This window comes from Vigna unguiculata, chromosome 10 (genome assembly GCF_004118075.2).
Source record: "Vigna unguiculata cultivar IT97K-499-35 chromosome 10, ASM411807v1, whole genome shotgun sequence".
NCBI classification, from domain to species: domain Eukaryota; kingdom Viridiplantae; phylum Streptophyta; class Magnoliopsida; order Fabales; family Fabaceae; genus Vigna; species Vigna unguiculata.
In genome coordinates this window covers 1723436-1867614 of record NC_040288.1, presented here as the reverse complement: position 1 = coordinate 1867614, position 144179 = coordinate 1723436, and the positions used below count along the sequence as shown (strand labels likewise).

At 33.3% G+C, this 144179-nt stretch overlaps 16 protein-coding genes across 17 annotated transcripts; 9 read left to right on the top strand and 7 right to left on the bottom strand.

The window, feature by feature from the left end:
- Nucleotides 1-10893: 10893 nt before the first annotated feature.
- On the bottom strand, nt 10894-13703 carry LOC114165768 (transcription factor bHLH18-like). Its single transcript, XM_028050338.1, has 4 exons — nt 13602-13703; nt 13104-13508; nt 11360-11707; nt 10894-11038 (listed from the first exon to the last, which is right to left on the bottom strand). Exons 1-4 carry the CDS (start codon nt 13635-13637, stop codon nt 10955-10957), a joined length of 873 nt encoding a protein of 290 aa, XP_027906139.1. The 5' UTR covers nt 13638-13703; the 3' UTR covers nt 10894-10954.
- Nucleotides 13704-25308: 11605 nt separating this feature from the next.
- Nucleotides 25309-27488, bottom strand: LOC114166929 (transcription factor bHLH25-like). Its single transcript, XM_028051816.1, has 4 exons — nt 27453-27488; nt 27211-27352; nt 26957-27123; nt 25309-25398 (listed from the first exon to the last, which is right to left on the bottom strand). Exons 1-4 carry the CDS (start codon nt 27486-27488, stop codon nt 25309-25311), a joined length of 435 nt encoding a protein of 144 aa, XP_027907617.1.
- Nucleotides 27489-44431: 16943 nt separating this feature from the next.
- LOC114166535 (transcription factor bHLH18-like) lies at nt 44432-46946 on the top strand. Its single transcript, XM_028051284.1, has 4 exons — nt 44432-44651; nt 44734-45129; nt 45368-45742; nt 46757-46946. The coding sequence occupies exons 1-4, from the start codon at nt 44508-44510 to the stop codon at nt 46838-46840; spliced, it is 999 nt and encodes a 332-aa protein (XP_027907085.1). The 5' UTR covers nt 44432-44507; the 3' UTR covers nt 46841-46946.
- A 491-nt stretch (nt 46947-47437) lies between these two features.
- On the top strand, nt 47438-51042 carry LOC114167466. Its single transcript, XM_028052559.1, has 2 exons — nt 47438-49990; nt 50065-51042. Exons 1-2 carry the CDS (start codon nt 49456-49458, stop codon nt 50550-50552), a joined length of 1023 nt encoding a protein of 340 aa, XP_027908360.1. The 5' UTR covers nt 47438-49455; the 3' UTR covers nt 50553-51042.
- Nucleotides 51043-51670: 628 nt separating this feature from the next.
- Nucleotides 51671-54721, bottom strand: LOC114166928. Its single transcript, XM_028051815.1, has one exon. The coding sequence runs from the start codon at nt 54719-54721 to the stop codon at nt 51671-51673; it is 3051 nt and encodes a 1016-aa protein (XP_027907616.1).
- Nucleotides 54722-54820: 99 nt separating this feature from the next.
- On the bottom strand, nt 54821-56128 carry LOC114166927. Its single transcript, XM_028051813.1, has 2 exons — nt 56051-56128; nt 54821-55828 (listed from the first exon to the last, which is right to left on the bottom strand). Exons 1-2 carry the CDS (start codon nt 56126-56128, stop codon nt 54821-54823), a joined length of 1086 nt encoding a protein of 361 aa, XP_027907614.1.
- Nucleotides 56129-59529: 3401 nt separating this feature from the next.
- LOC114165761 (60S ribosomal protein L10) lies at nt 59530-61550 on the top strand. The gene is made up of 4 exons (XM_028050331.1): nt 59530-59585; nt 59919-60420; nt 61039-61120; nt 61321-61550. The coding sequence occupies exons 1-4, from the start codon at nt 59576-59578 to the stop codon at nt 61390-61392; spliced, it is 666 nt and encodes a 221-aa protein (XP_027906132.1). The 5' UTR covers nt 59530-59575; the 3' UTR covers nt 61393-61550.
- A 3974-nt stretch (nt 61551-65524) lies between these two features.
- On the top strand, nt 65525-68453 carry LOC114167211 (receptor like protein kinase S.2-like). The gene has a single exon (XM_028052218.1). The coding sequence runs from the start codon at nt 65645-65647 to the stop codon at nt 68237-68239; it is 2595 nt and encodes an 864-aa protein (XP_027908019.1). The 5' UTR covers nt 65525-65644; the 3' UTR covers nt 68240-68453.
- Nucleotides 68454-69598: 1145 nt separating this feature from the next.
- Nucleotides 69599-79976, top strand: LOC114165067 (eukaryotic translation initiation factor 4G-like). 2 transcript variants are annotated; one of them, XM_028049723.1, is made up of 10 exons: nt 69599-70016; nt 72574-72698; nt 72940-73077; nt 73218-73288; nt 73393-73449; nt 73657-74820; nt 74944-75226; nt 75525-77901; nt 79224-79418; nt 79504-79976. In XM_028049723.1, the coding sequence occupies exons 1-10, from the start codon at nt 69859-69861 to the stop codon at nt 79835-79837; spliced, it is 4902 nt and encodes a 1633-aa protein (XP_027905524.1). In that variant the 5' UTR covers nt 69599-69858; the 3' UTR covers nt 79838-79976. The 2 variants fall into 2 exon arrangements, with proteins under 2 accessions (XP_027905524.1, XP_027905523.1); XM_028049722.1 differs by having other exon boundaries at nt 75507-77901.
- A 994-nt stretch (nt 79977-80970) lies between these two features.
- LOC114166642 (salicylic acid-binding protein 2-like) lies at nt 80971-88789 on the top strand. Its single transcript, XM_028051396.1, has 3 exons — nt 80971-81522; nt 83113-83241; nt 88368-88789. The coding sequence occupies exons 1-3, from the start codon at nt 81097-81099 to the stop codon at nt 88656-88658; spliced, it is 846 nt and encodes a 281-aa protein (XP_027907197.1). The 5' UTR covers nt 80971-81096; the 3' UTR covers nt 88659-88789.
- A 4331-nt stretch (nt 88790-93120) lies between these two features.
- On the top strand, nt 93121-101948 carry LOC114166926 (salicylic acid-binding protein 2-like). The gene is made up of 3 exons (XM_028051812.1): nt 93121-93546; nt 94126-94254; nt 101658-101948. The coding sequence occupies exons 1-3, from the start codon at nt 93121-93123 to the stop codon at nt 101946-101948; spliced, it is 846 nt and encodes a 281-aa protein (XP_027907613.1).
- Nucleotides 101949-104556: 2608 nt separating this feature from the next.
- LOC114167526 (salicylic acid-binding protein 2-like) lies at nt 104557-106055 on the top strand. The gene is made up of 3 exons (XM_028052627.1): nt 104557-105066; nt 105446-105574; nt 105688-106055. The coding sequence occupies exons 1-3, from the start codon at nt 104641-104643 to the stop codon at nt 105976-105978; spliced, it is 846 nt and encodes a 281-aa protein (XP_027908428.1). The 5' UTR covers nt 104557-104640; the 3' UTR covers nt 105979-106055.
- A 765-nt stretch (nt 106056-106820) lies between these two features.
- LOC114166208 (cytochrome P450 714C2-like) lies at nt 106821-110393 on the bottom strand. Its single transcript, XM_028050899.1, has 5 exons — nt 109955-110393; nt 109073-109299; nt 108507-108748; nt 107980-108355; nt 106821-107427 (listed from the first exon to the last, which is right to left on the bottom strand). Exons 1-5 carry the CDS (start codon nt 110247-110249, stop codon nt 107002-107004), a joined length of 1566 nt encoding a protein of 521 aa, XP_027906700.1. The 5' UTR covers nt 110250-110393; the 3' UTR covers nt 106821-107001.
- A 4698-nt stretch (nt 110394-115091) lies between these two features.
- LOC114167308 lies at nt 115092-119551 on the top strand. The gene is made up of 3 exons (XM_028052362.1): nt 115092-116099; nt 117951-118212; nt 118883-119551. The coding sequence occupies exons 1-3, from the start codon at nt 115213-115215 to the stop codon at nt 119060-119062; spliced, it is 1329 nt and encodes a 442-aa protein (XP_027908163.1). The 5' UTR covers nt 115092-115212; the 3' UTR covers nt 119063-119551.
- A 2073-nt stretch (nt 119552-121624) lies between these two features.
- Nucleotides 121625-123345, bottom strand: LOC114166236 (60S ribosomal protein L37a). Its single transcript, XM_028050942.1, has 5 exons — nt 123230-123345; nt 123078-123117; nt 122760-122848; nt 122000-122082; nt 121625-121908 (listed from the first exon to the last, which is right to left on the bottom strand). Exons 1-5 carry the CDS (start codon nt 123230-123232, stop codon nt 121845-121847), a joined length of 279 nt encoding a protein of 92 aa, XP_027906743.1. The 5' UTR covers nt 123233-123345; the 3' UTR covers nt 121625-121844.
- A 5740-nt stretch (nt 123346-129085) lies between these two features.
- Nucleotides 129086-130941, bottom strand: LOC114166922. The gene is made up of 2 exons (XM_028051809.1): nt 130160-130941; nt 129086-129299 (listed from the first exon to the last, which is right to left on the bottom strand). Exons 1-2 carry the CDS (start codon nt 130939-130941, stop codon nt 129086-129088), a joined length of 996 nt encoding a protein of 331 aa, XP_027907610.1.
- Nucleotides 130942-144179: the final 13238 nt, after the last annotated feature.

Genomic DNA, 144179 nt, shown 5'->3' with positions numbered 1-144179 from the left:
TATTTGAATCTTTTTATATATTAATAAACACTGATTACTTCGTAACTATTTATTATTCAAATTTAACTTCAGGAATTCACTAATAATATGATTTTGTAAGGGTTAAATATGTTTTTGGTCCCTTAATTTTTAGTGAATTTTGGAATTAGTTTATTTTGAAACTTTGGACCAATATAGTCCTTCATCTTTCAAAATACATGAATTTAGTTCTTTTAATCAAATTTTATTAGATTTATTTGATGTTTCGTACGCATTTCAGGATTGTATTTGAGTTGTTTATATTGTTTGACACATTTTTGTTTTAATGTTAAGTCAAATACTATTATGAAACGTGTTTGAAATGTCAAATAAACTTAACAAAATTTGATTAAAAGGATTAAATGCACGAATTTAGAAAGATGAAAGACTAAATTGATCCAAAGTTTTAAAATGGACAATTTCAAAATTTATTTAAAGTTAAGAAAAAAAAAACCTATTTTAACCCTTTTTTAATCACATCAATCGAATATATTATAATTTGACATTCCAAAATTACAAAATTGATTAGGGAATAACTACACTTTGAAGAAAAAAATAACATTAATGTTTTACATTATAAGAAGCGTTTTTTTTTTAAATATATAACATTTTTTTAACATTATTATAACTTATTTTTTCTCCACTAATATATAGAAAAAAAGTACAAAATACAAGAAAACAATAATTGACCAGTCTCAAATTAATATATTTTCTGTGTGCTGTTTCTTCTTTTTGATTGTCAGAATTGGATAACCTTCCAGGGTGTCTCAACGACAGGTTTTACTATTTGCAACTAAAAGTAGGGCAGCTTTGGTAAGTGAATTTTTTAAGTTTTTGGAAAATGATTGACCACATTAAATTCTAATGTTTGCTATAAATGTTTAAGAATTATTTCTGAGTCTAACTTTACCAAGAATATTTTTTAATTAAATTTCTATTTAAAAGCTTATAAATTTTTTATAATTATATTTTTCATATTTCAAAAAAGTTTTCTTAGATGAAGATTTATTATTAGCCAAAATATTATAAGTAATAATCACGACATAACTTCTTTTATTTATGAATGTAACAATTCATTTTCCTCGACTTTTTTTGTAGTTTAAGATCCATTGAAATTCGAATTTGTATAAATGGGTTTGCTATATTTTTTTTTTTGCCAAAATAGTTCAAGTCGTCAGGGAGGATAACGACATTAGAGGTAAAGTCGTCATCTCCCTGACCGGTTTCTTATTTTTTTTTAAAAGATGATGTCGTCATGCAAATGAACGATTTCTTTGAAAGGAAAAAGTGAAGTCGTCCTCACACATGACGACTTATGACGACTTCACTTTTTAATTTTTTCTTAATTTTTTTTATATCTAACAAAATTTGAAAAAAAAATTGTAAATTCAAAAAATATTGTTAACTCATAAGTTTAAAAAAAAAGAGACAAATAACAAAAACTGAAAAATTATAAAAAAATTAATCAAAACTGGAAAAAAAAAAAAGCAAAACCGTTAAATTAAAAAAAAGAAAAAAAATCTGAAATATTTAAAAAATAAAATAATGAAAAAAGAAAAATAAGAAAAATAACAAATAATTAAAATTGAAAAACTAAAAAGTTAAAAAAAAAAATAAAAGTGAAGTCATTATGTGACAGGACGACTTCACTTTTCTATCAAACATATGTTATGTGACGCAACGACATTACTTTTTATTAAAAAAACAAAACGAAACCGGCCTGGGGTAGGACGACTTCACCCTGAAAGTCGTCCTCTCCAATAACAACTTGACCCAATTTAAAAAGAAAAATCAACGGATCTATTCTACAATTTTCTGGTCAAAAGGATCCTAAAATACAAAAAAACTCACTTTCGTCACAAAACACCATGTCACAAATTTAATTATTAAAAAATAAAAAATATTCCATGTACTTCTTAAAAGAGATATGATTAAGGTTAGTCACTCAAATTATTATTATCTATAATATTATATTTATATATGGCTTAATTATTTTATTTCTTCCAAGTTTTGTCGAAAAATTTTAAGTTTATTCTCACTTAAATTTTCCAAACATGTATTTGACGCATGTGTTTTCACAATAATAATGAAACTTACTATATAAAAATGTAAAAATAAAGGTGTCACTTATATGCATGAATTATATGTTTGATTTACAAATTGTTTGTATTTTCATAGGTTATATCATACATCATACGTTTTTTAATGGTCAGAGTCTTGCATAATGCAGGGTCATAGACCCCAAAATATAAAAATAATAACATATAATAAAGAATAAAAATATTTATTAAAATATTTATGTTTTTTAAATTTTTTTCACATTATTTTTTGAGTTTTTCAGCTATTATATTTATGTCTCATTCTCATCTATTTTTTGTTTTAAAAAAAATTAAACATAAACTTATTATTTTTCTCTATGTTCTCTTTCACTTTTTAAAGAAAAAAAATATTTTTTTCCTTCACTTGATAATAAAATATTAGTTTAATAGTTAACATTTTTGTATCTTTAGTTTGTATCCATTTTTTATAAATATAGAAGAAAAACAATAATACACTATGTATCTTTTTATAATCAATTATTTTTAATTGTGACTTAATTATTATAGAATTTTCTTTTATTAATTATGTCTTTCAATTTTTAATTAGATTATAAAATTATTTTTAAATTTTAAACTTATAAAAAAAAAGTAGATCAATGAAGAATAAGAAAATTATATATTTTTTTAAAATAATAAAAGGGGAGTCATCCGTGAATATAAAAAACTAAACAAATTCAAGTCATTCCAATAATTTGAAACATCACATTAATAATAATTGTTCAATTAAAGAAATTTTTTTAAGGTTTAAATAACTACCTGTAATCCATTTGATATTAATTCTTGAAACGTAATATAAGAAAATATTATCAAATATAATATTCAATGAGTAAAAAAATGAGATTAAGAGAATTTATTTGAAATAATGTTTATATTAAATACAACTTTATAAAATTTGATGTATTATTTTATTTCCAAATATAAATCATTTCGGATATATTTTAATTAAAAAATATTTGACGTGGCCAAAGGAAGGTTGATATAAAAAGAAATAATTGTAATTAGTAGGGTCATCATGTTGACTTTTGACCAAAGATATTTTTTGTTTTCTTTCATTAAACGTTTGTCTGCAATCTGTGCGAACGACGTAGGGGTCCTTTAATTTTTGTATTTTTTATGTTAATTTATTAAATTGAAAAATATTTGAATTATAGGATAGTTTTTGATAATTATTCGGTAATGTTTTTTCAGTATATAATTTTCACTATCGATTTTATATTTATTAATATAATTTTTGTATTTATTCTTTATAGTTATTCTTTTAAAAGATATTTTTATAAATTTAATAATATTTTATTTTAATAATAATTAGAATAATTTTCTTAATCAGAAGGTAAAAGTGGACACATGGAGAGAAGTGTATGTGTTTCCATTAGTTATTAGTAAAATGTTTTTGTGATTTATTTTAGGTTTAATTAGTAATTGTTATGAAATAATGATTATCCATTGATTTGCTACATTTATGATTGATACTTATATGATTTATTACTCTTTATGGTGTAAATATGTAAATATTTATTTGTATTAACTAAGTTGATTTGTTTCCTTTATGGATTATATATTACATCTATAAATAGGACTCTTCTTATCAATAATAATACACACATGAGTTGCTTCCTATTCTCTCATCCTCTATTCTCTATTGTTTCCTCTCTATTATCTATTATTCTCTCTTCTATGTTATTCGCTTTATTTCATAACACGTTATCAGCACAATGCTCCAACCAACTGAGGACTAGTGGAAGCTTTTACTCTCTACTCTAACAATAGTGCTCTGCGTGTCTCAATCAGGCTCTTTCTAATCCTTTCTCAATTTATAATTTTACCTTATATTCTTCCTCTCTTATTAAGAATTGTTTGACTTTATCATTTTCATCTCTATCTTACTATTTTTATTGTTATTATGAAGGTGATTATTATTATTATTATTATTTTGATGATGATGATTATTATTAATATTATTATTTTATATTCTAGTTCTAAACACGCAAAACGTTGCAAAATTTGTATTTCTGACCCTTGATATTACAAGGAAGAAATATATTGAATTTTAAATGTTGAAGTACATTTAGATGCAATGGATATTGGGATACCATCAAATAAAGAAATAAAGCATCTAAGCAACTAATTTGCTTATGCGAAAAAAATATTGTGAAAAGAGGATTCACAAATATTATGAATTTATTTCATGCCTATGTATGGCTGGCTGGACAAAGCAATAAAGCTTTGGATGAAAAATCATGAGATCCGCCTAATCTGCTCCATTCCTATAAGTGAATGCAGCAATCAATATTATGAATTTATTTCATACCTTTATATGACTGACTGAAGAAAGCAATGAGCTTTTAATAGAAAATAATGGAACCTGTCCAAATTGGTTCTGCTCCATTCCTAGAAGTGAATGCAGCAACATTTGATTTATATTTTCATGATCGTGATCATGATCTTGATTTTGGACATGGTTATAAAGAAAATTTCAAAGACACATTTTGTCACCAGAAGTGGCACAATAATGTGAAAAAAAAGGAAAAGGAAAATGTGAAAATATTGACAAAAAGATGAAAGAATATACTATCATTACGGTGGTAAAGGCCATTTGAGTTGTACTTATTGTACACCAAAGCATCTTACAAATAATGAGAAGAACATGGAAATACACTTTGTTTATGAAGATGGTGATTCTGATTATGGCCATATGGATGCTACTTATCTATTGTTATTTTCTTTGCTAAAGCAAATGGAAGTATTGATCACCTCATTGATTATGAGAGTGTTAAAAAAAATTCTCTTATTGATATTTACATTTATATGAAAAATGAATGTTTGCACTAGTACCAAAGGATATGTATCTTATTGATAGTGCATCAACTTATATAATTCTCAAGAGTAATAAATTTTTCTCTTGTTTGATAATGTGAGACATCAATGTTAGTATTATTTATAGTACTACAAATATATTTGAAGACTCTAGAAGAGTTATTATACTTCTAGCAAGAAGTTGAGTAGAAACTGATTAAGTTTCAAGGATATTTGTCTAAATGGATATTATATTGGAGAAATTATCAACATTCTCTTATGGTTTGTTAATTCCAAAGACACGCTTGAAGCGTGTTAGGCCTATTGGTTCCAAAGATAAAAACTCTTGAATGAGAAAGGGAGCTAAAATGCAAAATGACCTAATCGAAAAGGTTGAAATCCCAAAAGATTCATTTGACATAATTAATGGTTCGATTTTAGAAGAACCTCAGGTACCTGAAATTGTTGAAAATAATGAGATCTCAATAAATTATGTCATGAATCATATAATATGGAACCAAAATGAAGTTAACATTGATGAAACTTTTACATATAATATAGCGATGAATGCCATGAATGACAATGAGCATCAATAACCAATGATCATTGAAGATTGTCGACAAAGACATGATTGACCAAAATGAAAATATGCGAAGAAGCATAATTGCTTGCTAAATGAAAGATTTTTGGACCTATAGTTCGCACACCTGAAGGTGTGAAACCCGTTGGGTACATATGGATTTTTGCGCTAAAATCAAATAAAGAATGATGAGATACAAAGCACAATTGGTTGCTCAAGGTTGTTCACAAAACCTTGTATTGATTTGTGAAAAAAAAACATATTCACTATTATTGGATGCAACAACATTGCAATATTTGATTATCCTAATTGCACAACAAGGTTTGCATTTACATCTAATAGATTATGTTACAACCTATTCATACGGATCTTTTGAGAATCATATTTATATGAAAATCCCTGAAGGATTTTATTTGCCTAACAATGCAAATTTTAAAGAGGATTATTCAGTAAAATTGAATAAGTCCCTTTATGGATTGAAACAATCAAGACGTATATAGTGAGTACTTGTTAAACGAATGGTACAAAAATGACCCTATTTCTCCTTGTATTTATATGAAAAAATTCGAGAATGAATTTTCCATAATTATTGTTTATGTAAATGACATAAACATCGTTGAAACTCCTAATGAGCTTACAAAGACAATTGATTGCTTAAAGAAAGGATTTGAGATGAAGGATCTTGAAAAGGCAATTTTTTTTTTGAGATTACAAATTGAGTATTTAAACAAAGATGTTTTTATAGATCAAGAGGCTTATATAATTAAGGTGTGTAAAATGTTCTAAATGGACAAGTCACATTCATTATGCACTCTAATAGTTGTGAGGTCGTTAGATGTTGATAAATACTTTTCTTAGATCTCAAGAAAATGATGAAGATCTTCTTGGTCCAGAAGCACCATATCTTAGTGTCGTAGAAACAATAATGTATCTTGCTAATTATACTCAATATGATATTGCATTTGCTGTAAATTTGTTAAGCAAGATATATTTCTTCAACTACAAGAAGAAAATAATTTGGAGTAAAACATATGTTTCATTACCTTAAGGGTACTACGAATATGAGATTATTTCATTCAAATGATTCAGAATCAGACCTAATGGGTTATGTATATGCATGTTATTTTACATATTCTCACAATGTCACAATGGTTGATCACAACAAGATGTTTGTTCACATGCGGTAGCATAATGGTTTCATGATGGTATATGAAACAAACCATAGTAGCAACATCGTCTAATCATACAGAATTACGAGAAAAGTTGTGAATATGTTTGGTTAAGGTCTATAATTCAACATGTGCAAGAAACTTGTGACTATCCCCGACAAAGATGAAATCAACAACCATATATGAAGACAATAATGTATTGTTCAATTGAAAGGATGATATAGATATCCAAAAATTCATTCATGTGGAAATATGGCAGGTCTATTTATGAAGTTTTTGCCAAGAAGAACTTTTAAGCAAATGATTCACAAGTTCAGACTTTGTCACCTTAATTATGCAAGTTTACATGAGGGGGAGAAATAGAATATGTGATGAATAATATTGTATTAAAGAATACAAAATGTTGTACTCTTTTTTCTTCACTAGGTTTTTTATCCCAAAGGGTTTTTCCTAGTAAGGTTTTAACGAGGCACATTCTTTTATCAATGGACACTCAAGGGGGAGTATTATGAAATAATGATTGTCCATTGATTTGATACATTTACTCATATGATTGATACTCATATGATTCATTACTCTTTATGGTAAATATGTAAATATTTGTATTAACTAAGTTGATTTGTTTCCTTTATGGATTATATTGTATCTATAAATAAGACTCTTCCTATCAATAATAATACACAGATGAGTTGCTCCCTATTCTCTCATCCTCTATTCTCTATTGTTTCTTCTCTATTATCTATTATTCTCTCTTCTCTGTTATTCGCTTTATTTCATAACAGTAATTTAGTTTTTATATATTTAGTTACGTGATTCATTTTGATTTTTATATTTATTTGTTATTTAATTGAGTTCCAATATGTACCTATCTAACCTACACTTATAATATTATTATATTTGTAACAAATTCAAATGACCTAAAAAACTTAGGATTTCAGTGACGTAGAGTCTTTGTAGGCGGGCTTTTCTTTTATTGTGATTTGGAGTTCGGTCACACGTCAATAACCTGGTCAACCACCTTAGAGAATACTCTACCAAATCTAGTCAGAATATTTTGCGCTCGTTGAGGCGGTAAAACTTTATCTTGCCTCCACATTTTATATGATCTTTACGCGATGTGATAACTCATTATTGAGATGAGCGATGAAGATAGTCCATTATTGCTGACAATTGTCTCACTCGTACTACCGTGAATATTTATGGTCAAAGTTTTGTAATGTCTTTGAAGAGTGTTATCTTGACACTTTATTTCTATTGTAAATTAATCTCTTATTGAAATATATCATTTTATTCAAAATTTGTGAAAAGAAGTGTCAAAACATTTTTTCCCTTTGCTTTGATAACACAAATTCCTATAAGTGCTGCAAGTTCTAATGGTGGTCACACTAAAAAAAAGTGAGTCTAGACACACTCTGGTTCAAAGGATGGAGTAAAATAGTTTTGCAAGGACGAAATAAGTATAGAGTTTAGTTTAGAGATAAAACACAATAGTTTGAGAGAAAAAACATGTAAAAATGATTTATGAAAATGGTTATCCAAAGTTACCATAGAATGATGTATAAAATTGTTATTTTAAAAATTATAGGATACATGTGGTAGTATAAGGACGTGGAAAGCAAAAGCATAAAGAAATTAACATGGGGTGATATTTTTTTATATTAGCAATAAAAACTATATTAATTGTAGAGTACTTGTAGTGTTCTAACCCTTATGCACAAAACACAAAAAGAAAAAACAAAAATACAAAAATATGTAGCCTCTATATGGTAAGTAAGAAACCTAGTGAACCAACCTAAGAAACATACACACATCCAAAACCAACAAAAAACAACATTGAGCATAGGTTCTTCAAACACTATATGTTTTCAAGACAAGACTTTTGTTCAAAGTGATAACTTATGTTGCAATTCTAAAATCCCGGCAAGGAGTATGATAGTTAGACCATGTATTTTTTGAGGATGATCCACTTCTCCATATTGTAGAAAAAAAATGTGAGACTTTATGTCTTTCCTTGATGTGGACTCTTTGTATTTTCCTTATGGCGTCATTCAAAATGCCTTTGGAGATGTCATAAGAAGTTTCCAAAGCTAGGATTGTAAGAAGAGGAGCTTCTGCAAGACCAAAAAACAAATTTGGACTATGCATCCAAGAATGGTTAGTACATAGATATGGTATTTTAAACTCCCTAGACTAATGAAAATATTGTAAGATTTTGTATTAGGATTGCTACTTTCCACCTTACCCTACTATCCATCCAAGTTTTATACACATAGTGTATGATTATTTAGTTTCCCTTTCCATTACATGCGCTCTAGCTAGACCAAGCCACCACAATGCTTTCAAATCCGTGTATACGTAGACCCACAAGATTAATTAAAGACCTACAGAGATTTTATGCATGTAATAAAGCACAAACACCAGTCTGAGTGAATGAAACTTGCTTTAGGAACTTTATTAGTAATCCAAGTCCATGCCTTAACTTGAGTTAAATTAAGATCTCCTTAACATATTTCACTTTACTTCTAAAGATAGTGTTATTCGTATGTATCCCAATAGACCATACTATAGCAACTCACGTACATTTGCATATTGTATTACCCTTTCTACCTAACCTTGTGAGACTATATTGATGAAAGTGATAACTAAAAAAATAAGTGTTGTATTGTTTCTTCAACACTCCCTCACATAACACATACATCCCTTATCACATTCACCCATCTCTTGATTAAATTATCACGCGTTGCAACTTTGTTTATCATTACTTTCCATGCAAAGTGTAATGTAGATGGTAAGGCTTTAATTTTCCACAGTTGACCATATAAGTCTGCATCTTCATCTATATTTCTGTTTCTAATAATGGTGTACACTGATTTAACTAAGTAAACTCATTTGTCTTTGTTGTTCTTATCTAAAGTTCATTCGCGCAACTCAGATAACAATTATTTACTTGAGATTTCTCTCATTCAAACCATTATCTTCACCATTGTAGTTTCCATTCCCAAGAATCACCATTCTAGAACCAATCTCCCCAAAGGTAGCCTCTTTATTAATAAAATGACATACATTCTTGGAAACTTTTCTAGTAATGAACCCTCACCTATCCAATTATCTTTCCAAAACAAAATTTTATTTCCTTTTCTCTTACTCCAAGAGATATTATCAATCCAGTTTTCGATTTTACCTTTTCCATATACTTTTCTCAAATCTCTCCACCACCAAAATTCACATTTATTTTCCATATTATTATTTAGGCTTCTCCAATCCCCCATACTTTGATTCTAAAATATCTTTTTAAAGACCGTACTTTTGTTTTTCCAATCTCCACTTATATTTTCTTAATAAGGCTATTTTGAACATTTCTATATCTTGACTCAAAAGAAGAAAGACTTTGGCCAAAATGTATATAACACCCATAACTTGATCAATAACTTAGCTATGGCTCAATTAAATATGTCCAAATTATTTTAAATTAAAACAGTGTAATTTTCACAATCGTGATCGTTTTTATCAATAAAATACCCTTTATGTGTCGATGACTAAAGTTGAAATCTTTAGAATGAATATACGTTTAAGATGAATTGTGATGGAACTATGTAGCACATAAAATCATGATTGAAGTTTTTTTTTTTCTTTACATGTTGAGATCTTTTATCCAAATATATCACTAAAATTGCGAATTTTTAAATATTGCAGCAAAAAAGAAGAAGACCCATATTGTAAATCAAGAGTTCAAATTGAACAATATTACAATAGTTTTATGTATCACAATACCATTCAATGATATTTACACACGAATAATTTTAGATTCTATTGATAAAGTAATATTAACAAAAAAGAGTTATTTTATTTTTATTATTTAATAAGATGAATATTTTGCAAATTACGTTAAAAAATATAGTCTTTCATAAGAGGCCAATGAACTAACTTTATATACTTAACTTTTAATCATAATCCAACTCAATAGTAAAAAAAATATGTCAATTCGTATAACTAATTAATTTTAAAAAAATATATAGCTATTTATTGAAAATATTTTCTATAATTATTTTTTTTCTAATAAATCATAAAATAAAAAACTATCAACTAACATGCATTTTATACATTTAAATTGATTTCAATATTTAAATAAATTTGTGTAATATAAGCATATTTGCTTGAAACAAACATATTTATAACATATAAATAGACAATACGTTGCATACTAACTCATGAATGAGTAGATAGTATATGCCTTGATAATACAAAGAAGTTTGCATGGACATGAAGGTAAGTTTTTTAACTTCTAGAAATACACATTAATTTTGCAACTTATACAATTTCAATAAATCCTCATATAAACTTTTCACTAGTTCATCTATTGCCATGCTGCACTGTTCCACCTGCACAATACATTACAACACTTGATTACAAACATGGGAATGTTTACAAAGAAAATTTTTTATAAACATTTCTATGAAAGGAAAAATAGTAAAAAAATGGCATCAACTCTTCCATAAATTAATTGATGTAAGAGCTACTTTACATGAGTTTTTTGATAAATGAGAAATTTCCATAAGCATTTTAGAAAAAAAAAGAAGAAAAGAATGAAATGAGTTTTATCTTTAACTTGTGCAGAAACTAATATATATATATATATATATATATATATATATATATATATATATATATATATATATATATATATATATTTCAGATTGTACCTTGCAAATGATAGAAATGTTCAGAATAGAACTCCCCAGTGGCAAAACACTGCTACAAACCATGGAGAGATTGTGAGATGCAAGCTTGGACAATAGCTCTGATACAATTTGTTCTCGTTTCTCACAAATAACAGAGATTCTTACATCTTTACCTGAAACACTTGAATCAATTTTGAGAAAGGTAGAATCTAAATCGTTTGAGTTCTCTGAAATGTTAACATTGGTGTTGTTGTTTTTGCAGTACTTTATAGATCCTCTCTTATTGTTTACTTCCTGCAAATCTTTTATACGATTCTGTAGATACTTCACATAATCAATGGTTTTGCTAATAATAGATAACTTGTCCATCTGCACATAGAAATATTTTGTTTTTAAGCTACCATTCCAACCAAATTACACATGTTTCACATAATTTGAATAATGCTTGCTATATTAAATCGCTACAAGGGAAAATCTCTTGTTACGGATAAATTTTAGGGATAAAAAGTAATTAGTTATTATAGTGACCAATTTAGATAACAATTTATAAATTAAAAATTAAATGTAACTCAAATAGTTTCTAAAATTGATCACTAGAGTGAGTTGGTCTCTAAATTAGTCATTAACATTAGCTATAAAAAAAAAAAACTAGTTTCTGAATTTGCTCTATTAATGACAAATTTAGATAGAAATTCATTGACAAAATTTTTGGGTAGCTAAAACCTTGGTGGATAATGTTAGTGACTAATTTAGAGGCCAATTCATTATAGTGACCAATTTAGAAACTATTTTAGTTACCAATAATTTAGTTTATAAATTGGTATCTAAATTGGTCACTAACAATAGATTTTCTTGTAGTGAATGATATATTCTATACTTGATCAGGGCCAACTCGACCAAATTAGACCGGAGCCAACTCGATTAAAATTTGGTTGAAGCCGAGTACGGTCAAATTTGATCTGGACCAACTTGACCTAATTCAGTCGGGGCCTACTCAGTCGAAATTCAATCAAGGCTGACTCGATCAAATTTGGTCAAACTTGACCGAGTTGATCTTAACCAAAATTCAACCAAGTCGGGCTCATCCAAAATTGGGCTACATTCGACCAAGTTAACCTCGAATGAAATTCAGCCAAATTCGACAAAGTCGTACTCGACAAAAAATTGGCCTAATGCGACCGAAGTTGGACTTGTCCAAACTCTATCGAGTAAGACATGTCCGAAATTTGGCTGAGTTGACTTCGGCTGAGTTTTGGTCGAATTCGGTAGAGTCAACCTTGGTCGAATTCGACCGAAACGACCTTGATCAAAATTTTGGCCAAATTTGACCTAGTCAGCCCGAAGAGAAATTTAGACAAATTTGGCTAAGACGATCCCGTCTAAAATTCTACCAAATTTGGTCAAGTTGTCTCTGTAAAAAATTTAAAAAATTTGTTCAAGTCAGCACTAGTCGAAATTTGGCCGGATTTGACCGAATTAACCCCGACCAAAATTCAGGCCAGACGACACCGTTCAATATTCAGCCGAACTGACCCCAACCAAAAATTGGAAAAACTTAACTTACATATATCTGAAAGAATACCTAACATGCTTCAATTGATGCAAACTAAAACTTAACTTGTGTAACATATCGCTATTTTGTAAACCCTAAGATAATAAATGCTTACAAACTCATTTTGTTGATATGCATCAAAGATGAAGAAATAGAAAATACAACACTAAAGCTATGAGTTGAAGAAAAAAGAAGGGTAAGAATTGAAGTGACCTTTTTCAAACCAGGAAGCATGGCGGAAAGTTCTATCAACAAAGTACTGATTTTCTCTCTCCTCTTCCTCTCAACCATTATGTGTTTTGACGTCTGAGAAATGCTTCTTCTCTTCTCAGGCTTTGCATGAAATGATTCATCAGGAACATTTGACACCACAGTGGAGTCCTCAAAAGAGAGAGTGCAAGGTGTAATAACCATTTGGTTCTTCTCCGAATTAGAATTCGCATGTTGTGTGTTCCTTTCCAAACATGAACCATTACCCATGTTGTTGTTGTTGCTGCTGCTGCTGTTAGCAAAATATGAATCATAATAAGGCACTGAACTCTCTATCTTCATCAATTCTTCCTCAAGAGAGTTCATGTTGTGTTCATTGAATAAATGCAACTCATCATCATCCATTTCCTGCAAAAAGGAGAATCATTTTCATAAGAACCAAAATGATATAATACATGATGCATGGTTGCATGATTCTGATGTAATGGATGTATTACTTACCAAATCAGAAAACCATTTTTCCCATGATTCATCCATTGTTTATCCCACATATAGTTTGATTTTTGTGTCAACTAATGATATTGTGAAAAGGAAGAAGAGAAAATCATTATTATTTTGATAGACCCTTTCAACGTTGTACCAACCATATATAGATAAAAGACAGGTGTCACCAAAACACAACTCCAAAACATGTGGATAGTATAAAATGGTCCTACAATGATAATAATTAGTTAGATTACAAAGAGATATATACTAGAATTTTTTATTATTTTAAGTCTTAAAATATATTTTGAAGTTATAAAAAGTTAAAGTATGAATAAAACAAAATTAAAAATGTAAATTTTATCAAAGTCTTGCATTACGACAAAAAAAAATTATTCTTTTAAATGATTTTGTATGTTGGACTAGACAAAGTAAAATAATAAGATGAATTTTATATTAGAAATAAATAAACCATAAAAGGAAACTTTTCTAATATATTTGTTTGGATGTTTGGGCCTGTTTTCTAAAAGGAGTAATATGTCGGTAAAAGAATAAATGAAAAACTAAAATGTAAATAGACACGTTTAATTGAAGAAAAAAATGCAATAAAAAATAATTTAAATAAAAACCGAAACTAACAATAGTAAAGAGGTCAACATAGTAGGTCGCCCAAAAGAATAAACGAAGAAGTGAAATGTAAATAGATACGTTTATTTGAAGAAAAAGTAAAGTAAAAAATAAAAATTGACTATAATAATCATATTATGAGTGTTAAAGAGTACATGCATAACCTATTTTATACATATAGCTGCAAAATATATTGTCACACATATATCATAAATAACATATATATTATAACAAAATTAATTATATAAACATTGATTGTGAGATTACTACTGACTTATTTTTAGAATGTATTTATAATGACTTAGAAGATAGTTAAGAGCAGTAGTGGTTTTTAAAAGATATACTCATGATTACAAGTATGGTTTTTTATTAATGGAGTTTCATTTTATAAGACTTATCATTTTTCTAAAATATTTTCAAAATCTTTTTTTGTCTTCTCTCTAGATCTCTGATTCCATCCTTCATCTATTTGAAGATCAAAGATGGGTAGGAGTCCTGACTTTGAGTACTACAATTATTTGAATAAAGTAAGTTCATCTTTGTTTTTCTTTTGAGTTTTTTTTAGTAAATCTGATGCACGTGGCGGTTATTAACTTGCATGTGTTATCCAAGGGTTCAAAATAAATATTTGTTCGGTTAGTTAGTGTGTGATTAGATCTTTTATCTGAGTTTTCTATGTGAAAATATTACATCATACTTAAGTAGAAGTCTTTAGGGGCATATAACGTTATTTTTAGGCATAACAAATATAGTATGTTCTCCTGGTGAGAGATATTACATTAGTTATGACTACAATGTTATATTACATGTCTTCTTGAGCGACATATAACATCGGTTCTAGGCATAACCGATGTAGTATCTCTCATAAGGAGGCTATATTACATTGATTTATGGTATAATTGATGTAATATGTGACAAACTTTTGTGCAAATAATTGTCATTTCACAATGGTTTATAGTTTTAACCAATGTAATAAGGATGTATTGTACATGGATTGTTAATCATTGTAATATGTTGTACACTTTCTACATCGACAATTTAATCAATATAATAGGTCAAAAATAACCATTGTAAAATGTAATTTTTGTATTAGTGTGATTTAGGTAAGGAAAGCTAGTAAATTATAATATAGCTAATTGGTTATATCTTGTTGTGATGAAGCATGGTTTGATTAATAGTATAATGATTGAAATGGTATATTGAGATAGATAGAACTATTGAACGTGAAATTATTGTTTTGAATGATATAAAATTGGTGTATAATTTGAAATTATGGGTTTGGTATGTGAATGGGACCAAGGGGTATCATTTGTGGTGTTTTTGAACAAAGAATTGGCCTTTGAAACGTGGACAATGGATAAAACGGTTCAAATGGAACCCTTGATTGCTTGATATATCAAATTTGTATATGCAGATTATGTAAATTTGTTGGTCGAGTATAAGGGTCATTAGCCGAAAGTGTAATTTATGAAATGTAGAGAGCATGAATGACCTCATCCATTAGGCAAGATACGACTGGTTAGGCGAGTTTACAAAATATACTCACAATGTCCTTATTCATCGAGTGAGTGAGACACTTATTGGATGAACTTAGGTCAACCATGGTCGTTAGGCGAGCTTGAGATTCACTAGGCGCATTTTTGAGGAATTTGCTCACAATACTCATTTGATGGGTGAGCCATGGCATCACTGAGAAAAAGGTTATTTCAAAAACATAATGCTCTAGTGGTGTGATTTCGGTGGACGAGTTGTACTGTTTGTTGAATGAGCTCCCTTAAAGAAGAGTCTCGTTTGGTGAGAGTGGGACATTAAGTGAAGGTAACAAGTTTAAGACTTACAACTTCAATTTCATTATTTTTAATTTTGATTTTGTGATAATGTTTGGGAGGAAATGCATGATGAATGAATTGTTACTTGAATGAATAAGGGAATAATGACTTTTAGGGAGGAAGTACTATACTGAGTTGGGTTTATGGTGTATTGAATGATGATTTGATGATATTATTCTAACTCTTTAGTATCTTACTCACGATGAAGATTTATATTTGTGAGAATCGAGAGAGGTCCTTCAATCTAGTGCTTCGGTATGAAAAATGATCGAACTACACAAGTATAATGAATTTACCATGTCATACTGGAGGGAGACTTTAGTCCTAGTTGTTTATTGCTTTGTGGAGTGGGCTAAATAGGGGTGTAAGATAGTATGACAAGTACATAATCTCTAACTGTACTCAATACATGTATCTTTTAAGAGGAGATTCAAATGTCTAAGTCTTGAAAGTGGTGAAGGCAGAGTATGTAGGGTTGTGGTTATATTAGATGCCAATGAAGACGTGTTGTGTAGACATTTGATTCTTTGTTAAATCAGTTGAATGGTAATGATGAAAAGAATTGCCTCCGTAATGAGATGATCTACATATCTATATTAATTTATTATAATTGCAATAGCTTACTTTGTTGTCTATTGTTTTGTAGTTCGTCTATCTGTTATGAGGGGAGGATGATATAGGTAGGAGTCATGGACAACAATGAGACTACTTAAATAATGTGTAGGAAGAGTGGGATGCATATGTGTATTTTTTTTTTTTGTATGTTATATGTTTCCTCTTCTTTTGATATTTTTTTTTATATTTTGTAAAATTTAGTCATAATTATAATAAATTATATTATGTAGCTATTGATAATTGAAACTATCATATTTTTATTTTATTTATTTTTATGTTTTATTGTTATTTTATTTGATATTTCAGGTTTTATTCAATAAAATGTGAAAAGATAAATGCGTGAATTATATTTTGCAAATAAGTGAAAATATTATAGATTTAGGAAGATTATCAACAAAATAAAATAGACTATTGAATAGTCAAAGATGATCAAAAGTGGAAGATATCCATAAAGTTTGTTACTCAAATTATAAGTCAGAATAATTGAAGAATAATTCAAAAATATGAAATCTCCAAAGATTAAAAGTATATATATATATATATATATATATATATATATACATACACCAGGGATTATCTGTTACAACTAATTCAAGTACCAAATCAAGGCCACGGTAGTGACTTGGTTCACTTAGCTTCTACTACAGGATAATTGTACACTTGTTAGGTCTATAGAGGGAGAGGTTCACTGGGGAGATACAATACCAATGAAACCTGAGCCCAATCACATGAGGGATTGACACAACTTTCAACCTAAAACCTTAAAATAATGAGTTTATGGGTATTTATCCTATATAGTGTTTAACTTTCTTATTTTTACTCGATGTGAGACTTAAACTCACACTTGAAATTCTAACAATTAGATGCTTAAGCAAAGGTTGATCGCTGAAGTGTTGGTAAAACAATAAGTGTGATGTTGCTTAAATTTGTTGCAAATGGTCCAAAAGGCATGACACTCGAACGTTAAGAACGATTAAGCAATGCATGCTCAAGTTTGATAATTATACTTTATTTTGTCATGATATAATCGTGACTAAATTCAAGCTCATTAACATTTATATAGTTGTTTGTACAATAATATACTTCCATTTTATTTTAGATTAGTTCTTGCTTACATGTTAACTACGATGATCCAATGAGATATTAGTAAATTATATTACAAATTTTTTATTAATAATAAAACATTAATTTTGTGAAATAGGTTTTATATACACAACCAATCACATGTTAAAATTACGTAACGTGTAAAGGAGTGGAAATTTGGAATTATGCAATGGGTCTTAGTCATCAAGTACGACTTTTTGTTTTAGTTGTCTCGTTTTCTTTCCTACAATTATTGTACAATTAAAGCACGTTCAGAGCTACCAGAAAAGTTTCATGAACTAATAAAATGAGTTTTTTCTTTTTTTTCTCCTAAAAGATTGCAAAGGTTATATTATAATTGTTAATAATTTATGGATCATGAACTTAGTTTTCGGAAACAGGTGGTGGTGGTTGTGGTGGGCAATGTTTACAGAGTTTCATGACTGGTAGATGAGAGACATGGAGGCCAGAGAGTTTCACACGTTTAAGATAATTGTGAAAGTTTTAAGGGTTAAATACTTTTTTCCTAATTTTCGTAAATTTTATTCCGTTTCCTCTTTATTTTTCAAAATATTTAAAATATCCTAATTTTTATAATTTGTTGTTAATATGGTCTTTTCTAGACATAGGGAGAGATAAATACTAACTCTCACATGTCACTATGTGATTTTTTAATTTTTTTTTGAATTTGAAAATTGTTGTCCGTGTTGTCATAAGTGGCAATATCTCGTGGATTATATTTAATTTTGTCTTAATTTTTATTAATTTTATTCAATTTAGTCTCAATTTTTGTTAATTTTGTTTAATTCGGTTCCAATTTTGCTCTTCTCTAAATTGACCAAATTTAATTTTTATATAAATGTTCTACTGAAATTTTTATTTTTATTAAAATTTAAATTTACACTAAAAAATTTCCTTATCATTTAAAAAATAATAAAAAAAGTTTCTTCTAATTTTAAAAATAATAAAGAACTTTCCTTCTAATTTGAAAATAATTAAGAATTTTTCTTATCATTTCAAAAATAATGAAAAATTTTCTTCTAATTTTAAAAATAAAGAATTTTTTTTTCTCTAATCTTAAACTAACTTTAACCATATTTTTTAAACTAACGGTGACCTGAAAAGTTAAAAAAAAAAATTATTTAAGATAAACTCTTTATTACTTTTTAATTATATTTTTTATTTGATATAGAATATTTTCTATGGGTAAAAATTAGATTTTATAATGATTAATTATGACGAATATAATTCACCCACACGATGACAAAATTATAAATATTACGAGTCTTTCCAGGTTGATTATCACATAATAACTTAAAGAGTTGAAGATTTGATAATAAGATAATAGTATAAAAGTTGAGATAATCTAATTACTTTATTTAATTTTTCTCTTATTAAAAAGAAAGCTATAAGTTGAAGAAAAAAGAGGAATAAGTAATTGAAGTGACCTTATAAGTTGTTAATAGATTTATATTTAACAAATTTTTGAAATTATATTACAAGTTCTCTATCTAATAATTGATTGTTACAAGATTTAATCAATTAAAAAATTTTCTCATCAATTACGAAATCAAATTAACTGATTATTTTAATTAGAAAGTTTCTTATTTCATTTTTAAAACCTTTCAAAAACAAATTAATCGATTATTAAAACATTTAAAGTCCATTTCAAACTCAATTTTAACTTTCAGAAAATGTTTTAATTTATTACCGTAAAGTGGACGTTGAATTAAAAAGTCATAATGAATATCATGTGAGAAGAAATCAAATTTATACCTATTGTGTTTCGGTGTCCATATTTCTATTTTTAATTTTACCCTTTAATAAATAATTATTTTTTTAAAATTAAAATTCTTTCACTACTTTTACCTCTTAACTTATTGTTTTGTTGGATTTAACTGTTTCATTTATTTAATTTTTCTTTTAAATTAATCATTTTTAAAATAAAATAAGTATTTTTAATAAAAAAATTATTTACAAAATAAATAAAAAATATTTATAATAAAATTTATTTATATTTATTTTTAAAATTAAAAAAAAATACCCATTCACGTAATTCATATATTTTCTCTAATATAAATAAAGAAAGTTAGACTTTAATGCTAAAAACTTCAACGTCAAAATGTCCAAACATTACACAACATTTTTTTTTCATGTGTGTCTTTAAACCTCTTCTTCGAAAGGTGAGCTAGTGACATCGACCAGGGGAGGGTGTAGTGCAGAAAAATTAGAAAAATGATATTTTCACATTCACTTTTTGACAACTTCTCTCACAATCTTTTAGTTCTTGAAAGTGCATTTTATTTTTTATTTTTTTGAATTTCCATGTTGATTCAGGGAAACAGAAAAGTTTCAAAGAAATGCTTCTTTGAAAGAAAGCAAAAGGATTACATGAATTCATTCTCCTAACTATATGTTTATTAAAGAGTTAATAAGTGCAAATCCTGGTTATACAATTTGAACATAAGTAGTCCAATGTAAGAAAATTTGGTCAAGGAGCATGTGGACCTATTAGGTTCATGAGTATAGGATACAATATAATTTTTTTAGTATTTGAACTTCCATTAACTTCATTGTTATATTTGAATTGATTTGATGCAAAAAGTTTACTAAGGAACGCCCTTACAGGGCTTTACAATAACTTAGCTAAAAATTGCTTTACAATGCCGATGGGTCGATAGGCCGACCGAGGCTCCCTACGGGACCCAAACCAAACCTGTTCGATCAAAGGGCGAGGTTTCCCGAAAGTCCCGTTCGAACAGCACGGTCCCAAGCGGTCAAATGAAACCTCGATAGGGTATAAGTGACACGCGCTGTCAAAACGAACACCCCTACAGGGCTTTACAATAACTTAGCTAAATAGCTTTTCAATGTCGATGGGCCGATGGGCCGATAGGCCGACCGAGGCTCCCTACGGGACCCGAACCAAGCCTGTTCGATCAAGAGGTGAGCTTTCTCGAAAGCCCCGTTCAAACAGCATCAACCCAAGCGGTCAAACGAAACCCCGATAGGGTATAAGTGACACGCACTGTCAAAAGGAATGCCCCTACAAGGCTTTACAATAACTTAGCTAAAAATTGCTTTCCAATGCCGATCGACCGACCGAAGCAGTCAAACGAAACCCCGATAGGGTATAAGTGACACGCGTTGTCAAAAGGAACGCCCTTATAGGGCTTTACAATAACTAAGCTAAAAATAGCTTTTCAATGATGGCCGACCGACCGAGGCTCCTTATGGGACTCGAACCTAGCTTGTTCGATCAAAGGGTGAGCTTTCTCGAAAGTCCCATTTGAACAGCACCGACCCAAGCGGTCAAACGAAAGCCCGATAGGGTATAAATGACACGTGCTGTCAAAACGAATGCCCCTACGCGAGCTGATTAAAAAATAAATAACCAAAGTCAGGCAAACAAGTAAGCTGATCGTCATCAACAAAGAATCCTATCATTTCACTGTGCCTCGGTCGGGCTTTTTGATAAACCATTTTCGCTTCATCTCTAACATTGCCCAAGGCTTGGGGGACTTGTGTACAGTATGGCCTACCGCCAGACCATCGGTCAGGCGGACCAAGGACCATCAGTCAGGCGGACCAAGGACCATCGGTCAGGCGGATCCTCATTTATGAAGACAACCGACAGGATGCACGACCCATCGGTCGGGCGGCCACACCAAAACCTGGATCAATAATCAGATTTAAAACACAATTGGGCCATGATTAAGAAACCCTAATCACAGGCCCAAACCAAAAACTATAAATAGAAGCCCAAGGTAAGTTGGTAAGCATCTCCAACTCGCATTTCATTACAGCATTTACTACTACCTACCGATCGGTCTTAAACTGACTTAAGGATTGGAGCCTTTTAGACAGGTACCCCGATCGCCCGACCAGCCGAACAGGAGGAGAGAAGACATTGAGCAAGAGAAAGAACTGTATAAGCTCGCTAAGGAGGACGTCAGAAAAGAGGAGAAAAAAGGTAATTTAAGTATTGATTGTAGGTGCTTGGTCCCTACACCCGAAACATGTTTGTAGTTATTAACTCTTAAGTAAGCACATAATACTAACAGTGAATTAAATAAAGGAATATGAAAGCCTAAACCTTTCACTGACTGAGTTCTCTAACTTTTGCACTGATGGATTGTGTTTCCGTTTACCAATCATTTCAAGGAAAAGTAATGAAGTTAGATATACACACTTCATGCAAACACCAAAAACACAATGCGATCAGAAAACATGTTCTCTATACTCAATGTTATAATGTGATATAAGAAGAATCCACAAAAAGGCAAAAAACTAATAAAATAAGATAATAAAAATAAAACCCTAACAAAAATACGAAGACAGAAAATTAACCTTAACCTCAATTTCAAACAAAAACCTATCTTCGTCTTTACCTTTTACAAAAAATAAAATCACAACCAATACACAAAATAAAATTATACTTTGCCACCACACACCTTTCCAACAAGCGACCCCGATTAGATTCCACCACAAACATGACAACCACCAACTCACGCCACTACAAACACCACAAAAATCCCTCCTTTCCGCACCAATAGATACAAAGGCGGTCCCGTCGGAGCTTTCGTCCAATGGGATAACCCACACACTTGCAACGACTAAATGCTTCGAAGAAGAATAGGGATATGAAGAAGAAGACAGGTTTTTAGAACAACACGAGGTTAAATATAAAGAAATATGGTTAAAGACAACAACGAAGGTGCCCAGTTCAACAAGGTGCTCTCACTCACATTTTGCCTTTCTACCTACTGCTTTCTTTCAAAGTATCATTTCTTTCAAACCCCTTCTGTCTCCCTTGCCAACGTGGAATATAAAAAATATTGAAAATAAAATACATATTAAGTTGTCTCGTCACGTCATATTGTAAGAGAATTTGTTAAAAAGTGGATGTTATAGTATCATTTTCCAAAGAATTAATGTTGAAGATTAAGTTGTACAACAAGGGTATTTTACTCCTTTTGCTATTCTTATGGGGACTAGAAGTCTAAATTCTCTTACCCCCGAGTATCTTAACCCAAAGGAAGACTTTGGGCTAAATGTATTTAACACCCCAAACTTACTAGTAACCCAGCTACCAATGACTCAATCAAATACCTGCAAAATGATCTTAATTTATAATTGATAATGGCAAGTGAGTAACGTATAATATAGTTTAGATCATGTTCATATAAGTAATATTACTAAAAGAGTTATTTTATTTTTACTATTGAGCAAGATGAAAATTTTGCAAATTACATTAAGAAATCTAGTCCATCAAAAGGGAATAATGAACTACCTTTATATATTTCATTTTTAATCATGATCTAGCTCAATACAAAAGAAAGTTGTCAATTCGTATTATTAATCAATTTTAATAAAAAAAAATATAGCTATTTATTGGAAATATTTTGTATAATTAATTTTTTCCAATAAATCATACAAAAATAATTATTTATTAACATGCATTTTACACATTTATAAATTGGTTTCAATATTTAAATAAATGTGTGTAATAAGAACTAACATAGACAATATGTTGCACACTAATTAACTCATGAATGAGTAAATAACACAGAAGTTTACACGGACATTAAGGTAAGTTTCTTAACTTTTAGAAAAACTACCAAATACACATCAATATAAGTAATTGTGTTACACTAACACAAAATTAACACTTCTTTAACTGTTATTGCAAGTTATAGAATTTCAATAAATCCTCGTATAATTTTTTCACTAGGTCATCTATTCCCATGCTGAAATGTTCCACCTGCACAATATATAGCAATACTTGATGTAAGAGCTAATTTATAAATGTTATTTTTACATGAGATTATGCAGGAAATTTTTTCCATAAGCATTTAAAAAAAGAAGAAGAAGAAATGAAGAGTTTTTCCAAATAATCAAATTAGCTTATATGTGGGATAATTTTGTAAAAACACTTATATATTTTTTTCTTAAATTCATGTTTAAGATAATTTTAGTTTGAAGAGAAACTCATTTTTTGACTTGTTTCTTTAGAAATATACCTATTATTAACCTTTTCGAAATTTACACTACTAAAAATTTCATATTTCCTGTCAATTTTGTTTTGAATTTATTTTTTTGTAGAAAATACTTATAAATTTTATTATGAAAAAAAATTGCAGAAAATTACTGCCAATTTTTTTGCAAAATATTTTGTATAAAACACTTTTCACAACAAATTTTGTAGAAAATACTTGCGAATTCTATAATTTTGTAGAAAATAATTACCCACGAAGGAATTACCTGTCAAATAAAATTCTTAGAAAAAATAGCAAGAAAAAGTTTTTTCTTGTAAATTTTTTTAACAAATTTACAAGAAAATTTTCATGTAATATGAGAATTTTTAGTAGTGTTAGTTTTCACTTCATACATATATTAACTTTAATTTATGAAAGATATTTAGTGAAATATTTATGGAGAATTTTCCTCTAAACAAATCCTAGTTAATGATATTTTTCCTTTTACATGGATGATATTTGATATTACCTTGCAAATGACAGAAATGTTTAGAGCAGAACTTCCAAATGGCAGAACACTGCTGCAAACTATGGAGACATGGTGAGATTCAAGCTTCGAAAATAGGTTTGTTACAATGTGTTCTCGTCTGTCACAAATAACTCTGATTCTTACATCTTTACCTGAAACACTTGCATCAACTTTGGGAAAATTTTCTGAAATATTAACATTGGATCTGTTGTTTTTGCAGCACTTTACAGATTCTGTCTTACTCTTTTGTTCTTGCAAATCTTTTACACGATTCTGTAAATGTTTCACATAATCGATGGTTTTGCCAATGATAGATATCTTGTCCAACTGCACATATACAAATATTTTACTTTTAAGCTACCATACCAACCGAGCATAATGTTTCACATAATTTGAATACTTGATTTACTTAATTGTCAATAAAAGAATATTTTGATTCCTTTTTTATTGTATAATTAACTTTATTCTTCCTTACTTTTTTTATTGTCCTTTTCCTCATAGTATATTATTAATTCTACTTATGTAAACTCGTCTTGCCTATCATATCAGATTGACTTCTTGTTTTTGTTTGACTCCTTTTCTACCATTGCTCTGAATTTATTAAATACCACAAAAATCTCATATTTTTCTATCAAAAAACACACCCTTATTTTCCATGAAAAATCATTCCCAAAAGAAATGAAATATCTTTTACCACTAAATGATTCAAGGGTAACTAGTCAACAGGTCAGTATGAATTGTTACTTTGCACGATACTCGAAACTTTTCCTACACATTCTTCGCGAAACTTATTTTGGAATTCTATACTCGGTAATCCATGCAACATCTTTACCTCATGCTCTACATAAAGTTTCAAGTATGTTTTTTGAATGATCTTCAAATCCAAGTTGTACATACGATTTTTCTTTATTTCAATTTGGGGATCAACCATTCGAGCTTATATTTAAAGTACAATAATACTTGGTCTTTCATGAGTGTTGAGTAATCTTTCTCTATGAGTTGTTTTATGCTCAACATATACTCTTGAGATCAAGTACATTGCACACATATCAAATTTGTCCAACTCAACCATCCTTTTGCAAGTACAAAATTGTGTCTCGACCGTTTGCTACAGCCTTTGAAGCATCTCCAAATGACACATATCTTGATCCAACCTTTGATAGGTCTTTAAATAGATGCTCGTCTCTACACATATGATTGCTTGTGTGCGTGTTAAGATACTACATTGAGTTGATATACACTCGAGTTTTCCATATGGTTGTGATTGATACCCAAACTTTGTGTCATCATCAATAAAGCTTCTTTGGCTTCAATATCTTCTATGAGTAAATTGGTTGTATCTTCCTTTCTATTCTCGGCTCGACACCCTTTAGCATAATGATCAACCTTACCACAACGTAACATTTATCCTAGTTACACTCCTTTGCATAGTGATCATATTTATGACAGTTGTAGCACTCAACATTTGAATGGCTCAGTGGTTGACATCCTCTCCACTGACCTCTTACTCTTCCATACCAATTTTGCTGACTTGATTTGTTCTTTCTTCTTAGTGAATTCATCTTGACCACGACCTCTACATCCACGACTATTTTTTCTACCTTCTCAACCTCTTCCTTTACCTTGAGTTTTGTTAGTATAAAACACTTTATCTTCTTTAATTTCTTGTTCCATTACTACCATTTCATCTTTATCTTTTTCTTTCACTATTGGTGTGCCTCACGAGAACCAACAAGCTATTCTACCCTGAGTGTTGATAGACCTTTGACTCTTCAATTTCACATACGACATTCTTAAAGTCATCAGTCACCGACGTAGAGCATATCTCCATTTCAACTAAGTTGATTAAACGTAGTTTCAACACGTGTAATGTACTCGAAAACTCCTTCTAACTCCTTTATCTTCATACTCTTTAACTCACCATGAAGTGTTTGAAGTCATACTAGTTTCACTTGGTCATCTCCCTTGTACACCTTTAGCAAAATATCTCATGTTCCTTTTGAAGTTTCAGTGCTTGATATCTTCTTAGAGTCAGACTCATCAAAAACTTAATGTAACATGTACTAGACTACCTTATACTTCATACGTGTTGCTTTTAATGTATTATTTTTTACTACCGTAAGACCCACAATACTTTTTGGTTTGATGAAACCATCTTCAACCACTTTCCATATCCTGGAAACTGAGAAGAGCCTTCATTTGGAGGCTCTAGTTGTCATAATTGATTACATGTTGGCCATCTCACTTAATCTTTTCAAACATTTTAACACTCAAGCTCTCAATTTTGATGCCAATTTGTAAACAAGTCTTTTCTATTTTCTTATTTTGTCAAAAGTACAATGCTATATTTGTAGGCTGAAATTTGTTCTACAATAATTTGAAGACTTAAAATTCTCTTAATTTTTATTAATAGCTTATAAATGTCCAATTTATTAGTTGATTTGAGATATGTTTTTTACACTATAAATGCATGAATTTGATATATACTTGACTAAATCAAACCCTCTTAGCTTAAAAATACGAAAATGTGGTAGCTTAAAAATCAAACCCTCAGTAGGTTTTTCAAAGGAGAGAGAGAGAGGCTCATAAGGTGACATTCATCTTTTGTTTTGTATATATCACTTATATTATATGAATTGAGATAATCCAATCAAATATTTTTTCTTGTTGAAAAAAAATAAAAATAATATAATTTGAAGGAATAAAAGTGACCTTTTTCAAACCAGGAACCATGGTTGAAAGTTCTACGAACATAGTGCTGAGTTTCTCTCTCCTCTTCTTCTCTGCCATTATGTGCTGTTGCGCCTGAAAATTGCTTCTTCTCTTCTCAGTTTTTGCATGGAACGATTCATCAGCAACATTTGAAACCACAGTGGAGTCTGCAAAAGAGAAAATGCAGGATGAAAATACTTGCTTCTTCTCCGAACTAGAATTCGCATGTTGTGTGTTTGTTTCCAAACACGAACCAGTGCCCATGTTGTTGTTGTCGTTGTTGATAGCAGAATCCGAATCATGAGGCACTGAACTCTCTCCCTTCATCAATTCTTCCTCAAGAGATATCATCATGTCGTGTTCATTGAACACATGAAACTCATCATCACCCATTTCCTGCAAAAAGGAGAATCATTTTCGTAAGAACCAAATGATATAATAACATAGGATGTTTGGTTGCGTGATTGTAATGCAGTGAATGTTGTATATTACTTACCAAATTAGAAAACCATTTTTCCCATGATTCATCCATGGTTTATGCCAATTATAATTTGATTTTGTTTGAACTATTTATGGTTAAAAAAGAGAAAAGCTGCAACCAGGTGCTGATGTGCTAGTGCTACAATAAGTGGCCACCGCAACACAACACCATACATGTGGATAATATGGAATGGTTGTACGATGATAATTAAAAATTAGATTCCAATGACGTATACTACACATCTTTATTGTACAAAATCTTAAAAAGAGTATTGGATTATATGTAATAATAAAATATTATTTTTTAAGTAATAAAAAGTTAAAATGTGAATAAAAAATAATTAAAATGTAATTTCGTAAAAGTCTTGAATTAAAATAAATATTATAAAAAAATTAAAAAATATGTAAATTTATATATATATATATATATATATATATATATATATATATATATATATATATATAAATGAGTAATAACCTCAACTTTACAAATCAGGTTTGTAATGTTTACTTTAAAGTCTACTTTATTAACATAGTATCAGAACGATGAGTTAAAGTTTATTATAACAAGATTTATTGTTCGTTCAATCTATTATGTAATTTTATATTGAAAGATTTATTGTTTATTAGGTCTATCGAGATCTTACATTGACTAAAGATAAAACGAGTTTACCATCAATGTGACTCTAATAATATATATTAGGTTAAAATACATTTTTTGTTCCAATTTTCGTTCAATTTTTTTATTTTAGTCCTAATTTTGTTTTTCATTCAAATAGGTTTCCATTTCGTCGATTTTGTTCAATTTGGTTCTTTTTTACTAACGTCATTTAAATAACTAACGATAATAATACGTGACAGTCAATGTTCATTACGGTTAATTATTTAAACGGCATTATCAAAAAAAGATCAAATTGAATAAAATTGACAAAAATTTAAATTTATTTAAAAGAAACAAAAATTATGACTAAAATAATAAAATTGAACGAAAATTAGGATGGGTTTAGGTTATATAAAATATCACTTTAATAGCTTTCTCCGTTCTCTTTCGTATAATTATTCTTCATTTAAAATGTGACGACTTTATTCATCAAACACCTGCAAAAGTCTTAAAAAATAATAATATTGTTAATATAATTATTTTTTGTTATTATGATTGAAAATATACTCTTTCTTCTTTTCTTTGAGGTTATTGTGATGTTAGGCTCGATGTGGATCGGATTAATAGAGCTAATGTTGTGATAGATAAAATGCTGACCTGATTGATGATTATTAAAATAGACTCTGAAAAAAAAAATTACATTTTTGAGTGTTACTGACTAATCGATTTCAAGAGCTATCAAATTCCGGTGGTTTAGCAGATGTGAGAAGAACTCGTACAAATTCACTTTCTCATTTTTCTGGAAAGCATTGAATCCAATGGAATTAGTTACTCGTCTTTCTATCTCTCTGAACAGTACAACAGTGAAAACAAACACATATTTATCATGTGAAAAAGTGAATGATGATGAAAAAATATTAATTAATCTCATGTTTAAATAAATAGTTGTATTGCTTCTAAAAAATTGAATATATTGAATTTATTTTATTTTAAAATTTAAGTTTTAAATATTTTATTGGATATATAAATAATCTTAATAATATTAACTAGAAAATTTATATTAAAACTAACTTAAAATCTTTAACTTATACTAGCATACATACAGGCGTTACTGTGTGTATGCATTTTTTAAATATATGTGATATTATATTAGTAGGTGATGATAACGTAATGTTATTAAGTTATAATATATAAAATAATATATAATGTAAGAATTAAAAATAAAGTGAAATATATCAGAAAAGATGAGAGAATAACTGTTGATAAATAGAGAAAAAAAGAAGAGCAGAGATAAACGATTTTATAAAAAAGTTTATAAAAGTAACAGTCAATTTTTAAAAATTTTATAAAAAATTATATTTTAAAGGGTAAAATTGGTATTTTGAAATGTATACACAAAAGAGGGAATCCTTTTTATATATTGTTATAGATAAAAAAAAACTAATTGACTTAATTAAAAGTTATAAATAAAAATGACAATGGGACAAGATAAGAACGAGTTTTGCTATCTCATATTATCCTCATTTCTATACTAAAATTCAATGGGTATAAAATTTTTCTCCTATCCCCAATCTCTCTAGATAACATGTATACATCCATATCAATATTTGTACCTTTATCTGTCTTCTTATTATTTCAAAATCAAGATATATTAGTTGTTGATAAATAACATATTATTATAACAAAATTAATTATATAAACTTTGTGAGATTACGATTTACTTTTAGGATGCTATTGGAGAGAAAGGTACAAGATTCACAATTTATTACTTAGTGTAAGGGCCACTTACATTTCTGCCTTTATTTTAAAGGGTTGCCCCAAATCAGTTGGGCCTAGGGCTGGCCCATAGGGAGCCAAAGACCCTAATCTGTCCTAACCCCACTCATTCATCTCATTCGCAGAAAAACAGCTTTCCCTTACTTCCTCTTTGAGCAGCTGCAGACCTCTGCTAGGGTTTGGACCTCCGCCATCTTCAAGCTAGTTCAGTTTCGTTCTCTAAGTCACGTAAGTTGATTCACTAACCGTACCTCCTTTGTTTTTAGCCCTATTATCATGATTCTAGCTAAGGTTCACATTGGTAACCCATATTGAATTTGTTCTACCATTTTTCCAGTTCATGAGTCTGCTCTAGGAGCTGTCATGCTCATTCGCTTAAGTGTCGAAGTAGTCTGTTGGCATTTTCCAGGTAAGGGAAGTTAGGGTTTCTCACTTTCGAGTCATATATGTTTGTTGTACCTCTGTTTCTGTGTTTAAAATGCTTGGGTGCTATTGTGATGGCTTGTAATGTTGCTAAATGTCGTTGAGATCCTTGAATGTGGCTGTTGCACGAGGGAACAGTGGTGAGCGCTGGTCTTTTCGCCTAAGCGAGCATGTCTCGCCTAGGCGAGAGTAATAGAGGCTCGCCCAGGTCTTTTGCGCGAGTTGTCGCTCAGGCGACCAATCTTCATTTTGAGCGAGGGAATGTCTCACTCAAGCGAGGAGGTCTCGCCTAAGCGAGAAAGTGCAGAAGGCCAATGTTCCTGTTTGTCGAGCTCTCGCCTAGGCGAAAGGAGCTCGCCTGAGCGAGAATCCCTCTCGCTTGAGTGAGACCTTTCTGCCTAAGCGAGGAGCTGGGCCAGGAGTGTGCTTGCTTTATTGTTTCTTTGTTCTTAAATGTTGGCCATATGTTTGTATTGATTATACTTTTAAAGCATGAATTGGGTGATTATGTATGAGTGAGATGGTTTATGGTCTGTGATGGATGAGTTTAACATGAATTGAGCATGTTGCATGTATGGAATGATTCGTGGGCTAAAAATGATGAGTTTGGTATGGTTTTGGTATGGAATATGAATGAAAGTTGGTTATAAATGTTGGCATGAGATTTGTATGCGTAACAATTACATACTTGGATGGTGAAATATGATTTGTGTGTGGTTAGGGCGTAATTCCATGATAGTTTCATGGTGGTGCCTCATTGGTTAGGGCGTAATTCCACAATAGTTTCGTGGTGGTGCCTCATTGGTTAGGGCGTAATTCCACTAGTCTCTAGGTGAGACCTCATGGTGGTACCTCAGTTGGTCAGGATGTAATTCCATGACCCCTATTAGTGGGAGTTGATGGTGGTGCCCCATTTATATAATTTAGTAAGGATTCAAGGTAAGGATTGCATCCTGACACTCTAAAGAGTCAGTTAGTCTCACATAGAGCGTACTGACTCGAGTGGTGAGAGTAGCAGGAGGCCTGAAACCCTTTAAGGACTAACCTTGTGTGTGGGGGAAAGAAACATTGTAACAATTAGCTCGGTAGAGCAGCTCGGCAGAGCAGGGAAGTTCACCACAAGTACAAGCATTCGCTGAATCTGACTAATTATATGTATTCGGATGAGTCGTGTCGTGACTCTTAGTGCATTGTTTAAAAGTCGTAACATGATTGGTTGACATGTGCATCTTGGACTAATTATAACGTTATGTGTGTGGTTTTCTCTCTTTGCGATGATCATCAACTTATCGATGTGAGCAGATACGAGAAATACTTGTGATCAACAGGGAAATGGTGACTCCACTACATAGTCTGGCTGGGCTGGATTTTGTTTATTTGGGCTTTCTTTTAGGGCTACGATACGACCCATGTATTTACTTGTCTTTTCAATCTCAATTGATTTACTGTTGAACTTTGTACCATGTCTTGTTTTGGCATCATGACGCGTGTTCGTTGGATATGATACGGTAAGGAGTAGTGTTTATACTCAGGACCTTGTCTCTGTATTATTTGTGTAACATGTCATTTAATTAAGGTATTTATTTAAATGGAGTGTTACACTCAGCTCCTTAATTCATATTATATTTGTATTAAAGTGTTTCTTGCTTAATATTTTTATTCTTAAAAATTTAATTACTAACAGTGAAATATTTAATAAGATTATATTTAAAATATTAATAAGCATTACATTCTTAACTGATTTTGTTTGAAAATAATAAATATTTAATGATATATTTAAAATATTCAATATTTCAAAACATTTTCGCTTCTTCGTAAGAAAAATCTTTGCTTCAACTAAGACAAAAGAAATTTGCCCAGAACAGAGATATCCAAAATGTAAAATACGTCATTTTCTCATCTCTCAATTATCGTGCCGAATAAAAGTCAAAACTATTTATATATTCTGTTCAAATTTGAAAGAAATATGTGTATAAGTAAGGATTAAAACTTAACATAAAAAAAAAACTAATCCAAATATTATAATCATTAAGGTTACTTATCTATATGTATATAAAGAATAAGAAATTTATAAAAAATATTATATATGTTGATTTTTTTTTATTTGCAATTTTATCTCAGATTATTTTTATGAAAAAACAACAATACGAGAATAGTTGAGTGATCAAGATTTGGGTAATTGACTATTCTTTAGTAAAGATTTTCCTTTATTTCTTTTGGACGGTTTGACGAGGAAAGATGTTGTTGGTATAAAATTTTATATTTAGATAGTTTATCTAGAGTTTTGTACAGTTTTATAACTGTTAAAGGAGGATTTTAATTAATAGGCATCTTTTTAGTGTAATCATGGAATAAAAACTATCTTTTAATATTGTAAGATATAGTTCTTTCCTTTATTATATAAAAACTCTATGTAAAACTTGATATGCACAAAAATAAAATACTTTTTAGTGTTTTTAGTGTAGTTGTGGATTGTATATTGAATCATGTTAAATTTTCATGCTTTATTACATATAACTTGCAATAAAATACGTATTAAATATGTCAGAGATCAGACTTATATTTGCTATTTAAGCAATCCTAATGAATGAGTGTCCTAGAGAGAATCTTATCATCACAAAACATTTTTACACCTTCCGATGAGTTATATATGTGATTTTTTAATTTTTTTTAATTTTTTTTTTGTGCAGAAAAATTTGTTGTCACGTGTTGGGTTTTTGGTGTGACACATGACATTATCAGTTGATGATGTTAGTAACTTTTTTCTGAAAAATACAATTGAAACTTTTTTAAAAACAGTACCCAAATTGTCGTAAATTTACAATTATCATTACTACGTCTGACTTAAACCATACGAGAAAAGCAAAAAGCGCCGGACGTAAAAGATCTTCTTTTGTGTTAGTGTTGAGACACTTTTTCAAAAGTTATGATACAATTGAAACTTTTTAAAAAATAGTACCCGAATTGACACACTCCTAAAAAAGTGGGATCAATAATTAAAACCAAAAGTTAATATGCATTATTTTTAACATTTTGTAATAAAAAGGAGAGTTAACTTCTGACAATGAAATGAGTTTTTTCTAAAAAAAAAAGTTGAAACAATTATAATTGCTAATAATTTATGAATGTCGGAAACAGCTGGTGGTGATTGTGGTTGGTGATGCGTAGGGTGTCATGGCTGCTAGATGAGAGACACAAAAACTATATGTTGATGTTGAAGGATCTTGAGTATACATAATTTTTCATGTTGATATCTAAGTTTAACAGCGAGATGACACCGATGACACCTTTTAACACTTTTAATGTAAATTTAAATTTATTAAGGTGAATAATCGGTTCAATATAATAAGTATTAGTATATTTTGTTTTTAGTATAATAAAGAAAAAAATTATAGTTTTAATATTAAAAAATGAGTTAAATATGTTTTTGGTCTCTCAAGTTTCAGTGAATTTTACAATTAGTCCCTCTTCAAAATTTTATACCAAATTAGTCTTTTATCTTTAGAAATACGTGAATTTAGTTCTTTTTATCAATTTTTATTAAGTTTATTTGACATTTTAAACGCATTTTATGATGATATTTAAGTTAATATTGAAGCGAAAATGTGTCAAACAATATAAACTTAACAAAATTTGGTTAAAATGACTAAATTCACGTATTTTTAAAGATAAAGAACTAAATTGGTATAAAATTTCGAAGAGCGACTAATTTCAAATTTCATTGAAACTTGAGGGACAAAAACATATTTAACAAAAAAATTAATTCCATGAATTTCGTTTGAATTCAGGAAATTGATCGCATGGTTGATCATTGGTAATTAGGCTTAATATTAAGTTTTAAATTTTAAATAAATGTTTTAATTGAATTTTTATTAAATTGTTTAAGTATAATATTCAAAATTGCTATATTTTTAAACTTAATTTTTTTGGTTTATTGAGTAACATAAATATTATTTTGTCCCATTATCTTACTTTCTTGTCTTCACGAGCTAAGAAATGTAAGGTTTCGTATTAATTGTAAAAACAATAGAGATTGAACTTCAAAATATGAATGATATATATCTAAAACCCTAGATTTGTCAAAATCAAATATAAAGTGGATCCAAGCAAACCTGGTTCACAAAATACCTAGCTCTTTTCCCTACCATTCTAGCCTCTTTACATTCATGTAACCTCCTTTTGTGACTCTCTTGCTTTCTTCAATCTACTTTTACATGACACAACACCACCACCAATTTTTTCACAAAAACATAACACTCACAACATCATTATTTGGCACCTTTCTTTTACCCTTTTCCTTTCTTTGCATCTTCCAAATCATATTATAATCAAACGAGGTGGAAAAAGCTAGCTTGTTTTTTGTCTTTCTTCAAGCTTTTAGGCCATGTTTGGATTTTTTTATGTGTGTTCCTTTCAACCATGTTTGTTATCCCATTAAAATCCACGTGTCGCATAAACACTATAAAAAAAATGTATTTTAGCGACCACTGAATTTGGTCGCTAAATAACATAAATCAGTCGCTAAAGTCATCTGTGACTGAATTAGCGACCAAATTTATGGGGTAACAAAAACCTTGGTGGCAAAAACAATAGCGACCAATTTTTTTTAGTCGCTAAATAGCTACTGAAATATCGGTCGCTATTTAGTCCCTAAAAGTTGGTCACTTTCCTAAGTATAAGAGACCAATTTAGCAACCATAAGTGATATTAAATTCGGTTGCTAGTTTGGTCGCAGAATGTAGGTAGTTAGCGACCAACTATTTCGGTCGCTAAAGTATGATTATTATATTTATGTACACTTTTTTTGTCGCTAAATTGGTGGCAAAGTTATGAGACAAACATCGACTAATTAAATCGATCACTAAAGTATGATTGTTTTAGTGATATACAATTTTTTTGGTCACTGAAATGGTGGCAAAAAGTTTTGTGAACAGGGACTAATATTTGTTGGTCGCTAAATTGGTGGCAAAGTTCGGAGACTAACAGCAACCCATAAAATCGGTCGCTGATTAGCAAAAAAATGAAATTTTTTTTTATATTATTTACAATTTTTACCTGGTTAAAAACAATATTTTTACCTGTTTATGAATGATAAAATTTGATCTAGCTAAGTAATAACAAACTACATTACATAATATAGTAAAGTGTAGTACATACATCACAAGTGGTAAATATATAACATGATCCAAAAGAACAAAACAAAAAAAGTTTGAAAGTGTGCAACATTGAAACACACCAAATAACTAAACATGAAACTAATGATCGTCTGGTCTACTATCACTGATATGGTCTACTCTATCCTCTCCAATATTAGGAGGATCAGTAGGACCTGGCACAACATTCTTCAAATGAATATGTTGCAAAATAAGTTTCATTTGTTCATCTTGTTGGCGTATACGTTCATTTTGTTCATGCATACGTTCACTCTGCTCGGCATGATTGAGTCTCTCTGCATAGTTTGTAAAAATAAGTTAGAAATATGAGCTCGATAGAATTAAATTATTTTAAATCTGGTATTTTTGTTTGAAATTAAATGGATTTGGAATGGTCTAACTCAAATTACAGTAGCCATAAATCTTTTAAAATAATAATTATTCTTTTTAAAATTTGAAAATAATATTGTTTTATTAATAGTCGAAAGAAGAAGAGAGGGAGATGCAAGAGACATGCTATTTTTCTTTCAAAGGTTTCTTTCTGTGATTTGTGAAAGATTAATGGTTTGGGCCAAGGCTAGGGTCTATTTAAATTGCATACATGAAGGAACTCATGAGTTAAACCATAACACGCAAAAAATTATGGTTGTCGTGTCACTAACATCAATTTGCATGTCTTAACATGCGTTATATATATATATATATATATATATATATATATATATATATATATATATATATATATATATATATATATATATATATATAAAGATGAAAGTAAAGTCCATTATTAGCCATATACATATTATTTACAAAGGAGTTCAAGATATTCCAGAAAAATAAATACAGAGATCAACTTCGATGTAACCAAATACGGTGGACCCACTCTTAAAAGCATCCAAACACTAATTGACGCTTTAACATGGCAGCTAATTTAATACATTCTTGTAGTGCATTAAATTCGAAATTGTCAATACCTATTGTATGAAAAAAAAAATCAATGACGAACTAGCTCGTAACTAATATTATTTTACATGTCAATGTTTAGTGACCCAATTAAATATAAAATTTTATTTTTCAACTAAAAACAACAAAAATTTAGCAACCATTAAATTTTTGGATCTTAATATAACATTTAACCATAAACCCTAACCATAAGTCTTAAAACCGTAACCATTAAATCCCAAACTCTAAACACACTCATCTAATGCAATTTTAAAAATATTGAATTTAGCGACCAACACAATTCGGTCGCTAAATGATGTGTTTGCCATTTAGCAACCACTGCATATCGGTCACAAATTGCTACGTTAAAAACATTATATTCAGCGACCACCAAGTTTTTGGTCGCTAATTACTATGTAATAAATATTTAGCGACCACCACGTTTTTGGTCGCTAATTATAAAATTATACAAATTTAGCGACCACCATACTTTCGGTCACTGATTCATGCATTAAAAATATTTTAGTTAGCGACCAACGACTTTTCAATCGCTAAAACGTATTTAGCGACCACCATGGTATCGGTCGCTAATGAAAAATTTATTCGGTCGCTAATGTGGTTGCTAAAAAGTCTACATTCATTTGTAGAAATATAGCCACCGATTTAGCGACTAAATTGTAGCAACTATATGTTAAGGTCGCTATTTCAGTCGCTGATTAAATTTATGTAAGTACAATAATATTTTGTCGCTATAGTGGTCGCAGATTGCAACAAAAATCATTCAGTGGCTAATTCGGTCGCAGATAGCAACCTATATTTTTCGGTCGCTAATTTCGGTCGCTAAAACATTAAATTCTAGTAGTGAAAAATGACAGGGAATAAAACAAAAGGACACTGGTATTTTAATATCACTCTTTACTTTACTACTATTTGACACTATCCCTCACTACTATTTATTTTCTCTTCCTTCTAAAAATATAAAAGTTAACTTTTGTTAGTACTATTTTACCCTTATACAAGTTGTCAAATGATCGTCAAATGGTGTCAAACAATGGCGGAAGATGGAAGGGGCAGGCGGGGGCCACGAGCCCCCCTCCCCCCAAATTTTTTTTATTTCTTTTTCATTATTTTGTATTTTTTTTTAAATGATATAAATTTTCAAAATTTTAAAAATTATTTTTATTTTTTTAAAATTAAATAATATTATATTCAAAATTAATAAAAATTAAATTAAGTATTTTTTTATTTATTTTATAAAATACAATAATAAATAATTAAATATAAAATTAATTATATACATAAACAAAATTATTAAGATATTTTTTATTTTTTCTCTCATTGTCTTTTGAAATTTTCATATGTTGTATTCTTCTTTCATGTTTATTTATTTTCTTTTGTTACTAAAAAAAGAGACATAAACTTAGTATTAATATCCTCATTTTTTCATATTTTTTTATTATTAAATAAATAAATAAGGTAACTTTCTCTTGTCACACTTGATAGTGAACTATTTATTTAACATTTAGCATTATTTTTTATCTCATGACCTTTTTGTATATTCATTTTTTTAATATAGAAGAAGAAACAATTACTGTGATTTTTCATAGTCGATTTTTAATTGTAACTTGATTATTATAGTTTTTTTAGTAATTATTCTCTCAATTTTTTATTAGATTATGATAAATTATTTTTTAGTCTTAAACTTATTTTTTAAATATGTATATTAATGAAAAACAAAAGAATAAATTTATTTTTTAAAATTGATAGAGAAACTACTGGTGAAGATGAAAACATGATAATATGGTTATTTATCGCATAACAATGAAATGAAAGTTTGTGAATATTTTTTGAATCAAATGCATGTTAATAAAATGGAAGATGAATATTTTGTAGATAATATGGTTATTTACATCGAAAAAAGTTAACTGAAAAATTTAATTATAATTCAATTACCATGAGTTCAAAAATATGAAAAAATGATAGACATTCCTTTAGATATGTGTAATTTCTTTGATAATTATAAATGTACTAGATTATGTATTTAATTTTATTGAATTAGTCACAATAATATTAAATATATAAATTTTGAGTATATTATTTTGGCTCTCCCAAATATTTTGGTGAAGATCCGCCATCGGTGTCAAACAACATTTTTTCAAAACAAAATAGTCTATTTATCTAAGAAGGAATTAGTATGATAATATAACACCTTTTTCTTTCTTTTACATTGAAATTTGAAATATAGAGTTCACTATAATAGGAATTAATTAATGCCCATGTTTGTTTTGTCAAAAGGGTCAAAAGTAGAATAAACTATATAAGTTTAAACCGTTTTTTATTGTTGTTAGAAGTGTGAAATACTACAATTTTTTAGATTATTATTTATTATAAAAAAAAAATCAATCCGCTTTTAGTAGAATATATATTTTCTTTTCTAGTCATATCTTTTTTTATTTACTTGAATATGAAATTTTATTTAAGATATACAAACTTGATTTTCACTCGAACCAAGGAAAATCTGCTTATATATAATTCAAATTAATATATGTAAAGATTGTATAATTATAATTTGATTAAACTAAAATATATTGTTAAGGAAAATAACAAGGTGTTGCTTCATAATTAATTGCGTAAAAAAAATCAAATTAATTATCAGGATTTCAAAAGTGAAACTTATATAAAATAAATTTCTTTGCCAAAAATTGTATTTTACTTAAACGAAATCATGAATACAACAATACATTGTGGATCAGATGAAATAGAATATTATATATCAATTTCAATTTGAAAATGATGTCTCATAGAGTAGCAAACCTCTATAAAGTCAGAATATATAGAGACAAATGTTGTTTTCAATGGTGAGGACATGGTTGGGTCTTCATCATTCAATTTCATGACCCACTCCTTTTCTTTTCTTATTTTTTTTCTTTTAGGAACTTACATGTGTTTAATCTTGAATGTCTTTTTTTTTTCTTTTTCTTTTCATTTTCCTAAAAATTTGGTGTATTAACTTTCTAATCATTCACTAAAACAAAAAGTGTCTATAATGTATGTTATTTTTAGCTTTTGACGTCTGCAAAAATACCGACGTAATATATGGTGACGTTAAAATTAACGTCCGAAAAAAAAAATGATCTTAGCTAACGTCGGAAATAGGGTGTCCGACATCCCTTTATGTCGGTTCGATTCGCACCCGACGTTCAGTGGCGCAAAAGAGAAACAGTGACGTTTCACGGTGCTGTTGTGACTTATAAAAGGCGGGACGTCAGGTCTGTAATTACTCGACGTCGAGTGACGTCGTGATGTCGGATGCTCTATTAACATACGTTATGTTTGCGTGACGTTGGGCGCGTGGAGAACAGACGTTACGGGACGTCGGGGCTTACATAGACAGACGTCAAAATTGACATTTTATTTACAAAAATGCCACCGATCATTTTTGACGTTTGTATTCCCTTTAGCATACATTAACTGGGTGACGTTATAGGAACTTTTTATTAGTGACTCTACTAAAAAGATATTTCATCATCCCAAACTATAATTTCAGTGAGAAACAATGTTACATACTTTATTCATATATTTACCAATTATAATATATGGTTTCTCAAGTATATTATATATATATATATATATATATATATATATATATATATATATATATATATATATATATATATATATATATATATATATATATAACTTTTCAATCGAAAAGTTAAAAAAAGCTACTATAGAATGCTCTCAAAAGTTAATCACACTAAACAAAATATGTACTAAAAAAAATCCAAATGTAGAGTTCTTTTCTTTTTCATTTAAGCAATTATGTGAAGTGGAATAAATTTAAGTAAACGTTTATAAAACAGATTGATTTGAAAAAAAAAGTATTTTTTTATTTTTAATTTTATTTTAATAATATTATATTATTTATTTTATTGTAGAATTTAAATACATAAATATTATTAAAAAGATAACGACAGAACTGGTTATATCTTAATATATAAAGCATATATAATTTGTAATTAATTCATCATGTTGAAAACATATCGTAAATCTTTGCTTTTTTACGGAAAAGGTATTTTTTTTCTTTAAATTTGTCGTCTTTTTCTTCAATGATTATGCGTTTCGATTTTTTAACTTTTTTTTTTTTTTTACTTTCCTTTTTGTTTCTTTCTGGTATATAAATATTGACGGACCTACGTGTATGAGATAATAAGTGCATCTTCTGATTTTTATTTTTTTTTAAATTATTATCAAATATCTGACAAAAATTATGTTTTTAACCCTCATTTTATATATTTGTTTCTTCTAATTTTGTCTTTACTAATTTTGAATTAACACTCGAATAATTTTTAATTGTTTCATTGACTTAGATCTTAGATTTGCCACCATATCCAAACACATAGAAAGGGTGAATTTATTGAAGCATTTTAACTTGCAATATACAAGACGAAAACTATCAATTCAAATATTAATTGTAAAGTAAACAAAAATAATCTTATATTCCATAAAAGTGAATGTTCGTGAAGATGGCCAAAACCATAACTATCATGAACAGCAGTACTATTTCTTTCTTTAGGAGCTTCAATGTTTGACAAAAATGGAAAAGACAATTCATCAGTATCGTGTTGTAGTTGCAGATTATGCATTAATTAATATTTGTTTTGTGGCCCATTATTAATATTGAGGGTTACAGCAGTTGGACAAATCCTGAGTCAACTGTCGTCGTGAATTTAGGGTTCATCTGCAACATAGGGCAATCATGCTCCATGCACAACAATATATTACTATTTTAATGTTCCACGTGATAAGCAGGTAAGTGGAGTATTACTCTAAATTTCATATTGGTTAGAAATCAGAAAGTGGAGTATTATATAAAAATAAAGACTCATTGTCTTAAGTTTTGGATTGAGAATGATGTCAATGTTTTATGTGGTTGGACTTAGATCTCATTAGTGTTGTGTTTTCCCAGTGAAATTCTTTTTGTAAACCTAAGAAGAGGTATTAGAGCCGGCTGAAGGAGAAGTGTACCAATGTGGTTGAAGAGACTCACCCTTGAGGGAAAGATCGTTAAGAATCCAAGTGTGAATCTAAGTTTCACATGACTAAGTGGTATCAATGTCTTATGTGGTTGGACTCACGTCTCATTCCCTAGTGAAACTCCCTCTGTACACCTAAGAGATACTAACCAACCAGTGTTCTCTTCCAAAGATGAAAAATTACTGTCTTCGATAAATTCTTCTCCAGCAGAGTTCATGTCAAAATCACTTAGAACATGCCAGTTTTGCCATGACTCATCATCCATTTGGTCCATCAACATGCAAAATGGCCGTAGTGCAGTTTATATATGGTTATGCTATTGATGGGAGATGCCCAAACTGAGCGATGTGGGACTCTTTTCAATGCCATTATTGGTCATTGATTGATAGCGTTTGATTAGAGTCAAGTATTGGTATTTTGAGAAAGACCATATATATGTGGCTAGGGATGATAAAAATATCCGCGCTCGCAGATATCCGCGGATAAAATTCACAGTGGATAATTATTAGCCACGGATATTTATTATTCGCAGGTAGTGGGTATTATAATACCTGCTTATAAACGGGTCGGGTACGGGTATTATACTATCCGTACCCGCGGGTACTCGTTACCCGCGAAAAATTAAAATTAAAATTTAATTTATATTTTATTAAGTTAAATTTATTTAAAATTAAAATTAACAGTATATTTTATTATGTCAAATTTAATTATAATTAAAATTTAATTTAATTTATATTTTATTTTTATAATTTTATATTAAAAAATTTATAAAATATATATTTTTTAAAATAATTACGGGTATCGGGTATCCACGAATACCCGCGGGTTTTAAAAATATTTGCGAATATTTTTTAAGCGGATACCCGCCGGGTAGCGGGCGGGTTTTTTTTTTTGCGGGTCGGGTTGCGGGTAGACACTATTCGTGCCTGACCCGACCCGTTACCATCCCTATATGTGGCTGAGGCTAAAGACACGACCCTCTCACTTTTCTGCTACAATGGCATTGCAATTTCATTTTGTAATTGTGCTGTAAATCAACGTAATTAAGAACAGTAATTATTTTCGTATGCAAGGTTGATCAGCCACTTTCCAAACATCAATCGTCCCAAGCTCCTCGTTCTATTAATTTTCCTTTGGATCGATCAATACTTGCATGGATAATCATAAATATAAACATTTAACATTTTTCAAGAACAATTTACTTAATAGAGATCATTATGACGACTTCTTCATTGCATTAGCTCATTTAAAATGCTAAACCATCAAAATTTGAACCTTTATATACCAAATCCAATGACAAATAAAAAAAATTCAAAATGAATTTTCATCATGAATTTGGAACCACAATTTTAAACCACACTTTATGCATATTCATGTAATTTTCATATGCGTAAGAAACCCAAATTTCAAAATCATACATAAATAGAGTATGGGTCGACTATGATACCAACGGAAGGAAATTACTAAGAAATAATAATTGTGCCTAAACACATGCTTTTACCCAAATGCATAGCACAATCATATATTAATCTTTATTGAACTCATAATTGAATTCATCATGAAAAATATGCAAAAGTGTACTTGAGTTTGTCATTGAGAATGATATGGATGATAAGATTAACCGTGTGTATGTGATTTTCCAAATGTGGAGGGCTTTAGGTATCGCTTTTGTTTTCATTGGATGAAGGGAAAACAAAAACTCTAATGTTACGAGATTGACAAGTATACCAAATCGCACAAGTAATAAAGTGAAAAATTCAAGTATCGTTTTCCAAAAAGTGACACTTGCAATTCATAACTCAAATTAGACAACAAATTTCACAAAAACAAAAATAAACCTTTTTTTTGTGTTTTTATAAAACACATGGTATGCAACAACATTGATAAAAGGATTAAATTTTGTGATTCAATTCAATGTTATTATATTTTGGTTAAAATACCTTTTTGGTCCTAATTTTCGTCAAATTTGTTCAATTGGGTCTTTTTTTGCTAACAATGTTAAAATCATTAATGGCCATGAACAATGATTGCCACGTGTCACTTCGTGTTTTTTTTATTTTTTTATTTTTTACTTTTTTTAAAGGTCCACGTGTCAACCCAGTAGCGTATCACGTGTCAAAGTCAATGTTCTATATCCAATTTAGTCCATATATTTATTATTTTTGTTCAATTTAGTCCCAATTTTGTTTAAAATTGACCAATTTTGTTCCTATCGAATATGTGACCAAATTTAATTTTTATATCAAAGTTATAATGATGTGAATTTTAATATATTATATAAAAATATTTAATAAAAAATGTGAATTTTAATATAAAAATTAAATTTGGTTTCAATTTGGAGAGAGACTAAATTGATTCATGTTAACAAAAATTTGGACTAAATTGAACAAAAATAACAAATATAGGGACCAAATTGAATATATAACATTGACTTTGACACGTGACACGCTACTGGGTTGACACGTGGACATTTAAAAAAATTTTAAAAAATAAAATAAAATAAAATAAATTAAAAAAAAAATTAAAAAAACCACGAAGTGACACGTGGCAGTCACTGTTTATAGCCGTTAATGATTTAAATGGTGTTAGCAAAAAAGGACCCAATTGAACAAAATTGACGAAAATTGAGACCTATTTGAACGTACAACCAAAACTATGACTTATCTGACAAAAGTTGACGAAAATTGGGACCAAAAATATATTTTAACCTTATATTTTTTACATTCTTTTATTACAAAGTGAGATGATAAAAGTGGATCAAAATTTGGCCCTTAGACAATTTAATTGGTTGAAATACATAAAAAAATATATATATCTGAAATCTAATTTACTATTTTTAGTACAAAATGCTCTAATCATTTAAACTTCGAAATCTTTTTCACAACAATCTTGTTCAACTTAGTAAAGTTAAACACTTATTTTGGTCCCAACACAACAACATGTTCATTTATAATAATATAAACCTTTTACTATTTTAATTACGGCTTTACAACATAATTACAAAATGAAATCGCAATGCCACTTGTAGCAGAAAAGTGAGAGGGTCGTGTCTTTAGCCTCAGCCACATATATATCGTCTTTCTCAAACTACCAATACTTTACTCTAATCAAACACTATATCAATCAATGACCAATAATGGCACCGAAAGGAGTCCCACATCGCTCAGTTTGGGCTTCTCCCCTCAACAGCATAACCATATATAAACTGCACTACAGCCATGTTCCAGGTTTGATGGACAAAATGGATGATGAGTCATGGCAAAGATGGGTTTCAATTTTGGTACGTAACATATGAAATATGGTATATAACCTAATACACAACCTTAGTTCCTAAAAATTGTTCTCTTTTGTTGTTTTTGCAGGAGGAAAGTGATTGGCATATTCTAAGTGATTTTGACATGAACTCTGTTGGAGAAGAATTTAACGGAGACAGTTCAATGGTTCCTGCAGAAGAGTCATGCAAAAAAAGCAATTTTTCATCTTTGGAAGAGAACATGCCAAGTCTCACACAACATGCTTCTCCTCAGAAACCAAAGTCTTGTGTTCTGTCGTTTGAGGATTCCACTTCAAAGAAAACAACATGCAAACATGTTGGTGACAACTCAAAGCAGCAGACAGAAGAAAAAAGCAGAAAACCCCTCAAGAGGGAAAGAAACTCTTCTCAGACACTTGATCACATAATGGCTGAGAGAAAAAGGAGAGAGAATATCACCAAAATGTTCATCGCTCTTTCTGCCCTTATTCCTGGCTTGAAAAAGGTTATCAGATCATTCACTTTTTATCTATTTTCACAGAGTTCAGATTCTCTACCGAGTCTTTTTATGTTATTTTCTATTGAACATTAAAAATACAGTATGCTAATACTTTAAAAGATCTTTTTGAAAACATAGTAGATGAACAGTACAGAAAAATCCAGCAAATGATATAGATTGTTCAATAGGTGCAAAGATGATTTTGCTTTGCATGAATGTTCAATTTTTCTGAACATGTGTGTAGACGGACAAGGTTTCTGTTCTTACCAAGGCTATAGAATACGTGAAGTGTCTTGAGCAGCGTGTGAAAGATTTGGAGAAAGAGAAAGAGAAGAGGAAGATAGAATCAGAAGGGTGCATGAAAGTGAGGAAAAGCAACATGGTTGGTTATGAGTTTTCATATGAAGGTGGTGATGATGATGATAAAGCAACGAAGAAATGTTGGAAGGTTGAAGCAAGAGTAGCAGGAAAAGATGTGCTGATCAGAGTAACGTGTGAGATGAAAAGGAACATTGTGCAGAATGTAATGGCGAAGCTTCAAGCTCATAATCTTTCTGTTGTTTGCAGCAATGTTTTGCCTTTTGGGAATTCTGCTCTCACCATTACCAGCATTGCTGAGGTATGCATTCTCTTCGTATGATCACACACGTTATGAATATACCAGTTTCGTTGTTTCGACATTAAAGAAAGCATATATGTGTCAGTAGTGTTTTTGTTTTATCTTCATACATGCATCTCATTATTTTGGCATGCCTAGTTTTGCTTTCAAGTTTCAGTTTCATGTGATTTCAGTTTCATCTGAATATCGGGTTAAATATGTTGTTAGTCTCTAATTTTCAGTGAAAATTAGAAAGGAAAAATGATTTTTTATTACTAAATTTTGACAATTTTCTCTTACAATCTTATGTGGCATATTTTAAGTGGTTTTCCATTTTTTCTATTTTCTCCTTCTCAATATTTCAAAATCACTTAAAAAATGACATATCATATTGTAAGAGAAAGTTGTCAAAATTTAGTAGTCAAAATATCATTATCCAATTAGAAATGGAAAATGATTTTTAGGGTTTAGGGTTTACTTCGAAACTTTGAACTAATTTAGTCTCCAAACTTTATAAATGTGTGTATTTAGTCCTTTTAATCACATTTTTTTAAGTTTATTTGACATTTCAAACGTGTTTCATGGTACTATTTGAATTGTTTACATCGTTTAACTCATTTTCACTTCAATATTAGTTGAGAAACGCGTTTAAAACGTCAAACATGCTTAACAAAATTTGATTAAAATGACTAAATTCATCCAGCTTTTAAAGATGAGAGACTAAATTGGTCCAAAATTTCGAAGATCAACTAATTTTAATTTTAAATAAAAATTAAGAGATAAAAAATATATTTAATCGTTAATTATTTTAAGATATTTGCTAAGAATAATTACAATCACGTGATGTCTTCTTGCCAACACTTACATGTTACGATATATAGAATAAATTAGTATGTTGTTTGTAAGAATAAGAATATTTATTTACCTAGTTATTATCTTTGTCACCTTTACATGCTTATCACATGGAACATTAAAATAATAATATAGTGTTATGCATGGACCATGATGTAAATAAATGATTGTCTCATGTTGCAGATGAACCCTAAAGTCACCATGAAAGTGGACAACTTAGTGAAAACGTTGACAGAAGATTTGTCCAAGTGCTGTAACCTGCAATAATAAATAATGAGCCAAACTTAAAAATGCATTATCAGCAGTTTCCAAACGACACTTTTTGCATTTTATCAATCATTTTAAGAAAGAAATAGTGTTGCTATGCATGATAGTTTATGCTTTTGGCCATCTTCACGAATATTCATTATTATGGAAAACAAGAGATTTTTTGTTTATTTACAATATTTGTATTGAAAGATTGCATCTTGTATTGTACATGCATCATTATTAAAAAAAATTATATTTCCTCCTAATTTTGTTTTGAAGTTTTTTTTTTTAAAAAATACTTATAAATTTTGTTATAAAAAGAAATTTGAAAAAAATTGTTGCCAGTTTTTTTAAAATATTTTGTATAAAACACTTTTCGAAACAAATTTTACAGGAAATACTTGCGAATTTTATAATTTTGTAGGAAATAATTACCCACAAAGGAATTATTTACTAATTAAAATTCTTAAAAAAAATAGTAAGAAAAAGTTTTTTCTTACAATTTTTTTTAACAAATTTGCAAGCAAAATTTCATATAATATGAAAATTATTAGTAGTACATATTTTCTCCCCCAATATATTGCGATTTAAAAATGCTTCACAAAAATCAACTATTACTATTACCAAATATTATAATATTGTTTTCATTAATTTCTTACACCTAATGATCATTTTCTCTTATTCTATATTTTCATGTTTTTTTAAGACAAAAATTATTTAACTTTGAGTAGGTGGAAATTGAATAAAATATTTTTTCTCATATTGTTAGAACTTCTTTAATTCGTGGACAAAGAACATAATATGATCTATTCATGATCAAATTGGTGAGTAATGATTCACTTTTCATAAAGATCACATCAATATCCTACTTGAAACAAATTTAAAATTATTTTTTAAATTTGATGTGTTTAACGCAATCTATTCATTTTTTTTGTCTTTATGTCCAAAAAAACAATTGGGTCTCATAATTTTCTCTCTTCATCTCTTCTTTTTAGACTAAACAACCAAAATTAGTTACCTTTTTCACTTTCTCTTTATTACACTAAAGCTTACTTAATAGATGACTTTGAAGATGAGAAAAAAAAATTGTTTGAAAGGGTAACTGTACCTGATTGGTATTATTTCGGTGCGAAATCAGACGATCTCAAGCACCCTCTGTTCCTCCCTAGACTTCTCCTGGATCTCCCTACCGTCTGCACTCCGGGAGTGGGGGTACCTGCAGGCACTCCGATGCTCAAGTTAGAGAGAGATTATGGGGTGTAGTAGGTTAGTGAGAAAAGCGTACCTTTACCTGTTCACTAGGCCTTAATTTATACTAATTTCTTAATGGACCTGTTATTAATATTTGCGGGCCGTTTGTATTTGAGGATCGATTCCTTCCCTTTCTGACTGAAGTTGCACGCATCGGTTCTTTCCTTATTGGCTGGAATTGTTCTTATGTGCCTTTAATAAAGATCAGTTTTTTCCATTCTAAGATTTGTCCGTCTGTACTTTTGTCAAAGATCCACTCCTTCCTTTTTGGGGTTTGGCCGTCTGTACTTCTCACATATCAACTCCTTCACTATTGGGGTTTGGTCGTCTGTTCTTCTCAAATATCAACTCCTTCCGTCTGTACTTCTCACATATCAACTCCTTCCTTCTGTACTTCTCACATATCACTTCCTTCATTTTTGGGGTTTGATTGCATGCTGCCCCTCTGTAACACATGTTCCGCCTGCTACCCCTTGGGCCGGGGTGTACTCGGCCAAGAGGGCCGGGGAGTACACGGCCACTACGCTTATTGGGCTGCCAGCGTTGCGCTGGATCCAAGCCCCCGCGGTTGGGCCATCACATGGGGACGCTCCTACCTGGGCCGGGATGATCCCGGCCAGTTTCCCTTTGTTGGGCCGGGAAGTACCCGGCCATACACTAACACCAGCCCCCCTAGGCTCGTAGTGAACAAAGTTCACAAGAGGCTATGATGTGTTGCCTTTGGAAATGGTGTTGAGGCGTCCCCAACCACCTGTGTTTATGATACTTGTTTTAATTATGGGGAAAGGGAAAGTATTTAACTTGGCTCGTCGTTCGAGGCTGTCTTGTCATAATAATGAGATGGTTTAGGTGGGGAGTTTTAAAGGAGATGTGCCGACAATCGTTGGATGGAACGAGATCTCATGGTGATGAAGGGGTTACTTTTGTGAGAGTGGTCCACTATAAATAGAGGTGAGGTCTTGATGTTGTGAGGCAAAGGATTCATTTAGGAAGTGAGCCACCACCAGCCGAGCCTTTCCTGTCTACGCCATCCCAGGTATGTCGTCCTCCTCTGCTTATTATCTTTCCAATAGGCATAGCGATTCTGAGGAGGAGGGGACCATGTCTGACTCCCCGTGTAGTGATAGTGTGCAGAGGGACGATGAGGACTCTGTGGGTGCCGAGGAGTTCTCGGCCTGCGTCACCCGGGGTACGAGTGGGTAGATCCCCGGGTGAAACTCCCTTTGTCTAGGTTTAGTAAATCTGCCACCATAGTTGATTTTCGTAAGAAGTATGATATTCTAGCTGATACAGTAGACGATCGTATTATTAGTGTAAAGCGAGCCAGGAGTGGGGATAATGTGTGTCACGGTCGAGAAGGTCATTCGCGTGACTTTTTCTACATGTACTCTACCTTAGTCTCTGATTTGCATGTGCGTCTTCCCTTCGATGACTTTACAATGGGAGTGCTACGGGTGCTGAATGTACCACCCACCCAGCTGCATCCTAATAGTTGGGCGTCCCTTCAAGCGTTCCGACTGGTCTGTCGAGTGTTCCATTTGAGACCCTCCCCGCAGGTTTTCTTGCAGTACTACTGTACGCATCCGGGGGATCTGATTAGTTGGTTGTCTCTAGTGGGTCAAAGTCACCAGTGTTTACTTGCGTCTTATACGCAATCTTTTAAAAGGTTTAAGACTAGTTTCTTTAAGGTAGTCATTCGGTCCGCTGGGGCTAGATATTTTTACTTTGAAAATGGCGAGCCCAAATTCTCGTTCTACTGGACCAAACATCCCACCCCCTATCGAGTTTGGCCGAGAGCATCCCTTACCCAGGAGGATCTGTATATGCTATCTTATTTGGACCAATTGCCCAAGAAACTCTCCTCCAAGAAAATTATTGGTGTGTTTAGTTCCTCTCGTCCGCGCGATGACCTTTTCGGTATGTATGTTCGTCTGACTCCCCCTAGAGATGCATCTGGTATGTTTGGACTAACGCTTATTTCTTTTTTGCAGATATCATGGCTGCTGTTGGTCCTTCTAGCAAAGAAGTGTTTCTGGAACTGAGGAGGAAAAAGCTAGAGGAGAAGAAGAGGAAAGGAGGTGAGAGTGCTAGCCATGTTCCCGTGGAGATGACTTCCCAAAAGGGCGACCTGATGCCTCCTGCCGCGGCGAAGAAGAAAAGCAAGCGTAGGGATTGTACCGCAAGGCCGAGTACTCCCCGATCATCCTCCCCCAAGAAGTCTCGAGGCACTTTCTCTGCTGATGGCGCGGCTGACGCTTTGTCTGCGATGTTTGATGCGCAACTCAAAATCAACCAAGGCATAGAGGTTTCCTTATCATCGGAGGAGGCTGAGATTGTTTCAGCCATGCGTCCTGAGATTGTGCTATATGCGCTGAATGAATTTCATGCCAGGGCGATGGTGATGGGTCGCCATCTGAACATAGTGCTAAGCCAACTACCAAAGACAAGCAAACTGGCTGCTGAAATAGAGAGTTTATAGAGGGAATTAGCTGAGGCCAATAACATGAGGCAAGAGGTTTCACTTCAGTTGGGAAGTGTGAAAAATGAGCGATCTCAACTGCTAGCAGAGCGTAATGTCTTGAAGACGCGCTGCAGGGATTTCGAGAAGAAAGATGAGGATTCCCAGGCGGCCTTGGAGCGTCTAGAGGAGGAGCTGGCGATTGAGAAGAGGGATAACGCTGAGAAAGCTGGCCGGATTTACCAGTTGGAGGGGTACGTGATGTCCCAGCATGAGGAAGGTTTTCACAAGGTCCTGTGCCAGGCTGCTCACTATTTTAACTTTGACGCGGGAGATGGCGTTTTAATATTGATGAGAATGTGTACCAAGATTCCGTCATAGCTGTGGAGGACATCCCTGCTGCTGGGCAACAAAAACCTACTGCTTCCCCCGAGGATTGATATGTTATTTTGTATTTTCTAGTTTTTAGAAACTATTTGTCGAGCTTTGATTTTCTACTTGTTGGACATGTATTAACACACATTGTATGTTTGGATGTTATGCTTCAAACTTTCTTTTAGATTTTTGTGTTTGCATCTGCTGCTTGTGCCTCTTTGTATGTCGCTAGCCATTTGTATTTGCAGGTGAAGGTGAGATGTGCTCGGCCACTTTTGGCCATGATGTGGCAGGCCACCTTTGGCCGAGATGTACTTGGCCGCTCCTGGCCGGGATGTACTCGGGCACTTCTGGCCAGGATTGCATTTTCTTTTAGGTCGTCTGCTCCTTAAGCTTTTGTATGGTTGCGTATTATCTTAGGTTTTGCGTGTATGGGGGGATCATCTAGGGCGATGAAGCTTCCTTTCCCATTGGTATAGGTATGGGGGGATCATCTAGTTCGATGAAGCTTCCTTTCCCATGAGAGAGTGCAAGATTTTAACTGTTTGTTGCGCTTGATCGGGATACATGCGTGTGTTGACAATAGATAAGATAATTATAGGATAATAATGAAATAATCAAGCTTTATTTATGACTATGATGCCTCGTTAAAACCTTCTTGACCAAAAACCCTCCTTAGGAAAAAAAATCAAGGTAGGAAAGAGTACATCATTTATTGCGCAATCGAAATCACAAAAGAGTCTGGAAAATAAATGTTTGACAAACTAACTGTTATAAAACTTGAGATGTGAGGCGTTCCAGGTGGTCGGGACAGGGGCACCAGATAGGTGCTCCAACCTGTATGCGCCGTTTCCCACAGCTTCATTGATTCGAAATGGCCCTTCCCAATTGGGCGAGAACTTCCCTTCATGCTTCCGGGCGGCACTTGCCATACGCCATACTAGATCTCCCTGGTGAAAAGATCGGGGTTTGACTTTAGTATTATAGCGGCACTGGGCCCTTAGTTTGGATGCCTCCTCCCGAATGCGCACTTGATCTCGGAGCTCTTGAACCAGGTCCAAGCTTGTTAGCATGCTTTCTTCATTAAGACGCATGTCGAACAGGCGGCTCCGTAAAGAGGGCTCTCCAATCTTGACCAGGATCATTGCGTCTACTCCATATGCTAAGCAGTAGGGTGTCTCTTGTGTTGTTGACTGCGGGGTGAAGCGATAAGCCCATAAGACTTCTAATAACTCGTCAGCCCACTTTCCTTTGGCATCTCCCAACCTCTTCTTAAGTTCTCGCAGTATGACCTTGTTTGCTGCTTCGTCTTGCCCATTTGTTTGTGGGTGCTCAACTGAGCTGGTTATATGTTGTATATGGAGTCCCCTATAGAACTGGGCTAACCCCTTGTCGATAAACTGTCTACCATTATCTGTTATGACGATGCTTGGTATGCCGAACCTGCACACTATATTCTTCAAGACAAATTTTTGTACCTGCTGGGCCGTGATCAAGGCCAGTGGCTCCGCCTCAATCCATTTAGTGAAGTAGTCTATAGCTACCAATAAGAACTTTACCTGACCTTTCCCTGGGCTGAAGGACCCTAGAATATCCATGTCCCACTTGGCGAAAGGCCAAGGGGAGGTAATACCGTGCAACTCCCCTGACTTGAGATGTATCATGTTACCATGCTGTTGGCATTGGGTGCACTTCCTTACGTACTTCTCGCAGTCTTCTTTGACAGTCGGCCAATAGTATCCTGCTCGTAATACCCGAGCTGCCATGGTTCGGGATCCTGAATGTAAGCCACAAATCCCCGTGTGTAACTCCTCCATAATATACTGGGCTTGGCGGTTTGTGACGCATTTTAACAGAGGGTTGGAGAAGTCTTGTTTGTACAATTCTTCACCAACCAAAGTGAACCGAGAAGCTTTCTTACGCATGATGGGGTCATCAATTCCGTCCGTGTCGCCGTGTTGAATGAACTGTATAATAAGAGTCATCCACTCTTCCTCTTCTTGTGCGACTGTCTTAGTAGTATTGCATTCTGCCAAAGTTACAGTAGGACGGTCGAGCGTGGCATGGATCATTGTATGATGTTGTCCCTTTACTTTGGTAGTTGCCAACTTCGAGAGCAAGTCGGCTCTAGAATTTTGGGCTTTATCAACATGCTTTACGCTTGCTATTCTGAATCTGTTCAACATGCCCTGCACAACGTGATAATATCGTAATAGGAGGGGGTCCTTTACCTGGAAAGTGTCGTCCAAGTGTCTTACGATCAGCTGAGAATCCGTTCGGCATGTCACCGTATCTGCTCCCATGTCTGCTGCGAGGGTCAACCCTGCTATTAATGCTTCATATTCTGCCTGATTGTTAGAGGGTTTAAAACCAAAGCGCAAAGCTTGCTCGAGTAATAAATCATTCGGTCCTTGCAAAACAATCCCAGCACCCCCACCTTTCACGTTTGAGGAGCCATCCACCGACAGGATCCAACCTTCCTCGCGCATGTCAGGATCTCTTGCTAATTCATTGACAAAGTCTGCCAGGCATTGTCCCTTGATCGACCCTCGAGCTTCACATCGAAGATGATACTCAGATAGTTCTACGGACCACCCAACCATTCGGCCGGCGAGGTCAGGTCGCCTCAAGACTTTGTGTATTGGGTAGTCAGACTTGACTATTACCTCGTTTCCCTGAAAGTATGATCGTAGTCGTCTGGTTGTTATCACAAGTGCTAGGATTACCTTTTCCACTGTCTGGTAGCGCAGTTCTGCATCGTGTAGGGCTTTGCTGATAAAGTATACGGGTCGTTGGTCCCCCGCCTGATCTTGTACAATGGCCGCGCTAATAGCATTGGTAGAGATGGCCAGATATACTAACAGGGGTTTCCCCTTGCTAGGCTTCTGTAGTACTGGGGGAGAAGACAAATACTCCTTCAACGCTTGGAAAGATTGCTTGCAAGCCTCATCCCATACTAATTTTTGCGCTTTTTTCATGAGCCTAAGCATCGGCTGGATTCTTTCTGCTAACTTAGGCATAAAATGTGATAACGCAGTTAGCCTCCCTACCAATCTTTGTATCTCCTTGATGTTGGTTGGACTCCTCATGTTAACAACTGCTTGACACTTGTCGGGATTGGCCTCTATTCCCCTGTGGGTTAACATGAAACCCAGGAATTTTCCGTCTGCAACACTGAAAACACACTTTTCTGGATTCAGTCTCATGTCATACTTCCGTACAGCTGCCAAGACCTCGTCCAAATCTTTGACGTGTTGCTCGAGTGAATCTGACATGACTACCATGTCGTCGACGTAGACCTCCATACACCTTTCGATGAGATGACGAAACACCTTGTCCATCAGCCGCTGGTATGTGGCTCCAGCATTTTTTAGTCCAAAAGGCATGACTTCATAGTAGAAGTTAGCTTCTTCCGTGATGAACGCCGTTTTTTCTTTGTTAGGAGGATACATTGGGATCTGATTGTACCCAGAGTACGCGTCCCAAAAACTAAGCACCCTGTGTCCAGCTGCACCGTCTACCAATCTATCGATGCTTGGGAGAGGGTACGTGTCTTTAGGGCACGCCTTGTTGAGGTTGGTGTAGTCTGTACACATCCGCCATTTGCCATTTTCCTTTTTTACCAACACTACGTTGGCCAGCCAGGTCGTGTAGGTGGCCTCCTTGATGAAGCCTGCTGAAATTAACTTATGTACTTCCGCTTTGGCTGCCTCCCTATTTTCTCCCCCCATCTTTCTTCTTTTCTGTGCAACAGGCCGAGCTTCCCGAAGAATAGACAACTTGTGACTGGCTACTCTTAGGTCGATGTCTGGCATGTCGACCGCGCTCCAGGCGAACAAATCAACGTAGCCTTTTGTGTTCACTCGCTCCCCTACGAAGCCCACGATCGGCTCTGAGTATTGCTGGATCTCCCCTTATGGAATTTTCAGTTTTCTGAGAGTGCCCCAGTATAGGATGTCCACTGAACTACCCGGGTCCACCAGGGTTTTCCTGATCGCGAAGTCCTCGATCTCTACTGATATCACCATTGGGTCGTCATGCTGGTGGTCGATCGCTTGGAAATCGTCGTCTCGAAACGTGATGGGTGGCATGTGCCGTCTGGGACATACTATCACGGCATTGACACTCTGAATCGCTCGCACATACTTCTTCCTTGCAAACGTAGTGGCTCCACCTCCTGCGAAGCCTCCTGAAATGTAATTAATTACTCCCCTCAGTGGCATTTCTCTCGTATCCCGCTCATCATCTTTTTTGGGTTCGGCCCTTTTGCGGGTGCCCTCTCCTTCCCTCTTTCGGTACCCTGACGTCCTTCGTGGTTGCTCCTTGTAGCGTTTTTCTCGTTCTCCCCTTGAAGAGAATCCCCCGCCTTCCCATTTTACGAATATTCTTAGGTGTTCGGCCTGTATCAGTTCCTCGATTTTGTCTTTCAAGGTAAAACATTCCTTTGTTGTATGCCCACAATTTCGGTGATACCGACAATGCTTAGTGGTATCGACGTTCGGGGGAGTCGGGGCCCTTTGAGGGGCTGTTATTAGATCGGTGTTCAGTGCTTCTTCCAGAATTCTGGCTCTGTTGGACAGGAGGGGCGTGTACCCGCTGTGTTTCGGCTGCCTAGAGTCTTTGAACCTGTGGCCGGATTGGGATGCTAACGTTCGCTCTCTATCATGGTGCCTTTTCTCCTGTGCGTCCGGTCGAGTTGTATTGCGGAATTCTTTCAATTCCTCCATCTGCATGAATTTGGTGGCCTTGGTCCGAAGCTCATCCAGATTGTTCACGGGCTTCTTGCATAGACTGTCAACGAAAGGGCAAGGCTTTAGTGCTGTGATGAGGTGATGCATGGCGACCTCAGGATTTAAATTAGAGATATTCAAGGATATCTTCCCAAATCGCTCCATAAACTCCCGCAGAGACTCTCCTTTTTCCTGTCGTATATTTACCAATGCCAGAGAAGTAAGGTGGTGTGACTTACTAGTGGCAAACTGTATGCCGAAACGGGTGGCCAACGTATCGAAACAGTCGATAGAGTTTGGTGGTAATCATGTGAACCAATTGAGTGCAGGCCCTTTTAGGGATGTTGGGAAAACACGACAGAGGATTGCGTCGTCCGAAGTATACAATCCTGCCTAGGTGGTGAAGACGTCCACGTGCTCCTCCGGATCAGTAGTGCCATCATACTGGCTCATAGTCAACCCCTTCCAACGCGCGGGAAGTTCCACTTCCATGATCCCGTCCACGAAGGGGTGGCGTATGGCTGCTCTGGGCCTTGCTTCTGTTTGGTTGGTGGTGGTTTGCGCTCGGGACTCGTCTCGTCCGGTACCATCCCCTCTCTCTTCATTGCTACGGGATTCCTCCCTGTGGGGGGGATTCTGCTCAATTTACGCTCGCATCCGCTGGTTCTCCTCTCTTAGGGCATTCAATTCTTCCTGGTTCTTGCGCCTTAATTCTTCCAACTGGCAGTTCATCTCTCGTTGCATCTCTGCTGCTACTGAATTATGATCGACTGCTGCTCTTGTCGACACCATCCTACTTGAGAATTGTCTGGCCCCACAGTGGGCGCCAATTGTACCTGATTGGTACTATTTCGGTGCGAAACCAGACGATCTCAAGCACCCTCTGTGTCGAACCTCCTCCTATTCCTCCCTAGACTCCTCCTGGATCTCCCTGCCGTCTGCACTCCGGGTTGGGGGTACCTGCAGGCACTCCGACGCTCAAGTTAGAGAGAGATTGATATGGAGTGTAGTAGGTTAATGAGAAAAGCGTACCTTTACCTGTTCACTAGGCCTTAATTTATACTAATTTCTTAATGAACCTGTTATTAATATTTGCGGGCCGTTTGTATTTGAGGATCGATTCCTTCCCTTTCCGACTGAGGTTGCACGCATCGGTTCTTTCCCTTTCCCTTTAATAAAGATCAATTCTTTCCATTCTAAGGTTTGTCCGTCTGTACTTTTGTCAAAGATCCACTCCTTCCTTTTTGGGGTTTGAACGTCTGTACTTCTCACATATCAACTCCTTCCTTTTTGGGGTTTGGCCGTCTGTACTTCTCAAATATCAACTCCTTCCGTCTGTACTTCTCACATATCAACTCCTTCCTTCTGTACTTCTCACATATCACTTCCTTCTTTTTTGGGGTTTGATTGCATGATGCCCCTATGTTACACATGTTCCGCCTGCTATCCCTTGGGCCGGGGTGTACTCGACCAAGAGGGCCGGGGAGTACACGGCCATTGCGCTTATTGGGCTGCCAGCGTTGCGCTGGATCCAAGCCCCCGCGGTTGGGCCATCACGTGGGGACGCTCCTACCTGGGCCGGGATGATCTCGGCCAGTTTCCCTTTGTTGGACCGGGAAGTACCCAACCATACACTAACAGTAACGGTGGTGAATCTCGATCAAATTGTTACTCAAAATCAAAATAATATACTCAAAATTTATATATTTAATTATTATCACTAATACAATAAAAATCAATACATAATTTATTATAATGATAACTAGAAAAAATATACATATCTCTAAAAGATTGTCCTTCGTTCCTTTAAATTCCTGAACTGTTAATAATTGAATCAGAACTAAAATTTTCAAATGTTTCTTTTTCAATGTATGTAACCATATTCTTGGAAAAAAAAATTATCTTCCATTTATTTCTGCAATCTTGTATTGATAATCTTTATTGCAGAAAAATGTTCTTTTTGTTGTAGATGTAGAAATAGGAAGAGTTGAAATAAGACAAATTAAACGATTGATGTAAAATGTCCTTGACTTTCCTGTTCTTGCCAAAAATTGACATAATTCAAGCATGGTTGATAAATTATTCAAATATGGATGGTTAGGAGCATCAATAATAAAATCTTGAAGTTGAAATTTTAAAATAATCTTCTCTTGCTCACTAAAATCTAAAGGATAATATCGGTTCACAAGAGTACATATATCATTAATGTTAAAAGCTTTATAAGCATTCTTAGGAACTAAAGCATTGCTTAGAGTTAAAAGTTCCATTGTTTGCTCACTAAACCTATCATTTAATTCTTGTAATTGTTTGTCCAATGTAACAAAAAATATATTCACCCTAAAATGATGTTTTACGGTGACATGATCTTTTTTATGTCGAAAACGATCATGACAGTGCAATATAAGTAGAATTAGAATCAAGAATATCATTATCACATTGTTCACAAAAACAATATCAGACCTTTCAATACATTTTGCTAACCATCCTCTCTTAACTTTTGAGTCAAAATTTTAGTAGAAGAAACCAATTGCATAGCTTTCGGTATATCCTGGGACTGTTTTTGGAAAGCTTGGCAAAGACAATCAGTAATTTCCATAATCTCTTTCATCATGTATAAAATTAATATGAACTCCAATGAAAACAACATATTAAGTATAGCATTAGCATCACCCCCTTTGAGAATAAATTGATCCATCAACAATAATTTTTTGAAGAACCATTACAAAAAAATTTTCAATTAGAAACCAATTATAAAAATAAAAAATAGTTAGTCACTATGTGACCAATTTAGATAATAATTTACAAAATAAAAAATTATTAGTTACTAAAATAGTCATTATTATAAATAAAAAATTATAATTGATCACTAAATTGAAAATAATAACAAGTAAAATTCATAAATTCTGTTAGCATAAAGTTTGAAATTAGAGACAAAAAGAGTTGTCAAAAAACCTAAAGCACACGAGTAGAAGTGCATAGAGAAAATAATTAAAACATTATAATAAATACATAAGGTGAAGAAAGAAAATTTAGAAGGATTAATTTGTGATCAGCTTATGAACATTTTTTTCCACATCAAAGCCGTACTTTTTATGCAAATACGAGCAATTATGCAACAACATTTGTTGTTATGGAGTTTGTAGTGCTTCTTCAATAATACTTTTTAAACTTCTTTTATCTATTTTGATAATAAATTTATGTCCATGTAAATAGCGTGAAAACTTTGTGATACATATAATTCTCATGAATAAGTTGATTTTGCATTGCAGGTCTAATTTCTTAAAAAAAAAGAAAAAGTTATGAGATAATTATTTTAAAAATAAATATATTTTTAATCTCTAAATTTTGACTTAAAATTTGAAGATAAACTAAAAAAAGGGATAAAAACCTACAAAATATTCACCTTTAAAAATAACTTTTAGTTACACTTAACTTTTTGAACACGTAACTAATTAAATCATTTATCAAACATATGTATATTAGTTACTAGGTTAGATAATTAAAGCATGGAGGCTGGCCATGTTCAAGAATTGGGCCCAAAACAAAAGCCCATCCTTCAATAAAAGATACATTGAGAGTGTAAATATATACTTACTATTTGCACCCGTATAATTTTAAAACTCTTCATTCTGCAATATTTATTCCATAAATATTTTGGAGCAAGCTTTTTAATATATATATATATATATATATATATATATATATATTACAATATTTCGAAATATTTAATTTGAAATATTTTCAAAAAATTTAACACATATAAATTGGATAATACAGTAATGATGGAGGCGCAGGAAGTAAAAGTTGAGCGTAGACAGAAAAGCCCATTTGTAAATTAAAAATGAACAGTAAGCCCATTTTTGCTTTTGTATAAAATAAATAAAACCCTTTCTTCTTCATTTTCTAGGGTTAGTTTCTGCCTCAACCAAAAGCGTAGCCATGGGTAGAAGTAAGCGCTCACAGCCTAACCTTTTCCTTTCGTGCATCTTTTTATTTTCGCTCACTTAGCTGAATGAAATTTTCGATTTTTCTTCTTAAGAGACTGGGTTATGTTTCTATGTGGTGTTAGCTTGTGGGTTCTGCAAATTGAATGCAAATCCATTTTTTTTCCGTATTAGAATTAACCTTAGAATGTGTGAATTCATTGTTTTGGAACATTAGTTTGTTGTTCTGTCTCAAAATGTGTCTCACGTTTTGTTTTGAATGTGTGCATTTATTTTTGTATTGTAATTGTGGAACTAGATGTGGTATTCATGAATGGTTATTGTGGTGCTTTATTCAGGACCAGCAAGGTGCTATCGTCAAATTAAGAACAAACCGTACCCGAAATCGCGGTTTTGCCGTGGTGTTCCTGATCCTAAGATCAGGATTTATGATGTTGGCATGAAGAAGAAAGGTGTTGATGAATTTCCCTTCTGTGTGCATCTGGTTAGTTGGGAGAAGGAGAATGTTTCAAGTGAGGCTCTTGAGGCTGCTAGGATTGCGTGCAACAAGTACATGGCAAAATTTGCTGGGAAGGATGCATTCCACTTGAGGGTTAGGGTTCATCCCTTCCATGTTCTTAGGATCAACAAGATGCTTTCGTGTGCCGGAGCTGATAGGCTCCAGACCGGCATGAGAGGTGCCTTTGGAAAGCCACAGGGTACTTGTGCTAGAGTGGCTATTGGCCAGGTCCTGCTCTCTGTCCGCTGCAAGGACAGCAACAGCCACCATGCTCAGGAGGCCCTCCGCCGTGCTAAATTCAAGTTCCCCGGCCGCCAAAAGATTATTGTTAGCAGGAAGTGGTATGTATCTGGAGACATGACTGCTAACTTATTCACAGTTGTTGAATTTGAATTGTGAAAAGTATAGTTATCAGAATCTTCTGATTCACAATTGAATGAAAATTGTGTACCTGCTATTTATATCGTATATGAATCTTAAATTAGTTTGTCTTGTGCAGTACTTGAATGAATCTCTGATTTGTGTACAATTTACTTGATTCATATATTTCTTTAAATTGCCATGAAAGAAAGATGAAGACCGGCGAGCTTAAATTTTGAAATGAAAAGGAATTGAAAGAACAGTGGTGAATGTATCCTGTTTGATTGTTCCACTACTTCATTTGTTACTCACTCATTTAATGCATGTTCTCCATTTATCTATTTAATCACATTGCTTTTATTCTTTCAAGATAGGGGTTTTACAAACTCAAAATTACTAATGGTTCTCTGTGATTTCTGCTTAAATTGTTTTTGTCTATTTCTAGTTTACATTGGACATTATATATAACCTATATGGATATATCTGAAGTTTTTTTTATTGTTTTCAACAATTTACAATTTGAGTATCAATTTGATAATATATATAGATTTGTACAATTTGTGCATGGTTTTAACTCTAGGTTTTAAATTCTTGTTTAGGGGGTTCACCAAGTTTAACCGCACTGACTATTTGAAGTTCAAGTCAGAGAACAGGATTATGCCTGATGGTGTCAATGCCAAGGTAATGTGAAGTTGCTTGATAATGCAATGTGCTGTGATTGAAACTGTATAGCACTTACATTTTATCATGCTGAAAATTTTATATTGGGGAATGCTTCAAATTGTGTTTCTGAATGAGATTTTCCTTGTGTCTTAAATTAGTTATTATTAGTGGCAATGATCCTTTCTGAGTTACATGTTCTGTTTTTTTTTATTTTGCAGCTTCTTGGGTGCCATGGACCATTGGCTAATCGCCAACCAGGAAGAGCCTTTTTGTCCAGTGCTACCGCCTAGACTGTTTGTTACTCAGAAATTTGTCTTTTAATCATATCTGTTTTGCAATAGTGGATTTTGCTTGTGTTTTCTGCACATTATCTTGAACCAACTTGAGTTAATTCTTACTTTGCTGGATACTATTAATGTTATATTTTGTTATGTTCCATTAAGCTCGACGAATATGGTGAACAACAACATTGACGGTTGTTAACAAGGGATATTTGCAACAATGTGTGTTTAAACAAGCATAAATAATTTCAAAATCATGCATGGGTAATCGTTATAGGAAAAATAATAATAAATTCTTAAGTAAAAATTATTTGTTTTTAAGTTTATCTTGTCCGTAGAGATGTTTCACAAGTGAGGTAAGATATCATTTCGGATTAATATTGTTTAGTTGGAAGATAAGTAAAACATTGCATTGTCAAGAATTGAATTCAAGCATTGTCTGAATTTTGAATTCGACCATTAACTTCTTGTGTCCAACTTTGCAGGGAAAATAGTTATCTTTCATTGTCATCGTCTTTCTATAGTAGTTTTCTATGAAAATCATATTAAATCATTATTGTCTTCCCATTGAATATAGTTGTAATTTTCTATCATTGTCACTCTAGTAAATAAATTATGAAAATATCCCCAATCAAGTTATCTTCTGTACCATTGTTAGGAAATATTTGTGGTTTAAGATTAGTAATATGTAAAGAAATAACACCAAGAACTTTTAATATAAAAAAAAAGGAAAAATTACATTTCCTCATAATTAAAATTAAAACTTCATTTCATGTATCATTAATCCCCAATTGCTTTTTTTTATTAAATTTTAAGTATTTTTAATTTAGTTTTTATTAAAGTCTTGGTTACTTTTGATTAAGTATTTATTAAAGTTTTTGTTTATCGAGTATTTAAAACTTTTATGTTTTTCAATTATGTGTCTGTCATAACATATTGCTTAATTTTCAATTATGTTTTGCTTAATTGTCTTTACATATTCATAAATGTGAATTTTTATATTAATCACAAAACATCACACTCAAAGTATAATTTTTTTTAAGTATCTTATAGACACAGATTTTTTTCTTTAAAGAACTCAATTAAAAATATCCAAATTTATTAAAAATTAAAAAAATAATTAAGCCTTTAAATATTATGAAATGTTTCATCATTGTTATGAGATATGAAAATAGACATCACATAGTAAATGAAAGACTACATGGGAAAATGATTTGTTTTATGATTACTTGATGTTTTCTTAGTGATATATACTATGTAAACTCTTTCATCTTTGATTTTCTGAATGCATGAGTTGAAATTTCAGTTGGTGGAATTAGGTTAAGTAAACTAAAGTGGTAGTAATGGTGGTTTGGTTGGAGACTTTGGATGGTTGGTTGGTATGATTCTATTGTGATATTAGGTGAGTGTGTACTACTGAGGTTGGCCTAAATTCAACCAAATCATTCTATAATTCTACTTTTCTTTTTTCTTTTTTTCAGACAAAACTTATTCTAATTAATTAAATAAAACTTTTTTAAGCACTAGCTTGGTTTAAACAAATATTATATCTCCTTTTCACATCATTATTTTAATTTTTTTATTTATTTATCCCAAAATGATTAGTCTTTACAATTTCAAATCTTATTAATGTTTTGTGTTAAATAAGTTTATCTCTAAAGATCAATGCATTAAACCAGAGTTATGTTAGTTTAACTTGGTTGGTTTACCTAATACTGTGTCTAACTCCTACTCAAAAAAAAAAAAACATTAAATAAGAATATTAGCAATATTAATATATTTTTTTATTATTTATCTCTTAATTTATACGCTCACTACTAAAAAAACTAAAATTTTCTGTTAATTTTGTTTTGAAAATATTTTCGTAGAAAATACTTACAAATTTTGTTGAGAAAAAAAAATTGTAAGAAATTGTTATCAATTTTCTTGCAAAATATTTTGTATAAAACACTTTTTGCAACAAATTTTGTAAAAAATACTTATAAATTTTATAATTTTGTAGAAAATGATTACCCACGAAGAAATTTATCTATTAAAATTTTTAGAAAAAATGACAGAAAAAGAACTTTTCTTGCAAATTCTTTTAACAAATTTACAAGAAAAATCTCATATAATATGAAAATTTCTAGTAAAAGTTTAATCAAAATATTTTGATAAAACATCTAAAAACATGAAATTAAGGTGTTTTTTGTTTTATTTTTATTATATTAGCAATGTTATCTATGTCAAAAAAAAAAAAAAAACTAGCGAGGTATTTTGTAATACAAAAGAAATAAAAATACGTTTGATATAATAGATGACATGAAGCAGAAACATAAAAAATGAGTAACACTAACATTAATTAGTCTTTTTAAAATGATAATGCATGTCGTATTCATATGCATACAAAAAAATCATACATAAATTTTTGGTTTACATAAATAACTTAAACAAACCTTGACTTTGAGACATTATTCATTTCAATCAATTTTAATATATAAATTGTTATTTAAATTAGTTATTATAATAATTAATTATTTTTTGTTTGTAAAATTGATTGACATTAATTGTTTCAACTTCATGCAAAAGTATGCCACAATGATTTATTTTAATATTTTACAAAAAAATAGTGATTAAAACTAAACTATGAACAACCCAGAACCTTTATCCTATATCATGCATATACAAAAAAAGTCAAAATGAAATTGATCTCTTTCAATAAGTTTCCTTTCATATGTACACTTAAGAATTGAACTATTGTCAACACAATCACGTATAAGAGATAGTTATGTATCACCTACATTGATATGCTTAGGGTTTTTGTTTTTATGTCAAAATAATGAACCTAGTTTTTTTTTTTTTTTCATTTGATTGAGACATTCTTTGGCATGTGGCAAACATTGTTGATTTTTATTCATATTTTTCCATTTTTATGGTTTTTATGAACTTTTACTTTTACCCTTACCAAGAAATATCTTTCTTCTTTAGTAAGAGAATAACACGTTATCTTATCATCTAGAAAAATAAATTTTAATGATTAAAACGAAGAAAAGATGATTAACCATTAAGTTAGTGAGTTATCTTTTCCATGCTAACCATTAAGTTATGCATTTATTTACTTTCGACACATAAAAGTGATCACATCATATTTGTTTTTCTCAGTACTTAATTAAATTAATTCGTTTTATTTTTTTTTTCAAAATACTCCAAAAAAAAATCCAACTATTTTCCTTAATTTAAAACAGACACATACGTACGACGGCTTAGTTTTTCCAACAATTACGCAAACAAAGTTCAACAGTTTCAATGAAAAACTATATGTGAAAACAGATATCTCAACAACCTCGAGTTTTTAACTAAAAAAAAAGACTCAAAGTACGATATTATTTTTCATTTTTGATTGTTTATTTATCGGTGTATTTTTTTTTTTAATTAATATGGGAAAAAAAAAAGCTTCTGTAGTTGTTTTTTTGTGAAGAACTGACAAGGACTTCCGTTGACATAAAGCCAAAACTATGTTAGTTTTTTCTGTTGCTTCATCATTTTCATTAGAAGTTTTCTTTCTCCTTTTTATCAACTTTTACTTTTCAAATTTTGCATGTTAAAATCCTTCTACCTTTGTCACAGATCACATTGCTTCATCGTTAATCAATTGTTCCAAAACCAGTTAAACTCAGTTTGATCTTCTTGTTAAATAAATAAGCTTTAACCATGCATGATTCTTCCATAACTTAAACATTGAATCGAGATCAAAAGTAGTTTAAATATGTTAGGTATATAGAGGAAGTTTCACCGGAGAGATACAACACCATGAGACTTGAGTCCAACCAGATAAGACATTGATACCAATTTCAATCCAAAACCTTAAGACAATGAATTTATGGATCTTTATCTTTATATAGAGTTCCCCTTTCTCATTTCTAGCCAATGTGAGACTTAGACTCACACTTGGATTCTTAACAAAATACTTCTTTTAGAGCAGATAATACCTCAGATTCACGGTGACAGATCGATCAGAACATTTTAAACTATAGAAACATGAAGTGGACAGTGATAATACAAAAGAATAATGATTTTGGAGACGTCATATCAGAGGTGGTGGTAGGTTCCAATTTGGCAAATGGTTGCACTCAATTCAACCGTGCAAACTTAACGCGTTGAATAAATCCATCAACAATGGCATTGCCATCATCATCAAATACCCAAACTTCAACATCTTTTTCCTACGCAGCATTAGCACTAATGCCATTCATTGCAATCTCCATGTCCTAGCTAATTGCTTATGCTTATGCTTTCAACATCCATTCTCACAACAAACACTATGCAGCTCACACACCTGTGCCTTGTCATGCCCTCAGACTATGATAAACTAGAGCCACTTCATGCAACCCCACCAAAGCATAAAGGGACACAGAAAAAGGTTAAGGCCAAAGGGACATGTGGAGGCCATGTTGCTGCTACCCTTCAAGGTTCCTTAACAAGGTTGTGTGAGTCAAAGTGGTGGAATCTATGCCAACATGGTGCAAGACAAAGCAAGGCCTCATCATCATCTTGTGTGTTTCATGACATGGAGGGTGTGCAACTCTCTTCAAAGATTGGAAGGGACAGCAACAATCCAAGGATTTTCAGCTATGCCGAACTTTACATAGGTTCAAGGGGTTTCTCTGAGGAGGAGGTTCTGGGAAGTGGAGGTTTTGGCAAAGTGTACAAAGCTGTTATGCCGAGTGATGGAACAGTGGTGGCTGTGAAGTGCTGCTTGGCAGGGAAAGGTGGCCAGTTTGAGAAGACTTTTGCAGCAGAACTAGCAGCAGTGGCACACCTTCGCCACAAGAACCTTGTTCCCTTGAGGGGTTGGTGTGTTTTTGAGGATCAACTTTATCTTGTGTATGATTACATGCCTAATCTCAGCCTTGACAGGGTGCTGTTTCGGAAGAACTTGAAAGAGGAGGCACTTGGGTGGGTGAGGCGTGGGAAAATTGTGAAGGGTTTGGCTTGTGCGTTGCACTATCTGCATGAGCAGTTGGAGACTCAGATCATTCACAGGGATGTGAAGACCAGCAATGTGATGCTTGATTCCCACTACAATGCTAGGTTGGGGGATTTTGGCTTGGCAAGGTGGCTTGAGCATGACCTTGTTGAGTATGAATATGAGACTGGGAAAGCATCATCAGCAGCAGCATCAAGCAAGTTTGAGCATTTCAGGTTGAGTGAGACCACAAGGATTGGTGGCACAATTGGGTACTTGCCACCAGAGAGCTTCCAGAGAAGGAGTGTTGCAACCTCAAAATCTGATGTTTTCAGCTTTGGAATCGTTGTGTTGGAGGTGGTGTCTGGAAGGAGAGCCATTGATCTCACATACCCAGATGAGAAAATCATCTTGCTTGATTGGATCAGAAGGCTCAGTGATGAAGGGAGGCTCGTTGATGCTGGGGATGCAAGGCTGATGCAAGGTTCCTACAAGGTTTTTGAGATGGAGAACTTGCTTCACATAGGTCTCTTGTGCACACTCCATGACCCTGTGTTGAGACCAAGCATGAAGTGGATTGTAGAAGCACTTTCTGACATGTCAAATGCTATGTCATTGCCATTGCCAACACTTCCTTCGTTTCACTCCCATCCTATGTACATCTCTTTGTCCTCTTCATCTGAGACTAGTCCAAGCAGCTCTAAAGGCACTGGTTCAGGCACAGGAACAGAAAGTTGTAGCAATCGTGCTAGTTTCATTTCAAAGTATGTCACTGCCACAGGAAATACCATATATGTAACAGCTGAAGCTGAACATAGAAACGGTGGAGGTGGAACTAATTCCTCCAAGAGTAGCAAGAGAACGATGCATAAGCAGCCATCATTTTCTGTGGTTCAAACACCTAGGGAGATACCATTCAAGGAGATTGTTTCAGCCACAGAGAACTTCTCAGAATCCAAAAGGGTGGCCGAGTTAGACTTTGGAACTGCTTACCATGGAGTCCTTGATGGCCACTGCCATGTCATGGTGAAACGCCTTGGCTTGAAGACATGCCCTGCACTGCGCCAGAGATTCTCCAATGAGCTGAGAAACCTTGCAAAACTTCGCCACAGGAACTTGGTGCAGCTCAGAGGGTGGTGCACTGAGCAAGGAGAGATGCTTGTGGTGTATGATTACTCAGCTAGAAGATTTCTCAGCCACCAACTTCACCACCATCACAGAAATCCTACTAAAAAGGGTTATTCTGTTCTCAAATGGCACCATAGATACAACATAGTGAAATCACTTGCATCTGCACTTCTCTATCTGCATGAAGAATGGGATGAACAGGTAATTCACAGGAACATAACCTCTTCAGCAGTGACTCTTGAACCTGACATGACACCAAGACTTGGTAGTTTTGCTCTGGCTGAGTTTCTGTCAAGGAATGAGCATGGCCATCATGTGATCAGCACCAGGAACAAGTCTGTTTGTGGGATTTACGGCTACATGTCACCAGAATATGTGGAATCAGGAGAAGCAACGGTGGCTGCTGATGTTTATAGCTTTGGTGTGGTGGTGCTTGAGATTGTGAGTGGACTTAAGGCTGTGGATTTCAGGCAACCTGAGGTGCTTTTGGTGAAGAAGGTTCATGAATTTGAGATGAGAAAAAGATCACTTGAGGCACTAGCTGATATAAGACTAAATGGAGAGTACAATCACAAGGAGCTAATGAGATTGGTGAGGTTAGGAGTTGCATGCACTCGTTCTGATCCAAAGCTGAGACCAAGCACAAGACAGATAGTGAGCATTCTTGATGGAAATGAGAAATTAATCATGGGGGAGAACTTGGAGAGCAGTGAAGAATGGAGAGAAAGAAACTCTTGCTCTTTGTCTCTGGTCAAGAGGATCCAAGCTCTAGGAATACAATGAAGAACAAAATGGATAGGATGGTTTGTAACATAGAAAGCTTGTTTGTAACATAGAGTTGTGTTTAACATTGTATCTTTATGTTCTGCATATTTTTCATACAGGTGGTCATTGGTCTAGATAGATTTGATGACACAATCATCTTAAACTGAACTACAAAAAAAAATCTCTTGTAAGTTTTCTTGCTAAAATTTCTGAGGTGGTTTCTAGAATTCAAGTCAAAGCATTCATACCATATATAGGACTGTTATCTCTTGATTGTATACAACACGGAGAATGAAAGATGCATCTAGATATATGATATATTTTTGATAGAAAGTGAACTAAGTTTAACTAGCAAATTTTGTTAGAATAGACTTTGATCCATGATTCTAAGAGATTTTAAGCCTAATTCAAGGTGTGTTTGGTTCGGTGTTGGAGAATTGATTCCAGCTAAATCAATTCTTCAACGCAGAAACAAGAATTAGTTATTTCTTATTCAACGTGAATCTTTTACTCTTTAATTGATTTTGGAAATCAAATTAATTTTGGAAATCAAACACATACTGATTCTGCGTTAGAAAATCAATTCTACATCAATTTGATGCAGAACCAAACACGTACTCAATCTCACAAAATCAGTTCATAAGATGAGATTTTCACTCACTTATATATTATAAATTGACCTTAAATTGACCTTATCTTCGACGATACGAGATTTTCAACAGTTTCTCTGAAAATGACTTATTCTGTAGTTTTTCAGTTTCAAGAACATATTGTATATAATTTTAACAATTTCAACAGAGTGAAGGAAAAGATTCTGGTTTTGTCTGATTCAAGGCTATACATAGTGAATGAACAAAGTATTATCAAACACTTTTGTTGTGTGAAAGACATATATCTTCATCCAAATCAATCCCAATTCTTTTTGATGAAAGTGACATTATTCTTGAACCAGTGCATTTGGTGGATACAGATTAGATGAAACTGTTTACAAATTAAAACCTTAGTAACAAAACTTTTCAGAAAACCAACACTTTTGGACACGACAATATTACAGCATAAAAATATATATTTAATATACATTTGAACAAATGTAATATTTATTCATGTAGAGGTGATGAAACATAGATGTTATACTAGTATAAAACTCTTGTATAAATATAATTACACAAAATTAATTACAGAAATTTCACTCTGAAAAAGAAAATAGATCCACATTTTATATAAAAACAAGAATAAATGTGAATTAATGATAAAGTGAAGAAAAAAAAGAGAAAAATAAGGGAGTGTGAATAAAAGGTGTCACAAAATCCGCAACTCATTGGAATTGTGTGTGTGATGATCTCCTAAAAAGGCTATTTCTTCTTTTGACCCTTCCCTCACTCCACACTGTAAGGTATTTGTTTGGGTTTTTCTTTTCTCTTTCTTCTTTTTTTTCATTTTTATTTTTATTTTATTTTTTTTCTCTTTTTTCTCTAACGAAACAAAATCATAGGCACACTACACTCTTTCTCACTCTGTTTTTCTCATTCGTTTTCGACGAGAATTGAAGAACGAGATTCAGTTTTCTCTGCGTTTTTTTTTTCTTTCGTTGTGGAAGAAACTGCATTGCTGTGAGGTGTTCGAAGGGGTTGGGATATATGTCCTTCAATCAATCAAAGGTGGAAAAGAACGACGTCGTTTACAGAAGAAACGGACGATCCTCCACCTTTAACCAGCAAAGAGGTTCCTACGGCAAAGCTGGTGGCGATGGCGGTGGAATCGCGCCGTCAAACAATTCGTTATCCACTGCCCGAAGGTGAGTTTAGGCTTGCCATTCACATTTTAGATTTTTGCATGTGTTGTGTTTCGTGATTAAATTTTGATTGATGTTGTAGTAATAATGTCGCCAATGTGGATGCAAGATGATTCTTAGTGTGAAGTGCAGTGCTATAATGGATAAAAAATAATGAATGTTCACATTGTGATTGTTATATAATTATATGATATATGTAATATAATATGTAACACTGTAGTTAATTGTTTTTCTGTGATTAATATTGAAGAATGTGGATTGAGATTATATTTTTGGAATTCAGATGCATTATAGAGTGTGAAGTGTAGTACTATAATGGAAAAAAAAAATTAAGGATTCACATTGTGATTGTTATATAATTATTAGATATATATATATATATATATATATATATATATATATATATAATATGATGTGTAACACTGTACTTAATTGTTTTTCTGTGATTAATGTTGAAGGAAGTGGATTCAGATTTAACTTTTGGAATTTAGATGCATAATAGAGTGTGAAGTGTAATGATATGATTAAGTGTTGACATTGTGATTTTAATAAAAAAAAAGTGACATTATAATTTATATTTAGTTGTTTGTAGATTAGTCTTGAAGGATGTAGATTCGGGATTTCTTTTTTATCTGGTTGTGTTTTAAACTGTGAAGAGTAGTTTTGTAATTGAGAAGTAATATGCAACAAATCGTAATGATAATTGTAATTGATTGTTTGTAAAATAGTACTGAAGATGTTGATTGAGACTTAATTTGTTGATTTTGTGGATTTTCTTTTTTTAGTGTTTGTAGGTAGGTAAAATAAAGTTGGTTTTGGAGATTGGGATTTTGTTTTTATCTATACTTTTATTTATATGAAGGGGATAAAATATTTTTTTAACAGTTTTGGTGTCATTTTTCAACAAGACTATTTACCCTTTACTGAATGAATATAATTTTATTATTTTATAAAATACATAACAGACACGCATAGGTAGGAATGGATGTGTTTACACGAGTTGTTTGAATGTGGTTTACAGTGTATAAAGTGTAACAGCAATGTGTTTTAATTGATAAAAGGAATCAATGAAATTATAACATTGTGATTGAGATAACATATGTGATAAAATACAATCAATTACTATATGTGAAATAATATTAAAGAATCTGGATTGATGTTTATCCATCAACTTGGTTGTGTTTTAGAGTTTAAAATGTGCTATGATGAATGAAAAAAATTAAGTTCTGACATTATGATTGTGGTGAAATATAAAACAAATTATAATTGTTTTTAAAATAGTATTGAAGGGTGTGGGTTGATTTTTTTTATTTTTTATTTAATTTAGATGTAGAGGGTAAAATGTAGTGTTAAAATGTATAAAAAGAATTAAGCGATACTACGTAACAAATTAATAACATGTTTGTATAGGAGTGATGAAGAGTGTAGATTGGGATTTTTATTTTTTTTTAATTTGGATACATTTTTTTGAGTGCAACGTATGATGTTATGATTGATGAAAATAATAAAATGCTGTGATTGTGATAAAATATTTAACAAACTGTAATTTATCATTGTTTGCTTAATATATAGTGTTGGAGGGTGTAGATTAGCTCTAGTTTTTTTTAGTGAAATTTGGATGCATTTTAGATGTCTTGTTATGATGGATGAAAAGAATTAAATATTGATATTATTGTTACGATAAGAGTATAATTAATCCTACTATGATGGTTATGATTGAGATTTCCTTTTCTTGCTTTTTTGTGAAATTGGATTGTGATTTAGAGTTTAAAGTGTAGTATCATAACAAATGAAAAAACAAAAAATCAATTTTGGTGAAAGTTAATAAAGAATATTGTTTGATTTAATTTTGTAGAATAGTGTTGATGTGATGAATGTAGATTAGGATTTTATTTTGTTGACTTTGTAGAATTTATTGTATTTTAATCTATGAAGTGTAATATTGTAATGGATGAAAAAATCGATATTTATATTGTGTTAATATATATATATATATATATATATATATATGTGTGTGTGTGTGTGTGTGTGTGTGTGTGTGTGTGTGTGTGTGTGTGTGTGTGTGTGTGTGTGTGTGTGTGTGTGTGTGTGTGTGTGTGTGTGTGTAATAAATTATATATTATGATTATGATTAATTGTTGTTAGTAAAATAGTGTTTTAAGGTGTATATTGAGATTTTTCTGGAATTTGGATCTGTTTTAGTACTAAAGTGCAAAGTGCAGTGTTATTCGGGTGAAAGGAATTAAACACTGACATTGTGATAATACACTAAGTATGTATAACATTTATACAATAGTGTTGAAAAGTATAGATTAGGATTCTTTTGTGGAGTTTAGATGTGTTTTATGTGTAATAGGTAGTGTTATAATGAATGGAAAAGTTAAATGTATGTACATTGTATGTGATTAATTATAAAGTTGTGAAAACCTTTTATTTTCTCTTTTTTGTGACATGTGGTTTGATGATTCGTTACTCAAATTATTTTTTCCACACCATTATGATTTGTGTATTTTTTTTTCTTCTTTATTGGTTTATTAATTATGCATGTTGATTGTTATAGTTTTAACAAGAAGTCTAATAATGCACAAGGTGGGCAATCTAGGCTAAATCCTTCCCAGGGAAATTCAACGGAGTCAAATAATGCATCTGCTGCCCGGATCATTAGTAATGGTATCCACTTACATGGTAAGATTTGGGAGTAATATTTATTTATTTCTGGAAAAAATTGTAATTCTTGTCTTCATTGATTTTTAGTGTCTGGTTATGTTGCTCCGTAGAATTTTTCTGACGAATTATTTGTGAAACATCCTTCCCTCTTTTTTAATAGGAGAATCTTCTGATGTTTTTGAAGTGATTAAGTGTTTTATAAATTTTGATTTGTTTTCTTTTTTGTTTTTATACGTAATGCATTTATCTTGCATGATAGGTGCACCAGATGGACCAATTACAAAGTCATCTGAATCATCAGCTGGGCATAAGAGCACTGGAATTGTTCCAAAGGCTGAAACTGCTTCATTGCCCCCTTTAATTTCTGATCCAGTACTTCCCACAAGCCTTGCTAAGGGTATGTTAGTCTTGTACATTTTTGTTGTGTACGTTAGATGTCCATTAACAACTTTTATTTTTCAAAATAATTTTTCTTATTAGAAGTTAGTTATGTTCTGTGTGAGATTTGTGAAATATCAATATATATGTCTGTACCAGGAGATGATGAGTCTAAGGCATTCCCCTTTCAATTTGGATCCATTGTTCCTGGTGTCATTAATGGGATGGCAGTAAGTTTCTTGTATATTAATTGATTAGAATATGGTGCGTTACACATTTTGTGGAATTTTGGCGTGAGTAGAGTAATTGATCATGTTACTGTTCTTTTGTACAGATTCCTGCTCGTACAAGTTCAGCTCCTCCTAGTTTTGATAAGCAGAAGCCTGATCAGGTATGCATTTTTTTTTTTCACTTCCTTTCCTTAATTTTTGTACTACCATTCAAAGAGTTACTATCCCCCCTCCTTATTCTTTTTGTATGTCTAATTAAAGTTGACATTATCAGTGATATTAGTGTTCAATAATTGAAGATGAACTTGTTCTCCGTCTTTCCATACTAAGGAATGCTTATGTTTGAGGTATAATTCTTTGACTTTCAGGCTCTTGATGACTCTGACAAATCTGTGTCTTCGGATCCAATTCCTCCTGTTCCAAAGCAGCAGAATTCACATGAGAAAGATGCTGGTGTCAATGAGCAATCTAACATTGAGGAGATTAAGGCAAACAAGGATTCTGAGGTGTCAAATTTAACCTCAGTAAATCAGATCTCAAAACCCTTTGTTGCTCCTGTAACTGGGATTTCAATGTCAACTTCATATCACCAATCACAGGCTCCTTTACAGTTTGGAGGTGCTAATCCACAGATTCAATCTCAGGGCATGACAACAACGTCCATCCAAATGCCTATACCGATGCCTTTACCAATTGGTAATGCTACACAAGTGCAACAGCCGGTTTTTATTCCAGGTCTTCAACCTCATCCAATGCATCCTCAAGGGATCATGCATCAAGGCCAAAACATTAGTTATTCTCCTCAAATGGGTAATCAATTAGGCAACATGGGCATTGGCATAGGTTGTCAATATCCACAACAGCAAGGAGGAAAATTTGCTGGTCCTCGGAAAACTACCCATGTAAAGATAACTCATCCTGAGACACATGAAGAGTTAAGACTTGATAAAAGGATGGATGCATACTCAAATGGTGGGTCATCTGGTGTTAGGCCACATCCTATCATACCTTCTCAATCCCAGCCTGTTAAATCTTTTCCGGCTTCTCATCCTATGAACTATTTTTCATCCAACTCGTATAATACAAATTCTCCTTATTATCCACCTAATTCTCTCCCATTAACAAGTGGCCCAATGACTCCTAATTGTCAACCACCAACATTTAATTTTCCTCTGCACCATGGTCCGCAAGGTGTGAGTTTTATGAATTTATCTTCACAAGGTTCCTTGCCTACTAATAAAACTAGCACTCCAACAGGGATTACATCTATGACCATTAAGCCTAATGGTACAACTACTATAGTGGACTCATCCTTGTCGAATTCCTGTATTGCTGATGTTCAAAATGGAGAATCCCCTGGTTCAACAATATCTTCGGAAACTTTTTCAGAAGTTTCTCCACAACGAGCTAAGTTTTCTAGTGATTTTGTCGCAGATGTGTCTAGTAATGAAGGTGGAAGGGAATCTCTCGGTATCTCCAACTCTTTGAAGGACAAAAATCCAGGGAAGAAAGATCAAATATCACAAAATCAGGTATATGCGTGAATTATTATTCATGCACACGAATGCACACTTGAATGTAATGGATGTACTTTTCAGTATTATGTGATCTTGGTGTGCTTGAATGTAAGGTGTACTTTGTGTCTTTTTCCACAGGTTTCTGTACGATCTCCCACAATGGACACTATACTTTCTGGAGTTGTTGATCAAGATATATCTGATGTTGGACTGTCCAATGCTTTAGGAATTAAAAAAAATAATTCTGCAGCAATTACTATTGAAGATCTTCCAAGATCTGATACAACTTCTACTGGTGTTGAAGTGGTGACAAATGGGTCTGTAGAAGCTTCTGCTTATGCTTCAGTGGAAGGATGTGGTGCACAAGCTATTGACAAAGTTCACAATCAGATGCCTGACAAGACATATAAATTAGTTGAAGGTAAACAAAAAACTAAAGCTTTATGATAAAAGTGATCTGTCATCTCCTAAAGTATACAAACAATTAAATTTTAATGGAACAAAAATTAAATTAACAAAAAAGATCTTGCAAATTTGGGCATTGGGATCTTGACCTTGAAAATTCTATCACAATAAGATGAATTTGCAAATTTTAATAAACAATATGATAGAGTCAGTGATAATTTACGCAAGTCTAGTTATTTATTCTAGAGTCTCTTTTATTAGAAATGGTAGATTAGATACAAATTATTTTGATTCAGGAAATTTTGGCTCATCAGATCTGCAGTCCACTGATCTTCCAAAAGCAACACTAAAGCATGTTAAGAATGATTCAGAGAATGTTGATGTTGAGTCAGGTACCAAGGATAGACCAATTATAGAACCAAATAAGATGAAAAACACATCTAAAGGAAAGAAGAAGAGAAGAGAGATACTTCAGAAAGCAGATGCTGCTGGGTCAACTTCTGATCTCTATAATGCATACAAGGGACCTGGGGAAAAGAGAGATGTCTTAAGTTCTGAGAACAAGGAAAGTGTTACTACTTCTCTAAGCATGAAACAATTTGATGTTGGTCAGTCTGATATTAAAGCCAGTGAGAAATGTGATCATAATAAAGTTGAGCTTGATGATTGGGAGGATGTTGCTGAGATGTCTACCCCTAAACTGGAGGTTCATGACATATCTCAAAATGTAGGTGACGGACATGGAAGTACAACAAAAAAATATTCACGTGATTTCCTTCTGAAATTTGTAGAGCAGTGCATTGATCTTCCTGAAGGTTTTGAAATCACTGCAGACATTGGAGCTTTGATGAATGCCAATGTTGGCGGCTCTCATATTTTTGAGCGTGATTCACATCCTAGTCCTGGAAGAGCTGTAGGTGGGTTGTCTCGGATGGATCGTCGTGGCGATGTGGTTATGGAGGATGATAGATGGAACAAAGTTTCTGGTTCTTTTCGTGGACGCGGTCCAGAAGGCACGGGAGGAAATTCAGGATTTCGATTTGGTCATGGAGGCAACTTTGGTGTTTTAAGGAGCCCTCGTGCACAAACACCTCTACAATATGGTGGAGGGATCCTTTCTGGGCCAATGCAATCTGGGGGAAATCAAGGTGGAAGAAATAACCCTAATGGGGAGAGATGGCAGCGATCTGCTAGCTACCAGCAGAGGGGTTTAATTCCTTCTCCCAACCAAACTCCTTTACAAATAATGCACAAAGCTGAGAATAAGTACGAAGTGGGTAAAGTGACAGATGTGGAAGAGGTAAAACAGAGGCAGTTGAAAGCTATCTTGAACAAACTAACGCCACAAAATTTTGACAAACTCTTTGAACAGGTGAAAGAAGTTAATATTGACAATGCAATCACCCTCATTGGTGTCATCTCACAAATATTTGAGAAAGCTCTTATGGAACCTACCTTTTGTGAAATGTATGCCAACTTTTGTTTACATTTGGCTTCTGAGTTGCCTGATTTTAGTGAGGACAATGAAAAAATAACTTTTAAAAGGTTATTATTAAACAAGTGCCAAGAGGAATTTGAGAGGGGTGAAAGGGAAGAAGAAGAAGCAAATAAGGCTGATGAGGGTGAGGTTAAGCAGTCTACTGAGGAAAGGGAAGAAAGAAGAGTTAAAGCAAGAAGACGCATGTTGGGAAACATTAGATTGATTGGAGAACTATATAAGAAGAAAATGTTGACAGAAAGGATAATGCATGAGTGTATCAAGAAGTTACTGGGTCAATATCAAGATCCAGATGAAGAAAACATTGAAGCTTTGTGCAAGCTAATGAGTACTATTGGGGAGATGATTGACCATCCAAAAGCCAAGGAACATATGGATGCATATTTTGAAAGGATGAAATTATTATCAATCAACATGAATTTATCTTCTAGGGTGAGGTTTATGTTGAAGGATGCCATTGATTTGAGAAAGAATAAATGGCAACAAAGGAGGAAAGTAGAAGGTCCCAAAAAGATTGAGGAGGTACATAGGGATGCTGCTCAGGAAAGGCAATCCCATGGTGGTAGGTCAAATCGTGGTCCTGGTAACAATCAGTCGAGTAGAAGGAATCCCATTGATTTTAGTCCAAGAGTACCATCTTCTAATTCTCAAATGGGTGGGTTATGTGGTCTTCCAACTCAAGCACGTGGGTATGGTGGCTCTCAGGATGCTCAATTTGAGGAACAACAATCTTATGAAGCTAAGACCTTATCAGTTCCTTTGCCTCAAAGATCTTTAGGAGATGATTCTATAACCTTGGTACCTCAAGGTGGTCTTGCTAGGGGAATGTCTATGAGAGGATCAACCACAATTTCCAATCTGCCAATGTCTGATGTGGTTCCTCTGCCTAGAGACCCTCATATAATGACTGCAGGGCTTAATGCTCAGAATAATTCATCAGAGCGCACACAATATAACTCAATGGAGGATCTTGGGTCAAGACATGGTACTAACAGGTCTTTAGGTCCATCTACTCATGATCAATCAATTGCCCCTGAGCATAATGTAAACCATGGTAACAGAAACTTGAGGAGTGTTTCACCTGCTGCTCAATTGCAAGGGTCCATAATCTCTCAGAATGCTTATTCAGATAAGATTTTGTCAGAAGAACAACTGAGAGACATGTCTTTGTCAGCTATAAGAGAATACTACAGGTTTTTTTTTTCTTTTTTCACTCTTTCTCTACAGCACATTTTTTGTCGTAGTTACAACTTCTGTGGCCAGTTATATTTTTGTTGGGAAGCTTAAACAAACAACTTACTGCACACATATAATCTTTTAAGTAAAACCATTTTATATTAGAAATGTTCAATTTTTCCTGGTGGGAATCTTTTTTTCTTATATCTTTAATGTGTCTTGTTTTTCAAATAAAGTGAAGTATTTTTCTTGAGACAAGACTTTTTGTTCACAATATGTTTTATTTTAAATCAAACTCATGTTCTCTTTTGATGTGTGTGTGACCTTCAAATCATAACCAAAAATTTATCTTGAAAAACTTCTAAATTGAAAAAAAAATGTGAAGATGCTGATATTTAAATATTGATATTAGGTCTATTTGTTTTTGTTAGTAAGCAAGGAAGCATGTATAAATATGCAAGTGATGTGCATATAAATGTTTTGTAAAAAAATGAAGTTGTGGTTGTAGGCACGCATTAAGAAAAAAGAGGATATGACAAAAATACAGTGCATTGGTATCATATGAATATCGTTATAGGCTATGGATATGCTACTAGTTTGGGAGCATAGTTGTTAATTGCATGTGAAAGTGTCACAATCATGGTGTAGCAAGGAGGCACCTTGTCGCCCTTGTGTGCGTGTAATTTGTTCATAATAGCAATCATCCTAGCATACGCATTCTGGGGTGACTACTTTGAGTTGTTATATGCTTGCTATTAAAGTAAAAGAAGTAGTTATATGTTTGGTTGACAGAATGAAGACTAGCAAAGCATGAAAAAACAATTTCAAATGGATGTTCACAATTTTGTAATATTATTGGTTATTGACATTCGTCTGAACCACTGCACCGTTTACAGGTTCACCGGTTCAACCCAACCCACTTTGTCAACCCTATATGTATCCAACTTACAAATTATTTTGCATACATATAGACATCATCTCATAATGGTACCAATTTTTTTTTTTTTCTATTCATTGGAGGATTGAACATTCAATACTTAAATTAAATGACTCCTGAACAATATCATAGGCACAGTTGGAGTGGTGTTGAAATGTCCTATATTTGTGTTGGATTTAGAAAGGAGGTTATGTGAAGTTTCTTTCTGCTGCTACATCAAATTCAGGAATCTTTGTTTTTTTGTTACAACTTTGCCATGATGAATTTTTATGCTATGTGTATTAGCCAAATTAAATTTACATACTGGTGAATTTTTCCTTCTTTTTTTGAATTTATACTGGTGAATTTAATTCCAATGTTCTCATCATTTAATCATCTGACTAAAATTTATACAATTTTCAGTGCTAGAGATGAGAATGAACTTGTTTTGTGTGTCAAAGATTTGAACTCTCCAAGCTTCTATCCTTCTATGGTTTCTCTCTGGGTCACAGATTCATTTGAGAGAAAGGATACAGAAAGAGATCTTCTGACCAAACTACTCATCAACCTTGTGAAATCTCAACATCACACCTTGAATCAAGTCCAACTCATCAAAGGGTAAGATTGATTTAACCATAGTTAAGGAAAATTCATTTATTGTGAAGGCAACTATCAATTATTGATTCCTTTGTATGTTGGCTAGGTTTGAATCTGTTCTCTGTACACTGGAGGATGTCGTTAATGATGCCCCTAGAGCAGCTGAGTTTCTTGGCCGAATTTTTGCTAAAATCATAATAGAGAAAGTAGCAACTTTTACTGAGATTGCACAATTAATACATGATGGTGGAGAAGAGCCAGGTAGTCTCTTAGAAATTGGACTTGCAGGTGATGTTCTTGGAAGCACGTTGGAGGTAATTCAAAATGAAAAGGGAGACGTGCTTCTGAATGAGATTCTTTCAGGAAGCTCTAATTTCCAATTGAAAACTTTCCAGCCACCTAATGCTAAAATATCAAGGAAGTTGGAAAAATTTATTTAGATAGTAGTTATGCTTATTTCGATGTCTTTTTGTGTAGAAGGGAAAATTGTTTTGACTAGTGTTTTTTGGGTACTCAATTTGCAGAGAATGGTTTTTCTGTGAAATGGGTGAATAGAGTTTTTTTATATGGGATTCTTTATTTTTTATATTCTTTTTCCATCATCTTTACTTCAATTGTAAGACGTTCATTTAATCATAAGAAATTCTAGGTATAGTCATTTTTTTTATGACGACCTTTACAAACATTTTACATATTTCTTTCTATATATAAAAGGTTCAATGAGCCTCCACAATATTATTTTTATTTGTATTTCATTAATGTTTAGAAAATAAAAAGCTTTATAATCTTACTTGGTAATAGATTTGCTGGGATCGAAAGCAAAAAATTCATCCTGTTCTTATATTTATTGGCTAACTTTTTTATTTTTAAATCTCCCAAAACGATCCATAATGAGCAATCTTTTTTGCATATAGTAGTTTGCATATCACATCATCTTCTGAAAATAAATGAATTAAAGATATGTATGTAAGATTTGTGTATTAAATATTAGTCCAAAAAAATCATTAGTACATAATCGATTCTATGAAGGACAAGATGCACTATTTCTTATAGAATGTCCCTTTCATAATGAGGTAGTCATACCGAATGATCTACATATATATATATTTTTCTATTTTTAAAATATGTTTGAATTTTATTTTATTTTTGTTTATATTTCTTTTATCTCTGTATTCTAAAGAAAAATCATTTTATATCTCCCCTTTGAAAAAATTTGGATCCATGAAATTATTTATGAAATTTTGTCTCCACAAATATTTTGTAGTAGTGTAATTTTCACTCCCTTTCAATTTTAATTTGTGATTTTGTTTTTTTCTACATAATTTCAAACATAAGAAGATTAAAAGTCACAATAAAAAAAACAAAACATCAAAATCAGAAATTTAAAAAAGAAATTAGAAATTAATCATATCTTTTTATAATGTGACTTGTCAAGTTAACATAACCAGAATAAGGATATGGGATGGACTAGAAAATGATTTTTTTTAAGAAAAAGTCAACAAAAAGATTTTTACTACTTAGAAGTAAAATCTAAACATATTTGTGTGAGAAAAATATGTTCCAAGACTTTTTGAAATTGAGAAACATACTATTAAAAAATTAACCTATAGATACATAAATAGATGAAAAGATCATAAGAATCAGTTTCTACAGCAAGAACTAAGAAACAAAGGAAACAAAGGAAAAACAGGTTTTGAAGATGTTGAAAAGAGAGAAATACCTTTTGATGATCTTTGTCATCATTCTTCCTTTTTTCTGTGTTTGTGTTGATGGTAAGCACTTTGTGCTGGTGCATGGAGCTCTTCATGGTGCATGGTGTTGGTATAAGGTGGCTCATCAACTCAAATCAGAGGGTCACAATGTGACAACTCTAGACATGGCTGCATGTGGTGTGAATACAGAGAAGATTGAAGAAGTTGATTCAGTTTCAGAATATCATAAGCCTCTCATCACATTCTTGGCCTCTCTTCCTCCACAGGAAAAGGTTATTCTTGTAGGTCACAGTCTTGGAGGGCTCTCAGTGTCCATTGCCATGGAAAAATACCCTAAAAAAATCTCTGTTGCAGTTTTCATCTCTGCAGCTGTTGTCACTCAGAACCTCACCTTCCTTGCTTTTCTTCAAGAGGTATTGCTCTCACTGGTTACATATTTTCAACCAATTATCTCAACTTTATATCCAAATCCATGCTGCATAATCTTTAAGCATGTGTGTTTTTCTTCATCAACATGTAAGTTTGTATTTGAATTAGTAAAGGCAAAACTAATTAAGATTTATTGTACCCTTTTACATATTCATATAAATGCATTGAAACACTTGTTCATTTGTTATTTATTTTAGGTTAAAATACCTTTTTGATCCCAATTTTCGTCAACTTTTTTCAAATAGGTCCCAATTTTCGCGGGGTGTTCAAATAGGTCCTAATTTTGGTCAATTTGATTCAATTAGGTCCTAATTGGGTAACGCTATTTAAATTGATAACGTTTCACTGTACAGTTGGGTTTTCCTTGCTACGTGTCGAAATACTAATCCTACGTGTCCGTGTTTCTTTACAATGAGGTGGTTAATTAGTGGGTTAAACACATTAAGTTTTTAATTAAATGCAAAAAATGAAAATTAAAAAATAAAGTGTTAGGGTTTATAAAAAGTTGGGACCTTCACGCCCATTTCTTTTCTTTTGCGGCGCTCTTTAACTTCGTTTCCTCAGCACTTCACTTCCAATTTTTCTCCTCACATTAAACTCTCTCTTCTTCACCATGCATCACCTCACCATCCTCCTCCTCGCGCTCTCACCTTCGATTTCAACTGTTCTCCGGGGATTTCCTGGAAAAGCTTATGCTCTAAATCTGCCTTGGAAATCCAAACTGGGTGCTGGAATTGCCATGCTCCACCTCACTCCGCACCTTTCCTCATATACGACTCGTGTCGGTGCATTCAACCCGTCGATGGTTCCATAGTCTATTTTGAGATATTTGGGGTGTAAGTTTCTGGGGTTTTGTTTTTCTCTTCTGGGTGCTGAAATTTCTTCCAAAGAGATGACTTCTTCGACTTTTTATAAACCCTAATACTTTATTTTTTAATTTTCATTTTTTGCATTTCGACACGTAGCAAGGAAAAGCCAACTGTACAGTGAAACGTTATCAATTTAAACGGCGTTAACCAATTAGGACCTAATTGAATCAAATTGACTAAAATTAGGACCTATTTGAGCACCCCGCGAAAATTGGAACCTATTTGAAAAAAGTTGACGAAAATTGGGACCAAAAAGGTATTTTAACCTTTATTTTATAAATCTAGGATGCATGATATTTCAATTTGAGTTACATATCTGTTGAACAAATATTTGTGTATATACTTTAGTATATTTTACCAATATTTATGAATGAAATATTTAATTTATAAGATAGTATCACTTTTATTGTGACAATAGTTTATAATTTTTTTATTTTGATAACATTTAATACATATGATTTTAATTTGAATTCACACAATAATAATCATGTAGCCATCGTGTTTTTAAAATTTTTGTACACTTTTCAATATGCATATATCATGTACCATATTCGATACACTTATTATATATATACATCATAAGTATAAATTATTATGAATTTCTTTATATATATATATATATATATATATATCATTTATATTTATAAAAGAAATTACTATTATGAAATAATACAATTTTGAGGAATTTAAGTTTCACCGATGTAGGCAAATAGAAGATTGGGCAATGATTTGGAGGAACAATACTTCATATTGGATGGAAACAGAGCTCCAATCCTCTCGTCAATTGGAGTTGAATTTTTTAGATCTAGATTGTACCAACTATCAACAACCGAGGTAAACATGTTTAATTCCATCTTTCTTTGACACATAATCATTCAAGCAATTGAAAAAAGTTAATGAAGATACATGTAAGATATTGGTTCTCACCACACCACTCTTAATCGAAAAACTTAAGACAATGAATTTATGGATCTTCATCCTTATATGGTGCTCAACTTTCTTTTTTTTACGGGATTTAAACTCACTTGAATTTCCAACAAGTATAGACTGACACCACTCTTAACCCAAAAACTTAAGATAATGAGTTTATGAATCTTCATCCTTATATGGTGTTCAACTTTCTTATTTTTACTCAACGTGAGACTTAGACTCACTTGAATTCTCAACAAGTATAAACGTATTTCAGGCTGAGTCAGTTATAACAAAATTGTTGTATATAGTATAGGATTTTAGGAGAAAGAAGTATAGTGGTACAGAGAGAGAGAATTCAATGTATTCTCATTATTTGAAACGTTATACAAAAACTGTATTATATACAGAAAACAACAGAGCTGAAAACAGAAAAGTAAAAAGCGGTTATGACAGGTGTGAGTGTTATAACAGATGGCAACAACAAAACGTTACACTTGGCTTATATTCTAATACACCTCCCTAAGCCAAAACATCACCCAAGCTTTATAACACCAATCAGATTCCTCAATTCCTTGAATCTGTCCCGTTTCAAGGCTTTAGTGAGTATGTCTGCTAATTGCACCTCTGATCTGCAATGTATAAGATCAAGCCTCCCTTTATTCACTTGCTCACGTATAAAGTAATACTTTGTTTCAATGTGCTTGCTTCTCCCATGAGAAGCAGGATGATTTGCCAGATTAATGGCTGACTTGTTGTCAACAAGTAGCCTTACTCTTCCACCTAAATCAAACTTTAGTCCCTCCATTAATGAACTCAACCATGCTGCTTGACAACTAGCTTCACAAGCTGCAATATACTCAGCCTCACAAGATGATAAAGCCACCACTGATTCCTTAGTTGAACTTCATGAGATGGGTGAGTCTCCAAGGAAGAAGATGTACCCAGTTGTACTTTTCCTATCCCATTTGTCCCCACACCAGTCTGCATCTGAATATGCAGTTAAACTCAACCCAGGTTCAGCCTCAACTTTCGGGAAAAGAATTCCAAAATCACAAGTGCCCTGCAAGTACCGTAACACTCTTTTTGCAGCATTTAAGTATGATTGGCACGGGTTCTGCATGTACCTACTGATCAGTCCAACACTAAAACATAGATCAAGCCTTGTATTACATAAGTATCTCAAACTCCCAACTATCTTCCTGTATTTAGTAGGATTTACACTAATCTCCTCGGGTTCTTTCTCAAGATGCAAACCCACCTCAGCTGGTGTGTTGGCTGAATTGCTTTGATGCATTTCAAACTTCCTCAAAACCTCCCTTGCATACCTTGACTGATACATGACCAGACCAGACTGAGTTTCTGTAAATTCTATGCCCAAAAAGTAATTCAGCCTACCCAAGTCACTCATTTCAAATTCATTTAACATTTCACCTTTGAATTTTGAAATCAACTCCTCACTACTGCCCGTGATGAGTAAATCATCAACATACAAGCAGATTATCAACTTATCAGTTTTTCCATCCTTGTGACTAATCCTGACATAAACACCATGCTCAGAAGCACACTTTCCAAATCCAATACTACTCATGAAGCTATCAATTCTCTGGTTCCAGGCCCTTGGAGCCTGCTTGAATCCATAAAGAGCTTTCCTCAACCTATACACCTTGTTTATATGCTCTTTAACCTCAAAACCTTGTGGTTGTACTACATAGACTTCTTCCTCAAGATTACCATTCAAGAAGGCAGATTTTACATCAAGTTGATGTAGTGACTAATGAAATGTACAGCAAGAGAGACTACTAATCGGATAGTCTCAATCCTAGCCATTGGTGCAAACACTTCACCATAATCAACTCCAGCTTGCTGTAAAAGTCCTTTGGCCACAAGCCTGGCCTTGTGCCTTGTAACGACTCCTGTGAGTTTACCTTTGACTTGTAGACCCACTTCAAAGCTATTGGCCTCTTCCCAGATGGAAGCTTAGTTAACTCCCATGTGTGGTTCTTTTCAATTGCTTCAATCTCCTCTTTCATGGCCTTCCACCACCTCTCATCAGACACAGCCTCCTCATAACTCAATGGCTTAGACTCAGCTATGAGAGCATAGTGCACAAAATCTCCATCTGAGGTCACAGTTGCTTAATAAGACAAATCATAATCCCTTAGATGGGATGGTACCTGAGTGGTTCTGGATGATTTTCTAACATTCACATCATCATTCTCAGAACCAGATTTTTTATCTGCACCATCTTCATTTATCACAATAGTCGGTTGTGCTTGCTGACTAGCCTTCTCATCCCATTCAGCAGCTTCATCTACTACAACATCTCTACTCACTATTACTTTCCCTGTGTTGGGATCAAACAATTTGTATCCACCAGTGGAGTAGAAACCAATCAGCAGCAACGGTACACTTTTATCATCTAACTTTCTCCTTAGTTGATCTGGCACATGTTTGTAGCAAATAGAGCCAAACACTCTCAAATGTTCCACACTTGGTTTAACACCAGTCCATGCTTCCTCTGCTGTTATATTCTTCAACATCTTTGTGGGAGATCGATTAAGAATATATGTTGTTGTAATAACTGCTTCTCCCCATAGAAACTTTGGAAGATTTTTGCTCTTGAGCATGCAACGTACCATATTCAGTAGTGTCATGTTCTTTCTCTCTGCAGTTCCATTGTGTTCAGGAGTGTAAGGAGGTGTGACCTCATGAACAATACCCTCATCCTCACAAAGCTTCTTAAAATTAGTAGATGTGTACTTTCCACCCCATCTGATCTAAGACATTTGATTTTCTCACCACTTTGTCTTTCAACTAAGGCCTTGAAACATTTAAACTCCTCGAGTACTTCACTCTTCTGTTTAACAAGATATGTCCAAGCCTTCCTTGTTAAATCATCAACGAAAAACACAAAGTACCTGCTGCCTCTAGAAGTTTCTGTTTGCATGGGACCACACACATCCGAGTGCACTACTTCAAGTTTGCTTGTTGCCTTTTGTGGCAGATATTTCGAAAAACTTTCCCTTGTTTGTTTACATTGAACACACTCTCTACACACATTTTCAGGCACTTTAACCGGCGGAAGCCCTATGACCATTGAGTCTTTACTCAAACAAGATAGGTCCTTGAAATTCAAGTGACCAAAACGCATGTGCCATAACCATTCTGCATCCTTTTCTGAAAGGGCAAAGCATTGATGATTGACAACACTCATTATAACACGAAAAGCCCTATTTTAGGAAAGTTTTGCTTTAATGGTTAACCTTCCATTCTGATCAAACACACTGAGGTAATTGTCCTCCATCTGCATCGTGAAACCTTTTTGTAAAAGTTGTCCCAGGCTTAGCAAATTCGTTTTTAACCCAGGGACATATAATACCTCTTCAATCACCACTTCCTTTCCACTATTATCCCACAAAACAACCCTTCCAGAACCCTCTGCAGTTAAGCTTCTGTTATCTGCAAACTTGATCTTTCCATTAGCAACTTCCTTCATCTTCATGAACCACTCCTTTTGGCCAGTCATGTGGGTTGAACACCTCGAATCCAAATACTAGGAACTGCACTCTACCTCATCTTCATCAGTCTTAGCCATTAACATGACTGGTTCAGAATCTGACGTTTCATCTTGCGCCAGGTGTGCTTGGTTTTTCGGTTTGTTCTTAGCTCCATCTCCCTTCCAACACTCCTTAGCAAAATGACCCAACTTTTGACAATTGAAACATCTCACCTTCCGTTTGTCGAACTTCCAATTATGTTCTCCATCAGAACCTTGATCTGTCTTGTGATCTTTACGTCTCTCTTGATCACTCGAGTCTTTCTTGTGCTGTTCTTGAGTTTCTTTACGCTTATCATTCTTCTTGTTGTACTTCTTGGACCCTTTTCCTTTTCCACGATACTGAGATCGAGCCTGCAGAACTTGATCTTGAAACTGTCTGCGCTTATTTAGCCTGTGTTCATGTGACTCCAACGTATGTTGCAACTCTTCCAACCCCATGGTTTCCATATCTCGTGTTTCTTCAATAGCCACCACTATGTGATCGTATCTCGGTGGGAGTGACCTTAGAATCTTATCAGCAACATATTGATCAATGATTGTGTCCCGACACGCACGCATAGCATTCACATGCTCTTGCACTCTATCAAAGTAGTCTGCCACAATATCATTATCCTCCATGGCCAAGCACTCAAATTGCCTTCGTAGAATTTGCATTTTCATCTTCTTACTCCGATCACCATCACCATAGGTCTTGACTAAGATCTCCCATATTTCTCTGGCTGTTTCAGCCTCTGAAATCCTGTGAAACACCTTCGGACCCACGCATTGGTAAAGAAGATAACGAGCCTTACTGTCAAGTTTTTGTTGCCTTTGCTCCCAATTCAAGCAATCCATCAAGCACAACATCTGCAACATCTTGGAAGCCAAAGATGGCTTGCATCTTGATGCGCCAGTCATCGAACGACTTTCCGTCAAACACTGGCAACGCTCCCTGCATCATTCCTCCTACTCCAGCCATGGCAGTTTCTTGATCGAGTTCTTGAAGTTCCTCAATTTCTTGTTTATACTAACAAGAACAGAGACTGCACGCGCCTATTGCTGAACTCCGCTAACGCTACTTCTTGATCAATAAACCCACGTGCCCCCTTTTAACAATCGTAGGTAGCTCTAGATACCATATAGGATTTTAGGAGAAAGAAGTTGAGTGGTACAGAGAGAGAGAGAATTTAATGTATTCTCATTATTTGAAACGTTATACAAAAACTGTATTATATACAAAAAGCAATAGAGCTTAAAACAGAAAAGTAAAAAGCGGTTATGACGGGTGTGGGTGTTATAACATATGGCAACAACAAAACGTTACACTTAGCTTATATTCTAATATATACAAGACCTCGTAGCCTTTGTATTTGGGTTAATGTTGAGTTGTAATGATTGAGTTATCTTGGGTAAGAGTTTGCTCAGAGAGGAACCTTTGAGTTGTAATCTCTTTTATAGTGAATTCTTCTCTGAACATAGATTGAACCAGGTTTGTTTACATATTATGCAGGATCTAACACTTGCTATATCTGTGGTGAGGCCTTTACCACCCTTTCTGAGTGATGTAAAATTATTGGCAAAACAAAGTGCAGTAAGCAAGAAGAGGAATGGAAGGGTTTCTAAAGTCTTCATCATTTCTGAAAAAGATAATTTGATACCAGAAAACTTTCAAAGGTGGATAATTCAGAACACTGGTCCATATGCTGATGTCAAAAAGATAAAGAATTCGGACCATATGGTCATGTTTTCAAAACCAAAAGAGCTTGCTTTGGAAGTGTTAAAGATTGCTTACAAATTTTAAGTTCAATATGGTAATGTAGTGTGCATCATAAAATAAAGAAATGTAAACAAAGACATGTTTATTGGACCATTATCATAAACATATAAGTAAAGTTTGCACCTACTTGTATACTATAATCTGATAACAGGTGACACGATAGGTCTAACAAATAACAAATATTATTATGATAGACTTTAAAGTGTGACTCTGATACCGCGAGTTAAATGGTGAATTTTAAGTCTAATTCAACCTCATAAAACTGACTTGTAAGATGAGATTTGCATCTACTTATATGTTATAAAATCATTTTATATCTAGTCTATGTGATATCTATAATAAAAAAAACTGCACAATTCTAATGTTAGGATAACTAATTTAGGAGAGTTCTACTACTCGTTACCTTTGATACAGAATCATATGAGCAATTAAAAAATTAATGAAGGATACAGAAACAGTTTATTAGTAATTTATATTTATTGACATATGGATTTGATTTAATTTTGCTAAACCATATGTTTTTTAAGACCAAAGTAATGTTTGTAAGGATTAAAAATCTGTTTTACTTAATTTTGAAGTAAAATCCAAATATGAGAGAACAGATCTTATTAAAATTCAATAATTTGAAACAATATATTATTATTCATAGGGGAAGAAATTTATCTGCAGAAAAAATATTTCTAGTATCTTATAATATTTATTATACTTGTGATGAAAATATTTTTTTTTTTAATTTAACAAAATATTCTTTTTCTTAACTCAACACTCCTTTTGTCATAATAGAGTCATAAACTCTTCACGTTTTATTTTAAGATCATTGAAATTAATTTTTACCATAACAATTCACACAACTCGTGTCATAACTTGGAACTCAGTCATTAGATCTTACAACAATATTTATTTTCTGCTTTTTGAAGTAATCAAATTTTCAACCAAGAAGATGCAATTTTTTGAGGTAGATCCTACATAATTTGTATTAGTATATACTCCATATTTAATTTTTCATTCCTTTTAAGGTAAAGATTGTGAAGTAGATTAAAATAATAATATAGTGGTAAAAGTTAATGAAAGGGAGTAATAGTAAAAACAGAAAGGGAAAGAACTTTGCACCTCAAACTTATCTTTTCTATCATTCGCCCTCAATACATGTTCATATTTTCTTCTTCCATTTTCACCCAAATACACTTTCAATCTTCATCCATTTAAAAAAAAAATCATCCACACCATTTAGTATTAGTGGTGAAGAGTATTTTGAACCGATTGGACTTTTTCCATTTATTTTATTAAATCATTTTTATTTGATTTTCATAGTATTTTAGTCATTAATCTTAGTAGGGACACTTAAGAATAGTAATTCTTTCAACTCGATTTATTTTATACTAAGTTTTTGTCTTGTTTGAATATTTTGTAATACGTCTTTAAAGTGACTTAATCTATTGACCAATAGAGTTTTAACTTCATACGAGCTATTTCTAAGGCAAAGCTAGTAAAAAAATTTAAGTACTATTGTTTTAAAATTATAATTACATTGAAATGATTATGATAAGAGTTTGTGGTATTGAATGTTGTTGTGAAACAATTTAGTTTTGTAGAGACTAATTGAATTGTTTGATTTCTGTTTTGGATGTTGTTCTTTGCTTATCTATGTTAGTATGAGTGAATTGATATGTTCTATTTTGGTTATGATGATGAAGAGAGTGTGTTAAAAGGTGGGTAATTGAACCTAATTAATTGTTTGGTCTTATTGAAACGGAATGAGATAAAATCTATTAAGTTGAGTATGGTGCATTAAATTAGCGCATTAGTACCATCTGATATGATGTTGAATTAAACTACGGTGTATAATATATTTTATAATAGAGTTAATTATCTTTTAGTCTCTGAATTTTGACGTGAAATTAAAATTTATTTCTGTCTCAAACTTTGATACATTTTGGTTCTCAAACTTTCAAAATGCATGAATATAGTATTTTTTTTTTACTCAATTACGTGCTAAAATGTTTTTTTCACATGTGAAATACGTTTTCCATCACACATTGAATCGAGAAGGTGTTAATAGGTGAAAACAACTCAAATTTCCAGCAAACATTGAAATAGAAACGCGTTAAACGACATAAATAATTCAAATGTTAACATGAAACATGTTTAACACCTCAAAAACATTTAACATAATTGAGTTAAAAAGACTATATTCATTCATTTTAAAAATTTGAAAACAAAAATGTATCAAACTTTTGACAAAAAATGAATTCAAATTTTGCATAGTAACTAAAATCATATTTAATCCCTTTATAATATATATATATATATATATATATATATATATATATATATAATTTCATTAAATTTTTCTAAATAAAGTACAATATCACATTCAATAGTATTTATTGTTTATAAATACATTTAATTAACTTGAACGTCTACATCATCTTGTTTGGATTAACCTAGAATACAAATACCTATTGACAGAATGTTCAGGAATCGGCGATCGTTATAACTACAATAATCCTAAATTGGATTAAATTAATTAGAATATTTATATTTAAATATGTAAAATATAAACATTTTGTAACATTTTAGTATAAAAAGAGGTTTACGTGTTAATTAAAGTCATGAATAATTTTCGCATAAACAAATAAACACAAAAATTAGTGTTGACTTGAAGGATGTAAACACTTTAGCAGCAACCAATAAATAAAATTATTTATCACATTACCTCATTCAAATGGTAGTTTGCATTATCACCTTCTGAAAATAAATTAGTTATATGAATATAAAATAAACGTATTAAATTATTACACGAAAAAAAAATCAATAGTACAAAATTGATTCATATAAAGGACAATTTAGGGGTGGCAATGCGGGCCGGCCTGTCCCGTTTAGGCCCGGCCCGCATAAGGCCTGCACACCGCGGGCCGGCCCGTCCTGCCCCGCACATTTTATGCGGGCCGCATACTCTGGTCCGTCCCGCATATACGTTGGCCCGCAGGCCTGCGGGCCGGCCCGCTTTTTTTTTTAATTTTTTTTTTATGATAAAACTTTTAATGTTTAAAAATTGGGAAACTTTAAGAAGTTCACAAAATTAAGTAAAGACTTTGGGGAATTAGATGATAAATTGATAATTCAACATTTTCATCAAATTCATATTATGACATACACAATGTATTCTTTAAATTCTAGCACATTAAAAATTACATAATATTTGTCTTTTCCAGTTGTACAAGAATTTGAAATGTTAATGCAAGAGTCCATAAAAGAAGTAATTAATATACACAAGTGCAAGATTTTTTTTTTTTAATTTTATGCAGGCTTGCGGGCCGGCCTGCGCGAACCGCGGGCCTATGCGAGCCGAGCCCGCGCGAGCCTGCGGGCTCACTATCCTGGCCCGCCCCGCGTTTTTTCTGCGGGCCCGCGGGCCAGGCCCTAATTGCCACCCCCAGACAATATGCACTATTTTCTTATTGACAATATCCCTTTCATAATGAAGTAGTGGTACTGAAAGACTTAAAATACATTTTCTATTTTTAAAATATGTTTGAATTTTCTTTTGATTCAAATTTTATTTATCCTTCCAGAGAAAAAATCATTCTATGTTTCGTCTTTGAAAATCTTTTGCATCTATTAAATGTTTTCTGAGACATTTTTCACTTTTTTTTTCACAAAAATTCTTTTGTTATAGTGTAAATTTTGACGAATTTATATTTTTTACTGATTTTTTTTTGTGTTATTTCTTTATTATACTTTTATAATACATTGATTATTACTAATTTTATCGTTTTAAAATACTATTACAGTGTATTTTTAATATCCAACAGAGAATAATATCAAAAAATTCATTAGAAAATCTAAACTCAAATTTTGGCTCCGTTTCAAATTTTACCTATGATTTTGGTTTTTTTTTCTGCAATTTTAATCCCAGTATTTTAGAAAACTGAAATTTTAGTTTATTTTTTAATTTTTTTTATAAAGTATTTCGTTTATTGGGATCGAATCCTAGATTTAATATACAAAAAGAATAATTTTAAGTGCTTAAAATGCGAAAAGAAAAGAACATTATCAGAAAAATTGAAGATCAAATCATAATCAGAGATTTTCAAAATAAAGAAGACTAAAAATTACAAAACAAAAATTAGAAACATTACGAAAACTACAATTTCACCACATCTTTCTCTAATGTGACGTACCAGTAAGTAAACATAGAATATGAGATTAACTATAATATATTTTTTTTTGTTTTAAAAAGTCAATAAAAAACTTTAGTACTATTCAAAAGAAAAGTCTAACTTTAGTATGAGAAAAATATGTTTAAGTCTTTATGAAACTTTAATGAAACTGAGAAAAATGTTACCAAAGAAATAACAATCCTTGGAAAAAACAAGAACAGATGGACCTATAGATACATAAAATAGATGAAAAGATCATAAGACTCAGTTTCTACAGCAAAAACTAAGAAACAAAGGAAACAAAGGAAAAACAGGTTTTGAAGATGTTGAAAAGAGAGAAGTACCTTTTGATGATCTTTGTCATCATTTTTCCCTTTTTCTGTGTTTGTGTTGATGGTAAGCACTTTGTGCTGGTGCATGGAGCTCTTCATGGTGCATGGTGTTGGTATAAGGTGGCTCATCAACTCAAATCAGAGGGTCACAATGTGACAACTCTAGACATGGCTGCATGTGGTGTGAATACAGAGAAGATTGAAGAAGTTGATTCAGTTTCAGAATATCATAAGCCTCTCATCACATTCTTGGCCTCTCTTCCTCCTCAGGAAAAGGTTATTCTTGTAGGTCACAGTCTTGGAGGGCTCTCAGTGTCCATTGCCATGGAAAAATACCCTAAAAAAATCTCTGTTGCAGTTTTCATCTCTGCAGCTGTTGTCACTCAGAACCTCACCTACCTTACTTTTCGTCAAGAGGTATTGCTCTCACTGCTCACATATTTTCAACCAATTATCTCAACTTTATATCCAAATCCATGCTGCATAATCTTTTAAGTATGTGTGTTTTTCTTCATCAACATGTAAGTTTGTATTTGAATTAGTACACACAAAAACTAATTAAGATTTTTTTTATTGTACCCTTTTACATATTCATATAAATGCATCGAAACATTTGTTCATTTGTTATTTATTTTATAAATCTAAGATGCATTATATTTCAATTTGAGTTACATCGATGTTGAACACATATTCGTGCCCGTTACTGTAAGATATTTTACCAATAGTTATGAATATAGTATCTGATTTATAGAACAGTAGCAATTTTATCATGACAATAATTTATAATTTTTTATTTTGATAACGTTTAATACATATGATTTTAATTTAGATTCACGCGATAATAATCGTATATTTATCGTGTTTTTAAAACTTTTGCACACTTTTCGATATACATATATCATATATTGTATATATATACATTATAAGTATAAATATTATGAATTTCTTTATATACATCGTAAGTATAAATACAATTATGAAGTGTCACTGATGTAGGTAAATAGAAGATTGGGCAATGATTTGCGGGAACAATACTTCATATTGGATGGAAACAGAGCTCCAATCCTCTCATCAATTGGAGTTGAATTTTTTAGATCTAGATTGTACCAACTATCAACAACCGAGGTAAACTAAACATGTTCAATTCCATCTTTCTTTGACACAGAATCATTCAAGCAATTGAAAAGTTAACGAATGATACGTGTGAGATATTGGTTCACTGTGTTGACAAATAAGTCTCTCTGGATAAACACTCTTTGTATTCAGATTTGTTGTATTTGAAATGAAGCATTACATGGTCCTTTTATAGGCCTTTGGACATGACCCTTCAACTACATTCATTAAATATAACTACTACTTAACTTATAATTAATGAACTCTATTACATGCTTAATCATAGTTAGACCCACTCTCAACCTTTTGCAATCTTCTAGACAATTAATATAGCAACTTTCAACTACCCACATTTAAGTTTATCTAACAAAATCCCCTCGTAAACTTAAATGCTCTTCTTGTCCTTCATTCTGAGTATCATCTTATTGTTCTCGAACAGAGAGGATGGCAGCGGCTTTGTAAACATATTTGCAGCTTGTGCTCGACTTTCAACGTGCTCCAACTCTACATTTCCTTCTTTCACTTGTTCTCGGATGAAGTGAAATCGAACATCAATGTGCTTGCTTCTCTCATGATTGACCGGGTTCTTTGCCAATTTAATGGTTGACTTGTTATCAACTCGGATCACAGTCCCCTTTTCTTGCTTCAATTCTAGTTTGCTTAGAAGGTTTCTATGCCAAACTGCATGGCAGACACTCCAAGATGCTGCAACGTACTCTGCTTCACATGTTGACAGTGTTACAATGGGTTGTTTCTTTGAAAGCCAGGTGAACGTCGTGCTCCCCATGAAGAATACATATCCAGACGTGCTTTTCCGGTCATCAACATCTCCACACCAATCATTGTCCGAGTAGCCGACTAGTCGGAAGTCATCCGTCCTAGTATACATCAGGCCAAGTGAGATTGTTCCTCTCACGTACCTTATAATTCTCTTTAGGGCCTTCCAATGAGTATACATCGGTTCCTCCATATACCAACTTGCTATTCCAACACTTAGCATTAAATCTGGTCTGGTATTTGTAAGATACCTGAGACTTCCAATCAGACTTCGGTATTTTCTCGCATCAACTCGGTCTCCATCTGCATATTTAGAAAGTTTTGTGCCCGATTCCATAGGGGTGGAAACCGGGTTACAACTCGTCATCTTGAACTTCTTTAAGACATCCTCAGCATACCTTTCCTGTGACACAAAGATATCGTCCTTCCCTTGAATGACTTCCAAACCAAGGAAATACTTCATAAGACCTAAGTCGGTCATCTCGAAATCCTTCTTCATCACTTCTTTAAATGCTTCAATTAGCTCAGCATTATTCCCCGTGAAGATAAGATCATCGACATAGAAGGCAATGAACATCACATATTCTCCTTTCTTCTTTATGTAAAGAGCATGTTCATAAGGGCACTGCTCATACCCATTCTTCTTGAAGTAAGTGTCGATTCTTTCATTCCATGCTCGTGGAGCTTGCTTCAGGCCATAAAGTGCCTTCTTCAATCTCAGGACTTTCTTCTCTTTGCCTCTTTGCATGTATCCAAGTGGTTGTTCAACATATATTTCCTCCTCCAAGACTCCATTCAGAAATGTTGACTTCACATCCATCTGCAAGATTGTCCATCTGTGTTGAGCTGCTAAGGAAATCAGCAACCTAATTGTTTCCATCCTTGTCACTGGAGCGAATACTTCATCATAGTCCATTCCTTCCTTCTACTTGTACCCTTCATTACGAGTCGAGCTTTATATCGCTCAACTTCTCCTTCAGCATTTGTTTTCTTCTTGTACACCCACTTTACGCCAATAGGTCGAGCTCCTTTGGGCAGATCGGTTAGCTCCCACGTGTTGTTGCGTTCGATTGCTCTGATCTCTTCATTCATTGCCATTTGCCACTTTTCCTCCTCCACGGCCTCTTCAAAGCTCAAGTCTTTCGAATCTGCCAAGAAACATACAACATGTACTTCGTTAGTCGAGTTGTATATGTCTTACAAGCTTCGCGCTCTAGGCTGTAGAGGTTCATCTTCTTCATCAGAAGTCTCATGATCTCTCACAGTTGGTGATGTATCTACTTCCAAGCTTCTAAACTCCTTCTCCGAGTTGTTCCACTTCCACTCGCTCTCTTCATCAACTTTAACATATCGGCTCATAATCACCTTCTTTGTTATTGGGTTGAACAACCAATACGCCTTGGTTTTTTCATCGTACCCAATAAACACGTACTTCTTGCTCCGATCTTCAAGTTTTGTCCTTTGTTGAGTTGGAACATGACCATAAGCAATGTTGCCAAACACTTTGAGGTGAGACACACTCAACTTTCTTCCACTCCAGACTTCTTGCGATGTTTTCTCGTTCAACTTAGCATGCGGACATCTATTTGGCACATACATGGCACATTGCACTGCTTCCGCCCAGAACTCCTTAGGCACGTTCTTGCTTTTCAACATTGTACGAACCATGTCAAGTATGGTTCGATTTTTCCTCTCAGCTACTTCATTCTGTTGGGGTGAGTATGGTGCTGTCAGAAATATCCTTATTCCTTGCTCCTCGCAATACTTCATGAGCTCGGATGAGATGAACTTGCCTCCTCGGTCAGACTAACAAATTTGATAGGTATGTCGGTCTCCTTTTCAACCATTGCTTTGAACCTTTTAAACACTTGGAACACCTCGAATTTCTCCTTCAAAAAATACACCCATGTTTTTCTTGAAAAATCATCTATGAAAGAAATGAAATACCTTTTCCCACTGAAAGATTCAGGGGTAATTGGTCCACAAATGTCTGTGTGAATTAATCTGAGTTGTTCCTTTGCCCGGTACTCAGCAGTCCTCGGAAATAAGGTCCTTGGATGCTTCCCGAGCACACACTCTTCACATAATTTCTTTTCAAACTCCACAGTCAGGAGTCCTCGCACCATCTCCTTTTTCACCAACTCAGCTAACCCACCAAAATGCAAGTGGCCAAACCGGAAGTGCCACATCATAGCTTCATCCTTCACATCAAGTTTCAAGCACCTTTCTTGGACTATTTTTAGGTCCAGCTTGTACATCATGTTCTTCATCTCTACTCGAGCAATCAATCGATCTGACTTATCTTTCAAGTATAGTACTCGGTCTTTCATCAGAACCGAGTAGCCTTTCTCCATCAGCTGGCTCATGCTCAATATGTTGCTCTTGAGATCGGGTACATGGTACACATCTCTGATTTCTCCAACTCGGTTGTTCTTTTTCAGGTACCAGATTGTACCCTGACCTTTTACTGCCACCTTTGATGCATCTCCAAATGATACGTGTCCAGCGTTAACTTTGGTGAGCTCCTTAAAAAGATTCTCGTCCCCGCACATGTGGTTGATTGCTCCTGTATCAAGGTACCAAACTGAGTTGTCAGAACAGCTCGGACTTAGCTCGGCACCTGATCTCCTGGACATCATTAATATTCCTTCTTCCTCAGCATCCTCAGAAAGGAAGTTTGTTTCCTTCTTGCTTTTAGATCGGCAATCCTTTGTGAAATTTCCAACCTTTCCACAATTGTAACATTTGACTCCTGAGTAGCAGTCTTTAGCAAAATGACTGTACTTACCACATTTGAAGCACTTAACTCCTGAGTTATTCGTGTAACATCCCGGTAGGATACTACTTAAAATAAAATAAAGTAAAATAAAAAGAAATAACTTCCTCATTCATTCTTAAATCATTTCCCAAAAACGCGAGAAATTTTAAAACATTAAAACATTAATAATAAATTATTAATAGTCACAATACTCTAGAATTCGCCTTTACAATATAAAAATCCAAAGCCATGAAAACTGAAATCAAATTACAAGATTTAAAATAAGGTCTTGTATAAATAAATCCCCTGTACTCTGAGCCCACTCTCCGCCACTAAGCAACTCCTGGCTCACCTGAAACATCATCTGCTCCCGGATAATAAATTACTCGATCATCGCCACACACAAACAGATAAGGTGAGCTATGCACATAAACATAAATAAATATGAAATAACCCCCAACCCCTTCATAATTATTTATTTACAAAAATCACCCACTTTCCCACACTCATAACCAATATGAGTTCATGCATGTACTTTAAATCTGGGATTTCATGTGCTTCCATGACCCTATTCGCTCGTGGTCCAACCTACAAGCCTATCCCGCTTGTAGTCCTGCTTCACAGACTCTCACGCCCGTTCATCCGAACTCCTCGCTCAGACTCGGACACGCATACCCGCCTTTCCTACTATGAACTCTCTCGCTCATAGCATTCTCAAGTTGAGCATAAGATGAACTCCCTCGCTCACTTATCCCAACTAGAGTACCTCCGGTGAACAATCAATTCACATTCCGCATGCGGTCCCCCCATCACGAACTCCTCGCTCGCGACTCAATCCAAGCACATCTCAAATCCTATGGACTTAGTCCTTCAAGCCCAACACCACAAACACATGCATATAATTTCCTTAGTCTAGGAAACACCAAGCAATTTAGTACAACAATACGTAAGAACCTGGCTCCTCGCCATTCTCGCTTAAGCCACGCCTGTTCGCCCAATCGAATGCATTTGTCTCGCCCAAGCTGAATCTCCCCGCCTGAGCGAGTGTGAAACAGTGGCCTCACCACGATATCTCGCTTAGGCGAGGTCATCTCTCACCCAAACACACAATTTTTTCTCGCCTGAGCTACAATTCAAGCAACGCACCAATATTTATCACGATTTCTCGCTTAGGCGAGACCTTCTCGCCTCGCCTGAGTGAGACCTTAGTTCGTTCAAACCCTCAGCTCCTCGCCTAAACGAGGATTTAACGCAAAATCCAACCTTGATTCGTCGCGGCCTCGCTTGGGCGAGTCATTCTCGCTTGAGCGAGAAAACACGTCGTTCAACACCAAGCGAGTCGCCTGGGCGAGATGCTCGACCCCTAAACCAGTAGCGAATCTCTGCAACTCTCGCTTAGGCGAGAGTGCCTCGCTTGGGCGAGAGTTGCAGTATTTCTCCATTGTTCTTGCACGAAACCAACCAAACCCATACCAAAAACCCAAGTCAATCATTACCAAGCCTTCCATTTTATCAAACAGCCATAAGAACATATTTGTATACACATTTGAATCACTAAAACCAAAGGTTTGGCCATAACAACCAATACAGTACCACAACCCTACTCTAATTCATATAAAACACCCATAACCAAAACTTTGTGCACATCATCAACCAACCAATTCTCAATCATAATGTATGTAATACAAAATTTCATATAACACAGAAACCAATTGAGAATGTAAAACACAGAATCACAAAGCATAAGTCATACACATAATTTCAGCATCCCCTAACCTGAAATTCTTGATTAAAATTGGGAAGAAAAATGGAGTTTCCTAGGTTCACCAATGCTTTGCTTCACCCTCTCTCCCAATTCAGCCCTTGCACACCCAAAAACTCACCTCTCACTCTCAAGTTCGTCTTCCTTTCAAGGATCAATTATCAGACTTCATTTAGCAAAAATAAGGTCTATTTCATCGCTAACAAGGTTTGAACCCGTGACCCTCCACTCATAAGGCTAAAGCACAACCATTATGCCAATTCACATTTAGTGATAACCATTATAATCTTATGACTATAATATCACTCACTAGTCACAATTATATTACCAAAACAAAATAAGAATAATTCAACCCAACACAAAAAAAAAAACATACATAGGACTTGAACCCAAACCCTCTCACGCAATTAAGTACTCTCAACCATTTGAACTAGTGCTTTTCCACGTCATACCAATTAGCATTTAATGATATTCAAGTTCCCACCTCCCTCCTTTAATTAATTAATTAATTAATTAATTTTCCACGGGTCTTACAGTTCGACTGACCTCCTCGGCCTCTACCACCACGACCTCCACCTTGTCCTCGACCACGCCAGTTTTGTTGGCTGACCTATTCTTGACCTCTTTCATATCCTCTTTTGCCTCTACCACCTCGGCCTCGAGTGTTCTGAGTATAAGAAACCTTCTTCTCCCTAATGGTTGCCTTTGCTTAGAGTGTTTGATCAAAGGACTCCTCCTTCTTCTTCCTTCTCCACTGCTCATGCGCTTCAATCGACTCAGCAAGCTCTTCCACCGAGAGCGTTATCGCTACGATCTCAACTCGAGAGACGTACTCGGCAACCCCTTCATCTTCCTTCATCCTCATCCTTTCAAGCTCTCCTCTAAGAGTTTGAAGCCGAACTTGCTTCACACGGTTATCCCCTTTGGATGCCTCTCCAGAATATCCCACGCTTCTTTTGAAGACATAGCATTTGCTATCTTCTCAAAGCCGGAATCATCAACAGCTCGGTACAGCACGTACAAAGCCGTTTTGTCCTTTGCTTGTGTTGCTTTTAACGTAGCAAGTTGGGCTATCGTCATTTCTCCAACGTCCTCTGGTTCTTGGTGCCCATTTTCGACCACCTCCCATACCTCTTGGGAACCAAGGAGAGCCTTCATCTGCAGGCTCCAGTTATCATAGTTGACACCTTTTGATAACTTCGGCAGGGGCATCCTGTTAGCTAAGCTGGCCATCTCGATCAAACTCTCTAACTCACTCAAACACTTAGGCTCTTAAGCTTTGATGGCAATTTGTTGACAAACAAGTCTCTCTGGATAAACACTCTTTGTATTCAGATTTGTTGTATTTGAAATGAAGCACTACATGATCCTTTTATAAGCCTTTGGACATGACCCTTCAACTACATTCATTAAATATAACTACTACCTAAATTACAATTAATGAACTCTATTGCATGCTTAATCATAGCTAGACCCACTCTCAACCTTTTGCAATCTCCTAGACAATTAATATAGCAACTTCCAACTACCCACATTTATGTTTACCTAACACACTATACTATGTGTAGTACATTAAGATTAGACAACTAGTCTTTTATCGTCTAAAAAGATATACGACCTTAATCTACATATAAGAGATTGACACCACTCTTAACCCAAAAATTTAAGTCAATGAATTTATAGATCCTCATCCTTATATGATGTTCAACTTTCTTATTTTTACTCAATGTGGGACTTAGACTCACTTGAATTTCCAACAAGTATAGACTGACACCACTTTTAACCCAAAAACTTAAGACAATGGGTTTATAGATCTTCATCCTTATAGATCTTCATCTTTATATGGTGTTCAACTTTCTTATTTTTACTCAATGTGAAACTTAGACTTACTTGAATTTCCAACAAGTGTAGACATATTTAAGGCTTAGTCAGTGATAACAAAATTGTTGTATATACAAGACCTCATATCCTTTGTATTTGGGTTAATGTTTTGAGTTGTAATGATTGTGTTATCTTGGGTAAGAGCTTGCTCATAGAGAAACCTTGAATTGTAATCTCTGTTATAGTGAATTCTTTTCCGAACATAAATTGAACCAAATTTGTTTACATATTATGCAGGATCTAACACTTGCTACATCTGTGGTGAGACCTTTACCACCCTTTATGAGTGATGTAAAATTATTGGCAAAACAAAGTGCAGTAAGCAAGAAGAGGAATGGAATGGTTTCTAAAGTCTTCATCATTTCTGAAAAAGATAATTTGATACCAAAAAACTTTCAAAGGTGGATAATTCAGAACACTGGTTCATATGCTGATGTCAAAAAGATAAAGAATTCAGACCATATGGTCATGTTTTCAAAACCAAAAGAGCTTGCTTTGGAACTGTTAAAGATTGCTTACAAATATTAATTTCAATATGGTAACGTAGTGTGCATCGTAAAATAGAGAAATGTAAACAAAGACATGTTTATTGGACCATTATCATAAAAATATAAGTACCAATGATAACCTTTTTTAGTACAGTAACGTCCAAACCTCCTATTCATGATAAATAATTTTATGGTTTGAACTACCGGCTTCTAAGATAAAGTTTACACCTACTTACGTACTATAATCTGATAGCAGATGACATAATAAGTCTATCTGATAGTAGATGACACGATAGATCTAATAAACAATAAATTTTATTATGATAGACTTTAAAGTGTGACTCTGATACCGAGTTAAGTAGTTAATTTTAAGTCTAACTCAATTTCATAAAATCGATTTGTAAGATGAGATTTGCATTTATTTATATATTATAAAATCATTTTATTTCTAATTTATGTGATATCTATAATACAAAAGCTGCAAAATTCTAATTTTAGGATAACTAATTTAGGAGAGTTCTACTACTCATTACCTCTGATATAGAATCATATGAGCAATTAAAAAATTAATGAAGGATATTGAAATAGTTTATTAGTAATTTATATATATTGAATATATGGATTTGATTTAATTTTGCTAAACCTAATGTAATGTTTGTAAGGATTAAAAATATGTTTTACTTAATATTGAAGTAAAATCCAAATATGAGAGAACATATCTTGAAAGGGAGTAATAGTAAAAACAGAAAGGGAAAGAACTCTCCACCCTAAACTTATCTTTTCTATCATTCGCCCTCAATGCACGTTCATATTTTCTTCTTCCATTTTCATCCAAATACACCTTCAATCTTCATCCATTTAAAAAGAAAAATCAACCACACCATATAGTAAAAGTGGTGAAGAAGAGTATTTTGAACCGATTGGACTTTTTCCATTTATTTTATTAAATCTTTTTTATTTGATTTTCAGAGTATTTTAGTCATTAATCTGAGTAGAGACACTTAAGAATATTGATTCTTTCAACTCAATTTATTTTATATTAAGTTTTGTCTTGTTTAGATATTTTATAATAAGTCTTTAAAGTAGTTTAATTTATTGACCAATAAAGTTTTAGCTTCGTACGAACTATTTTTAAGGTAAAGGAAGCTAGTAAAGATTTTTAAGTATTATTGTTTTAAAATTATAATTGCATTGAAATGATTATAATAAGAGTATGTGGTATTGAATGTTGTTGTGAAACAATTTAGTTTTGTAGAGACTAATTGAATTGTTTAATTTCTGTTTTTTGGATGTTGTTCTTTGTTTATCTATGTTAGTAAGAGTGAATTGATATGTTCTATTTTGTTTATGATGACGAAGAGAGAGTGTTAAAAGGTGGGTAAAATATAAACATTTTGTAACATTTTAGTATAAAAGGGGTTTACGTGTTGATTAAAGTTATGAATAACTTTGGCATAAACAAACACAAAAATTAGTGTTGACATGAAGGATGTAAACACTTTAGCAGCAACCAATAAATAAAATTATTTATCACATTACCTCGTTCAAATGGTAGTTTGCATGTTACATCACCTTCTGAAAATAAATTAGTTATATGAATATAAAATAAACGTATTAAATTATTACACGAAAAAAAAAAATCATTAGTACATAATTGATTCATATAAAGGACAATATACACTATTTTCTTATTGAACATATCCCTTTCATAATGAGGTAGTCTTACTGAAAGACTTAAAATACATTTTCTATTTTTAAAATATGTTTGAATTTTCTTTTGATTCAAATTTTATTTATCCTTCCAAAGAAAAAATCATTCTATATTTCGTCTTTGAAAACTTTTTGCATCTATTAAATGTTTTCTGAGACATTTTTCACATCTTTTTCCACAAATATTGTTTTGTTACAGTGTAAATTTTGGTGAATTTAGATTCTTTGTTGATTTTTTTTGTATTGTTTCTTTACTACACTTTCATAATACACTGATTACTACTAATTTCAATGTTCTAAAATATATTAAAAAGACATTTAAAATATTACTATAGTGTATTTTTGTATTTTTAATGTTCAACAAAGAATAGTACCAAAAAAATCAATAGAGAATCTTGACTCAAATTTTGGCTCCGTTTCAAATTTTACCTGTAATTTTGGTTTTCTTTTTTCGCAATTTTAATCCCAATATTTTAGAAAACTGAAATTTTAGTTTATTTTTAAATTTTTTTATATAATATTTCGTTTATTGGGATTGAATCCTAGATTTAATATACAAAAAGAATAATTTTAAGTGCTTAAAATGCGAAAAGAAAAGAACATTATTAGAAAAATTGAAGATCAAATCATAATTATAGATTTTCAAAATAAAGAAGACTAAAAATTACAAAACAAAAATTAGAAACATTACAAAAACTACAATTTCACCACATCTTTCTATAAATAATGTGGCGTACCAGTAAACATAGAATATGAGATTAACTACAATATTTTTTTTGTTTCAAAAAGTCAATAAAAAACTTTAGTACCAGTCAAAAGAAAAGTCTAGACTTTTGTATGAGAAAAATATGTTTAAGTCTTTATAAAATTGAGAAAAAAGTTACTTAAAAAATAACAATCCTTGGAAAAAACAAGAACAGATGGACCTATAGATACATAAAATAGATGAAAAGATCATAAGAATCAGTTTCTACAGCAAGAACTAAGAAACAAAGGAAACAAAGGAAAAACAGGTTTTGAAGATGTTGAAAAGGGAGAAATACCTTTTGATGATCTTTGTCATCATTCTTCCCTTTTTCTGTGTTTGTGTTGATGGTAAGCACTTTGTGCTGGTGCATGGAGCTCTTCATGGTGCATGGTGTTGGTATAAGGTGGCTCATCAACTCAAATCAGAGGGTCACAATGTGACAACTCTAGACATGGCTGCATGTGGTGTGAATACAGAGAAGATTGAAGAAGTTGATTCAGTTTCAGAATATCATAAGCCTCTCATCACATTCTTGGCCTCTCTTCCTCCTCAGGAAAAGGTTATTCTTGTAGGTCACAGTCTTGGAGGGCTATCAGTGTCCATTGCCATGGAAAAATACCCTCAGAGAATCTCTGTTGCAGTTTTCATCACTGCCTATGTTGTCTCTCAAAACCTCACCTACCCTGCTTTGCTTCAAGAGGTATTAATTCTTCTCACTTGTCACACTATCGGTGTATTTTTAATGCTCAGCAGAGGACTGCACCAAAAAAACCAATGAAGAATCTGAACTCTTGGTTGACATAGTAGTAAAAATTAAAAAAAAAAAAAAGTGAGAGAAATCGTGAATTTAACTCTCTGACTGACTAACATTTGAAAGATATAAAATTGGTTTGAAGGGTTTGGAAAGAAGAATGTGAAGAGATTGTAGATTTAACTTCAGGTTTTGGAAAGGAGGATGCGAGAGATTGTGGATTCAACTCCTTTTGATCCATAGAGAATTATTAGTCAAGATTTTATATTTTCATTTGTGTTTATTAAGGAATCATACAATTTGGGGAATCTATGTGTTACTGATGTAGGTAAATAGAAGATTGGGTCATGTTTTGGAGGAGCAATACTTCATATTGGATGAAAACAATGCTCCATTCCTCTCACCAATTGGAGTTGAATTTCTGAGGTCTAGATTATACCAATTATCAACAACTGAGGTAAACATGTTCATGAAAAGTTAAGTTAATGAATGGTTAGTTATTTTGATTTGTAGAGTTACATGTGCATGATTTGATTGTAATAAACCTTATCTCTTTTATATATTATGCAGGATTTAACACTTGGTGTATCTGTGGTGAGACCTTTACCTCCATTTATGAATGATGCAAAACTATTGGCAAAACAAAGTGCAGTAAGCAAGAAGAGGAATGGAAGGGTTTCTAAAGTCTTCATCATTGCTGAAAAAGATAATTTGGTAACAGAGGACTTTCAAAGATGGATAATTCAGAAGACTGGTCCATATGCTGATGTCAAAAAGATTAAGAATTCAGACCATATGGCCATGTTTTCCAAACCAAAAGATCTTGCTTTGGAACTGTTAAACATTGCTTACAAATTTTAACTTCATTATGGTAATGTAGTGTGCATCATAAAATAAAGAAATGTTTGAAAAAAATTAAAAAAATAAAGACAAGATTATGGTACCATTATCATGAAAATAAGTACCAATGATACCCTTTAGTCATTGTTATTCTTAATGTCAAAAAACCTCCATAGATTAACTTATGATTCTTGATTTAGTGTAAAATCTTAGGGGTTAATGATTTAACTTATCATTAACTTATTATATTTACATATTAAATTATTCTATTATAACTAATAATTAGAATTTAATTTATAAGTATTATTAATTTAAATTACAATACTATTATGTATTTATATCTACAAAATATAATATTATAGAAAAAAGTATTTTTAATTATTTATTATTTTTATTTTTTACTATAAAAAAAGGAAAATTATTTTTAACAAAATTTTGTTGATGAACTGTTGACGATATACACGTGACAACACTTTAATGGATGAAAGAAATGTTTGATGTAACTTAAAAAGAGAAGAGAAAAGGTTAGTGTGTGTTGAAAAATAAACTTTATCAAAGAAAAAAATTGTTATAAGAATCCATAAAAAATTAGGCCAAAAGACAAAGTTGGATTGATCCGTATTTTGACCTATCAAATTGATGTTCGAACCAAAATGAATTGATAGATTGAAATCTTCAATCCGATTCATCTTTTTTATCTTTTTTAACCCAGGCAGGCTGTCCAACGAACCCAACCCTACTAAAACTTACTAAAACTGGTATATTTTCTGTTTCTGTCTTAGAAGAGTTTATGGAAAAAGTTAACCTATATAATTTCATCATCTATATTTTTTATAGTTACTTTCTAAGTTTATAAAAACAGGTTAGAAAACTAATGATTGTTCTCTTATTTGGAATAAAAAAAACAACCAACATTTCCTGCATGTTTTCATCACTCATCTGCTACGAAAAGTGATGTATTATTGTGTTCATATCCACCCCATTTTCTGAGCACAAAAAGCAAAAGAGGACCTCAAAGAACAAAGAGAAATGTTACACAGTTGCTCAAATTCTTGTCATCTGAAGAACAACTCCATGGCCAGGTTCCACGACCAAACGAAAGGCTGGTGAATGGCAGTAACTTGGTGAGAGAGAGAAGTGAAACTTCATCAGAATCAGAGACAAAATCACCTTCAGTTCTACCATGGCTAAGTGCTGTCCAACACACACACGTGCCCCTATTCCAAATGGAATATAAGCTTGTGGAACCTTGCATGCTCCAAGCACCCCATTTTCAAATCTTTCAGGATTGAACTTGTGAGCATCAGCACCCCAGAGAAGAGGGTCATGCTGCAGCACCGAGAGTGGAATCTGAATGTTCATTCCTTTTGGAATTAGTAACCCTTTTAGACTTACATCTTCAAGAGCTGTTCTAACAACGAATACTGCTGGTGGATACAGCCTCAGAGTCTCTTGAATCACCATGGTTAACTGCATGAATAACATTGTTATGGAAGGCTTCAAGTTCATGAGAAAGAATGCTCATGAAACTTGCAGATGTTTTTTCTACAGTTATACTGAATTTTGAGACAGACAAATGTTGTATTGATAAACATAAATCAGAATGCTTCAGCAATTGATGTGATCAAAATCAAGTTTTATTTAGATAAGTTTGAAGAAAAGTGTTTTGAAGTAAGATAGTTTCGTTTAGACATAACACAGAATCAGCTCTTACCTAGGAACAAAAGTGTGTATCAAGATGAAAGGAAAGGAAGTTGGTAGAAAATTATAGTAAGCTACAAATTTTATTCATGAAAACAAGTTAACTTTCCATGAAAAAGGAACTTTTTATGAAATGCTTTTAAGAAAGCTTAGTTTATCTGCATGAAATCAAAAACATGCTCTTAGCTTTTCTGCATGTAATACTACCTATGATGCATGAAAACTAAGTCTCTGAAGTAAAATTTTTCAAAGATCAAGAAAAACTAAACCAAGGGAAGATGAATGTAATGTATCAATTCACTGTGTTTAGTGAAAACATACAGTTTTCAAACTTTTGAGCATGTCTGCATCAGGAGCATTTTCTCCACAAACTTCAAGCACTTCAGCTCGAACACGGTCTTGCCAATCTTGATGCACAGCTAACAGCATTAAGCACCATGATGCTGTGATGGCAGTAGTCTCATGTCCAGCGAAGAATATATTTTTGCAGTTATCTATCACAAACCTGTCACGTGAGATGGAATCTGATACGAGGCCATCACCACCACCCTCGCAGTTCTTTGCACCCTCAAGAATCATTTGTAAGAGATCCTGCTCATGAGTTTCCTCCAAACGTTGCTTTATGAGCTTTGCTATCTTTGAGTCTATCTCTTTCTCCAATCTCCACATTTCTCTGTTGCTTTTGTTTGGCAAGTATCTGAAACAGAGATTATGGCACACCACTTTTCACATTAGCAGCAGCATCACTAACAAGAACAAGAACAAGAACATAACATACAAATGTGCAAAACATTGAACATTATTATGATTGATGAGCATAAAATAGTCCTTTTAGTTGACATGCATACCGAAAGCCTGGAATTCCAGAATGACGCTTGGACAAGATAGTTTGAAGATCTCTGAGCTTTGAGAATATTTCTCTTCCTTCAATGTAATTGCTCCCAAAACAAGCTCTGGCAATTATGTCAGCTGACAAACTTCGAAGATCTTCATCAATTTTAATCTCTGATACTGCTCCCTCACCTTGAAGTCTACCCTCCCAAGACCTTAGTGTTGTATTTGTTGAGTCCACTATCAGATTAATCATTGCCTTCAATATGATTCACAGCAAAAGAAATCATGAGATTGGTATATTGTATTACACTATAGCTGACATTTTTTAGCTCTCTTATATATTTCTTTCAGATCAGTTTTCTGAGTCAAAATGCTTCAACATACTCAATGAGTTAAGCTTTAACTACTCATTTGATCCATATATAACTACACAATCTTTATGTTTTAGTCCCTACACCAAGAAACTACTTGTTTAGTTCTTATAGATACCTTTTAATCATTTTCGATCCTGCAATACAATTTTAGACAGCTAAGGACCGAAATTGATTAAAAGGTATAGTTCTGGGTAGGATACACTTACCTTCACTTTAACAAGGAATAGTTCTGGGGCAATTATCTTCCTCTGATGAACCCAAATTGACCCATTTGATGTCATTATGCCTTTTCCCAAGAGTGGCCCCATGTCTTTGGACAGATAAGTAGGCTTCCCTAGATTCAAAGAGGTGTGCATGACCACTTCCTTCACCATCTCTATATCTGACACCATTAGCCACTGAATAGACCCAGAAGAAAACAAGTATATGGGACCTGCATGTATGAAATCAAAATTTGAACATAAAAATTATGGCAATAGAATCATATCAATCTGCAAATTCTAGGAAACCAACCCTTTTATTTAGTATTATGCCAACCCTGAAAGAATTTGACAACTTGTCTTTTGAACACACCATTAAACCAATTGTAAGCAAAATTGCAACTGGGATAAAGATCTTGACTTTTTACGTGAGGATTGTGAAAACATGATTCTTTCGGCCCTTTAGCCAAAAGGGCCTTTGGAACAAGAGAAAGTATTACAGATTTTGGCATATGTGCAGTGAAATGCATTTATTTGTATGGAAGCTGAAAAGGTTTCTGCTACAGTGACAGACCATTTCCATGAATTTTATCAGATCAAGAACAGATAGAATTCACAATAGACTCAAACTCAACTCAATGTTAAGCCTCAGCCTATACAAATTGATCAATAAACTCAGAAAATATAAAAGAGCCCAAAATGTCAAGCATGCAAGCATGTACCTTTATTTTTCACTCAGAACCATTATTCAACTTTTATGATCAAAATCTCACAAGAAAAAACCATTCAATGCAAAGAACAGTGACTGTTGTCGATTCATTGCTCCAAACCAAACAAAAAAGGAAGAAAACAACATGTTTATGAGGCTGGCCAAAGTGACTAACTCACCATATTGGTTGATCCACTTTTGAACATGAGGGAAGAGAGTGAAAGGCCACTTGTGAGAGACAGAAAAGTCTTCATCTTTCTCTTTATCTTCAGTGGCTGGTGTTGAATGAACTTGAAGCAAAATATTCTTCATTTCTGGGATGTTGCCAAAGTAGAAGTGAGGAGAAGGCCCTTTAATCCCCTGCTTCTGAAGCTTTGCTCTCATTGATCTTGGCCTCAACACCAAAACATTGAAGACATGAATCAACAACACCAAAACTGCTCCTAACAAAATCTTCACTGTGTTCATCTCCATCACAGTGCACTTTCTTTCTCCCTCCTCCTTTACTTTTTCTTACTTCACATTATCACAATAGAACAAAACCATATTTATGTGCCTCCTATCCTTTTCCTGTCATTTCACAAATTTTTAGGAGAGGTGGGCCAGCTCGCAGGATCGCAAGAAAAAGTATGAGACGGACTAAGTATTTTAATCCGTTAGTCGTTAGTCTATTTAAGCTTGTTCAGCTTAACCCGCAACTAGCACGGGCTAATGAGAGGTTGGTTCGTTTAGGTCCGGCCCACTTAATCCCGCAGTATAATGACAATGACACCAACACAATACATAATGTATATTTTTTACAAGCAAGTTACTTAGAGTTTTTTTTCTAATCCATCCAAAAGCAACTCTATTTTTTACAAGCAAGTTACTTAGAGTTTTTTTTCTAATTCATCTAAAAGCAACTCTATAGTTAATGTTTCTTCTCTTGTTTTAATATGAAAGAAACCATCTTTATGTCTTTCTGTCATCTCACAAATGTTTAGGAAAGGTGGGCCAGCTCGTACGCTCGCAAGAAAAAGTGTGGAGCGGACTAAGTATTTTAATCCGTTAGTCTGTTTAAGCTTGTTCAGCTTAACCTGCAGCTAGCGCGGGCCTATGAGAGGTTGGTTCACTTAGGTTCGGCCCACTTAACCCGCAATACAACAACAATGACACCAACACAATACATAATGTATATTTATTACAAACAAGTTACTCACTAGAGTTTTTTCTCTAATCCATCCAAAAGCAACTCTACAATTCTTGTTTCTTTTCTTATTTTAACCTGAAAGAAAGTAATTTGTATTTTCAACATACTTCTACTTAATAAGTAAGAATTATAAAATTTGGGTATTACATTTTTCTTAAGAAATATACTTATAGAACTTTTCTTCACTGATTTAATTGAATAAAATAAAGTTATTAAAATTATACACTTTAATAAAAAAAATACAAAATAAATAAGATTTTTCAAAATGTTATTGATAAAAAAGTACAAATCTTAATCTTTGAAAGAAAAAATTCAAAAAATATATGAATTATTTGTAATTAAATTCTCTTTATTTTTTAAATAGTTTGTTTGAATGAAGTGATTAAAATAGATTTCAAATGTTTTGTTTGAATAAAGCAATTTAATATATGTTTTAAGACCGGTTTAATTTTATTTTTGAGTCCAAGTTGAGTTAGCTCGACATTCAGTCCAAGAATAGTCATTTCAAATTTCAGTTTGAATTGACTCTTGAAGATTGAACTTGGATCGTCTAGACTTGAGCTTTGGCACGAATCAACTCGGCTTATCTTCGACCAAAACTGACCTTGCTTGACCTTCGGACCGGGCCGATCCGATTCGACCTTCTGCCCCGAGCCAATCTGGCTCAACCTTTGGCCCTGGCCGACCCAACCTATGGTATGTACCAATACGACTTGACCTTCAGTTCAGATCGATCCAACTCCACCTTCGAAACAGATCAACTCGACTCAACCTTCAATGTAACATCTCTATTTTTAATAAACTATATTTTATCCTTACAATAAAAATTCTTATATTTTTACTCCTATGATTAACTATGATGTTGTCATAATTAGAAATAATATTTAGAAATCCAAACAAAACCATCTTTATATAGTTCCCAACAAAAACCATTTTATTGTCATTTCACAAATTTTATAACAAACTAGCCTCAGACCCGTGCCGTGCATGCACGGGTTTTTTTTTCCTCTTTTTATTAATTTATATTAAAAGTATTAATGTAATTATTGTTATATTTAAATAAATAATTTATTTATATAATTATATTTAAGTGTTATAATTATGTATAATTATAAATTTAATATTTTTAAAAAATTAATAATGCAAAAAATTTATTTCTAATTATTTTTATAACTAAGTAATTCAAAATTAATAATATTATTTTATTTTTTTTATGATCAAGTAATATATTATAATAAATAAAAGCAATAATACAAATAATAATAATAATAAATAATAGAATAATGTATACATATTAATATTATTATTTTTATTGTTATTAATGTAAAATAATATTAATAAAAATAGTAATATATTATTAGTTATGTGTAGCAAAATAATATTATTGTATGATTAAAATTTATAATTAAATTTTTGAGTTATTTATTTCATTACACTGAAATGTGTATACACACGTTATTGTTAAAATAAAATGTATATATGATGTGCATTATATAAATCTCAAAAAAAAATACAAAACTAAGTTTATATTAAAATTTGTTAAAACTAAGTTTATATTAAAATTTGTTAAAAGAATATAGATATAAAAATTTAAACCATGGTTTAGTCTATAGAATCATTAAAGTATGAAGTTAAACGTATTTATTTCTAATAAAAAGTAATATAATATATATATATATATATATATATATATATATATATATATATATATATAATATTAATAATAGTAGAATAATAATAATACTACTTGTTCCGACGAAAAATATGTGTTTCTTGTCGAAGACAAAATAAGAAGAACTTTCTTAACCTAGCTAAAATTGGGAGTACTAAGACCAAAATTGTTCCCTCCCTCTTCTTTGGGATGAACCTTCGTATTTATAAACAAACAAAATAAAAGTTTACAATGTTCTCTTTCCCTTGGATTTCGGGAGTGGGTAGATTCTTGTTATAATTGAAAAAGTGGTTCGTGGGCAAAAAGTTAATGTTACAAGGAAACGATTTGCATGGTCTCCTTGAGGGTATAGAGTCTGTGATCAGGCTTGAGGTTGGCCCATATCCTTCCTTAAGGTCGATCTACCATTTCCTTGTTCGGCTTCTTATTTGTTGGAGTCGGCCCATAACCTTCCTCAAGGTCAGCCCATCACCCTTTCCTTGTTCGGACTTTGGTTTTGTCAAGTTCTTCAAGCTTGGGCTTATAACCTTCCCTAAAAATCGACCTTTTACCTATCTTAGGGTCGGATCATAATCCTCATACCCATAATCATACATCAACATACCTTATCATATAAATTCTTAATCTCATTTTCATATTCACATATCAGTAATTCCATCTCAATCAATTACAAGTGTGTCAAAACGATGAAAAACATTTATCTAACCACGAGCTTCAAAACAAAGATCACACTAGTCAAAGTGAAGAATCACGTGTCTAGGATTAGCTGTCAAATTTTTAGCTTGATCTGACAGTTAACAAGAGGACGCAATACTAAAAACTGGGTAACACCAAAAAGTGGCACCCAACGATGATAGGACGGTGCCCGGTGCTACACATGTAGTGGCTTCTATTTTGGGACTCCAAAATTGGCACCTAACGCCCATCAGTGCCACTTAATGTCATGACAAATCATAGAAACTCCTCCTTGAGCTTGATTTGTGAAATATGGCATTCTTGAGTCAATCCTTAGTTCAAAACATCTTTATGATGACAAATTTCATGATTTTTGGCTCAGCAAATGTCAGATTACTCAAATTGAAGCCTTACAGAGAGAATTTATTTAGCTCATTTAGAGTCACATACACAATTCAGCATATAATTATAAATCTAGCCAAACATAATACATCTAGTCATACTCACACCACATCAAATCCATCAATACAAACAAAGTACTAAAAATCACAACTACTAATAAAACACGATATTTAAGCTAGCTTCCCTCACCTAACAAAGACGCTCTCACGACCTCAAACAACTTCAAGAACACCAAAATACATATAACTCCATAGGATGTTCTATCTATACCTAAGAACAATACTTGAACAATCAAGACATATCGTTATGATCACTAAATAGCACACACTCATAAGGAGGGTTAAAACCTCATGCAATTAAAGGAGAGTCACATGCAAGCCAGTACAAATAAAACCCACTGAAAAATAAGCAAAAGTTCAACTTGCACGGTTAGAGAAACTGATCGGACAAGAAGGAAGAGTTCGTCAAAAGGAGCACCATAGTAGGTCTTTGTTATTCAAACAGACAAGCAAAGAAGAAGAATCCAAGAGAAGTCAGAGAACTCTAAAAAAGTGGTTTCTAAAGATGTTATATGTTTTAAAATTATGAAATTCATTTATAATAAAGCTATTTATACTAAAATATTTTAATATTAAAATAATTGAATCTCATTATTTTTAAATTACTATCACTTCAAAAGATACCACTTTTTAGGATTTTACAAATACTTATTTTTCAATTTTAGTCTTTAAAAATAATTATTTCTTTAAATTAAAATAATTATCTTACTAATTTTTTTAAAATTTGATTATTTTTAAATTAAATAATTCTAAAAAAATTGTTCATAAAATATCCATATATTTGTACTATTAATGAATGTGAAAAGTGATAACATTGAAAAAAAAATATATTTTACAATTTATTATTGACAAATAAACTATGTTTGATTATATGCATTAATTAATTCCTAAAAGTGCACACAAAATTAGAAGGTTGAAATTATTGCAACGACACCTCTAAAGCAAGAAAAAAATATATTGCTTATTTTTTTAAATGATAAATAATGTTATCCCTAGTTTGATTTTAAGCTTTCTTTAAGGAAAACCTGAAGTCCTTGTTTGGTTCTTTTATTAATCTTCCACTTACTAAATAGAATAATCTTAAATTTTATTTTCATTTAATATTCTATAAAATATTTTAAAAAATTAATAAGAAAAATACATAAGATATAAAATACTATTTTATGTACCAATACCCTCAATAGTGGTTAAAGTTTTCTTATCACATAAATTTAATTTAGATTTTGATAGCCACTTTTTAATATAGTTGGCGAATTATTATTATGTTAGGGAACAGAAAGAAAACTAAAAACACGCACATGATCACTTTCTTCTTTCTTCTTCTCTGTCTTTTCTTTGAACAGAAACATCAAAAGAAAAAGAAACAGTGAAAGTGAAAGAAAAAGAAGAAGAAGAAGAAGAAAAAAAAGAAAGCGAGTGGTTACGATTTTCTCTAATGTAATGCATCATAAGAAATCCGAACTTCAGATCGGAAAAGAAAGCACCGGCGTCTCTTCCGATTTCAACCCTCTCCGCCACCACCACAACCACCGCCACCACCACCACCACCCTATCCCGAACCTAACTCCCAACCTCAACCTCCAAACCCAAACCTCAACAGTCCCCTACAAAAGATCATCCCTCTGCAAATCCCCAACCCTCAACAGATTTCCAAAGCCGTGCCGCGCCACCGCTCCCTCCGCCACCACCGCCACCTGGGTATCCGCCGTCGTCTCCCTCCGCCGCCGTCTACGCCTCTTCCTCTTCCTCTCCCTACCATTCTTCTACTTCCTCGTCTCCCACCCTACAAACTCCTTCATCCTTGATTTCCTCGCCGCGTTCTTCTTCTCCGCCGCGCTCTTCTTCTCGCTCAGCCTCGCCCTGCCGCGAATCCCCTCCGTCCGCTTCTTCCTCAAGCCCGAGGCCCGGCCCGCGCTGAAGCTACCCGTGTTCTGGGCCCGCCCGGCAAAGCCCGAGTTTCGATTCTGCGTGGTTGCGTACCCGAACGGCGACGTTTACGAGGGGGAGTTCAGGGGAGGGAAGTGTTGTGGGAGTGGGGTTTACTACTACAGCATGAGTGGGAGGTATGAGGGGGATTGGGTGGAGGGGAAGTACGATGGGTTTGGGGTGGAGACGTGGGCGAGGGGGAGTAGGTACCGGGGGCAGTACCGCCAGGGTCTCCGGCACGGGTTCGGGGTGTACCGGTTTTACACCGGCGATGTTTATGCTGGGGAGTGGGCCAGTGGGCAGAGTCATGGCTGTGGAGTGCACACGTGTGAGGATGGCAGCAGGTACGTGGGGGAGTTCAAGTGGGGCGTTAAGCATGGCCTTGGACACTATCATTTTAGGTAATGGAAATGGTTGAAGTGTGATTTATGGTTGACGTGCTTTATGGTTTATAATTGGGTGTTTGTATTCTGAAAGTTCGAGGTAGTAAAATTGGGTACGAGGTTGGTTTAATTTATGATCACTTCTGGACTCGGAATCAATATTTCATCGTGGAACTGAGTGCGTGATGTTTTACTTGAGATCGCGTTAACTGGTGTTTTGATGTGCCGGTGTGGATTGGGTAGTGTGAATCAGGATACGTGTGTGATTTAATGGTTTGTTTGTGGGAGTTGACTGATGTGTGTTTCTGACTGGAGTTTGTTTGGTTTTGTGCTTTGTCTTTGGTTCCTTAGGTTTGTGGATTATGGGAATTTCTTACGACAATGTTTTGGTGGCCGTGTGTATGTTTGGTTTCTTTGTTGTTTAGCTGATGGTGTTTGGGTTTTGACCAATGGGAATGGTGTTATGCTTGCGTTTGTTGGATGTAAACTTATCCCATGCTTGTTTTGTTTTGATTTTATTTGCTGTATGTGTGAAGCTTTTGTGAGTCACTTTGGCTGGAAGTGCGTGTGTGAATGTTTTTATGAGATGCTTTTGTCAAGGTGTTGGTGCTAGATTTGGTTTTTTGATATGACAAACTCTTCCTTCTGGAATGACGTTTAATACTCTAACTGTCCATGTGTGCGTTGAAATTGCTTTATTGTTGACTTGTTTAGCGATTGATGTTCTGTGCTTGACAATTGAGAATAATGTGATGGCAGCTTTTATTGATTGTGTACTAATTGAATACCTCTTTTGTGTGTATGTCTAAAGCGTTTGAGTTACTTTGGCAAGATGTTGGCCTTGATTTAGTAATGTACTTTGTCATCTGTTTTGTAGGCTTGCCGCAATTTCTTCAGACTGTAACTTTTTGCTGCTTTCGTGGGTTGTCTTAGGTTTTATTTTATAAAAAATGAAAGTAGGATTACCATTAACATACTTTTACAGTTGAAAGCATTTGCATAGAGGATAAAGATATAAAATTTGCTTCTCTTTTTTGTAAAATATGTCCTAGGCATCTGAAATTTACTTGGCTCGGGTCTTGTGTTGGTTGTGTACCTATTTGTAGCAATTATGGAGCATAATATGTCATGCAGTTATTGCAAAGCAATTGCTTTGAGGTCTTTTAGGATGTTAAACATTATTTGTATGTGTTCATGTTCTTAGGACTTATCTTTGTTATTGCTACTTTCAGTTTACAAGAGAAAGAGGTACTGCTCCCAAAGATAGAATCAGTTTCAAAGGTGCTTTATACCTTTATACCTCTAAAACTTTAAAACAATAGGGTGTTCCATTATAATTACGTGGCAAATGTTTTGAAGGACACAGTCTCATCTCAAGTTCCTTTGCAAGAAGCTAATTCCACAACATGGCTTTGTGATCTTCATGTCACATAGCAATAATTCCAACCATTTGAATGCCGTGTAGTTTAACTTTGCAAGCTTCTACAAGTGTGGTGTCTTTTCTTCTTCTCTCCCTCTCCCTATTTATTCCACTGAAGGAAAACAGTCTGTAAAAAACAAAAAAGATTATTTGTTCTCTGATCAGTGCACTTTGTAGACACTGTGTTGAGCATCTACAATCTACGTTGCTACCTTTTTGTCTTTAATTTTAAAATGGACTGTGCTTTCAAGTATCAGTGACTAGGATCCTGGGCATGTAGTTAACGAAATTTGGTGCTTCATCATGGATGCTTGAAAGCATTCTTCTGATTTTTCCTTGAATATGGGTTCCTCTCATTTAAGTATCATTGGTGTTATTGAATTGAATTTGACAGGACTTTATTCTGTTTCTTTTTCATTGCTTACCTAACTAATTATTTCTGTTATCAGAAATGGGGATACATATGCTGGTGAGTACTTTGCGGATAAGATGCAGGGATATGGGGTATATTGTTTTGCAAATGGCCATTGTTATGAAGGATCCTGGCATGAAGGCAAAAGGCAAGGTATTGGAATGTATGCATTTAGAAATGGAGAAACCCAGTCTGGTCACTGGCAAAATGGAGTCATTGATATTCCCAGCTCACAGAGTGCCACCTATCCTGTTTCTCCAGTTGCTGTCAATCATTCCAGAGTACTAAATGCAGTGCAGGTACACTCTACATTTGTCACTTAGTTTACCTTCATTTATTGTTTAATGTTCTTTCCGGTTTATCATTAAAGAAAAAAGACTTTGGCCTAGGATGATCAGTCTGGATGATTACATTTCGTCATTGATGCTTTGCTATTTTATTACAATGGCAAATGATGTATCGGTCTTCTATGAGTACATTGCATTATCATCTTTTGAGAGATGCTTAAACTGCCTTCCCTTCTCTTGAACATCTTAATAACTTTCAATATAAAAAACCTCTTAAAACAATTGTGAACAATTACAAATGCACCTCCCAATAATATTTTACCTTTTTCTAAGCTTTGCTTATCACTAGCAATTAGCTTTGAAAATCTATCATCAATTTTAGTATTTTAGAAGGTTGAATGGTGTTTTATATAGCGGTATTATTAGTTTTGAAATTTCATCTAAATTTCTTTTTTCATTTTTTAAGGTCGTGAAATTGATAGTATCAATCATGTCAAGAATCACAGTGAAAGAAAAAACTCGAAAATGTTCTTTTACATTAAAACTCTAAATTGAACATTTTTTATATGTATCAAATTAGCTCATTTAAATAGAAGGAAAGAAAAGACAAAATTGACTGCAAACTGTTAGTTTGCACCATGAGCCTTCATTATTAATAATGTGTTTGTTTGTGAACAAACAGGAAGCAAGAACAGCAGCTAAGAAGGCCTATGATGTGGCCAAGGTAGATGAAAGGGTTAATAGAGCAGTAGCAGCAGCTAACAGAGCAGCCAATGCAGCTAGAGTAGCTTCTGTCAAGGCTGTGCAAAATCAAATGCATCATAATGTTAACAGCAAGAGCATTCCAATCACCATTGTGTGAGGCTATCACCTGAAACTTTTGTTACAATAGAAATGCACGAGATTGTTGGAAGATGTCGATATTTTTAACTGAGCCATTGACACCACCTTCGTCACCACAGGCTGAGAGCAAGCAAATTTATTATCCTCTGCCATAAGTCTTGTATTGGGGGAGAAATGGTGATGGCTTCCACTTGGTAAAAAACTACATATTTTTTCCCTTTGCCTACATTTTGTAAATTTATGTAGATGTAAATGCTGGTGTGCGGGTGAAACCTCAACCCAGCTACCGTTGTAAGATCACTCGGTAAATAAGGAGAGAAATATCTTGATATCTTTGCTTTATCTTTGAAATGTGATATTTTTTTGTTACCTTTTAAACTAGAGTTCTCGATTGGTTAGATGAGGCATTGTCTTTTTGTAATTTTAAACGGTAAACCTTAGTGTTTAGAACTATATTTTGTATCAATAATTCTGCTTGGTGTAAAGGTTGAAAGCATGATTGGCTTAAGAGTTTTGGGTGTGATGTTTTTTTCTTTTTCTACTCTGATGTCTGCACATTTAATGTTAACTGAAAACAATTCTTTATTGATTGGGTTGCAACTTTATTCAGTGGGACTGGGAAACCATGTGAGAAAAGCTGACTAGTAACAACAACTCTGAGGTGATTAGAGCTGTAAAATTGATTTCTGTATTTTCCAATGCCTAGTGTCCATTTGGTTTGGGGTTAGTAGACAGATAGATTGATATGGAAAAGATTGAGAAAGAAATTCTACTAGATCGAGTTATATTTCAGACATTGTAAAGTATTAGAATTGATTTTCTATCAGTAGAAAAAAAGGGCTTGAAAAGATATTTTTATATCAGGCCTTAGCAATAGTGAGTTGCTTTTACCAAACCGTATGAAAAACATGGATTAAAAAGTGTATGGTAATATTTTTGGGTCAAGAATAAAACCATTTTTTGCTTAGGCCTTGTACGAGGAATTGATATTATAGTTCTGGAGTGATGTATTTTATATTTATTACATTTTTCCCTCTTTCCTTTTAAGGTATCAGATAGACTTGTATATCAATCTTCATTGCTGTTGGTGATAATTGAATAGGGGGCAATGTGTCTGGGACATCATCATCATCATCTCTTTTCTTGTCACCCTCACGCCATCTCATCATGCCCTTCATACCATCAACTCCCCATCCACGTATGTTGCCTATTTTAAGTTTTTAGCTTCATCTTAACTTTACAATTACATCACTTTTGTCTATATCTGTTTGAATTTTGTAAAAGCTATTTTGAATAAAATTGTGTCTAGATTATGAACGTCAGAAAGATAAGTTTTTAAACTTTAAAGTGGTATGTCATTTGTACCTGTGATCTTAATCAATATAGCCAGTAATTCCATTAGAAAATAATATTACATGAACTTTGTGTTATCTCTTATTACTTTAAATTAAATGTTGTGTGTATGAACAATTAGCATTGTGGTTATATGATTATTACCTAATTGATTTGGATTCATCACATTTCATAGTATAACTTCATGTTGTCCAAATCAAGTCATTCAGGTCACTGTCTAGACAGGCAAATTTACATAATTTAAATTAAATGTTGTGTATGAACAATTAGCATTGATTTTTTTTTTTTGTTTTAATCATGAATTATCAACGATACATTTTAATTATTATCGATTTTTTTAAAAAAAATTGTAAATTGTGACTATTGTAACAATGATACGAAATTTGTGGTAGTTACTTGTTAAACGTAAGAACGTTTGTAACAAGAAATTTCGGATAGTTTCTATTGTCAACAAAGTTTAGTAAAAATACTAGACAGCAATGTCAGCAATAAATGTAAGAAAAAAATGAATTGATAAAGAATTTTTTTTGCATTAATTATATTTTTTTATCATTTTTCAAAAAGGAGATATGAAAAAAATTAGTTTCATATATAAAAGAATATTATATTTTCTCAAAGTTAAAAACATTATAGTCAAGAGAGTAAAGTGTAAAATAGGGGGAAAACATTAATAATTAAACATAACTTATTTAATAAGTTATGATAACGCATACACTAAAGAATGAATGTGAAGGGAACAAAGGTCGAAAATACTAGCGGAAACATAACATAAGCTATTTTTACTGTTTTTGATCATCGATTTTATTTATTATATGAAAGATAACTACATATAATATTAATTATATTCAAATTAAACATCGTGACACCAAAATGAAAAATGAACCATTTGGCAAAGCTATCAATTCAGTCTTTGATTAATTCTAAATGTTGATCTGATTCATGTATAAAAAACTACATCTTTTTCATTATTAAGATAAACATTTAAAGATTTCAAGAACTACATTGACAAAACATAACAATTAAGATACAAAATGTTCTTTTCCTTAAGAAAAACAAGAAATAATACCACATTAGTTTCAATCATTCAACCAATAACATTTAAAGTGGTGTATAAACTAAATTTGATTTTGTTTTCAGAAATAATTAATAGTATGATAAGAGTTAGCCAAATAAAATGTGATGATTTCTTTTATATATAGAGTTAGACCAAAATAACTAAAGACAAATATATCCAATGACACAATAAAATCACATAATTTTACCATCCAATGACACAATACTATAAAACTAAATAGCATTCTTGAATGATAAAGTGCACGTTACTGATATTCTGAACAAAGACAGTCAAAATTGTACTCTGGTTCAACTACTAAAACAAAGTATGACGATTTAAAATAAGCAGAGCAAAAATTATGCATTGAAAACAAAATGAAAGGTTCAAACTGCGTCTAATTCTCGGTCTGCTCCCTCAGCCTTCGAATGGTGCTTCGGACAGTCACGGCACTGGCAGTACTGTCAAGAAGAAGAAGCACAAACAAAACATATCTTTAACTACCATACAAGAAATTATCACAAGTAGAAGACAGTAGAAGAAGATACTTACTTCAATGTGTAAGCACCTCCAGCCTTCACTTTTCCACAGTCTTTGCATCCCCAAATGCCCACAGCCTTCCTCTTAACAGCGTACTGAAAAACAAAACATACCATCAAATACTGATCTTAAGCCATAGTCAAAGAATATTGATTATCATGTCCAGAGTTCTATATATGGCATATGACAGAAGGCGAAATTTTGCTATATAGACAAGTGAATTGCAACGGGAAGCACATATCTTTGCAGGACTCTTATCACAAATTGCAACTGGCATGTACAAAAATCTTCTCCATGGCACCGATCTAATACTTAATAATGATAGATTACACTACCCGGGAATCAAAAAAAGTTTAATACCAACAGGTTTAGCTCCTAAAAATTAGGGAGATGGGCTTGGATTATATGAAAAAACATCACAATCAAGTTCAAATTTGTGTACTCATTTAAGATGTATAATTTTTTCAAACTAGTAAACTTAATGAATATATTGTATATAAAATGACATTATACATTGCAAAATATACAACTATTAGAATGTTATGCTTCTTTAATTCGACAATCTAACTGTACATAGCGTTACAATGTAACATGTTCAACGGGGCTTATCGTGTACATTTTATCTTGGTCATATTTGGAATCAAATTCCAAGTAATGGAAATGTCAAAATTTTGGGTTAGTTCGATCAGAAAAATAATATAATTATTCAAACAACCCCAATCAATGGAAAACACTAAAAGTAAATAATTAAAAGGATGATTAAAGAACGAACCTTTCCACAGAACTCACAGAAGAATTTACTGTGCTGACTAACTTCCATCTTCTTAATTTGCTTCCTTAAACTAGCACCATATCGGGTGCCTGAAATTTGACAACATAACCATAAATCATCACCTCACTTTGATATATACATACTTCTCCTAAAACGAACTTGTCTTTAACCAAAAAAACGTATCAAAAACCCTTGATTTACTCCTAACCCAGTATCATTCAAATTTCACTTTATGATAACTTCTTCGTTACAAAATGAACCTTAAACCCTAAATCAAACACTGAAAACAATCAGCAACAATCGAAACAGAACACGTACCGTATTTTCCAACAATACCGGCCTTCTTGGTTCGCTTGGTCTGTTCCCATGAACAAAAACACAAATCACGTTAAAATCTGGGATCAGAAAAAAGCTTAAGGTTTCAAAAACGCAATACCAAATACCAAATACCAGAAAGAGAAATAAAGTACCATTTTCGGAAGCTGTGGAAAGAGAAGAGTGAAGAAGTTGCAGAGTTGAGGTGAGTGGCGATTCTGCAAAACTAGGGTTTGAGGAGAATAAGAACACTTTTTAGGGATGCGGTAATGGGCCTATGTGAATTCGATCCATATTTTAAGCCCAGTCCAGTTCGGTTTGCCCAACCACCAAAAATTAATATGTTATTTTGCCTTTTAAATAAATAAATGAGATTCTTCGAAATTATAGTCATATATAATAAGTACTTTTAATGAATAAAATATACTAAGATTAAAAAAATTACAATGAATAAATGTCTTCAGTTTTATAAATTATATTTTTCCTTTATATTAAATAATTTAAATGCTTATATAAGACCGTTTATAATGAAAATGGGTAACTTATATTAAAGAAATATTGAAATTAAATTCCAAATTCGATATAAAAAATTATAATTCAAAAATTTTCCACAACTAATTACATCAAGTATATAAAGAAATTATAACTTTACATTATTGGAAGTTCTTTTTGCGAATTATAAGTGTATAAAATATGAGTAAAATATGGAAAAAAATAATGGGAAAAAAAGTAGGAGACATAAAGTCTTGAGTTGTATTATGAATACTGTGAAAAACACATAAAGTTTTCCATGAAGGTCTTCATATTTTTTATTAAAAATATAAATTTAATGACAATAAAAAATTGTAAAAAAATGTGAAATTAATTGGTTAGTTTTTAGTTGAGTGTTTGTGTAGTTATTTTTATCTAGATATTGTAAAATTATTATAAAAAAAAAAAGTCTCACCTCTTATTTTGTGATTTTCTTTGCCAGTTTTATGGTTTTCAAAATTTCAAATAAAGAAAATTAACTCTTAGCATTTATTAAAAACTATAAAATCAATAGAGCAAAAAGCTATACAAAGCATAAGTTCTGCCATTTTTTTTTCATATTCAATAAATTTCAACTAACGAGAAAGAATAAGTTGAAAATAGTGTGTTTCTAATACTTCATCTACATTAGTTTCAAACTTACTAAAAAAACGAACAATTTTAATTCATGTTAAAGATTTTTAACTGAAGAAAATTTAGAAAATATACTCGAACGCATCCATGTGTCAAAAAAATGTAAAATATTAAATTTAATTAATATTAAGGATTAAATTTAAGAATAAAATTAATAAATTAGTAGTTTGTTGTTTGTAATTTAAAACATACTATTATTTTTTATCACTATATTAAACAAAAAAAATATTAATAATAAATTTATAATTCTAAAAAATACATATGAAGAAATTTTGAATTGATATTTTGACTTTTTTTTCAAAAAATATTTTGAAAGGAATTTCAAAGTGTATATAACTAATTTTACCAAATAAATTTGAAATTTAATTACTTCTTATAATCTATAACAATATATAAAGAAATTCTCTTTTTGTGTCTACATTTCAAAATACCAATTTTATTCTTTAAAATATAGTTATTTATTAAATTTTTGAAGATTGAGTGTTATTTGTACAAACGTTTTTATATAATCGTCTATCTCTGCTTTTCTCTTTTTCTCTATTTATCAACCGTTATTCTCTCATATTTTCTGATATATTTCACTTTAATTTTATTTTATATATTAAATTAATAACATTACATTATCATTATCTACAAATATAATATCACGTATATTCAAAAAATGCTAGTAAAAAATAAAGTGGATATACTATTTTCATATAATTTTTTCTTCTAATTAAAAAGTAATTGAAAAGTGTTATTCCTTTATAAATAAAAAATTATTTATTTATTTAGTTAATAAAATTAACAATTGAATAATTTTTCTAAATAACTAAATAAACTATCTCTTTAAAAATATAAAAAATTTAATATTATTTTTACAATTATTTTTATTTTATTATTTTTATATGTTAATTAATTACTTATAAAAATAATAAAATTATATATTTAAATGTAACAAAAGTATGAACTTACATTGACTTCTACTCTCAAATTGGACTTTTTATTTAAGGTCATTTCGTATTAGTTAACAATTAACAATAATACGGTATATTTATTTTCTCTTGCATGAAAAATGGCATATACATAAATTTATTGAATTTAATATTTTCTAATAATATTAGTAATAATATTAGTAATAATATTAGTGTAAACACGTGTGCTAAGTAGCACTTGTGTATACGATTTTTTAATAATAAATGGAAAAAAAAAAACATTGTTAGAATAAAAATATGTAAACATAACTCATATTCTTTAAAAAATAAATAATTAAATATATTATGAAGGGTAAATTAAGAATAAGTAATTGTATTTATATATAATTACACTACATTTGTTTATGTTCGTATATTGATCTTGAGAATTTGATGCAGATTTAATTAGGATGCGGACTTACATGATTTTAAGAGTAGGGATGTCAAAAAAATCCATATCCACGGTCCGCGGATAAAACCCGTAATGGATAGGAAACGAATATTAAAAATGGATACCCGCTACCCCTGAATACAAGTATTTTTGATACCCGCATGTTAACGGGGCGGGTACGGGTATCATAGTATCCGTACCCGTGGATACCCATACCCGCTAAACTTAATTCAGAAAAATACTCTTTTATATATATATATATATATATATATATATATATATGAAAAGATTTTTACTGTTGTGTTGTTGTTGCATAAAGCCTAGTTTCTAGGAGTGTTTTCTGTTACTGAGCCTAGCTTTTAGGAGCATTTTATGTTTCACTGTTATCACGTAGCTATTTTTATGTATTCAGTTATTATTCCAATGTATTCGGTTACTGACTATTTAATAGCCTCGTTGAATTCAATAAAAGCACTCAATCGGCAGTAGTTTCAATATACATTCTATTCCTTACAAACTGGTATCAGAGAGCCCCCACTGGGCCTGATACATAAGCCGCAGCTTACCTGTGAGAAAAGAAACTTACAACAATGAACAACGACAAACTCTCTTCAAAAATTCCTTACTTTGATGGCCAACATTATGACCATTGGAGTGAATTGATGGAGAATCTTCTACGTGCCAAGGGTTTATGGAATTTAATTCAAAATGGTGTTGAGGAGCCTATCGAAGGTACTGTTTTGACTGCTGCACAATTAGAGCAGTTGGAGAAATCCAGAACTGAAGATCACAAAGTCAAACATTACCTTTTCAGGGCCATTGATAGATTAGTTTTCGAACAAATTTTGGATAGGAGCACATCCCAGATTGTTTGGGAATCCCTGAAAAAGAAATTTGGGGGAAATGATCGTGTGAAGAAATCAATGCTTAATGCATTGAGAAGGGAGTTTGAGGTGCTTGAAATGACAGAAACAGAAACCATCACGGAGTATTTTGCTAGAGTCATGACAGTGGCAAATAAAATGCGAAGCAGAGAGCTTATGCCCGATGCAAAGGTGGTTGAAAAAATCCTTCGAACTTTGACAGCACGATTCACATATGTCGTGGTTTCGATTGAAGAGTCCAAGGACACAGAGTTAATGTTTATTGACGAACTTCAAAGCTCTTTTGTGGTCCATGAGCAGAAGTTTAAAAAGGTCTGTCGAGATAATGAGCAAGTACTTACATTGGAGGGAAGAGGCAGAGGAAGAGGAAGAGGCACACATCGAGGTTGTGGACTAGGTCATGGACGAGGAAGAGGAAGACAATATTTCTCAAAGGCCATTGTGGAATGCTTCAACTGCCACAACTTGGGACATTTCCAATATGAATGTCCCCAATGGAACAAAGAAGAAGCAAATTATGCAGAGTTAGATGAAACGGAAGAGCTTCTTTTGATGGCTACGGTTGAAAAGGGGTCCAAAAGGAATGGCGCATGGTTTCTGGATTCAGGGTGTTCTAATCATATGTGTGGTGATAAAGGTATGTTTGTAGAAATGGTATCAGGAGAACAACACTTTGTCAAATGTGGAAACAACTCTCGAATGACTGTTGTTGGCAGAGGAAGTGTGCGATTGATGTTTAATGGTGTAACATCTCTAAGGAATGTTACTTTAAAAATATCACAAACAATTAAATAAATGAGACTAAATACGACAATATAAAAATTTTCCTCATTTATATACGCAGACTCCCAAAACGCTTGAAATTAAAGTCGTACTATCAAAACATTGTAACCATTCACAATTCAAAAACATTACAACTCATAAAAGCCAAAACGGCTAATGTCCAAAACATAAATACATAAGAAAGTTTAAATCTTCAAAAAGCCCAAATCATCCCTCTCTCTGGTCTCAAGCGTCTCCCGGCTCACCTGTCAAGTCATCTGCTCCCGGATAACGAATCATTCGATCATCGCCATGCACACACAGATAGGGTGAGTTATGCATATTAAACAAATTAAATATGATACTCATCCCAATAAAAATTTACAGATACATGTTAAGTACAAGTTATTCACCACGATCTCAGATTCCTTCCTGAGTCCCATGCATGAAACTAGGTCCTGGGACTTTCACTGTGCTTCCACGAAACTATCCCTTTCGTGGTCCAACCCTACGAACCAATCCTGGTCATAGTCCAACCCTACAGACTCCTCGCCTGTAGTAACACATCCAAGCTTACACAACTTGGACCCTAGCACGCACGCAATCACCATACTATGGACTCCTCGCCCGATAGTAGCCGACGGGAACTTCACAGTTCCTTGCCCATCGTGCGCACAACGCATGCAATCACCATACTAAGGACTCCTCGCCCAATAGTAGCCGACGGGAACTCATCTAGTTCCATGCCCATCATGCGTTCCACCACTCAAGCACGTCCCAGACCTCTATTGGACTTAGTCCTTCAACCCAAGCATAAAAGAAGTGAACTTAGTCCTTTGAGTTCACTAATCAAGCAAAAGAAGATAACTGTACAGCCACACAAACCGCCTGGTACCGCTTAGACACCGCTAGGCGGATATTGGCAGAAAACTGCCCAGCGGTCACACTCCCACCGCCAGGCGCTGCGGCCCAGATTGGACCCGAAATTCTCCGTCACCGCCTGGCGGACAACACCCTGCCGCCAGGCGCCTAGCGCTAACAGTGGCCACTGCCACTTGTCTTTCACTCTACCGCCAGGCGGTTCACCTCGCGCCGCCAGGCGCTATACCAGTAGCGCAATGCTACTGGTTTTTGGCACTTTTTACAGGTCTTAGTAGACCCACATTTACATAATATTTCCATCACTCATTCATTCATAACTTTACAAGACGTAAAATCAAACCAGATTGTAATATGTACAATTAGCTAAACCCGAATCTCAATCCTCTCATCTCGATATGCCTCGCATAATACAGTACAAGAGTATGCCCTATGGTGTAACTAGTAAGCTCATCACTCACCACAATACAAAGTACAGTTTGCAGTACTCTTCTCTAATTGCACTTGCACCTAAGTCATACCACAAATAAATCCTTAGTCCTCCTATGTTAGTATGTTCACTTAATTCATGAAATGAGATTTACTGACTTTTAACCCAAATCTTCCAGAAATCCCCCCCTTGTGACTCTCCATAACACATTCTTCAGCAACATCACCAAGACGTTCTCCCCTCTGATGCGTCGCCTGGCGGTCACCCAAGTGCCGCCAGGCGGTTCATACCAGTTTCGCTCACTGCCACATTTGCCAGCATTCACAGTGTTCACCACTAACCCAAATTCCTTTTGCATTAATTCTAACATATCTCCACCTCCACACAACAATCAACATTCATATCCTAATCACATTAATTGTCTATTTTCAATCAACAAAACTCACCATCGCGATCAACCATGTTTTCCAATTCTAATTCGTCATAAACCCTAAATTCCCAATTCCATTATAATTCATGTATTAATCCACCAATTATAAATTTTACAATCAACAATCCATCAAATCAGTTATATTCAAATCACCAGATTCTCCCCGAACCTCGCACACCACAAAAATACCAAGAATCAGAAGAAACTGGGTAACCCAGTTCGTGTCGCCTGGCGGGCTACCCTTAGCCGCCAGGCGGTGCATATCAAAACCCAGAAAACAAGCGCTGGTGGCATGAGCAGCCTGGCGGTCCTTCAACCCCGCCAGGCGGTTTCTGGAATTTTTCCAGAAAACGCAGAAAATAACAGTGGATCATCAATTTACACATTTCATATAGTCCAGAAAAACACGAACGACATATACATATATATATATATATATATAGATATATATACAAGCAAAACAACTCCCCTAACCTGGATTAAAGCCTTCCCCGGTATTCTTCTACTTCTTTCCTTGAACTCCAATTGATCTCCCTAGCCTTCTCTCAATTCAGCCCCCACTGATCCACCCACACTCTTAGTTCCTCACTGAATTTCGCACTCTCTGTCTACCTCGCAATACCCTCTGCAGAAAACTTTCTTTTCCTTCACAATTAGGCTCTTTAGTGGTGTTTTAATGGTGAGTTAAAACCTTAAACGAAAAAAAACTGCATTAAGAGGGGAAAATGACCATTCAAACTCACTAATTGGCTTGCTTTCCAGCTTCCCCTAACTGATACTCCTGCTAGGCTTTTCCTTAACCCTTCAACTTCAAATCAAAACCTAAAATGGCAAAAATGAAGTTTCCTTTGGGTCTCCCAAGGTTTGAACCCACATCCATGCACAAGCCAACTCAATGCCTAACCAATGCAACCAATTCATATTTCATACTAACCAATACAATTCAATAATCATAAAACCCACCACACGTTTTAATATACACAAAAATAATACAAATTTAATAACACACAAAAAAATAACATACATAGGACTCGAACCCAAGTCCTTTCACACAATCGAAGTACTCTCAACCACATGAGCTAGTACTTTTCCATGTCATACACTCCGCATTTATTACTTTAAAGGTTCCCCTTACCCACATTTATCCACTTAATTACTTAATTAATTATTTAATTTTTTTCCCGGGTCTTACATTTCCCCCACCTTCAAAAGTTTTCGTCCTCGAAAACAAGACTTACCAGGAAATAGATGTGGATAGGATAACTTCATGTGATCCTCCATCTCCCAGGTCATCTCGTGCGTTGCCTCATCCCAAAGCACCTTCACCGTATTTATCTTCTTACCCCTCAGATGTTTGACTTGAGAGTCTAGGATGCGAACCGGTCCAGCTGGTATGGTCAAATCTTCCCGCACTTGTACATCATCAGCCTCTAATACATGGTCTGGACTTGCAACGTATTTCCTCAACTGAGAAACATGGAATACGTTGTGCAAGTTTGCTAGATGAGGTGGCAAGGCAATTTCGTAGGCTGCTGGCCCAATTCTCCGTGTAATCTGATAGGGTCCTATAAATCGCGGTGTCAACTTCCTCAATTTTAGAACCCTTCCAACTCCCGTGGTTGGGGTAACCCGTAGAAACACATGATCACCTTCATCAAACTCTAATGGCCGCCTTCTTTTATCAGCATAGGACTTTTGCCGACTTTGTGTGGCTCTCATCCGATCCTGGATTAATTTAACTTTTCCAGTTGTCTGCTGCAGAAACTCGGGACCAAGCATAAGGGCTTCCCCATCCTGATACCAACACAGTGGTGTTCTACACCTACGACCAGGGATGTTACAAATGGCACTGCCTTTCTTATTCGAGATGTATACTACGTCCCAGAGCTTCATAAAAATTTGTTGAGCATGGGACAGTTGCAAGAAAAGGGTCTTGCTATTCTTATACAAAATGGAATATGCAACATTTATCATCCCTCTAAAGGATTAATTGCACATACAAAAATGAGTATCAACCGTATGTTTATTCTCTTTAATGAAAGCTCTAACCCTAATGCCATTGAAGAGTGTCTACATACCTCCTCTAACCTGACTTACCTTTGGCATCAAAGGTTTGGCCATTTAAACTACAAAGGCTTGAAGACACTACAAACACGACAAATGGTTCATGGATTGCCTGAACTCAGCGCCTCAAGTATTACGTGTGTTAATTGTTTCACTGGCAAACAACATCGTAATCCAATTCCTAAGGCGAGTGAATGGCATGCTAGCAAGGTCTTGGAACTCATACATGCAGATATTTGCGGTCCAATAGAACCCATTTCAAATAGTGGAAAAATGTATTTCTTAAGCTTTGTTGATGATTATAGTCGTAAAGGTTGGGTGTATTTGCTATCTGAAAAATCTGAAGCTTTGGAGTGCTTTAAATCCTACAAGAAAATGGTGGAAAAAGAAGTTGAAGCATCCATCAAATGCTTATGAACAGATAGAGGAGGAGAATTTACCTCTCTTCAATTCAAGCTGTTTTGTGAAGAACATGGAATAAAAAGCAGCTTACCACAACTTATACACCGCATCAAAACGAAGTCGCAGATCGTAAGAACAGAATTGTTATGAATATGGTATGTTGTTTGCTCTCTGCAAAAAGGGTTCCCAAATTTTTTTGGCCTGAAGCGGTCAACTGGACATTTTATCTATTGAACCGTTGTCCAACACATGCTGTGAGAAACATCACTCCACAAGAAGCTTGGAGTGGAATCAAACCTTCAGTAAAACATCTTCGAGTTTGGGGATGCCTAGCTCACGTGCACATACCAGAGGCAAAAAGAGGTAAGCTTGATGATAAAATTTTACCTTGTATTTTATTGGGTGTTAGTGATGAGTCAAAGGGTTATCGATTATTTAATCATAAGATAAAGAGAATTGTTGTTAGTAAAGATGTTATATTTGAAGAAGAGAAAAGTTGGGATTGGGGTTCAACTTATAAAGAGCAAATAGAAACTAAGTTGGTGTAGGGTGATGATGAGTTACATAGTGATGACTCTACAGAGGAAAACATCCGTGAAAATGGTGAAAATGGGTTTGCAGAAGATGTGGAAGATGATAGTGATGGTGCGAATAGTGAGCATAATGAGGGCAATGAGGATAGAAATGAAGCAACAGTGAGTTCACAAGAACACATGATTCAAAGGAGAGAAAGAAGAAGGCCAAGTTGGATGGGAGAATTTGTCACTGGAAAAGGATTAAGTGAAGAAGAAGAAGTTGATACAGCAGCATACACAAGATGTCATAAGTGATGATCCAATTCTATTTGAGGAAGCTGTCAAACACGAGAAGTGGAGAAAGGCTATGGATAGCAAAATAAATTCAATTGAAAAGAATCAAACATGGGAACTAATGGACCTACCAGCTGGAAACAGAACCATCAGAGTCAAATGGATTTATAAGACAAAATTGAATGAGTTAGGTGAGGTTGATAAATATAAGGCAAGGTTGGTCGCTAAGGGGTATTCTCAACAATATGGAATTGATTTTTCTGAGGTTTTTGCCCCCGTTGCACGCATGGATACAGTACGGTTGATTATGGCACTTGCAGCATGCAAAGGATGGGACATATTTCAACTAGATGTAAAATTTGCATTCTTACACAGAGAGTTAAGCGAATATGTATATGTAGAACAACCAAAAGGGTATGTCAGAAAGGGGAAGGAGCATAAAGTTTACAAGTTACATAAAGCCTTGTATGGTCTAAGGCAAGCACCAAGGGTTTGGTTCAGCCGCATAGAAGCACATTTCACACAAGAAGGCTTTCAAACATGTCCAAGTGAGCAAACCTTATTCATCAAACGAAGCGTTGGAGAAGGCATATTAATTGTTAGCATATACGTTGATGATTTGATTTATACTGGCAATGACATAGGTATGAGGCTTAAATTCAAGAAGTCTATGATGCATGCCTTTGATATGACTAGAGATGGCAAATAAACCCGTCCCCGTGGGTATTGCCCGAACCCGTTCCCGTTTTGACGGGGAATCCCCGTATTGACTGGGTATGGGTATGGGTATGGGGATGTACATATACCCGCCATAATACCCGTCCCCGCCATATCTCCATTCTCGTTTAAATTATTAAAATATTCACAATTAATCAAGTAAACCCTATATATATATATATATATATATATATATATATACATATATATTCTATTTTTTATTTCTTTTAATTATTTGGTTTGTCATGAAACTCATTCTCATCTCCAATATATTTTTTATCTTATCATAACTTTTATGTAATTATGTTAAAATGATGTATGTTAATTAAAAAAAATTTATGCCTTACATTTGAATATTTCTATTATTTTTTAATATTTTTATTTATTATAAATTTTCCTTTCACATGAGAATGTTTATACTCTCAATTTAAGGTAATATAAAAAAATTCTTTACTTATTATTATTATTAATTTTTGTTTAATTTGAAGAACTCTTTTGTTTCATTAAAATAATTTTCGTTATTTTTCAACCATTGAGTATAAATGTTGATATTTGAAAAGTTTTCTTAGTTCTCTAAGATATTTTTCTAAGATATTTTTCGTCATATCATACCTTAATTATACATTTGATTTTCTTTGTGTATTTTTTTCGATAGTCTCTTAAATTATTTCTAAAACACACATTTGTTAGTTTTTTAATATTTTTATTTATTGTTTTTATTTTCATCATGTAGAATAATATTTCGATATATTTTATCTAATTATTTTTTATTTTATAACTCATTATTAATTATACTGTAATTTTTTCACTTTAAATTATGTTTGAAATGGTTAAAATTATATATATATATATATATAATGATATTTAGGAATAATATATGATAATTCACTACAAGAAAAGCATAAAATGGTGATTGATTTAGTCAGTAACCCATATCAGTCACTATTTTTCGTCATTAGTGGTAGTAGTTGATTTATTGTCTGAATCAGTGACTAAATTAGTGACCGATTCAATGATCGAATCGGTACTTGATTTAGTGACCAATTTAATTACTAATTTATTTGTAATTTAATGACAAATTTTTTGGTCACTAATGATATTTCTATTTAATTTTAACCACTTCAAACATAATTTAATAATTAGTTCTCTAAGGTATTTTTTATCTTATCATACCTTAATTATACATTTGATTTCCTTTGTGCGATTTCTTTCAATAGTCTCTCAAATTATTTCTAAAACACACATTTGTTAGTTTTTTAATATTTTTATTTATTGTTTATTTTCATCATCTAGAATAATATTTCGATATATTCTATCTAATTATTTGTTATTTTATAACTCATTATTAATCATACTGTAATTTTTTAACTTTAATTGTATAAATAACTTTTATTTACTACAATATAAAAATTTAATGCAATTGCTGTGAATATTGCTTTGTCACTATCCAACATATATTGAAGTTCAAAAGATACAAAATCTATGTCAAAATTTTATTATTATGTTTATTATTTGTTCTGTGTGTCATTTTGATCGAGTGATGTTATAACTTTTATTAGTGTATAAAAAAGAGATTCATTAGAATTTAAAAGATTGAAGTAAACAAACATTTAAAATATATTTTAATTTGAATATTTGTTTTCCTTTTATATTTTTTTGAAATCTTTTTTAATTTTATCATCTAAGTTCATCAATGTTGTAGTTTTCAAATTTAATAAATGTTTTGGTTCTCATGAAATTTTATTTGGTATTCTAATCTAAAATGTAGACAATTATAATTTATTTCAAAGTATTTGATATGGAAGAAACAATCATCCTCCTAATATTGAATATTTGATAATATTATGTTTTCTTTACCGTAATTTTTTTTCTTTTATAAAAATTAATATTGAAGTAGTTAGAACACGGGTACGGGTATGGGTACGAGATTATACTCGTTACCTGGTGGGGATGGGGATGGGAAAAAAGTTTGATACCCGTTGGGTTTGGGTATGGGGATGGGGATGAATTTTTTATGCGGGGATGAGTATGGGATAGCGAAACCCGTCCCCGCCCTGTCCCGTTGCCATCCCTAGATATGATTGACTTAGGAAAGATGAGATTCTTCCTTGGCATTGAGTTCTTACAAAAAGCAGAAGGAATTTTTGTGTGTCAACGGAAATATACCAAAGATGTGTTGAAGAAGTTTGCAATGTTAGAGAGCAAACCTGTACAAAGTCCAATTGTTCCAGGTAGTAAGCTTAACAAAGATGTGGAGGGTACAGATGTGGATGACACTTACTTCAAGAAAATTGTGGGAAGTCTACTATATATGACAGCTACACGGCCATATATCATGTTTAGTGTAAGCCTAATTAGCAGATACATGTCAAAGCCAACAGAGATGCAATTACAAGCTGCTAAAAGAATCTTGAGGTATTTAAAAGGAACTACTAGTTATGGGATATTCTACAAAAAAGGGGGAGAGGAAAATCTGCTTGCTTTCACATATTCTGATTATGCAGGAGATGAGGATGATTGTAAAAGCACTTCTGGTTATGTATTTTTGCTAAGTTCAGGAGCAATGTCATGGATGTCCAAAAAACAACCAATTGTTACCCTCTCAAGTACAGAGGCAGAGTTTATGGTTGTTGCTGCCAGTGCCTGTCAAGCAATGTGGATGAAAAGAGTTTTGAGAAACTTAACACATACTCAAGACAGTAGCACAATTATTATGTGTGACAATAGTTCAACAATTAAACTTTCCAAAAATCCAGTAATGCATGGTAGGAGCAAACATATTAGAGTGTGTTTTCATTTTTTAAGAGATCTTGTGCAAGATGGAGAAATCGAGTTAGTGCACTGCAGAACTAAAGAACAGGTTGCAGATTTAATGACCAAGGCTTTAAAACTCGAGACTTTCCAGACTCTCAGGAAAAAGATGGGAATGATTGATTTTTTTGAAATAAACTAACTACATACTGTTGTCAGTTTAAGGAAGGGAATGAAAAGATCTTTACTGTTGTGCTGTTGCTGCATAAAGCCTAGTTTCTAGGAGTGTTTTCTGTTACTGCATAATAAAGCCTAGCTTTTAGGAGCATTTTATGTTTCACTGTTATCACGTAGCTATTTTTATGTATTCAGTTATTATTCCAATGTATTCGGTTACTGGCTATTTAATAGCCTCGTTGAATTCAATAAAAGCACTCAATCGGTAGTAGTTTCAATATACATTCTATTCCTTACAATATATATATATATATATATATATATATATATATATATATATATATTAGAAAAAAAACATTTTGAGTCTTCATTGAATAATGGTGGTCGGATTCTTACCCTTCATCGGAGTAGATTACTTCCAAATATTGTGGAAGCATTGATGTGTCTCCAAGACTGGTTATGGACCAACATGGAAGGTAATGAAATTAACGTTTTTACTTAGATATTTTAATTAAGTGATTGTTAGACATTTTTAATGAACTTCTATGTTTTCAGACTCTTCTAAATTAAAATTGGACAACATGAAACTTTATACAATATTGCAAGATGTGGACATCGATGAAGTTAGTAATTTCTTTAATATTTCATTCAAAAATAAAGTACAATATAAATTGTTAGTGATTTTTATTTGTTTGTTTTTCAAAAACCAATCGAAGAAAGTGAGTTTGTTGATCCAAACACTAATTATGGTTAAATAATTATTTTTTAAAATATTTTTATAAATACCGGCGAGTACCCGTGAATACCTGCGGATATAAAAATAATAGACGGGTACCTGCATAACGGATACCCGACGGATATGGGTACGGGTACGGGGCGAATATTTATCCAGCGGGTAGGGTACGAGGGAGCTACTACCCGTACCCTACCCGTCCTGTTGACATCCCTATTTAAGAGTCATATAATTACAATATGGAACATTAAGGGTCATATAATTACAATATGAAATATTATGGATGTTGTGAATCTTTATGGTTTAGGAAAATATGAGATATAGGACATATATAAGAGATATATTATATGGAGGAACTTGTTATTTTATGTTATTCATATACTCTAAATATATATATATTAAATTATGAATTTGGTTCCCATTTTCGTAGGAAAATATCGATTTTGTTTCTTTATTATTATTTATTTTAATTTGATCCCTATATTTGAAAATTTGATGCAATCAAGTAATTTTCGTTAGTAGTGTATTAACACCATTGAATAGGTGTCCCATGTCAGTTCATGTTTTTTTTTACTTTTTTTTAATCGTAAATTTGTTACATGTGAAGCTGACATCGAGTCACGTGGTAGTGACAATGTGATGTGGTAGTGGCAGTGTCACATGTCATTGTTATGTCAGGTGTTATATCCTCATTCTCAATTTCATCCTTGTTTTTTTATTTCATCTCAATTTAGTCACAAATTTTGTACAAATTGAACAATTTTGTCCCTCCCCATGTTGAAACTAAATTTAATTTTTATATAAATGTTATAAAAATATTCTTATTAAAATTGATATTCTTATTAAATATTTTTAACAAGATTAAGTTTATTTAAATTTATATTTTACATTAAACTTTATTTAAAATTGTCTTAAAGTTGTTAATAGAAAATAATGCTAATAGAGAAAAAAAATTCAAATAATTGTATTGATATTTTATTACATCATACTTTAATATTATTTTTTATTTGAATTTATATTTCAAAGAAATTTATATTTTTAAAATGTGTAAAGTTCACTAATTGCTATAGCGTGCAAAATGTGTAAATCTATAGCGTTTGCCCAAAGACAATACCTTTAATTAAACATGCAAAATTGATATTGTAATACCCGAGAAATTTGAATAATTAATTAAATAATTATTTAATAAATGCGGGTAGTATAAGCCTTTAAGAAATTTAATGCAGATTGTTATCACGTGGAAAGGTACTAGCTCAAGTGGTTGAGAGTACTTTATTATGTGAGAGGATTTGGGTTCAAGTCCTATGTATGCCCATTGTGTGTTATTTGTTTGTTTTTATTTTTAAATATATGTTAAGCATGATTATGAAATGATATAATCATTTAATTATATTAGTTATCATGAAACATGAATTGGTTAAATGGTTGAACATTGATTTAACATTTGTATGGTTATGGGTTCAAGCCTTGGAGAACCCAAATTAAGCTTTATTTTTGCTATTTTGGGTTTTGGCTTGAATTTGAAGGGTTAAGGGAAACCTAGATGCATGGGCAGCCAAGGGAGGCTGAAAAACGGACCATAAAGAATCAATGAATGATAATAAACATTGCCATTAAACCTTAAATTCGTTTTTGGTAATAATCTAGCTTTAAGGCACCTTTAAAAGGCCAATGTGAGGTAAGAAGAAGGGTTTTGGCAAGCTGTGAGTGTAGAACACGAATTTTGAGAGTAGTAAGGTTGGAGTGAAGCTTTGAAGCTGAATTCAGAGAGAAAGCCAAAGGGAGATCATTGAGGATCAAGAGAGAATTCACAACAATTCCAAAATTTAAGCCAAGGGAACCAGGTTAGGGGAGTTGATTAACGTCGTTTTAATTGGTTAATAATTAAATGTATGTTGTATCGCATGTTATTGCATGATCAATGTCTCTTTTTGTTGAATTTCGCGTTTCTGGGAATTTTTCCAGAAACTGCCTGGCGGGTGATGAACTGCCGCCAGGCGACACATGCATTTTGCCTATTTTTTATGGGTTCCTAATAGGAACCGCCTCGCGGTGAAGAACACCCGCCAGACGATGCTTTTCGTTTTGATTCGATTTTCGGGTTCTGCATGTTCTGGGTTGCTTTGGTTCGGTGGAAAAGGAATTTTAACAACATTTGGACCAAAAGGAAGGGATTAATTGTGAAAAGTCATGGTAGTGCGAAGGAATCAAATGAGATTGGCTATGAATGAATGTTAGGGTGGAAGAATTGGGGTTTCAGAAATTGTATAACAAATTGCGTAATAAACTACAAACTTATTGGATGAATTGTGATCCTAAACCTTTGAGTGGTGAGTATTGAGTCGAAACTGAAGGAAATCGGGATGGTTGGGCTGGTTGAGGTTCGTAGGCGCAAGGGAAGGGTTGCTGGGTTCCTGGAACTGCAGGAATCGCCTGGCGGCACCGAATTGGCCGCCAGGCGCCATACTAGAGGTGCATGGTGTGTTGTCCCGCCGGGCGGTAGTTTAGTCCCGTCGGGCGCCAGTCGTCTGATTCTGGGCGCTAGGCGCCACCAATTTTTCTAGTTCGCACAGTTTTTGTAAAACTGCATTTCCTGGTTTGTTAACCGTCTGATTTAGATGAAATTTTGACAGGTGGTCCATAACATGTGGTTCTTCACTTTGAACGATGGAGATTGGATTTGGAGGTCAGTAGCTAGAGATATACATTACTTAATATTGCTGATTTTGGAGTTTGTAAAATACATGAATAAGCCCTTGATTAGTTCAAGTAACTTCTAATGAAGCATAATTGGGTTATGTGGTAAGTATTTATCAATTTGAATGTTCCTTTGGGTTAGTCACATGTGGAGAATTGGTTTGGTGAAGGCATGAGTGTCAATATTAAATTGCATCGGTGCATAAGATCATGTGCTTAAAATTGTTATAGTGTCGCTGCTTATATTTTGTTTGAGCATGCTTGGGATGGTCTATACAACTGGGGGATGAATGCACATGTGAGATGCTATAAGGCCTAGAACATTATAGATGGCAATGCTTTTCATTAGGGATACTCTAGAATGAGAGCAAATGAGAGCAACATGTGTGAAGTGTGCTTGAACCTGAACTAAAACCAATAATGTGCAAGTACTGGTGTAGCGAGTAGCGGTATGTGTCCCCCGCCAGGCAATCTGGAAGCGGCAGCGCCTAGCGGTACGTGTCCCCCGCCAGGCGATTTTGCTGTAGCAGATTGGTGTTATGCTTGCTATGATGTGCGTGATCTACAAGGCTTCTAGGATATCTTAAAGGTCGGCTTGCTGGTGTTCCTTAAGTTGTGGCTCGGAACGTATCCCTTGAGTTGTGGCTCGGGATAGGGGTTAAGCACGTAGTATTCCTTGAGTTGTGGCTCGGAATAGCATCTCTTGAGTTGTGGCTCGGGATGGCGGATGAACACGAGGAATCCTTGAGTTGTGGCTCGGGTTGGCGAGTGTTGTCGGTGTGAGTGTGCTGGTTGTGGCCAGTACGGATAGGTCCAGATAGATTGCCCTCCTTAGTAGTTGGCTGACGAGTTTGGTAGTCTTGGGACGTTACGAACTATGTTCGTATTTAGGAACTCCACCTGGCGCTACGGTGTATGATCTGTAGCAATGATTTCCCGCACGTGCTCTATCGGTTGTGGCCGATAGGTATGGCAGCAAGTCACCTTGAAGTAATCACTAGAAGATGTAGAACACGAATAACATGGTGGTGGCCATGTGATGTGATATCAAAGGATGGAATTCCTTTGGTGTGATTGTGTGATTGGTATATGTGTGCCATATATATATGTTTATTTTCTTAGCTCACCCTATATGCTTGTGTTTGGCGATGATCGTGTACGCGGTACACGGGAGCAGATGATGTTGCAGGTGGATCTGGTGAGGCTTAGCAGCGGAGCGGGGAAAACTCGTGGGAACAGTTTTATAGAGTTTTATCATTTATGGTTTTGGAATAAAGATGTAATCTATTATGAGACTGTTATGGTATTTTATTGAATTTTGAGAAGATTTGAACTTAGAGTTATCTTTATTATGAAATAAATTCTTTGAAATTCCCGCGTTTTTGGGAAATGGATTTATAATAAATGTGATTTTATTTTCTTATTTTATATTATATTTTTAAACCCGTAATATCCGGTCGGGATGTTACAGATATGGTTTTCAAAATATTTAATTTTATGCTAAAATAATAAGAAAAGAATACTAAAAAAAATAAAAATATTGTTTTGCTTTTTAGACATGATATAAATTAGTTATCGCTCCTATCTATTCTCATTCAAAATAAGAAATTAGGGTTATGTAGTTATTTGAAAACTATTTGAAATTGATTTTTTTTTTGAAAAAAAAGGTACCAAGTACTACGACGACCCGAACGGTCATGCAATTACTCGTGTATTTTAGTTTTTGGAAAAGGAAAGGTATCAAGTACTAAGACGACGCAGATAGTCACATGAGTTCTCATACCTCTAAGAAACGTAATTTGATTATTATTATTAAAGAAAAATATTAAGTACTAAGACGACAAAAACAATCACACAAGTACTTGTACTTTTATTTTAGGGATATCAGACAACACGATTGACCATACAAACATCTAAAAGAAAGCGCACGAAAGAAAAAAAAACTTTCATTTTTAATTTTATAAATTTTATTTTATTATTTAAGTAAATATTATTATTAAAAAAATATATTTATAATTTTATCAAACAAGTTGGTGGTACAAGGTGAATATATGATTAGTAAAAGAGTGTTGCAAAATGAATAAAGCAAGGGCTTAGCAAATAACAACATAACAAAAGAATGGGCGTGCAAAAAGTAAAAAATAGGGTACAAAGAGAAAATAAGATAAACAAGCCAACAACAAACAAAAGAGGCATAAACACACAAAAAGGGATGTGAGACATAACAAACATGGGGTTGCATGCATTAACAACCCAAAAATTATACAAAAGAAATAAAGGATTACAAGGAACTCAATCGGGGGTGTGAATACTATATAAGGAGTGCTTTATGGGTCTTCCCCCCAAATTCTAGTGAGAATGAGTTGGAAGCCCCAAGTGAAGGTGATTTGTTGATGATAAGGCGAATGTTAGGTCAAGTTCAAAAGAAAATTGATAACACACAGTGAGAAAATATTTTTCACACTCGTTGTGGTCTAAAAACTCGGCTTGTCCACCATCTCTCATGAGGATAAGGTTTGGTGTGATGTTGTGCAAATGGAAGCAACACACTTATTATTAGGAAGGCCATGACAATATGATCGCAAGATTATCTATGATGGTTTTTCAAACAAAATTTCCTTTGATTTTTAAGGGCACAATAATACTCATAAATCTTTGACTGCACAAGAGGTTAAAGAGGATCAACTTAAAATGAAACAAAAACGCGAAAACGAAAGAACACGGGCACTAGAGAAAAATAACTTGCCACATAATCCACGCTTGTTCGTACAAAAACATTCTTGTCTTCCATACAATCAAATCCTCTTTCATACAACAAATGAACCATGTATTATAAATGAGGACGTTGCACTTCTAGGCTTGAGTTTTAAGGTACCTCATGGCATTTTACACCCTTACATTTCTCAACTTTTTCATGACTTCATTGAGTGGCACGTCATGGTAAGCACTACAAAAATTTTTGTAAATTCTTGCACAATTTTTTAATGTAAGAACTTTGAGTCCCTAAATTAGTAGCACATCACACATAGTCCTTTACAACACCTTCGATCTTTAAGTGAAAAAGTTTTATTATCCATTTTTTTTAAATGGAGCGTGTGAACAACACTATTTTGACATATCCGTCTTTTATGGATCATGCACTTATAAAAATATTCATCAATGTTGGCCCACAAAAACTTTTTCTTGGACCTCAATTGTGTGCAATAACACCTTTATTCACCATTAAATGACAAGATGCATTCCCTTTTAATCTTAGACTAACATATTAATTTCTTTTGTAGGTATCTCCGAATTCGTGGATGAATTCTCTCTAACACGTGTGGAGTAGGATGCGACCTTGCCAATGAATCTAAGAAGGGTGACAAGAAGTATGACACAAAACAATCCTTTTTAAAATTGTGCAAATCTTAGGAGAGTTTGTAACGTTGAACGACAAGATAAGGGCGCTCAACACTGGGTCTCTTTAGCCAACTTGAGGAAAGCATGCATTACAACATTAGGATTCCAAGACAATTCAAAACTTGTCATGCACATTCCTTTTAGCTTACTTCATGCATTTTGATTTAGGAGTAGCTTGTATCATATATTTTTCTTAATCATAATTAGAAAGGTAACTATAATAAGACTTTTTTCCTACAAATATAGAGTAATACTTGTACATGAAGCAGATTTTGATGAGAATTGAAATGAATATTTGTTGAGATTTTCTAGTGGCTAAGTGTAAGACCCGGAAATGGATGTTACACTAGGTGTTCTTCCTTCACGAGTCTTATCTTGTTACTGTTAAAGTGGCGACTCATACCTCCACTCATCTTGGATCGTTCATCTCCAAGTGGCGTGAGTTCCTTCATTTCCTCTTCATGCACTGCAATTGTTTCAATGTCAATCACATGCTCGAGCGTTCTTCATCCACATAAGTTTTTTCTTCTTTCAAAATTCTTGTGTTGTTAGTAATTTCACTGAACATGTTGTGTGTATATGTATTCATCTGTAAATCATATCATATCACATAATAAACATGGGGTTGCATGCATTAACAACCCATAAATTATACAAAATAAATAAACGATTGTAGGGAAGTAAAACATGGGTGTGAATGTTATGTAATTAGTGCAAATACTATATAGGGGATGCAGAGAATGGTGGTGGGCTAAGCCCAACCCATTTTATTCTTCAAATCAAAAAACCCTTCCCAAAATTACTTTATTCTCCCTCACACACGCGTTTGCTTTATACTCCCAAGGCTGATGACTCATGTCGTTGCAACTCCTATGATTGGCGAGAGACGCCACCAATAACACCGACGAGAAATGAGTATTATGAATCACCTTTTTGCTCATTTCTTCTTCCATCACAAGAGCTTTGCCTCCAAGACCATCTAATAATACATCTTCCACCACCGACCAAATCAAGACATAGCCAACAACAATAGCGACGACCAGGGTCTACCGTGGCGGTGCTGCCCTTGCCCTCCTTCTTGTGAGATTGTGATTCTATCTCTTATAATCTCCAATCATCATTCACAACCTCCATCGCGGTCATCTAACGCCTCCATCGTGCCAAAGCCTTTATCGGCAACGCGGTTGTTGTTGACCTAATCACCAATGCAAATGGCACCTTCTTCTTCATGTCCAATGCAAACCAACCCCACAAACAAACCATGCATGGCCGCAACTCCTCCATTCGATCGAAATTGTCCAGACGACGCCGATAATCAGAAGCGTCACCATAATCTGTGTAGTTTTCTTTCCATTTTTTGTTCGCAAACCATCCCTACCATCATCCGCTCTAACAGTAAAAGAAGAACTAAACACAAGTGAAGGTCATAATAGAAGAAAGTGTCCATTTAGATAGTAGTCAAA

Bases quoted from the DNA above. Each gene is read 5' to 3' on its own strand.
- LOC114166928 (XM_028051815.1), bottom strand. From the start codon at position 54,721: ATGCCAGACATCGACCTAAGAGTAGCCAGTCACAAGTTGTCTATTCTT.
- LOC114167466 (XM_028052559.1), top strand. From the start codon at position 49,456: ATGTACTCTACCTTAGTCTCTGATTTGCATGTGCGTCTTCCCTTCGAT. The intron at 49,991-50,064 runs GTATGTATGTTC...TCTTTTTTGCAG, and splicing joins TCCGCGCGATGACCTTTTCG to ATATCATGGCTGCTGTTGGT.
- LOC114166926 (XM_028051812.1), top strand. From the start codon at position 93,121: ATGTTGAAAAGAGAGAAGTACCTTTTGATGATCTTTGTCATCATTTTT. The intron at 93,547-94,125 runs GTATTGCTCTCA...TCACTGATGTAG, and splicing joins ACCTTACTTTTCGTCAAGAG to GTAAATAGAAGATTGGGCAA. The intron at 94,255-101,657 runs GTAAACTAAACA...CATATTATGCAG, and splicing joins ACCAACTATCAACAACCGAG to GATCTAACACTTGCTACATC.
- LOC114165761 (XM_028050331.1), top strand. The intron at 60,421-61,038 runs GTATGTATCTGG...ATTCTTGTTTAG, and splicing joins ATTATTGTTAGCAGGAAGTG to GGGGTTCACCAAGTTTAACC. The intron at 61,121-61,320 runs GTAATGTGAAGT...TTTATTTTGCAG, and splicing joins CTGATGGTGTCAATGCCAAG to CTTCTTGGGTGCCATGGACC.
- LOC114166208 (XM_028050899.1), bottom strand. From the start codon at position 110,249: ATGGAGATGAACACAGTGAAGATTTTGTTAGGAGCAGTTTTGGTGTTG. The intron at 109,300-109,954 runs GTGAGTTAGTCA...TCATACATGCAG, and splicing joins AAAGTGGATCAACCAATATG to GTCCCATATACTTGTTTTCT. The intron at 108,356-108,506 runs GTATGCATGTCA...TCTCTGTTTCAG, and splicing joins TCTGGAATTCCAGGCTTTCG to ATACTTGCCAAACAAAAGCA.
- LOC114166922 (XM_028051809.1), bottom strand. From the start codon at position 130,941: ATGATAAATGTTGCATATTCCATTTTGTATAAGAATAGCAAGACCCTT. The intron at 129,300-130,159 runs GTAAGACCCGGG...GAAAAATTCCAG, and splicing joins CTTTTGAAGGTGGGGGAAAT to AAACCGCCTGGCGGGGTTGA.
- LOC114166929 (XM_028051816.1), bottom strand. From the start codon at position 27,488: ATGGATGAATCATGGGAAAAATGGTTTTCTAATTTG. The intron at 27,353-27,452 runs GTAAGTAATATA...TCCTTTTTGCAG, and splicing joins AAAAATGGTTTTCTAATTTG to GAAATGGGTGATGATGAGTT. The intron at 27,124-27,210 runs GTTCGTGTTTGG...TCTCTTTTGCAG, and splicing joins CAACAACAACATGGGCACTG to ACTCCACTGTGGTTTCAAAT.
- LOC114166236 (XM_028050942.1), bottom strand. The intron at 122,849-123,077 runs GTACGTGTTCTG...GTCAAATTTCAG, and splicing joins CGGTATTGTTGGAAAATACG to GCACCCGATATGGTGCTAGT. The intron at 121,909-121,999 runs GTAAGTATCTTC...TCTTCTTGACAG, and splicing joins GGAGGTGCTTACACATTGAA to TACTGCCAGTGCCGTGACTG.
- LOC114165768 (XM_028050338.1), bottom strand. From the start codon at position 13,637: ATGGATGAATCATGGGAAAAATGGTTTTCTGATTTG. The intron at 11,708-13,103 runs GTCACTTCAATT...TTCTATGTGCAG, and splicing joins TGCTTCCTGGTTTGAAAAAG to ATGGACAAGTTATCTATTAT. The intron at 11,039-11,359 runs GTACAATCTGAA...TGTATTGTGCAG, and splicing joins ACATTTCTATCATTTGCAAG to GTGGAACAGTGCAGCATGGC.
- LOC114166927 (XM_028051813.1), bottom strand. From the start codon at position 56,128: ATGGAAGTGGAACTTCCCGCGCGTTGGAAGGGGTTGACTATGAGCCAG. The intron at 55,829-56,050 runs GTGGACGTCTTC...AATATACGACAG, and splicing joins CTACTGATCCGGAGGAGCAC to GAAAAAGGAGAGTCTCTGCG.
- LOC114165067 (XM_028049722.1), top strand. From the start codon at position 69,859: ATGTCCTTCAATCAATCAAAGGTGGAAAAGAACGACGTCGTTTACAGA. The intron at 73,289-73,392 runs GTAAGTTTCTTG...TCTTTTGTACAG, and splicing joins GTGTCATTAATGGGATGGCA to ATTCCTGCTCGTACAAGTTC. The intron at 75,227-75,506 runs GTAAACAAAAAA...ATTTTGATTCAG, and splicing joins GACATATAAATTAGTTGAAG to GAAATTTTGGCTCATCAGAT.
- LOC114167211 (XM_028052218.1), top strand. From the start codon at position 65,645: ATGCTTATGCTTTCAACATCCATTCTCACAACAAACACTATGCAGCTC.
- LOC114166642 (XM_028051396.1), top strand. From the start codon at position 81,097: ATGTTGAAAAGAGAGAAATACCTTTTGATGATCTTTGTCATCATTCTT. The intron at 81,523-83,112 runs GTATTGCTCTCA...TCACCGATGTAG, and splicing joins TCCTTGCTTTTCTTCAAGAG to GCAAATAGAAGATTGGGCAA. The intron at 83,242-88,367 runs GTAAACATGTTT...CATATTATGCAG, and splicing joins ACCAACTATCAACAACCGAG to GATCTAACACTTGCTATATC.
- LOC114167526 (XM_028052627.1), top strand. From the start codon at position 104,641: ATGTTGAAAAGGGAGAAATACCTTTTGATGATCTTTGTCATCATTCTT. The intron at 105,067-105,445 runs GTATTAATTCTT...TTACTGATGTAG, and splicing joins ACCCTGCTTTGCTTCAAGAG to GTAAATAGAAGATTGGGTCA. The intron at 105,575-105,687 runs GTAAACATGTTC...TATATTATGCAG, and splicing joins ACCAATTATCAACAACTGAG to GATTTAACACTTGGTGTATC.
- LOC114166535 (XM_028051284.1), top strand. From the start codon at position 44,508: ATGGCACCGAAAGGAGTCCCACATCGCTCAGTTTGGGCTTCTCCCCTC. The intron at 45,130-45,367 runs GTTATCAGATCA...ACATGTGTGTAG, and splicing joins TTATTCCTGGCTTGAAAAAG to ACGGACAAGGTTTCTGTTCT. The intron at 45,743-46,756 runs GTATGCATTCTC...CTCATGTTGCAG, and splicing joins CCATTACCAGCATTGCTGAG to ATGAACCCTAAAGTCACCAT.
- LOC114167308 (XM_028052362.1), top strand. From the start codon at position 115,213: ATGCATCATAAGAAATCCGAACTTCAGATCGGAAAAGAAAGCACCGGC. The intron at 116,100-117,950 runs GTAATGGAAATG...TTCTGTTATCAG, and splicing joins CTTGGACACTATCATTTTAG to AAATGGGGATACATATGCTG. The intron at 118,213-118,882 runs GTACACTCTACA...GTGAACAAACAG, and splicing joins GAGTACTAAATGCAGTGCAG to GAAGCAAGAACAGCAGCTAA.